The 144,179-nt window shown below is 42.7% G+C and overlaps 5 protein-coding genes across 5 annotated transcripts; 2 read left to right on the forward strand and 3 right to left on the reverse strand.

Moving 5' to 3' along the window:
- Positions 1–20,944: 20,944 nt before the first annotated feature.
- On the forward strand, positions 20,945–26,739 carry LOC309406166 (C-type lectin domain family 2 member L-like; the record flags this gene model as incomplete). The annotated part of the gene is made up of 6 exons (XM_082001207.1): positions 20,945–21,125; positions 21,362–21,616; positions 22,780–22,863; positions 23,551–23,735; positions 24,874–24,974; positions 26,622–26,739. 6 exons carry the CDS (start codon positions 20,945–20,947, stop codon positions 26,737–26,739), a joined length of 924 nt encoding a protein of 307 aa, XP_081857333.1.
- A 5,473-nt stretch (positions 26,740–32,212) lies between these two features.
- Positions 32,213–44,770, reverse strand: LOC309402872 (killer cell lectin-like receptor subfamily F member 1; the record flags this gene model as incomplete). Its single annotated transcript, XM_081996826.1, has 7 exons — positions 32,213–32,345; positions 33,011–33,123; positions 33,833–33,984; positions 34,997–35,134; positions 37,512–37,610; positions 38,771–38,848; positions 44,689–44,770. 7 exons carry the CDS (start codon positions 44,768–44,770, stop codon positions 32,213–32,215), a joined length of 795 nt encoding a protein of 264 aa, XP_081852952.1.
- Positions 44,771–58,857: 14,087 nt separating this feature from the next.
- On the reverse strand, positions 58,858–66,928 carry LOC309403873 (killer cell lectin-like receptor subfamily F member 1; the record flags this gene model as incomplete). The annotated part of the gene is made up of 6 exons (XM_081998161.1): positions 58,858–58,987; positions 59,438–59,553; positions 60,498–60,649; positions 61,239–61,370; positions 62,557–62,655; positions 66,865–66,928. 6 exons carry the CDS (start codon positions 66,926–66,928, stop codon positions 58,858–58,860), a joined length of 693 nt encoding a protein of 230 aa, XP_081854287.1.
- Positions 66,929–80,644: 13,716 nt separating this feature from the next.
- Positions 80,645–87,151, reverse strand: LOC309406236 (C-type lectin domain family 2 member B-like; the record flags this gene model as incomplete). Its single annotated transcript, XM_082001337.1, has 4 exons — positions 80,645–80,750; positions 81,665–81,768; positions 83,872–84,078; positions 86,963–87,151. The coding sequence occupies 4 exons, from the start codon at positions 87,149–87,151 to the stop codon at positions 80,645–80,647; spliced, it is 606 nt and encodes a 201-aa protein (XP_081857463.1).
- A 1,965-nt stretch (positions 87,152–89,116) lies between these two features.
- LOC309406329 (C-type lectin domain family 2 member B-like) lies at positions 89,117–93,284 on the forward strand (the record flags this gene model as incomplete). The annotated part of the gene is made up of 5 exons (XM_082001458.1): positions 89,117–89,369; positions 89,785–89,874; positions 90,860–91,023; positions 92,131–92,234; positions 93,152–93,284. The coding sequence occupies 5 exons, from the start codon at positions 89,117–89,119 to the stop codon at positions 93,282–93,284; spliced, it is 744 nt and encodes a 247-aa protein (XP_081857584.1).
- Between the last annotated feature and the right edge of the window lie 50,895 nt (positions 93,285–144,179).

Genomic DNA, 144,179 nt, shown 5'->3' on the forward strand with positions numbered 1-144,179 from the left:
TTTTTTCTGGTTGCAAGTGATCAACTATATCAATATTGCAGAATCACAGAAGCCCAGAGTAGTTGATCTTCAAAGGCACCTCTGGAAATTGCCCAGTCCAACCCCACTGCACAAAGCAGGGTAAGCTACAGCAGGTTGCTCAGGGCAGTGTACAGGTGGGTTTTGAGTATCTCTATGGATGGAGACTCCACAACCTCTCTGGGCAGCCTTTTCCAATGCTCAGTCAACTTCTCTGTAAAAGTTTGTTTAAGTGGAATTTCCTGTAGTTATTTGTGACCATTGCCTTTTGTCCTTTCACCACGTGTCACTGAGAAGTGTCTGGCTCCATTTTCCTTATTCCCTCCCATCAGGTATTTTTATACACATTTACAAGATCCCCCTGAACCTTCTCTTCTCTACACGGTCTTACCCTTTCAGACAGCATGGTGGTTGGTTTTGATCAGTTTTGACCAAAGTTTATCTTTCTGATTATCAGTTTCATTAGAAAAAAGAAACCATGTCCATTTACCTATAAAGCAATCTGCAAATATTTTATGCAACAGAAAAACAAGAAAGAAATCATGCTTTGCTATGATACCGTGGCATATGCTGGCAGCTGAAAACACAAAATTGGAGAGTGTAAATACAGGAATTTCCTCACACTTTTGGACATGAAAAGCCAGCAGAGCTGTAGGATACAAAGCTGATGCTGTTACTGGTTACTATAATATAATCAAATTTATCAGTTTACCATGTGAATGATGAGCCTGTGCTTTAGACAGGAATGCTTAAAAGCCCAGCTTTGCTTGCCTGGATCCAAGTTGAATTTGCAAATTGGATGGAAAGTATCACCTTTTTTATCTACAAATACATCTTTCAGCTGAAGTGCTCTTAAGAGATCAATGATCCCCTAAGCAGCAATACAAATGAAAGAGATAAGTAGAACAAACAAAGAATAACACTATCACCTTGATTTTTATGCAAGTGTTTTGCTAAAATCCTTTCTTTTAAAAACTCATAGATGGATACAATGTTGCCATTATATATATATCTCCTATATAATCCCTCAAGTCCATTGTGCTTAAGCAGAATTTGGCTTTACTTTTGTTCTAAACGATTTTGGTTATTCTGGATTGATGGTAGGCCATTGAGCCAATCAAAACTATATTTGCTTTTCTGAGCTGTAAAACAAGTTCTGTGTAAAAAAAATATTCTGCATATTTTCAAAAGCTCAGCTCTGAGCCTGGCAGCTGACATAGTTTCACAATCAATTGGGAAATCTGAAAGCTTCCACATCTTGGTATGATTTAATACAAATAACTTTAAAGTATTTATATTTCTTATACACAAAACTCAAGTCGTCAAAGACAGCACAGCTACAAAATTGACTAAACAGCCATTAATGAAAAGGGTTGCCTATAAAATGAACAAGCCAAAAAAGTACAGAGTTGAAAAGTAAATAGTGCAGTCTAAGTACAAGGTACTGGTACCTGATCCATCACCTATCCAGAAAAGTGCCTCATATCCCTGATACCTCAGTCAGGTCTCTAGTTAAGATGTACCTGGGCAGATGTCTCAGCATTATATCTGGGCTGGCCAGGCCAGCAGCAGGAGTGGCAACATGATTGAATGTCTGAGACCCACAAATTTTGGTCTGGGAAGTCACACAACCGGTGGTGCCCAATGGTAGCAGTATGTCAGTGCAACTGTCAGAGGCTTCTTTCCCTGCCACAGTAAGTCACCCCCCCTTGAATAAAATCCCTTCACTTTTCTGGTAACTGTATATACCAAACAACTACCATCTGAAAATAACTGATGACCCACTGCACTTTAGGTCACTGAGGTGCAGAAGAGAGAAGGAATATCCTGATGTAGCCAGAAATCAGCCTTGTAAAATGTTTTGTGTGGATTGAAAATGTTGCCCCTGAAAAGCACAAGTTAGGGATTCCTCCTTCTAACAGACCACTGTTGTTCACCAGCTGCTCTCACGGGACCTCTCCAGGCCAGAAAGGGGTGCATCGCTAACGGCATCCGTCTAAAGACACTGCTGTCCAGAAGAGTTGAATTTCCAGAAGCCACGCCGGTCCCTGGTGATTTCACTGCTGCTCAGCTCTGCCCACTGCTGCCCTTTTCACTAGTACTCTTTTTGTTTCTTATCCTGCACTTATAGACAGCAAGGCAATTCCTTATGGACATTGTCAAGACTATACCTGGAGGTGAGCACTTGTGCCATCTGTTTAATTAAAGGGGGTGTAGTGCAGAACATGTTGTGCTCAAGAGACAGTAAAACACCTAGCCTTCTCTTTTTAACTCCCCTGCAAATAAGCCTAGAATGGAGGGTAAATAAAGTTCTCTAGTGGACATTTTCCCCTATATTAGCCTTTAGTGAGCTATGTGCTTCAATGTCTGCACTTCCAACCACTTTGTATTTTACACTCTTTTCCCTTAACGTTTGTCTTGTGAGTGGCTCCTCAAGGCTGTGCATAAGTGTAGCTACCTCAGCAGATGAAGAAAGGACTTTTTTTCCTTTGATATCTACACTGTAAACATTTGGGCTGCACATACTTTAGTCTTGAAATCCTCTGAGGGTCAAGCAAAAAGAGAAAAATTTTTCTTCCTGCTACACAAAGCTCTTTTTGTCAAGAGAAAAAGTACTGGTGAGACTAAGAAGCGTTCACTACACATCTATCTTGACAACTGCTCAGAGTATAAACTCCTCAGCATCTAGTCTCCTCCCAGTTACCTTTTATCTGGATGATAATCACTGTTCCAGTGCCAAGACTCTTCCTCCACACAGTGGGAAACAAACTGGCAGAAACAGGGCCCTTTAACCCAGTGCCCTGGTGTGGTCCCCGAGTAGAACTGGAAGTGCCTCTTGGCTACACAACAGGCATAATCAGAGGAGAAAGAGCACAAGGCTCGCTGGAACATCTCTTCGGCAGAGGGTTCCCCCTCTCCAAAAGTCTCCGAGAAGTGCCTTCTGCACCCTGCAAGGGAGATGTAAACTAACTGAAGCTTCACTTGCGAATCACAGCCAACCAGCAAGGAATTCTTTATCAGCAGTGAGCTGGCCTCACCAGCATCTTGGGACATCTCCAGAAGTTTCTCATCAGCTGATTTGATTTTGTAGTTGTAGGCATAATTAACAAAAGTAGAAAAGGTAGACAAAGTTGCAAAAACCAAAATACAGCCAAGGAAAGTTGTATAGGAGTCATCGGAGTCCTGGCCTAACAGAGCAAATAAGAAGATGGCAATCAGCAAATATAGGCTTCCTAACAGGCAAGCTGATATCCCGAAGATAATACTGACAGATGAACAAGGTGTTACCCTAGATGATACCTCATTAATCATCTGGATGGCCTTTCTGTAGACCTCACTGTCTTCGCAGACTATCTTCAGCTGGTCAGGCAGTGCCTCACTGAATGTGCCTCCTCTCCACCTTGGAATGACCTGATCATCCACTGCAGGTGGGGCCAGGAGGGATTTCCCATTAGGGATGGAGGGCTATAAGGAACCATAGTGGCATTCTTCATCTTGTGGCTGGGAGTGCAAATGACCTTGATAACTTTATCCAAAAAGTGGACATCACTGATGTCAATATAAGTCAAATGGGTGAGGTGCAGCCGCACAACAGAGGGCACCAACATGATGGGGATCACTGGCTTCCTTTCTAAACAGTCTTGGAAGACAGACAGATTGGCTTCCAGAAGGCACCACCTGCTCTGGACAAAGTCAGGACTGAGGACTAAGACAATTTTCTGGCTTCCTTGAATGGCCTCTACCATGTTTTCAATGATCGTTTTACCTGGTATAAAGTCCCTCTCATGATAACAAGCCTTCAGATTAGGAATCATGGCTTATAGGCTCTGGATAAGGTTCCTCACCCAGGCTGAATTGGTGTTACTGTAACTGACAAAGATGTGGTAAGTCTCATGGTCGACCAGTGCAGGTAGCTCAGGAAGCACCTGTGGTCCTTGAAGATCTGTCATTCCTGCTCTTGCAGATAATGCAGAACTGGTCTCACTAATACAGGTATCTGAAATGGGTTTAATTTCCTCTTCAAAATCCATCATTCTTTCCTGCAAAAGGAAACCATGAAAGCACAGATGATGAAATAATGCTCCGTAAAAACAGATAGAAATAAAATGCATAATTTTGCAAACTGTTCTGCCTACCAAAGGTGTATCATTTTGCCTGTCCATGCTTTTCTTCTCAGGCTACACTATACACTTGTGGTTTTCCATTCACAAACACACTGATAATGGTGACAGACTGTGAGTTCGGGAGTTGGAGTATCAAGCATCTGGCTTAGTGCCTGCCTTCAACTCAACTCCATGCTGGAAACTTCAGTCACACTGGTGAGCACCGATTCTTACTTTTAATTTAACCCAGTGGAATTGTTTCTGGGAGCAAATGGTGTTCATCTATCTAGATTTTAAATTAAATTACAATAGTAATTATAAGTATATATTCCATTCAAGCATCTGCAACAGCAAAGCTCCTTAGTAAAAAATATCAATATTATCTACTTGGGATTTAATATTAGGAATGGACAGAATATTGTTCACTGCTTTTGATATTACCAACATGGAGAAGCAAGAAGCACAGTTAGTACCATAAATGCAGCAGCCCTCTTCAGATAGCTCTCCACAGACCACCAGAAAGTGTCCTGAACCTTCTCAGACAGTCTGTCCCTCACTTCAGCCCTGCTATGCAAGACAAGAAGGAAGCAAAGAGAATGCCTTGGAGCCCTTTGTAAGAGCTAGGTGTAATCACTGGAGATTTTTGTTCTTGGTGTTAAAACCTTTCCAAAGCGGTCCATCCATCGACACTGGAGAGGTTGTGAGGAGAATACAATGATCTTTCCAAAACCCAAGGTGCAAGATGCTTGTTCCCCATGCACAACATGGAGTACTAAGGCTCAGATGCTGCCGCTCTATATTGTTCCCTGTATCATCCAAGGCCTCATTACTCTCAGAAAATACTACTTTTTGCAAAGATCTGTCATGCGAAATTTCAAGCAACTTTGCTTTATGATAGCAAAAAGAAATACGGCGGGCCGGACTGTCATTCTACTGGCAAATACTCTCGTCTCACGTGGCGCTGGCAAGCCCAGCACCTGAACAAGCCACATGGCAGCTTGCTGAGAACTGTACGGGTGGTGCGGGATGTTGTCCGACGTCTCCAGCCTCCTCATTCCCCCCTTTGCCAGCTGATTGCGCTCAAGGCCCTCCTCTTCTTCCTGCCCTTCTCCTCCTCCACCTCAGAAAGGAATTCCCCTCCCCGAGCTCACACAAGGACCTGAAACCAAAACTAACCAGAGGAGCCCAAGCAACAGCCATCTTTGTTTTCCCTACATCTCCCACCACAGCCCTTGGATGCTGGGAGTGGGGCATCACCACTTCTGCATGAAGGACAGCAGTGCAGCCAGGAGGAGGGAAGCATTTACTCACTGTCTGGGAAGAGGCGAGATGTGGTCCCTGGCAGCTGCTGGCTTCAGTGGCTCTGACTTCCCTGCCGGGAAGGAGGAGCCTTAGCCTCGGAAAGAGAGTGACAGAAGGGGAGGGCACTTGGCAAGAAGACAAATATTTGATGCCTTCCTGGTTTATAAAGCTCAGGCCCTGCCCACGGTGGAGCTCCGCTCTCTTAGCTTTTCCTGGAAGGACCATCGCAACATGGCCGAGGGCACTGTGGGTTTCTCCACATCAGCCATATGGGAAGGTCCTTGTCCTCCTAGTGCCAGGCAGTATCCCGGCCGTGTCCTCCCAGGGCCGACGCAGAAAGAAACATGAGGAGAATGAACGACTCGGGGCGGGGAGGGGGCAACCACAAAGAAAGGAGGTATGCAGTCAGGGGCTTGAACATGGATGGCAAGAGTAGGGGCACAGCGAAAGGTGCCCAGGTGTCCCAAGCAGATAGGGAAGCAGAATGAGGCTCTGCAGTGGCCAGGGCCCACCTGCCCATCCTACTTTTCCTGGTGGAGTGGAGGCTAGCTTTGTCAGGCATCAGGGAGGTGGGTAAGGAGGTTGGCCCCAGACCTTGGTGGGCCCCCAGGTGGGATGTGAGGAGAGGAAGAGGTGAGAAGAGCAGCTCTGGCAAGGCATCCTGGCAAGGCTGTCTCCATCACACTGGGAGGGACCTTGAGGGCCTCAGCGCAAGGGATAACTCTTTGTTCCATGACTGGGAAAGGAAGAAAAAGTCGTTCCACACAGCGAGAGACACACCACGGTAGGGTGGAGAAATGGGGACAGGGCAGAGGAGAGAGGCAGGCCGCTGACACCTGGGCGCAAGCACCCAGAGTAGTGGGGCTCAAGGGTACCCACCTTTCAGACAAGCCCTGCTTGCTGCTATGGGATTGCACATAGATGCAGCTCTCATTACTGCTAACTGATCTGCTGATAGCTGTTGGTTTTTACGTCTTTTCTTTTTAGTGGTTCTGCTTCAGCATTTTTGGCATTGTTGACCATTTTAGCAGGAAACAGAATTATTACTCCTTATTGGAAAAAACATCATTATAGATCAACAAATATAGATTGTGCACTTACTCTTATTTTCAGTGGGAGTAATACAATTGATCCAACTCTAAGTCTTACTGACAGAAAAATGTGTGTAAGCAGACATTTATTCAATGCATTGCAATAAATTATACATACAGTACATGCACTCATGTACAGCAGTTCTACCTTTTGAGGAAAAAATAACTTTCAAAATTAAGTTGAATTTTCATGGAGTCATACACTTTTATATTGAATATTATATTTTATATTTATATACATCTCCCTATACTCAGCACTGGTGAGGCCACACCTCGAATACTGTGTTCAGTTTTGGGCCCCTCACTACACAAAGAACACTGAGGTGCTGGAATGTGTCCAAAGAAGGGCAACGAAGTTGGTGAAGGGTCTAGAGAACAAGTCCTGTGAGGAGTGGCTGAGGGAACTGGGGTTGTTTAGCCTGGAGTAAAGGAGGCTGAGGGGAGACCTTATCGCTCTCTACAACTACCTGAAAGGGGGTTGTGGTGAGGTGGGTGTTGGTCTCTTCTCCCAAGTAACAAGCAAGAGGACAAGAGGAAATGGCCTCAAGTTGCACCAGGGGAGGTTTAGATTGGATATTAGGAAAAATTTCTTCATCAAAAGGGTTGTCAAGCATTGGAACAGGCTGCCCAGGGAGGTGGTGGAGTCACCATCCCTGGAGGTATTTAAAAGACATGTAGATGTGGCACTTTGGGACATTGGTTTAGGGGTGACTTGTCAGTGTTAGATTAACAGTTGAACTTGATGATCTTAAAGGTCTTTTCCAACCTAGATGATTCTATGAGTCTATGGATTAAATTAATGGAAAGACTCAATAGAACATAGTGGTTTTCCATTTTTAGTTGCCAGAGAAAATCAGACCGTGGAATGTACACGTTTGTGTACATTCCACAATGGAACATCATCACAGAGAAACAGTACTGAGCAGGGAGATCACTGTTTGCTTTTGATGCGCAGTTTGGCAGGGGATACTAGCATATTTAATAGAAGCCAGAAGCAAATCATCTTGCTTTCTCCTTTTCTTCTTCATTTTTCCAAGGTAAAGACCGGCTTTCTGCCTTCTACCCTTATCAAAAATGAGCCAAAACTGCTGCAAATCCTAGCCTTCCAAAAAGCAGATCTTCACAATTTATTCTCACTTTGCTTTTTCTTTACAGAAAGATCCAATTGGAAAATGCATAACAAAAGCTCAGCTGTACCTTCCTAAATACAAAACTGTTACAGTAGACTCTATCTCTCCAAGTACAAGGGATGCCAGGAACGAACCTCATGTAATCTTCCCACTGGAACCTCTCACAGCCTTCTGTAAACTGTCAGTAGCTTAAACCACACAGTAAATGGGTACCCCAACCTTTTCTGTCACATTGCCCAGGCATCTCTGTACACTTGGAGATCACAGAACTCCTTTTTTGAAGGTCCTTTCTTGTAGTTCAAATGCATTTTGTTCCGTTTGCCTGAACTTGGTTACAACAATAGGTGATTCCTGCAAATTCTCCTTTGTTCAATGAGGTGCTGCTGCTCTTCATTCCTCTCAAATGTAATTTCCTGGTTTTTTGCTCACCTACCTTGCATGTAAAGCTAAATGCAAGCTGTAACAGTGAGACAACAGACCCCATGGTAAGAGGAAAAAAAAACCTCATTTTTCATTTTGCACTCAACTAGACACAAATCACAGCTATTCAGTTTCCCGTCTGTACTTTTCCTGCAACTCCTTTTAGTCATCTGACTCTCTTCTATGACAGCCACATAGGCTGTGTAGGTGGAGTAATTCATATAAGTCAGTAATTCACGTTGGAAGCGTGCTGTACTCTGCACCTGGATGATCAGCGTGCAGCTCCTGCAGGAGTCCACAATTGCTGGCAACAAAATAAATACCATGGTATGAGAATATTTGATGCAGAAGGTCTGGGGCTTTGCCTAATCCTTTGAAAGAAAACAGAATACCCCATCCAGAGCCCATGAGCAGTTCAGATGTGTAAGAAGAGAGCGCCGTACTCAGACAGCTTTCAGCACAAAGAGACAAAAGTATGTGTTTCACACACACAGCCCTCTTTTTTTTTCCCCCATCTCATTTTTGGATGTGTTTGATATAAAGCTTCTCAACATTTAAATTTTTTATTCTTTTTTAAGAACGTTGCCTTCATTCACTGTTGCCTCCTAAAAAGAAAAAACCCTTGGTTTGCCAAGATACTAATTTTTCCCACCAAGTGTTTCCTGACTGATACAGTCATGTCCAACCTACCACATACAATATTTGCCCCTGGCCTCCTGTTTCTTACTGCATTTATTTAGCACTTACCACAAAACTCAGAATAACCCGTCTGGTGAAGCCTTATCCCCACTTGCACCTCCCATTCTCTCCATACTTCCTTACTGCTTCTTCTCAACGCTGCAGCCATTATGACTAGGACACTCTTCAGCACAGACATACAGGATCTGTGCTGACCCACTGACAACAAAAACAACGCACTGGGGCTGCTCACAGCTTCTGCAAGCAATCCATCCACTATGTTAACAAGATGCAAATAACAAAGCTGGACTTAAAAGCTGAATCCAGAACCCCACCGTACAGCCAAAGCCTCTGCTGGCTTCACAAGCCCGCCTGTTGCCGCACGATGCTGCCCAGTACAGAGGGGAAGGGCGAACTCAAATACGGCCCCACGCTGCCATGGTTAAATTGCTTTTGTGCTGCATGGAGTGTATGCTCGTAGTACATCCTATAAATATTCACATCTGGACAGTCCTACGGTGTGTAGATCTGGACTGTGCTTCCTTGCACATCGAAGAAATACAAGGTCCTGAAGTATCCGAGCACCAGGTCCTTGGCTTCCAGTTTAACCCAGAGCACCTTAGCTCCCTGCAGAGCACCTGAAAAGACCTGGCTGCATTAGAATGGGATGTGAAACACTTTCTGCTGATCACCAGGAACTGTAAAGCGCAAGGCTGTGCCCGGACACCAACTCTTCTCTACAAATTATTCAGTAACATGAAAGAAACAAAAACATCCACGCAAGAGCTAAAGCCTGAGTATGATTGTCTGTGTGTGAGTGTCTTTGGAAGAAAAGAGAGGTCTGCTAGCCAGTATACATGCACCTCGAAGTTCAGATGTGCCAAGTATGCTTGCAAAGAAACTGAACATTCCATAAAAGGTGAGAAAGAATGCTGAAGGCATTATCATGATTGTCAAATTTTAAAGTGGTTTTCTCTTCTGTCTTACTATTAAAATTGTTTAATTAAATGGAAGTTATATAGCCAAGAGTTCTGACATATTAAGTCCTGTCTACTGTAATTATGTCACCCCTTTACAGTTTAAGAAAACATTTTGTAGAATCTAAGTGCTGGGAATCTACTCCGTGTGTTTTTCCTGCTCTCTGTGGAATCTTAATTACTATGCCTCAAGCATTAAGAATTTGATAGTGTAAACTGCAGTTACACAAAATTGACAAATGTCTTCTGCGCAAGGACAGGGCTTCGAGGGAGGACTAGAAGAATCTTCCAGACTCTATTAGTGCAGACGAGGAAAGCTGAACATTGGTATAAATGGACACAAAAAAAGTCTTCATCTATCTGCAGATCAGCTATGATTTTCAACAGGAGAGTCAAACAAACATCCTTTTAGAAATCCTACAGGTGAGTTTCATGCTCTGTTGTTAGTTTCATAAGAAAGACAAAGATGCATTCAAGAAATGGCATGAGCCAAACCAAGAGCTCCCCACCACCAAAGGGGAGTTGTAGGAAGCCCATACAGCTCACTAGCTCAGAAGAAAACAATGCATCATTTCTTCCTAGCCTGACAGAGTAAAAGCAGTCCCAGAGGGATCCAAAGACCATGTAAATTGGTGTGCATACGGGGAGGGCAAGACATCTCATCACTTCAGCTGCTTATGACACTAAGACATAAAAGGATTAAAAAACCCTTCTATATATCTACCCAGGAAGAACCTTTTGTGATCTAGTACCTCTTGAAGGTCATATTGTCCACTCATTTATGGCAGCCACTGAAGTGCACTCAGTACCCTACATTCATTGGTTTTGCAGATCGTTCGAACTCACTTGGGTAGTGTTTCTCATGTGTTTTCTTCATTTGTCTGCCAAAGAGAACTGCATTATTAAGAAGACATAGGAAGTCACAAAACCCTTCTTACAAGCTCCTACCCAGCAAATCTTGTCTCTATAGAAGATCACACCACTGCTGTCTACCCCAGCGAAGAATCCCCAAAGTTTGGAGAATTACCTTTCTTCTGCAGTACACACTCAGCGCTGTTTCACAGAAGCTCCTTGTGCTGTTACAGCTCCTCAGCTAGTCCTCAGCTTGCCTGTCCCTCCAACCACAGTGGGTCAGAGATACAGAAAGACAATCTTTTGTACAACTGAACGCATCAGTACTTTATGGTAAAGACAGAAGCTTCTTTATATTTTGGACCAATTCAGTGACTGCAGACCAACCTGAAGGTTTGGCAAACACCATTCATGTCCCTCTCTATACCTGTGCCCTACTATTGTCACTGAATTTCAGCAAACAATTTACAGCAAATGGAATAAAACCCATATGGTTCTGTGCTTTGGTTTCAGTCATGTCTTATTTACAATGACCACAATGAGTCAAGAAACTGCCCAGCCAAGAAATTAGTCTGAGTTCATACTGATGTGAAAGTAGATTACATAGGCAGAATGATAAAATCTAGACAAGATAGGGTCCTTGTAAAACAACAAGAACTTAACAATTTCTGAACACAAAAGAGGCAAGATCTTGTTAAAAAGTTTCCCGTAATAAGACCACTGACTCATCGATGTGCAGTAAAATGGAACAAAACTTTCAGAAGCATTTCAGAAATTATTATAATTCCCTTTATATTAATACATTTTGAGACTATGCATACTTCTATTTTTTTTCCAGAACATAGTAGGATATGAATCTTGAGCAAAACAGATGCATGCAAGCACACCATCCCACACAAATTAATTCTTCACTATTAAGAGCTCTATTCATTGCCTAGCACAATTATGGTAGACTTTAATAAATAGATTATTCCACGCAGAGAGCACAGTTCCACATTCTCACACACCATGATACAGTCTCTGTACTTTTCTAAGTTATTTCTAAGTTATTTCACAAAATACAGATGGGCACACCACATCCTGTACCTTCCCCTAAAGCTTCCAGTGCAGGGACCTGGAACAACACACAGCCTTTCTCATTCCTTAGCAGCCATTCAACAACTGAGAAAGAAATTCAATCATGCTTTGAACTGGTTTATTACACAGTACATAAGTGATCTATGGAAACAACTGCAAGTCACGAAACACATTTTTAAATGTTTGAAAGAAACACAGTATTGCCAAAGCAAAAAGGAACAGAGTGTTTCCCAACCCTCCAGGAATGAAAACTGAATAAAGGCATAACTACACCATTAATAAAATATGCCATCAAATGAAGAAGCAGCCTCTTGCCAAAATCTGACACTGATTTGCTACTACTGAAAACAAATTACAAGGATAAAAGCGTTCCAAGTTCCTCCAAACAGTGAACTCTGAAGCATCTCGATCACTGGACCAGCCCCACTGAAATCACCCACCCAGCAAACTAGCGCTCGGGCCACTCAAAACAGCAGCAAGATGCTTGCTGATGCCACCCTTTGCAAAGCTGCAGCTGAAGTGACATCTGAAAGTCACACCAGAACAGCAACGATGGGTGCATTGCTATGTGCCACTGGCTAGAATGGGTTCACTGGGGAAAAAAAAAAAAAAAAGGAGGAAAAAAAAGGTGGGGGGGCTTATCTGGAGCTGCAAGAGAAAAATTGAATTGGCCGGTAACTGTGGCAGGCTATGCTGACAGCTGTTACGTTCTGGAGTCAACATGCTCCTATACACTGGAGTCAGCATGTTTTACCAGCGGCACCTTCAGCTCAGGACATCTGTACTGCACCCCGGCCCTCCAGCGCAACGCACACTCCACCTGCCCAGTGCTGGCCGTGAGCTAGCTGAGGAGAACCCTGGAGGCCACGGGACGCCTGCGAGGTCGAGCCCTCTTACGCTGAAGAAAACAGAGTAGTAAATGTTACAGCCGCTCTGAAGCTGAGACAGAAACTTCTCCAAGAGCAGACACGCTTACGGATGCACAGCTCTCGCTGATGGGCAGGAGCTGCGGAGATGGCTCCACATTCCCCAAAATCACTGCCTGTTTCTAAGCTGCCTTAAATGACTACAGTTGGGACATAGTCTTAAGAAAGAACGATTAGGTCAGTATGTCCAAAACTTTCATTTACTCTGCATTTTCTTGGTGTGGCCACATCAAAATATAGGTCTGCTACAGGCAGAGGCTTTTTGTTTTAATTTCTACAATCAAAAAGCAAAACTAGGCAAAAAAATAAGGACACAAAAGGAGGTCTCCATACATTTTTTGGTAATTCAAGAAAACATGCAACTAGTCCCAGTTTTAAAACACTCTAACAAACAGCGGTCTGCCCCTTGATGGGCCAGTTTAGAAAAAGGATTTCAGAACCTGGCAAAAACCTGTTGCTACAACCAGAAAAAATTAAAACAGTGGATGGCCTCTCACTTCTCCAGGTAGTTGCTCTTCCGCCTCGCTTCAGATTAACTTCTTGGTGACACAGGCACAAATGCTAGGTATGTCTTTTGCGCTAAGTATAGAATCACGTCGCAGGACTTGGTTCATGTTCCCCTCTGGCAGACCAAGGAGGGTTTTTGCTACCTTCTTGTTCTCCTCTAAACATCTGTAAATCTTAGTCAGGCTCTCCTACGTCTCTTTTTGTTGCTCCACTGTACTGCCCAATGTTTCCAACCTTCTTCATCTGGCTCTCGCCTTCTTACTGGTTTTTCTTTTTGCTTTCTCCACCCTGTAGTTCTGACAGACTCTGATTACCAAATGACAATGACTTATTTTCTGCAGGTGAATAATCTCTTCCATTGATTTTTACTGAGCATAAAGGCTCTTGGGAGCTAGTGGATGAGCCAAAGGCCTTTATATGTGGCATTACCAAAAACTGCTACTTTGTGTGACTTTGTATTTTGACCCTCCTGTTGGACATTCTCTTTTCTAGGAAGACAAGTGGATAAAAGGAGTGAAATTTGAGGGAGGCACAGTGTTACCATCTACTTCCAGTGAACCTGGAACTGGGGAAAGAAAAAAAAAAAAAAAAGACACATAAAGAGTTTGAGTTGTGGCAGGATGTAGAATCCCAATACACTGGAAAAAACACAATTATCACTTTGGCAAGCAAGAGATAAGAAGCGGAGGACAGAGGGGTTCCCCTCCTATTTCATCCTTCAGTTCCTTGGGATCCTGTGCTGCACAGAAGAAATTGCCCCAATTTGAGGCAGTGGGATAGTTTCTTCTTCCCTCTTTTGCCCAGAGGAAGAACTGCAGAGAGCAGCCAGGCAGCCTGCAGGCTCTGCAAACAGCTATTCAGCAAGAGAAGGGAAGGACTTGCAGCAACTCGGAGCCTTCTGCATTTTTACTTCACTTAGTTCATCCTTCCCCAAAATTGCAGTTTCCCCAAAGTTGCCACCAAGTGACTGTTAATTTTGCTTGCACTCATCACCTATCTGGTCGGCTTAGACTGTAACCACAAGGCCAGGTTTTGTTGTTATTTCTCCCATGTGAGGGGCAAATTCTTGGCTGACCGTTAGACACCATGGTACCTGCATTTCTGAATGTTCACACTTAGTGCTTCACTCCCTGTGGCTTCTCTGAGAGCTGGTAAGAAAAGAGCTTTGATCTAGGGTTTTGAGGGTTTTTTGGTCATATGCAGTTCTCTCTCTTCCACTCAGTGTCTGGCTGTGTATTTCTGCCCTCACTACTCTGCCTCCATCTTGGAAAGAATATTATTTTTTTGTCTGTCAAATCCCCACTCACCCACTGCTTTCTTTGTCCTCCTGTTTCAAAATACTTCCTCTTATCTCAGGGAAGGAGACACTTTTGAACGTTTGTCAGGCTAGTGTAGGAAAGCCTGCCCTCCCAACATATTCATACAATAACAGAAAACAATTCTGGAAATCAAAGCAGGATGGGAACAGGTTTACGACACACCACCTACTGTTTCTCTTTTTCTTCTGCATTACTTGAGGGACAAACTCTAGGATTTCTGTAGTATCTTTGACAAGGGGAATGTAATAGAAGCAGGGCCTGAATATAAGTAGGGCCTGTTTCTCTTCCCTCACCCTATTATGTCTCTGGGGGAGCATCAAAGGACAATGTCTGCTGGCTCTCAGGGTGCCTTCAAGGACCAAAAGATGCAGTGAGGGGTGCTCTGCTTGGCACTCTCTAGTTCTTTTTTTTAACCCTCTGCTCCTTTCCCTCACTTTGTTTTTATCCTTTTTCTTCAGCAATCAATTGTTTTCTCTCCATTATCTTTTTTCTTGCTCCTACCCCATTTTTGAGGCAGGAGGCAGCATTTATTTTTGTTATGGATGGAAAAACTACCCCTATGGATGGAAATAAACAGTAGAGATAGTGGCCAGGAAATGAAGAAGGACTGGACCCCACCACTTTCTCCAGTTCAGTAGGTGGGATATGCTGAGTGCCACAGTAGCAGGGGCATGCACTCCTGCTCCTAGACAGCTCATCTCCTGGCACCTACCACCCTCCCTGCACCAGCAGAAGCAGAAGCAAGAGCGCTACTGTCACCACCACAACCTCACTACAACCACAGGAACTGCCGCACCAGCGCCACAACCCATGCCTCCATCCCCATCTGCACCTGCACGGCGATCTCCCCGCCACCCCACACAGCGAGAGTCCTGGGCCACAGCTCCACACTATCACTGTGGCCCACATGCCACCTACACAACGGGGAGCCGCTGCCCCTTTCCATCACATCCCATGGCACACCCCAAAAACACCGACACCGAAAGATGAAAGGACGAAGTGGAGTGCTCTCCAAGCACGTGCTCCACAATGCTCTCTGCCTTGCTCTTCTTGATAAAGGACGTGCCATGCAGTTGGCTACGTTGTCTGCAGAGGAGACAGAGAAAGGACCGGTGTTAACTCCAGGCTCACTGGAGTCCTTCAGACTGCACTGCACTGATGTTCCTAGGCATCTGAGGAGTGCCACATTTAAAGAAATCGTCCATAGCCGGTACAGACTACTTTCCACCTTGTTCTCTGTGGGCCTAAGTTGGTAGGTGAGAAAGACCAGTTTGTTGTCATGTAGTTACATTTCTTACTTGCTGTCTAACATAGCCTCTTGGATTGCTTTAGAATACTAAAAAAATTAAAGACAGGAATTTAATTAAAGACAGGAAATTAAAATTAGAGAAGTGTTTGTTTCAAACATCCTAATCCAAGAACTTTAAATATCATCAAACTGCATTTTTATATCAAGAGAGGAAAAAGTATTCAAATGACTTGCAGACTGTGAGATCACAGCCCTTCAATAACAAATCTACTTTGACCACTTGTTCTACAGTTTCCTTTTCATTCAGACATCTGTTTATTGAAATTTATCTCATTACAGGAAGAATGACACACAAGACTAGGTCTTCTCCTTTCTTTCTCCTGCCTACAGATTCCCTGTGTAGCCATGAGGATTACAGTCCTCTGCACATTGATTCTCACCTGTGAAATGTGGATAACAATAATTTCTCTCTCTGGCCTTATGCAAACCTTTTCTACTTAGATGACAAGCTCCTCCTGGCAGAGATACCTGTTGCTTTAAGTATTTACCATACAGAATCTTGCCTAGAACCTCAATGTGAAAGAAACAGGTATTCTAGTTTTATAGAATATAGCCTGGTTTCCAAACAACCAGCAGCATTTTTCCCCACCTCATCAGCCCCTCTTATTGAACACAAGTATTTTAAACAGAAATACATGAAGTAGTACTCATATATGCCATGTACACTGATTATTTTTCTCCCATCTCACTGTGATTTTGAATATTTATGTAATAAGGATTACTTTCAGTTCCATAATATGCTTAATCCACCACCAGACCTAATTTGATTACATTGCTAAATAACTTAATACTAATAATTAAATTATTTAATATTAATATTAATTTAATATTATCTGGGGTGGAAGAGTACTGACAAAGCAAAATTTGCAGGCTACCCTGGAATATTTACCTGATCAAGGACTTCATCATACAGTGAAGAAATGCAGATGCCTAAACAAGACGTGAATTGTCCTTACAATTATAAGTGACATTTTGTGTCCAAAAAAATGAAGTTAATGCACTATTGTGCGCGGAAAAAAAATCATATGGTTCTAAATGATAGATGTATCAATGCAAGAAAAGGACTTTGCTGCCATATGGACAGTTCAGTGATGATATACTGCCAATGTAGATCTGCTGTCAAAACAGCAAGCAGACTTACAGGACATAGAATATGGTGAAGGATAGCACTGACAATATCACAGTGCCCATATAAATCAGTGCCATACTGTTTTCTTCTTTAGCACATACTCATCATACCATGAGATGGTCTGATCTCTCTGCAGATCCATTACCCCATGCAGGTCACTTACTGCACTTCTCATGCAAGAGCCTTCTCTCCTTTTGGTGCACCAGGCAGGGCAGTACTTATTGCTGCAGTACCTTCCAGCACTACAGCAGGCAATGCTGGGAAGAAAAGCTGTTAAACTGGTACAGATTAGGTAAAGAAACGTTTCTGAGCAGTCCAAGTGTTATTCATACCTTTCATGGGAAGGTGCTCGGCTCCACCGGTTGCAGCCATTGAGACAACTGAACAGGGTGCTGAACAGGAAAGTGAGGCAAGCTGCTCTGTCAAGCCCATGCCAGGATGAGTCACCGCTTCAAAAGTCGCAGGTGATCCTGTCACCTGCTTCTTTCTCTTTGGTCAAGAATGGACCTATCAGTAGAAGCAATGGAGGGCTCCAGCTGATGATGTAGCTGCATCGCCTCATCATCATTTCAGTTCTGGCCTCTAAGAGCTTCCTGGTACAGATGCGCAGCCTGCAGACATTTTGGGGAGATACTTCTGACGTCTGCTACCCGTACAGGGGACATGATGACACCAAACTCAACTGGCAAAATCTATGATCAGAGCTTTTTGGAACCTTTTTTGGTTTGTGGCTGCAAAGGCTTCAAATGGTGAGTGACTTTTTTAATACCTTGAAAGGTGTTAAATGTGATGTTTGCTCTATGGTGAATCATATTATCTATAAAGAAATTCTGCACCTTCCTGGAAGATAACTTTACAGGAAGTACAGCTACTAATTGTTACTGATGGCCAGACCATCAGGTTCTGTAGATAAAGCCAAATAAGCTTCTTTATTTTATCTGAGGTTTCTACCCTAATCTCCCTGTCATGCTTATTTTTATATTTTTATCTGTTTTATTCAGCTTACTAGTGTTAATTGTTTAATAACAACACACAAGTGCTATAGGTAAGTAAATGACAACCCTAGTGAATACTAGTCTCATCAAAAATACAAACACAGCTGATAATGTAGCTGGATTCCTTTCTCTTGTGCCTCTTATTCCAAAACGTTCCAAAATAATGTTTTGCAAGGCTTCTGCAGCTGAATGACGGAGCTTTTTTTGGTGTAAAAAGCCTAGTTGTCTGACATATGCAGCATTCTCAACCCGGCACTTCATAAAATGCTTAGTGTTTCTCATATATTAACTTCTGCAGTAAATACAATCTGCTAATACCTCTGCTAATACTTTCTAAAGGAGGCTAACTTTTTTAATGTTCAAAACTATTAAGCACACATGATGCCCCATAAGACACCCAGCTACATTTCTACTCCATTCATCCTTCATCTTTTTCTTTCATTTTATTGTCCAAAACTTGTATATTTCCCACGTTATTTTTACTCATCTGACTAGTTTCATGTTACACAACAGAAGCGTTCACAACTTAAAGATAAGCAAATGCATTTGTCATCCCAGTCTAACGATTTCACTTTGGGAATTGCAGGAACCTCTCACTATCATCTTGAAAATATATCACCTCAAAAAGCAATAGGCACTAGAAGAGTAAAAATTTTATGACTATTAAGAAAGAAATGTATTTGCGTTCAGCTGAACACAGGACTAATAAAAAATAAACGTCAGGAATAGTAAGCAAAAAGCAAATCTTTCAGTACCTGCCTCCTCATTTACTGGCAGGATTCCTATGGTACAGAGGCATGCTGACATCAGGAAGCTTTGGGGGACTACAATCAAAGCATTACAAATAAGCTGTGTTTTTTGCTGCATGAGAGGTACTTATCGATGGATCAGTGGAGGGTTACTAGCTTTAAAAAATGGAAAAAGAAACACAACATTAATTCAGCTCCTTTTCTAATAAATGGATTGGCCCAGTTCAGTGGGACCTTAAGAAACTAATACTAGTCTGATGTCACATGTAGACTTTACAAGAGTTTCCAGGGCACCCCAAAATATCAGAAGTCAGTGTCTTTTTTGGGGTACAAATGTCTCAAGGTCTGACTAAAGATTTTGAACTCACTAATAGTTGTTCTGTTGACTGGGGAGGGAACTAGAGATGAGCTGACAAAGTCAACCAAGAGCAGAGTAAATTAGTTCACCCCACCACCTCACAACCAGATTGGTACTAGCGTGGGAGCTGTTTAGTGGCAGTTGACCTTGGCACCTCTGCAGCATGCTGCTGCGACCACCATGCAGATGTTTCCTACATATATCCTCTGCATTTCTGACATGTAGTGATTTCTCCTTGCGTAACTTGAATGCGGTTCTTCAGAAAAGTTAGAAGTAGTATGTAAGTGGGTGATAAAAGGTAATCGAAGATTATTTGTGGTGGCAGCGAGCAGGGGGTGCCATCACAGAATCCAACTGTAGCTTTCTGAGTCAATCCCATGAGATACCTAGTATTGCAAAGGCCTTTTTTTTTTTCCCAGAGAAAACAATTTGTTTTGGGAAATGCCATGCTTTTTACTTAGCATGTTTGTATTTTCTCCCTACATCACGGCAATATTTTAAAGTCATTTTCCAGTGATTCAGTCTGGAAGTTATTTTTGTCTTTTGCTTTTTTCCTTCAAGAAACTCCTATCTTCTTTTTCAATCTTCATTTTATAAAATGTAGGAACATTTCATGAAACCAAATACGCAGATTAAAAAATAAATACATGGCCCTTGCAGTGCCTTATGGGAGACATTTTTTTCCTGCAAAAGTAAGCATTTCCCTTCTCTGAACAGCTGTCCTTAGCAGCCCAACAGCCTCCAGGGATGTCCGTGGGACTTACCTGTGCAGAGGAATTTGCAGACTTACCTTCGCAGAGGCCCATACACCTCAAGCTGGTCAGGCAGAAGAAAGGAGAGCCAGCAGCTGAGCAAGTCCCCCTCGCACTCAGCCTATACACCGCTCCGGTACGAGCGTGAACTCTGCTCCTCCACGGCCAGCCTGCGCACTCGGTGCAAATGCTCAGCTCGTCTATTGGTAGCTCGGCAGCAGCCCTCCCTCTCTGAAGCATTAAGCTCAGGTGGTGGGAGCCTGCCAAATCACACATCCTCAATAGCAGCAGCAGCCTGCTTGCTCTTCAGTCTGGAGGTGTCTTAGCCAAACTGACCAGGGAAAGTAAAGGTCAAGTTTCTCTGGGGTTATAACTGTGGTAGTTTTGGAGCATCAGATGATTCACAACTGAAGATATTACAAGTTCTCACTTTTTTTGTCAGCCTGGAGAATGGTCTGCAACTTGCCAAAAGTATCTTCTGTATTCCTGGGTGAGTAAGCATAAAAAGAGTACCCGTGAATGCTCTGTGGTTATAAGCCACTGTAAGTTATTTTTGACCCCAGTGACAGCCAGGACGGAACGGCAAGAGAGCAAGCCACTTCTTCAAAGTGAATAAATGCTGAATAACCTGTTCTTAGAATAATAGCTGTGCATACAGCTGTGCTATCTCCTTGTATGCAAAATCTGCTCTATATGAAAGACGTATTGAACTTACTTGTTGTCCGAATTCCACACATCCCCCCTCTCATTCTCTGCCCCTCTGGTCTCATAAAACCTCTCGAAGTGACTACAGCTTGTGCTCTCTGGACCCACCACCTCTTCGCTCTCCTGGGAATCTTCAGTTCCCTAACTTCCCCGAAGCCACTGCGCTTTAAGCCTTGTTCACCCATATCTTTTGGATTTTTCTTCACCCTTTTGCCTTTCTGTTTCTTCTCAAGTGTCATCCTGGCCATGCTGGCCTGTCCAGCTCTCCCAGTCCATTGCGTAAGTGAGCATCTGCTGCAGACAAAGACTAAAATCAGCTACAAGTCAGTTTATATTTATGGAAGGACAAAGTTTATATGGCTCTTTATTGCCTGTAAATAGAAACACCTGGAGATAATTTTCAGCAACTCACTACTGCTCAAAATCCTTGACAATTCAAAGCACTTTTGAGTCTGCAATGAAAGCATAAAGTGTAACCCTGCATTCCCATGGTTTTCTATTTAAGGTTTTCTCGTCGGGTACAGATGCGTGTTTTGGCTAAACCATCATGGAATTCCCTGTCAGCCTCGCACAGAGCCTGCACGTCAACTTGAAGCCAGCCATGTTCCTCTGGCTATTTGAACAGGCAACACAGCCAAGACCTGTTGTAAGTAAACCAGTTATCGCACGTAACACACCAGATGAAATATCATCGTCTTCTGATACACCTTCATCCCCACAGCTGGCAAGTCAGAATCATCAGACTTCATGCTTTCCCGGCGTGCAGCCGGGGAAAACCACTGGCCAGGTTTTCCAACGAGGTCAAGTTTTAACCAGTCGCCGCACGCAACGGCAGCAGAAGCCTTCTGCTTTCGTGTTAGGTCCCGCCCAAGTCCCGAAATCTGCTGCTGTCAGAGAATCGCAGCGAGCACTGGTGGGAGCCCAGTTCTTCTTAAACCATTTCCCGTTTCCTTCTGTCACAAAGCGGCACGCTTGGCGCCGACCCTTCAGAACCCTCCCTCGGGGGGCCCAGCCCCTCCCCGCGCCCCCCGGCCGTCGGGGCCGGGGGAAGCGCATCCCGCCCGCCACTACCCCCAGGCCCAGTGCTCGGGCGGTTCCGGCCCCGTGATCGCCCCCCTCCCCACCCCCCGGAGGGGCGGGCACTGCGCACCCATGGGACGCCGAGGGGGCGGCGGCGATCGCAGCGGCTCTCCGGAGCAGGGGACGGGGACCTGCAAAGGTGAAGGGGCAAAGGGAGAGGGGCCGCGGGGGCTCCCGTGGCCGCAGTCGGGCGGGGAAGTGCGGAGACCCCGCCGGGGAGTGGGGCCGAGAGCGGCCGCGCCGTCGGGGCGGGGGGTGTCGCCGTGCAGCCCCCGGCCCCGGAGCAGGGGGGCCGTCCGCTCCGCCCGGCCTGGCCCGGGAGCGGAGCCGTGGGGCTGTGCGCGGCGGCTCCTGCCCTGCGGCGTCCCGGGAGCTGCCGGGCCGCTGGAAACCCCCCTGTCCGGGGCACGCCTCGAGGTGTCCGCCCGGCGTGGAGGGGCCGGGCCGGTGGAGGTCCCGCCGTGGAGGGGCGCCGGCCACGCGGGGCACCCCTGGGCGGGCGGTGCCTGGCTCCGGGCTGCAAGACCCACCCGAGAAATGCCAGGAGGTGCCGGGCGTCCTGTGGACTGCGGTGTGCGTGGGGCCGGCTGGGAATCAGCCCTGTGCCAGCATCCCGTGGGGCTCACGTTGTGCGTGGAGGTTAGATAACCTCACCTGTGTGCCGTGGCTCTTCACTGGGGTAGGAGGCTGCCCGGGCAGACCCCTGTGCTGGCAGCAGAGTGACCACCAGTGAGAGGGCACCATCCCTTTGCAGCCTTTCGGGGCCACCTTGTCCCTTCCTACTGCCTGCAGAGTCTGACGCAAGACACCGCGGTGGCAAGTTGGTGGGTCCTTCCCACCTCCAAACCCACCTCACTGCTCTCTCCTGAAGGGAGATGGGTAGAAAAGGAGGCTGAAAAGCTGTCGCTGTGGGATAAGGGCTAGATGTTCCTCAGGAGTTCTGGGCTCTGGAGCTGATGGCATCTCATTTCTGTTATCAGTTCCATGTTTAGGCATCAGGTCATCCTCAAAGTTACTGTCCACCCTCATTTGTTCCGTGATCATTTCTTTTTCAATCACTCCATTGGGAGCATTGGGAACTACCTCACTATTCGGTTAAGTTCTGAATAATGTAATTAAAGTTCAGAGTAATTCACAGTTCTTGTTAACTAAGTAGCTTTGTGATGACAAGCTAAATGTCACATACTTCCTAGTCGTCAGCTCTGCTCCCAGCCTGCTTTCCACGGGCTATACTTACCTGTCAGCTGCTTGTGGTTTGTTTTTTGTTGTTTTTTTTTAATTCCTGACATTTTTTTTTTTCAGGTCTATTCTCAAATATCTGGTTATGGCAAGGTGTGGCTGGAGTCCTTACTGCTGCTGTCATTTTGATTTTGTGTATTCAGTTTGGTAAGTGTGTAAATCATTTGAAAAGAAAATATTATTAGCCTTAGAAATTGCTGGAGTTTTAGGTGGTCAGAAGTCCCTCAAAATCTCAAAAGGTTCATTCAGAATTTACCTTATCTCAAAGTTAAATAGATGTCTCATGACATAGCGTTTAAAATTGACGTCAAGTGCCGGAGAAATGGCTCCACTAGTTGCAGTGGCATTAGGGAGTGCTCAGTTTAGTCTTAGTGTACTTCTGGCATTCAGGTTTATAACTTCAATGTTTGTCTTAATGCAAGTTCAAAAAAACAAATAACAAATGGAAGGTTGTTCTTTGCAACCAATTGGTAGTCCTTAAAAAAAAAATGGCACTATAATAAACAAAGATATTAATTCAGCTGCAAGGAAGCAACACTTGCAAAAACTATAGTTATCAGAAATATTTAAGTTGTAGAAGAGTACTTGGAGGGTATGTTCTTATCACCTTTTCAGCTACTTCTACCAACCTGCCCCTGATCATCACTTTAAAGGTATGTCAGCAACCATAAGGGTTTACAGTAGTTTACAATAATCTTTTCTACTGGTCAGAAGTAATAATGGCATGGTTAGACCTAGATGATTTTAGATGATGCGGTCAGAAAGCAAGCTAAAAAGCTTCAGAAACCTTTTCCAGTTGGAAGAAATAGGTAGATTCTTTTTGTCTTTTCACAGTAAACCGTTCTTCGGACAAAGACTTTCCTGTCTGTCCTTCCCTGGAACTCTGTCCATCAGGTTGGCTGTATTTCCAGAGGAAATGCTACTACCTCTCGGAGAATGAAGCCAACTGGAACTCCAGTCAGAGCCTCTGCTCTTTGCACAACGCTTCCCTCCTGGTGATTGAAAATCATCAGGAACTGGTAAGGGAACAAATGGGGGGTTTTGGTTTCACCCATCTCGCTTCTAGGGAGCTGCACAATGAACCAGTGTGTTTCTCCAGCCTCTTAAGCTGAACGGTTTGAAAGCTGTTGTAAAGACCGTCACAAGTCACAGCTTGCAGAAAGCTGTGTGCTTCCTCTCCCTGCAAACAGCAGTTTTAGCATTTTAGAAAATGCCTGAGGCTTATCAGAGGTAAATTGGATGCTGCTCACAGCCATAAATACTCATATTGAATGCAGCTATCAGGGTAAGCATTGTTGTGTCTCATTTATCTTTAAGTAGACAACTCTTCTCTCTTAGCAAGATAGGTTAATGACAACCTAGCTGGTAGATGTGTTAGTGTTGACCTTTGGAGTTAGGAGATAGTTACCCTAACCACAGTTTGGAGCATCTTTTTCTGTATTATACTGCAATGTTAGGAAAGATTCCACCTAGCACAAAGACCTAGGAGAATATATTCTTCCATATCTGCTACAGGTCGTGATAGCAGACCTTGATATTTTAAAACAGCGTCTCTCTAGGTCAGTCAACCCTATCACAGACATCAATGTAATGGGCATACTGGGTGCAGAAGTCAATCCTGTTGCATACACTGTGGCAAGGTTTTTAATTAATTTTTAATTTTTTACTTTACTAATTTCTAAAATGTCTCCCACCAAGTCCTTGCTAGCTGATGATAAAAAGTCAATATGATGAAGACATATCAGCGGTGAAGAAATGCATTAGCTGCAAAGGTGTTCATAGTTCTTTGGAAATTTTCTGGTGGAGAGACAGTAAAATGATGCATTTGTGGTTTCATAGCAGTTCTTAATATTCAGTAATATGCTTGTGTTCTCATGGTTGGCATTTCTGTCACTGCAATATCCGAGCGCTGCAGGGCTCCTGTCTCAAAATGAATCCATTTTATTTCTGATCGGATTGTAAGTTCTATTTCAGTTATGTGAATTGCACAAGACCCAGATGCCGCAGTACTCTGTAGATCTAATCTTTAATGTTGTTTCTTCTGGGAGAAACGCAAGATCATTGTTTTGCTTTCTAGCCCTGGATCAAAGACTTTGTATTTTGATAACTGAACTGAACATGCAAAACTTCTTTTCTCATACGGGTTTATTCCTACAGAGTTTTATGGTGAAGATAACAAAGCAAGACCCGTGGATTGGACTCTATAAAAGAAATGAAGAGTTCTTTTGGGTAAATGGGAAAGCATTAGACAGTAAACTGTAAGTTGATGTTGAGGGTTTTTGCTAGTGATACTAAATTATAGGGGAGTAAGAGAGGATAACTAATGCAGATACAGACAGTGACTTGGAAGAAATACCTGTTAATGAAGTTGAAGGGATGACTCTGCAAAAAGCATGGAATAAAACAAAGATTTCACATCACATTATTAAAACTGTGATGGATGAAAGTTAGGAGATAGATTTGTAATGCCAGGTTCAGAAGCAGCATGAGAAGGGAGCTCATGGTAACAAACACTATAGCAAAGTGAAAGTTAAACCAGGAGACCACCAAGATACCAAAGCAACGGGGGGTGGGTATGGAAGTTACAAGTAACACAAAATCCTCATTACAGAATATAATATATATACAAACCTGCATGCAACCTGCTTGAGATTTATAGCAAAGATATTGGGAGGTTTCTAAGAGATGTTTTTATCCTTCTTATGGCATGTGGCTACAAAAAAGGCTGCTGGAGGGAAAGGTGATGCTGCGTATTTTATGTTGCATGACCTACTCAGTGGTTTTGGCCCTATATTCTATCCCACTAATGTCAGGTGTAGAGCGGTTTGTTCCTCCCACCAACAGTTGTCCCATCTTCTCAGAGACTGCTGCTTCTCGTGCTGGGGCAGCTGCCCGCAGGAGCCAGTAGAATTACCAGTGACAGTCATAAGCACTGAGATTTCACAAGTCTGAAATTAACTTAAGAGTATTTCAATTTTCCACTTTTTGTGACATCACTAGTGGTGCGTGACTATATTCAGTTCATCCCCAAGACTTGCGGTCTTGATCTGGTAAAGACCTTACACATTTAATGTGAGATGTGAGCAGCACATAGGTAGCTCAAGTCAAAAATTGCAGTCCTTCCCACTCTTGCTTAACCCCTGCCTTCAATACAAACATCCACTGATGCTTTCATCTTCAGTGTTTATTTCTAGACTTCTGCCTATATGCATGCCTCAAACTGTCCCTCCTGTCTTTAGAAGGGTGAACACCTTGAAGTCTAAGCTCAGTTGCTATTAGGCTCATGTTAATACTGGTGGGGATTTGTCCCTTGGATTTTCCAGAGACCATGCTAGTTTAGTTGGCCTATTCACAGAACACTGAAACACTTTGTTTGAAAACACAGTTGGTGAAGGAGACCCTTACCTCTTACGCAGGGACACCTACGGTGGGGAAACTGAGGTTCGCTTCCTGTTTTCCAACCCCCATAACTGTGTTCGGTTCTGAGCAAGAGGGAAATGAGAAAGGCATTTGTTTCACAGCTTCTGCTGGAATGTTTAGCTGTGTAGAAGGATGTGGAAGTCAAAGGTGGAGCCAGTCTTGATAGCACAGCAACCTTGAGAAGGGCAATCTTGAATTCTAGTCTCCACTCTAAGGGTGCATTTCACATTAAGCAGCCACTAGACAAGAGGCAGGAGTACTGCAGGAGTACTAGATTTTGTATTCTGGGGGCCAGGTCCCATAAAAAAAGACAATCTTTGTGGTGTTCTCTTGGAAGCAGAAGCTATCATCCTCCTGCAATGCCTTGCCTGTGGTAAATCAGGCTTTGTACAAAGCGAACCTGTGATCCCTGTAGTCCCCTTTGATGTATTGCGTTATTTGATTGTGGGTGTCAAAGTAATTCTGTCTTTCACTCTCCCTTACAGGATTGAAGTAAAAGGCTCTGGAAACTGTGCCTATCTTGAGTCAAAAGGAGTCTCGGCCTCTGGATGTTATTTAACAAGAAAGTGGGTCTGTAGCTTGAATACTAGCTTAGCATCATAAAGGTGGATGAAGCCACCACCCCTGACACTTAGCGCTCTGATATGATGTCTGCATGGGCTATGTCTGTACTCTGGGACCTGGGAACACGTCTCAGCTCCTGCCTGGAGGTGAATGACTTTTCTGGTAGCCAGAATTCTACACCCATGGAGGAAGACTCCATTGTTTAACAATGTCATTTAAACGGCTTGCATCAGCATCATTTCTTCACGCTGTTTTTCTAGCTGCTACTGAGCCTGTAGTTTCCTTTCTTGGTGTCATCAGTATTTCTTCCATTAACTTCTCTTGCGGGATCCTAAGCAGCTGTTCTTCCTTTTCCTTTCTGGTGTGCAGTTGGAGGTAACTGTTCTGCTTTTCCCTCAGCCAAGCTCTGTGTGCAGGCATGGGTTGCGAAGTGGGTCCACCTGAAGGTCTGCCAGTGCCTCTCAGAGACGGGGTGATGCAGAAATGAGCACTGTTGTTTTAGACAGGATCATTGCAGATACCGCTCTCCCGGTTTGATGCGGTGTGTCTTGCGTGACTCTGCATTGTGTTCAGTGTTTTGCTAATGTTATTTTACATTAATCTTGTTAAATTAGCTTGACAGTATTATCATTAGGATTTATGTAGCTGCACTGTATGTGAAGTTCTCCTTCCCATGGGACTTACCTTAGCAAAAAAAAGTCAGAATAGGTATTTATTTACCTGAGGGTCTGCACTGGTGGGGAAGAAAAGTTTGAACTGAAAAAGTAACAGTGAAGCGGCAGGCATTAATGTTGTAAAGTTAGAAATAGTCCTCAGTGCAAATAGGCAAAATCATGAGTAGAGAATAAGAGAATTAACAGAAAAGGACGTTTCTCTGTGGTTTCCTCATGTCCTGTGCCTATCGGAGCGTGAGGCTTCCAAGGAAGTGGTAAATTTCTGGGTGGACAGTGTTTTGTTCTGTGTGCATATTATTTTCAGCAGCAGCACCCAGTGCTGTCGAATTGCTATGAGCCTAGGACGCAATCCTGCTGGACTCTGTCCACTCGTGTCTAAGCAGGTAACCTGAAGATTAAAAGTGCCATTTGGCTCAGTGGAAGCAAAGCAGCGTATTTTCCTGGAGGGACTATTCCTGTGGGATTTCTAGAGAAGGAAGAATGTGAAATTCGTGTGTATAGCAGGGAAAAATACTTCTCTGCTAGGAATAAAATCTGGAAAATTGGTTTTCTTGGGATCTGGGTGCTGTAGAGAGGAGGACTATGGATTCCACAGGACTTCTTGAAAGAGCACGTGGAACCATTTTTGGAGTAGCCGCTAGAGTGCACTGTAGTTTCAAGGAAGCAAAGCTAATTGTGTCTTCTAATTTTTTAAGAGTGTAAAATTGCACCATGTTTGACAGGTTCTTTGGAGTGTTGTTGGTTCCTTGGGGGTTTTGTCCTATTTGCAATTACCTTTGCCTACACTGTGTTTTTATGCAAATTTAATTGCTGTACAGTTGTGTTCAGTGTCTTGTTTATGCCTTCATTATTTTCTGTGACAGTAGGACTTTACTGTAACAGCACCATGGATATTGTTAACAACTTGTGACTTTAAGACGTTTATACATGATCACTAATTTTGCTGAACTACACTTTTTTTAATTGCTTGTAATCTTTATAGGCACAGTAACAGGACTGTACAGTACAAATAGCCTAATAACCTATGTATTAATTTATATGTAACTAGTTGGGGAAAGTTATTCTGCAATATTTTTAAATTAACTAGCTCTGAAGGATGTGGTATGTGCAATAGTCCTGAAAAGATACTTAATAAATATCTTTACAGAGCCTCTGAATTCCAGCGGTGTTGTGTGTTTAATATTGTGCCATTAACAGTATTTTTCTAATACTCAGTGCACCATTTGGGAAAAAAAATCACCAGAATGAAACAAAATTAAATTTTCATGTTTTGAATACAAAAAGATCTTTAAAAATAATATTGGGGTTGACATGAAACATGACATTTGACCCAAAAAAGAATGCATTTAGCTATCTAACACTTCTAACAGTTTTTACATTTCAAAATGTGTCAGACTTTTAACAACACCATTTAACTGAAATGCTGAAGTACTCTGTGGAAATACTGAAATGCACATAGTGAAACACACAGTACAGTAACTTTGGAGGGAAATGTGGAATTTTCTGCACCTCACTCTTGCAAAATGTTCCAAGTACACAAATTTGGTAGAAATTGTAAGGGATAAAGAGTATTCACGTACCATGTTGTGTCTTTCCTAATGAGCTGATTTACCTGAACGTTTCCTTTAACTACAAAATAACATTGCTCTTACTTTTTTTTTTCCCATCAATGTCATCTATGGATAGAGTCTAAACATGGGAAATTTTGGCTCTTAAAGAAGGTCTTGGCGAAACTGAGCACAGTAGGTTATAATGAAAGCTCTTTTCTAATCTACTCTGAAGGGGTGCAATTAGCATCTTCTTTAGTATCCAAAGTCTGTCATGCTAAGAAATGAAGGGTCAGGCCATGAACTCGCTTTACTCAGAGTGGGATTTGATGAAGCACTTCAATGGCCCTTTTTTGTTTGTTTGTTTGTTTTTTAAAACTGGTGGAATTACTCAAGATTTAGTGACTGCTGAAAATGTGGGTAAGAGCTTCAGTAAGGCCTTGCAAAAACGTTTGGTTACAATAGTAATAGTGAGAATGCTCAAATACTAGATGTTTCATGAATATTTTTAAAAACTACACACCACAAGCAATCTGAGAGAAGCCAACTCAGGTGTTTAAGTTTTTCTTGTTAAATTCAGCATGGCTCGAGAAACATCTGCCACAAAAACAGCAATTCAGCAGTCGTCTTCAATGCATGGAGAAGGGCATGCTATGAGGTTACATATTCTCAATGGGGGATATATTTTTATATATAAAAAAATTATATATTGTAGATAGAGATAGGTACATCCTTTTCATTTCAGACTCTTTGCTTGCCTTTGCTTCTCTGTAGAACAAACAAACCAGTCCTCTTCCCCTCACAGGTGCTGCACTGAGGTTTGGGGGATTTTTTTTTTTTGTTGTTTTTTTAACATGAGAATAACAGCAGTCTTTCAACTGAGTCTTTAGCTGCTGATGCTGCATTTTGTAGGGTAAATCTGTGTTGTTTTTACATTTGAAAGTAAGTCAGCCACACTGACAGTATGGTTCACTTTTTAACCTGTAGCCCCAAAGTCCTTCTGAAGAGCCACTGTGGCACAGCCTGTGGAACGCAACGGACTGCATCACATGGTTGGTGTCTCTTTCCACAGGAGATCTCTACGCCTTTGTAATTCTCGCTTATACACACCTACTACCTTCCTGTCATCTCTGTCTGTCCATAGTTAAGTAAGTGAGGTGCTACCCATCAGTGTTCGTAGATGGAGGGCTGTCAGTCGGTTGGTGTCACCATATTGCTCATGAACGTTTTGTTCCACAGCTGCAGTCACGTGCGTGCTAAAGCCGTGGTGCTTTACACCAAGAGCTGAGCTCTCCCTGAGCTCATGTGCAAGCATATCTATTGGCTCCCTCCTTAGGGGCACTGGGCATCTACTGCAGGTATGAGATAACCTGCCTGGGAAACTGCAGCTGCCTTTACTTACACGTATCATAGCAAAGATGAGCTAAAGGCTTTACATTTCAAAAGCCACCTTGGACTTGTTTCTCTCTCATTGCTAATAAGGACTTTAGTTCCAGTCTGTGCGTTTTTTGTTAGAGTAGCACCTTTGATTTTAGTGTTAGAGGACGCTTTTTACCCCCCCACACACAGCTCCCCCCACATGGCCAGCATAAACATACATAAAATTATAGTAAAACTCTGGGAACTTAGAATCTCCCCCTGGCTTGCCCTGAAGGGGCCTTGAGGTACCTTCTGCTATAAATTATTGCATAATTATATGAAATGAGGTAAGAATTCAGGTTCTTATTGTGGAAAACACATCAGAGTAGAATTAACTGCAGGGGCATTTGAAGAGGTCCTGCCTGAAACTGAATTATGGTGGTTAAAATGAAAATTTACTTGAGCAAATCCTGTCTGTAAGTGCAAAGTAGATTTTATACCTTTGCAAGACAGCAGTATGTAAGTACGAGAGTGCCTCAGCTGCTTTGCCCCCCTGTCTGAGAATATGAGACTAGAGTTTCACAGTTTAGAAGGGGGGCTAACTTTTGAGTTTTTGAATATTAGCTTTTGCATCAGAAGTGTTTGATGCTTTATGCAAAGAAAAAGTTGGTTCAGTTACCAGTTGAACTGCCCAGCCTGTCATGTAGGTAGGACTCAGATGTCCCATCCAGTAGATAGGTCAGGGCTGGAGGCAGGTACATCTTTGAAAGAGCTCAGGCAGAGGCTGAAGACCCAGAGACCCTCAGGAGGAGGGGCTGGTGAGGACCCTTAAGGCCTATTAGAGCACTCCCAGCCCTGGCAATAGACAAGAGGAGGTCTGATTTGTTAAAAATTAATTTGTGACATCTGTTGGTTATTTTTCAAATATATGAATCTAATAAAGGCACTAAGTCAGACTGCTCTTAGCATTTTTGTATTCTAGATCCAGAAACAGCATGTATCCATACTTGAATGCCCAAGTAATGTATTTACTGCGTGCACCCACAGGCATTAATTTCACTAGCCTTTAGCTTCAGTACCTCATCATCATACTGTCCAGGCAGTACCTATGGTTCCATGTTGAAGAATTTGCAACATAAAGGGACAAAATATAGGTGGAAAGGCAGACTATCATCTTCATTTCCTTGCACTGCAATGTTGCCTTAACGGTCCAAGCCCATTCCCTGGCTAAGAGCTTTCTTTCAGATCCCAAGGCTCAGCATCAGAAGAAGATGGGAGCCATCAACTTGTTCAGCACAAGTGTTAAGAGTCACTTCATGCTTGGTCTGGTATGCGTATACCCAGCAGCCATGCAGGTCAGCTCTGAATAAGTATAAGACACTGTCTAATAAATGCATTTTTGCCAGCCCTCAAGTGGCTTCTGTAAGCTGCAATTAGACTGCAAGGAAAAAACCCACAAACTTCAGAAAATACTAAAATATTGAAACCCAAACTTCTTAAGTTCCTTCATCTCAGCAGCGGCTGCCTCAGGGATATGTACAACAGCAGTGGGCTCCAACACGCTCTTCAGCCCCCTCACGGATGGCATCTTTCCTGCACACGACGCCGTTCGCGTGCTCAGTGCTCAGCCTCACATGAGTACCTCTTCTCCCCTGCCTTTTCCTAGAAGCAGCTGCTGCCCGCATCTGTCCATGGAAAGGCTCAGCACTGCCAAATCCACGTGTGCTGACCTGCAGTCCTGTTGCGTGACTTTCACACCAACACCTGGCAACTTCCGAGTTCTCTATTTGCAGCAGCCAAAGTCTTAGGGAGCACAGAACAGCAAAATGCAATTTTCTGTGCAAGCCTCATAAAATTATTTACGTCACATGTTTTTTATCAGTAAAATGGGTCTTCTGACAAAAAGCTCTGCCTGTTGTCTGACAATTTGGCTCAGAGCACCAACAAAGTCGCGTTCTTCTTACAGATCCACTTCTTTAAAGTCTGGCAGTTATCTGCTTGGATCATGTTTTTTCTTCTGTAAACAGCACAGTTCTTGTCAGTCTCTATTCTATTTATAGCTATCCTGGTGAGAGAACAAAAGGAATGCAGCGAGTTGTCAGCTTTAAATTCAGAACTGGATAAAAATACTGACAGCATCATGAGTGAGGGGTTTGGGTGACGCCCATTCGGTAACCCAGTGAAGCATAGTTCCTCAACAGCCATGCATAGGTGGGATGGGCACCCACAGCAGAGACTGCTGGCTGCTGAGGGGTTGGTGCTCATGAACATTAGTGTAAGAAGCATGAGAAAACCTCCACATGCAGCCACGGTGCTGAACCGTAATGGTGAGAGGGAGAGGAAAGACCCTTCAGCTGCACAGGTCCCAGCACCCACGCTGTGACAGGCGTCACTTTCAACGGAGGTGGTATACATGGTCTGTACACTGAGGAAGTTTGTTGACAGTGATTTCAGTGGGAGAAGTGTGCATTAATGTCCCTCTGCATCAATACATACATGGACTGTGACTGTGGTTGGTCTTGAAGGCAGAAAACAAATCTGTTTCCAAAGGTGTCCAGCAGGAACCACTTATCCTGGAACTGGCCATGAAATAGACCCTGAATAGGTGCCTGAGGCTGCAGGACTACATCTGTGCTTTGGGAAATTAGCTTGGACTCAGAGTTGTATTTACATGTGGGGTAAATACACCTTAGCTTTTGCCAAAGACACCCTCCCCCCCCAAATCCTCACCTGTTTTCTTTTACTCCAGGATCTTCAACTGAACTCCATTGTTTCTTCATGTCTTGAATCTTCAGTCCAATCCAGATATATTTGGTATCTTTCTCTTTATTGTCTATGAATTCCTGTGGAACAAGTAGAAGCATGTTACCCAACAGCAGAGCTTTTCTGCTGTGCTCAGGTCACTGTCCCATCTCATGTACAGCTTTTCAGGTCGTCCCTCACGTGGGGAGCAAGGGCAGGGATCCAGCCGTGGCAAAGCAGCCCATTACAATGGCAAATATGCATGTAACCAGCCACAGAGTTTCAATTCAGACTGGTGCTCAGGATGACTGGTTTCCTGTCAGCTGTCACAAAACCCCTCAATAATGCTCCTTATCCTAATAAGACAGGTTGCAAAGCCTAGTCTTTAAGGTAAAAGACTGTTCCTCAGGGAACAGCAAGTTTCTCAGAAGAGGTACTTGGTGATACCTTGCTATTCATTTTCCCAAAGGAAAATGAGAAGGAGGTTTGGCTGTTTGAATTTCCATGTAGTGGTTTAATCAGAGCTCTCTTCCCAGAGCCAAGCAATAGTAATGGGTAGGAAGTTCTCCTCCTTCCAGTCAAAACTACTCTGGCTTCCACACTTGCACCTCTTGTTCTTCTCCTCTTCAGCTCTACTCTGTTGATCCTCTCCAAAACAAGCTCCTGTCCACAGAGAGTCAGATGCTGTGCCCTTGATGGGGCTCTTGCTTGCCTGCATGTGCACCTGACATCTGGGCTATGTTCACCTGGCAAAATGTCTGACTAAGGCAGATGCCTGTCGCACAATTTCAGGACTGCTGCAAGACTCACCATCTCAATTTCATCTTCAATGACAAGAAGCTGGGATTTCCTGGCCAGACAGTTCCTCTGGCTGTCATCCCAGCTTACAGCCTCCTCGGAGAAGTAGTAACATCTTCCCCTGTGTAGCTGCCAGCCTGGAGGACACAGCTCACATGTTGTTCCTACGAGTGGAGAGGTGGAACTGTTAGCTTGTACTGTGACTTGTTCCAATTGCCTTGTAGCATTTTATGTTCATGTGCCTGTCTGCCTGGTCCAAAATTGGCTAGTCCCCACTCCCAAGCATATGTTTGCTGGGTGTGGAGAGAGTTTTGAAGGCTCCAGTGCCAGCCCTCAGCTTCCCACTCCCTTGCCGTGGTGCTACGCACTTCTGCACTCCCACCGCACATCACTGGGCTCTCCACCTCCCTGTGCACCTGCCCAATAGAGATCACCTAGGAGGACCTAGAGGGTTGCAAAGATACCTCTCCTCCTCCCACATGGAGCCCTTGTGAGGAGACACCATGTGACGTGACATGATGTGGCGTGTGTGGATTTGACACATGATGTGACCGGAAAGCACAGCTACTTAAAATGACATTCAAACTATGTCCATGGAGCTGGAGAAGGAACTATGTTAAATAAGGGAACACTGTTGTTCCCAGGTCTACTTCCCATTTCACTTAGAGCATCTGGGTGGAATGTCCCACACATATTCTGTCTTGGCTTCCTCTAAAGTTTGAAAGTACCAACGTTATAACCAATCTGTAGAAAAGCATTAATATTTACCAACAAATAGGAGATCCACAATAAAAAGACGAGGAAGATCTTCCCCTGCCTGATCCTTGAAAAAGCATAGGAAAGCTAAATTCCCTCCCACTCTTTGTGAACAATTATTGACTGGAAAGTGTTCTCCAGGACAAGGGGAGGATCTACAATACATGGCATTTCTGACAGCAGCTCCTGGCAGAAAGAAATACAAAGAAATTACCAGAAACTATGCTGAAAGAGGACCAAAACTATTGTCACTAAAATGTTAGTTTAGGTCCTGGCACCACTTCTCTGCAGGAACACCATGCTCCTTGGGTAGTACCAGTGATTTCCCATAAACTGCAGGGTGTCATAGAAATGGGAACAGAGACAACGGAAGTGTGCACACAACACGTCCTCTGTGCTGTGAAAGGACTAACTCCTCACCTTGTCCATCTTCACACAGTTCCTCCATGAGCCATTTCAGGAACACTGCTGAGACAGTTTTCTCTGAAGAAGTGTGATCACCAGTGCTATTTAGACCGTGCTGGGACAAATTTTCTGCTTTTCCTGCTCTCTTCAAAACTTGAACAAAACAAAACAAAAAAGAGGTTACAATTAACAACAAGGTCAAGGAAACGTAGCCTTTCTATCCACTGTTATACCGTGAATGTGAAGGTACCTATGTGTGTGTGTCTACATTGAGGGGATATGCACACTCAGTTATGAGCATATTCAGTCTGGCAAAGAGTGTAGCTGCTGAATAATATGGACAGTACAGGAAAAGAAAATAAGTGTAATTTTTGATAGTTGGATATATAAAGAAAACACAATATTTTGGTGAGATTTTAGGGAGGATTGGGAGGCATGTGTTTTTTCTGAAGTTTTTCGAGACTGTTTTCTCTTAGGAAATTAATATCTCCCTGGAACAGTTCTTGTATAGCTGCAGCACACCGTGGATTATAATATTACTAGTACCAGGGAAGTCTGATTAAATTAAATCAGATCTGAAGTTTGATTTTTATTTTATTTGTTCAAACCTACAAAGTATTAAGTGAGATGGTCTCCAAGTAGCATCATGGATGCAACTTTTCACTTGTAAGTCAGGAAGGCCAAATGTTTTGATTGTCATAATGATTTGAGAACTGCTTTTACAGCCTTTCAGCATCACTGATGACAAGGTAGACTGCAGCAACCCCCCTTCATCTGTGTTATATATGCTAAATGACAGGTAGCGAATGGTCAATTTGGAACTCTAAATTCATTTTTTTATTTCAGGGACAGAGAGCAGAATAACCTCCCCATAATCCAGGAGGAAGCAGTTATCGACCTGCTACATCACCTGGACAGGCACAAGTCTATGGGGCCTGATGGGATCCACCCAAGAGTACTGAGGGAGCTGGCAGAGGAGCTTGCCAAGCCACTCTCCATCATTTATCAGCAGTCCTGGTTAACAGGGGAGGTCCCAGACGACTGGAGGCTTGCCAATGTGACACCCATCTACAAGAAAGACCAGAAGGAGGATCCTGGGAACTACAGGCCTGTCAGCCTGACCTCAGTACCAAGGAAGATTATGGAGAGGTTCATCTTGAGGGTGCTCACAGGGCATGTGCAGGACAACCAGCCAGCACAGGTTCATGAAAGGCAGGTCCTGCTTGACCAACCTGATCTCCTTCGATGACCAGGTGACCCGCCTCGTGGATGAGGGAAAGGCTGTGGATGTTGTCTACAACTGGCGGTTAGTGGCTTAGACAGGCGTACTCTTCGCTGGCTAAAGAACTGGCTGGACGGCTGAGCCCAGAGAGTCATGGTGAACAGAGTTAAATCCAGTTGGCAGCCGGTCACAAGTGGTGTTCCCCAGGGCTCAGTTCTGGGACTGGTCATGTTTAATATCTTCATCGATGATCTGGAATGGGGGATTGAGTGTTCCCTCAGTAAGGTTGTGGATGGCACCAAGTTGGGCAGGAGTGTGGACCTGCTCGAGGGCAGGAAGGCTCTGCAGAGGGATCTGGACAGGCTGGATCGATGGGCCAAGGACAATTGTATGAGGTTTAACAAGGCCAAGTGCCAGGTCCTGCACTTGGGGGTCCAACAACCCCATGCAACGCTACAGGCTTGGGGAGGAGTGGCTGGAGAGCTGCTCAGCAGAAAAGAATGCAGGGGTGCCGGTTGGCAGCCGGCTGAACATGAGCCAGCAATTGTGCCCAGGTGGACAAGAAGGCCAACAGCATCCTGGCCTGTATTAGAAATAGTGTGGCCAGCAGGAGTAGGGAAGTGATTGTGCCCCTGTACTCGGCACTGCTGAGGCCGCACCTTGAATCCTGTGTTCAGTTTTGTGCCCCTCACTACAAGAAGAACATTGAGGTGCTGGAGCATGTCCAGAGAAGGGCAAAGAAGCTGGTGAGGGGTCTGGAGCACAAGTCTTATGCGGAGTGGCTGAGGGAGCTGGGGTTGTTCAGTCTGGAGAAGAGGAGGCTGAGGGGAGACCTTATGGCTCCCTACAACTACCTGAAAGGGGGTTGTGGTGAGGGGGGTGTTGGTCTCTTGTCCCAAGTAACTAGCAATAGGACGAGAGGAAATGGCCTCAAGTTGCACCAGGGGAGGTTTAGACTAGGTATTAGGAAAAATTTCTTTACTGAAAGGGTGGTCAAGCATTGGAACAAACTGCCCAGGGAAGTGGTGGAGTCACCATGACTGGAAGTGTTCAAAAGACATGTAGATGTGGCACTTCAGGACATGGTTTAGTGGGCATTGTGGTGTTGGGTTGACAGTTGGACTTGATGATTTTCCAGGTCTTTTCCAGCCTTAATGATTCTATGACTCTTTGATTTTCCTGTATTTGTGTAGAACTTGACACCTTTAATGCGATACTACAGGAATTTTTCTTTTGGCATCACCCTGCTTGTGAGGTTTAATGATTGTCTGCAAAGAAGCGATGAAGTGGATGGTAGGATCTACTCACATTGCTTGGCTAGTTCAGCCATGACACCTAGCAGCACGAGCACAAGGACTCCCAGGACCAGCGCCACATAGAACCAGGCTGAGCGCCCATGTCGGCAGCCTGGAGGGAGGCAGGAGGAAGAGTGGCTTAAGGTCTTTGCACTGTTAAAATTAATACTGCCTTTATGTATGCCAGTTTCTTACATGGAAACAACAGAGAAGTCGTCTGCCTAAATTCAGTCTGCTCTTTGAAGTATGAGGGGACATTTTACTTATTAGAAATTTGCATCCATTTTGCACACATGAAAGTGAAATCAAAAGATCATTTTGTCAGATAGAGCAAGTGATTTTCAATCAATCATTCCATTAAGAATTGTCTCTTTCTCCTTTGAGTTAATTTTTTCAAGTGTTGCCTCCTCCCACCTACCCACTCACACCCTGCAAGACCCTGCAGAGCGAGTCATGGAAAGTATCAGGGATGGTCTGTGATAGGTTCTTCCTCTCTGGTCACACTCTGCTATCTTAAAGTGCCTGTCACATGGCTGAAAGCTAACTCACCTGAATGCACAGAAAAGGCAAAAAATCCCATGCTGACACCACAGCACAGTGAAGTACATCTGACCAAGCATCTCTCCAGTTGCTTGGCATTCATCAGCTCATGAGAGTGAAACACTCTGAAGAGGCAGGACCCAAGGAAATCTGGGGTCAAGGTGCCATTTCCACAAGCCACAGAGTCGCACTTTCATAACTGCTGTTTTCCTGACCTTGCCTGCGTGAGACGAGCATTTGCCCCGTTCTCCGGCTGCCTGAGATGTATTTTGTAATGTTCCCTTTCAGCTGACAGGGCTATGTGGGCCTGACCTTGTCTGGAACATGCCCTTCAGTACAGTGGAGGAGGCAATCATCAGTGCACTAACTGCAGATAGAGAGCTGGGTATTATGCTACTTCCAAAGCCAAATGTGTCCCTGTCACTGTTCCTGCAGAGACACTTACAGGAGGGTTCCTAAAAAAAAATGTGGAATTTTACTTTCCTTTGCTAAATTTTCAATGTAGGGCACAAAGGCATTTTTAAAAATTATTTTTAAAATCTCTTTCAGTATTATTTTTACAAGGAAAATATATAATCTGAGAACCCAGTGACAAAAAGCTATGAATTATAAATCCGTTCTTTATTGAAGAGATTGTACACAAAGGCTCTTGATAACAGGTTTTACTGTTGGGTAATAGGAAAGACTAAATCTATAATTAGTAACCAACAACCAAACAAAATAGCACGCTACCAGAAGCGGAAGTCTCTGATCTGCTGCTCCTTTTGGGTTTCGGCTTCATGCGCAGCTCGGCGTATGTGATCGTGTTTCCTGTAAGGAGTAGGGAAATGCTGACATTTGTGGTTGTGCAAGCCATTAGTGGAGAAACAATAAAGAATTACACAGAAGATCGAATCTGTTTAAAAAGGGGCATGTGTTTCCAGTGCTGCTAGTTCAGCTTTTTTTTTTTTTTTTTTTTTTAAGAAACAACATGCAAGATGATGACTTATCATTTCCTGCTGCTGTGAGGAAGTAACTAAAAGCCTCCCCCATAATCTTTGCTTGAACTACTTGGGTCCTGTGTGGCTGGACCAGGAGGCAGACAGACAGAGTGAAGGATGGGTAAGCCCTGGGTACTATCCATAGCAAACATCCCATTTGTTACTAAGCCATCTCAGGAGGTATCATAGGGACTTAAGGGGCACCAGAGCTGTGGTTTCTTTGTGGAGCAGGGAAACCCCGAAGGGAAGACTGCCACTCAGGGAAATGCTTCTGCAAGCAAGGCGATTCTTTGGGGCATTCCTGACTTGTGAATGTTTATGCCAGGACATAAGGTGATGTCTGTAATAGCAGAGGAATGGACCTGATGGTGGAAGACATCCGCTTCCAGATGCACATTGCCAAACAGAACAAAAAAGCCATTAAAATAGCATGCTGTGAGTTAGATGCACATGCATCCTTTATTGAACAAGTTTTAAATTTTTTATTAGCTGGGTATTTTGTAGAGATACTGGCTAGTTTTATGGAAGATATTTGGACCTTTGGTAGACTGATCTTCTTTCCATAAATGGTGAGATTTTATCCATCTGAATCAAGAATAAGCTTCTGTGCTACAGCCTTAAATTGTGATCACTGGGGCTTTTAAATAGAAGCAAGCAATTTGTGTTGTATAAAGTCTCACTGATCAGGGGAGAACTTGGCAGAAGAAGAGAGTCTTGTTAGGCTAAAATGAGGTAGCATTTGATATGAGAATCGCTGAAGTGTGGAGAGGTTTTACAGTAAGAAAAGTTCTGAGGACCTGATGGGCAAAAAAGGTTTATTCATACAGTAAGATGTTCTGCGCTTTAGAGAACATGACCTAATACACTTTTCTGTTGCTTTAGTACATTTATTAGTTCAATGAACTACAGAAAATTTGTAAATTATATTTAACTGTACAGATAAGTAAACTGTTCTCAAAAAGAGATGCTCATAAAAAATTTCTTCTTAGAATGTAAATATTTTTCTGAGAAGAACAGTTGGGACTCTTAAACTTTTAAACGCACTAGCCTTATAAATGGAGACTGTTCTCCTAAAACATGTAATTCAGAAAATCTACTACTATTACCAAATATTTTCCCTCTCAAATAAAGATCCTTTCTTTTAAAGAATACCTCTCAGACTGCATTAAAAACCCCTACTATTATCCATGCAAACTGAATATTTAAAAAAGAAGGATTACTTCTATTACAGTCTGTATTGGCACATGATGATTTGGATGTGAAATCCTCTGAAATCAGCAAGTGGTTTTAAAACACCACATAACCTTACTTTGCCCGATACTTACACACCCGTACCTAGTTTAGCAACAAGGAGCCCTGTACTAGGTGGAGATCTCTGTCACTTACTAAAACTGAAATTTCACCTCATTTCTATATGCAGATTGCCAAGTGCAGAAAGACATCTCCATTTACTGGAAGCTTCTAAGCTAGTGAACGTGCAGACGGGGAGCGCTGCTGGCAGGTCATTCACTCCAAAGAGCCAGCTGGGACACAACTGGGAAGACTCTGTCCAGATGTGGACCACCCGGTCCAGGGGGGATTGGGGGAAGTTGGAGAGGGTCCAGCAGAGGGCGGATAATAAGATGGCCGAGACCCGGAGGGTCCAAGGAGGCTAAGGAGGGGAACAAGAAGCTAAGGGGCAAACTAATAGCAGCCTACAACTAGGCTAGTTCGATGATGGAGTTGAACTCCTCTTGGTTTGGTTTTTTTGCTAGGGGAAAGGTCTTTCGTGTAGTCATTTATGAACCGTAATCGGGTGACTCTCAAACTATTCTTGAGTAAAGTAGGAAGCGAAAACTGCCTGAGTCTTTCATTAGAAAATGGATTTCCAGGCTGTATTTATCCTTGCTTATATTTTTGCAACAACCTTTCTACTTTCACACATCTGTTTTGAAGCACACGCACCATAATAGCACCTGCTCGCCCACCAAAGCATGTGCACAGAGAGTACCACCTAACTGCTCCTCAACATGCCCTGCTAGAACATCCAGGAATCACCTCGTCCTTATAACGCAGAGCCCCTGACTGACAGCTGAAGTCCAGCTGAGTGTGTAACAACCTGGTGTTGACTCCCCATTTGGAACAGGATCACAAGAAGTCCATTTCTCTGGGTGCAGCCTCCCAAACTTAGAGCTACAGTGATTTTTTATTGCTACGTTGTGTTAAACATGATTTAACACAGTTTGTGCAGTCTATCGAGTTTACCCCAATAGTTTTCAATGACTCCTTAGCATTAGACTGCAAACTTATGCATTCTTTGCAGCTCTGCCAACAGTGGGTTTTATGTCTTTTTCTGTATCCTTATAAAATACATTGAATAGACTTTGACATAAGAACAGTATTTGGGAGAACTCTTCATAACTTGACCAAACCAAATCACATGGATAAAGAAAAGCTAAAAAAAAAAAAAAAAGGAGGTGGGCATTGGATCTGTAAAGGGACTTTCACTCTCAAATGCAAATTTTACATATTTAAACACCTACTCAACTACTACAGAACCTTGGCAGAAGTTCAGCTCCCCACATGTGTATCTTTCATGTGCACCAAATCTTGACAGCAGCCATACTTCAGCAGGGCAAATTAGCTATGCCCCCCACCCATGTTTTCTTTAGTGTCGTCTACTCCACTAAATTGCATCTAATGGTCTGAAACTTGCCAAAAATGCAGCCAGGAGAAGGTGGGCATGTCCCACTTTCCCACTGCCTAGTGATTTGAAGTCTTGCCCAAAGTCTGGGAAGCTGCCACTGCAAGCGTTCATCTGCCGAATTCGCGGTGGTGATTAAACCCAGCTCTCCCTCCCCTGTGGTGTGAGCTTTGACCATGCAGTCCTTTCCCTTGTGCCTATCATCTGCTTCGTATTCTGCAAAGTAGTCAGACAAACCTGGCCAAGAGCAAGACCAGCATAAAATCTGGCAAAGGGAGGGGTGTAGGCATCCTCCAGTGGACATTTCCATGTGTCACAGGGTCAGGATAGTGCCGAAGGAGAGCTTGCGATGCTTGCCACAGAGACTCCCATCACCTTGGAGCTGAGAACCTTGCTTTGAGAATCAGCTTTGAATTCCTGCTCCAAAGTGGAGGAAGCATTGAAACCTGTTCATGCAGGGTGCGATAGCGAGTGGGACATGCCGTGAAGTGTGGTTTGTCACCCAGAAGCTCTCCTGTCCGAAGCAGCCTTGAGCCCAGTCCATGTAGGAGAGTGCTCCTTCTAGCTTGCAGGGGAGGATCCAACTCCCAGAGACGGTTGACTGAGCATCACCTTGCGTCGTTGCTCTATCCTATTAGCTACTTCACGCAGTTCCTAGCTCACCGTGCTGGGGTCCCAGACTCGCCTCCACTAGCCGAAAAGAATTGTAGGGCATCTCAGTGAGGGTCAGCTATGCAGCGGGGAACCTTTACACTAATCATTGCTATACTTACACTGAGCTTAATTCTGTTTCGTGAACCTTGCTCAACATGCCTGTCACATTTCAGGGTTTTTTCCCAAATTTCCTACCAAGCTTTTAAAAATTACAGAACTAATTCTGTAGAAAAATTGCATTTTCTCCCATTCTACCTATGGCAAAGGTGACTCTCCTCTTTTTGAAGAATTTCTTCTAATAAAAGAACACTCACCAGCTGGATGAGTATGTGTGGATTTCAGTGAAAGCGCTGAAACTTCAAGGAACAAACAAGCAAATGAAATTGTACATTTAAATTTTTACATTTGAATTTTTAGAGCATGATAGTATGGCTCAATATAATATGGCTTCTTCTCTATTTTAATAGCACTACAACCCAGGTTAGTATATGTCAATGATGAAGACAGAGAAATAATTGTATCAGGGAGATATTCTATACTGACTTGAGGTCAAATATTGCTTAATATTTGGTGCTTTTTCCGTTTGTGTCAAAGTAAGTAGAAAAATAATTGCTAATAAAATATAAAAATAACAGGAAGGTTAACAAAACGGTAAGTAAAGACAGCCATACTAACAGCCTTGTAAATTCAAGCCCAGTCACACAAAATGTGTTTGAGTATAACCAGTTATAAGGGTGGAGGAAGGTGGTTCTGGGAATTATAAACAGAAGGAAAGATTATTTAAGATATTTTTGTCTCTCTATAACTGAGACAGCATAGCTGAGACCTGTAACAATGGGTGCATCTCTGGTGCCCATGTTTTTTAAAGGAGATGGAAACACTAGAGAATGAACAGAAAAAGATCCACAAAAATTATTAGATGACTTTGGAAAGTTAATTAGAGTGAAAGATTTAAAGGCAAAAGAACACTGACAAATTACTTGATTACCATGGCCAGTAACTTCATGTGAGAAAATATTGAGTGCTATAACCTATTGGACGAAGTTTTAACAAGAACTATCTAGACATTAATGAGAAATTTCATTGGAAATTAAAGCCTGGCCTATTCAAATTCAAGCTTTTCCTTTAGACAGCATGATCAAGGGACATTTTTGGATGACTTCAAATCAAGATTTGATGCCTGGCTCCCCTTGCAAATAAATTATATCCCCTTAGAAAGGGGGTAAAATTCTAGGTGAACCCTCTGTGCTTTGTGTTGTACAGGTTACAGTAGTACAAACAACATCCATGGATGCATTAACATGTAAGGTAGTATTTTCTGTTAGATATATAATAAAGTGAATTCATTTTATATTTATAGAAAAAGGTTTTGTAAAACTACTAAAAAATCCGTTTTTTCATCATTTAAATACATGCATTCAGTGCACCATCATCACTATTAATCCACATTGTAAGTAGAACAACATATTCTAAAATGTTCATTACACGATGTTGTTTCCTTAATTAAATACATTAATTACTAATCAGACTTGAAATCATGAAAATATCATCTTACTATGACCACAAACAGTTCCTATTTGCTCATAGTGAGTTGTCATTCATATTTGTTGTGATCCAGAATTTTGACAAAATGCTTTAATGAATGAATTACATCTTTTCCAGGTAGTGTAAATTTTATTTCTTAAAAAAATATGGTTTAAATCACCTCCTTACCCTGAATATTGACTTAATCTTTTGTCTTTTGTTACAAATACATGAAGTGGTCACTGATTGGTAATGTGGTTCTGGGAAAATCACTACTGGAAAATTAAAGAGGAAAAGCAGGAGGGTTCTAGGAGTCATTCAGTATTTCCTTCAGTGACAGTGACTGCACTTTTGACTGCCACAATCAGTTTTCTGATTTACTAGTTAATTTACTACTCCTTTTCCATGAAGACATCATAAAATGCGTTGATCTGATTTTTGGACTAGGTAGTAATTTGGCGGAGCATATTATAACAGGTTTTTGATCATGTTGTTCATATAAGAAAAAAGGTGATGCTCATTATTAAAAAATGAACAAGTTTTGTTTCTCATTCTGTTACTTAAAACAATGGGCCAGAACTGAGACACTACTCTGTAGCAATACTCACTTAAAAGTAGCTTTGCTGATTTGGATCTCATGAGGATCTCTTCCACCATTTGCAAGCTTTCACCCTTCCCATGACTTCTGCATGCAGCATTTTACAGCATTCTTCTAGTACTACCCAGCAACAATTTTAACAATGAAAGAGAGAGAGGCAGAGCACATGAGAGAAAACAGTGTACGTCCAAGAGCTGATGAGATGTTTTACCTGGAACTGATGTCTGAGAAGGAGCATGTGGTCTTTCCCTGGGTAGCATTGCCACATCCGCGTATGTGATATCACCTGCCATTGATGAGCAAGTCCCTCTGAGTTATGGAAAGAGCGGGTTTAATACAGTGGGTTGCATCCTGTATTAGCTTTGCCTGCCTCCAGAAGTATACATATGCTGTGCTATGGCTCTGAGGAAGGCTGAGAAACAGATAAAAGGAAGGAAGTTACTTCTTTCAATACAGCTTCAAAGCCTATTTTCAGCTACCATTCTGTCTCTTCTTGTGTGATCTCTTGCCCTTCAGAATACGAGAGAAATTGAAGATTAAAAAACATTCTTTTTATTAATACTAATTTTTTTTTTCCGCCAAAACAGAGGAAAGTTTCTAAGGAATACCCAAAAACGGACTTACAGAGGTACGAAAGCTTTGCTGGTTCTCATGAGACTAGCTAAAGCACTACAATCTGTGTTGTTGATGCTTGTGTGCATGAACTTACATAGCTATTTCATCTGACAGGAAGATAAACAATATATATATCAGTATAAGATGTTTTGGGGCTAACGTAACTGCAACCGCAGTTAAAACGATAAAAATTTAACTCAAATTCTAACCTGTCCCATCCACCAAGTACTACAGTGGTTTAACAACTGAATTTAGATTATATTAAAGATACATTAAATTCAACTCAAAATAAAATTGAAAGTAATATGATCAATGACTTTTAAAAAACTGTTTCAATACTTTACTCCAACAGTGGTTATAAAGACCAGAGTTGCGGATACGATGTTGCTTGAGCTTGCTTGACCCAGCAACTCCCCCAGCAGAAAGCCTGAGTTGCCTTTAGCTCAACATCTTGTTCATCACCCATGTGTTTGCTGCAGGATATCTTGATGACAGTGGTTTTGTCTTCTATTTTGGAAAAAAAACCCCAAAAAACCAAACAAAACCCAAAAGCCCCACAGATTTGGATTGAAACTTAAAGCCCTTCTAAAACCTAAAAATACATTTCAGAACACACAGACACGAAGTCCTGTGCGTGCGCAGTTCTGACATTTCCTGCTAAGAGCTATGTTACTGGTTTTGTGCTCTATTCCCACTTAGAAAACTCCCTTAAGGTTCAGCACAGATAGGCCCTACAAACCTACATGGGTCAATTGAAAATAATGTTTCTATTCTGTGATATAGCCTATTTGCCTTTTCTGTTACATTCAGTGGGACTTACAACACTCTAGATTAAAATGAAGACAAGTTTGGTTTTGTGATCTTATATTACTGTTCTTTTCCCTTCCTACTTTCAATGGTGGTAACAGTGTTAAGTGCAGAAACAAAAAGGTTTAGGGAAAAAAATGAACCTTTGATAGTCATGGAACAGATTACTCAGAAGTGCCACTCAGGTAGAATTTATATGCAATATATCTAAATCATTGTTGCTCTGTCATTAGCCACAAAGTGATCAGTATGCAGATGTGGATACTGTTAAGTGGATACTGATAAGGTTTGTTTCATGGTAACCTACATACCAGTCCTAACTGGTATGACTGGTCCTAACGTGGAACAAAACTTTTGTCCTCTGATTGAATCAGTTTCCATTGCTTCCCCCTGAACTTACCATCCTTTACAGCAGGATATTTAGGCTTTGAAAAAAAAAACCAAAACACTAAAAAAACCCAAAAAACAACCCCAAACCAAAACCCACTTTCCTTATTTGGGTTTCTTTTAAAACTTCAGTCCATAAAGGAGACCTAGAAGGCCAAATGAGTTGCTTGAACTCTCAGTCTCTCTTTCCATCACTGCATATACACCTAAGCAGTCTTTTCTCACATCACTCCCTCCTAAATGATTCAAAACCATCAAGATGTAATCATGTAAAGTCGGTGTAAGCATGGGTCTTTTTGAGCTAGTGGAAAAAAATAGTGTTTCTATTTTAAGGGAAAATGTCTCTCCTCTCCTCTCCTCTCCTCTCCTCTCCTCTCCTCTCCTCTCCTCTCCTCTCCTCTCCTCTCCTCTCCTCTCCTCTCCTCTCCTCTCCTCTCCTCTCCTCTCCTCTCCTCTCCTCTCCTCTCCTCTCCTCTGCTCTCCTCTACTCTCCTCTCCTCTCCTCTCCTCTCCTCTCCTCTCCTCTCCACTGAAAAACGCATTTTCAGACACGAGCAAGTAAGCGTGCAGTGCAGACCAGGCCATTACATCCTTTGTGACCTAGCAGATTCTGACTTGCCTGAAGCCAATGATGAATGCACACAAGTTATTTTCCAGAGCAAACTTACAAAACAGCCATAAGCGGTTCTCACTTTGGATCTCACTTTGTTCTCTACTTTTTCTAGAAGTAATAGGTGAGTAGAAGCCTTTGCAAGGCATTTTTCTCGAACTCTTCTACCCAGCTGGAAAACTGTGTTTTTTTCTTACCTTTAAAATGGATATTGCACTGCTACAGAATTTTCATTTGATAAATATTTTCTTTAGTGTTAATAATTTTATCTCTGTAACTACTTTCATTATTTTCTTTGCTTTCATTTTAAATTCTAGGTTTATTTATAAATATGCAGATGTGGGTCACTAAATCTGACCCACTGATCTCTCAGTGCCAATAGCACTTTCAGAAGAAAAAATCCAGGCTGTTGTAGGAAAAGGCCATCATAGAACCAGGTAGTATTTGTTAGCAAAATGACCCACGGCTCATAAAGATGATGGAGAGCACCCTCTTTCCTGCCCATGTGTCTGGGGATGGCAATTCCACTCAGATCAACAAGTCAGGTCTCCAGGGTTAATCCTGCATATCGCAGGATCATAGAGTCATCTGGGGAGGAAGGACCTCTGGAGGCCTCTAGTCCAACCCCGGCTGAAAGCAGGGTTCATTCCACAGCTAGATCAGGTTACTCAGGGCTTTGTCCAGGCAGGTTTTGGAAAACTCCATGGACAGAGATGCCGTAGCCTCCCTGGGCACCTGTTGCAGTGTCACACCACTCTCACAAAGGAAGAAAATTTTCCCTTTGCCTGGTCACAATCTCTGGGGTGCAACTTGTACCCATTGCTTCTTGTCCTTTCGCTGCACCCATTTGAGAAGAGACTGCCTCTGGCTTCTCCATAACCTTCTTCTTGTATGTTATCTAACAGAATACTGCAGACAAGCAAACAGGCTAACGTTAAATTTTATAAAGTGAGCCTCTTTCACTACATGCCATGTGTCTTGACATAAATTGTTGGTATTTCTTGTAAATTCTGCTAAATGGAGTTCTTCGGGTTTGCTTAGAGGGTGTCACAGCTGCACTTTTATCATATGAATATCTCCAGAATCTGAACACAACTTTTGCTTGTGACAATGCGCTGCTGAATACTGGTGTATTTTGCAGAATAAATGCTTCAGAAGCAGAGCCTGGTACAGCCTAGTCATTCCCTCACCATCATCTTTTCATGTTCAGATGTCATAGTCTTTTTGGTTTGTTGCTGCTGGGGAAAAAAGTCACCCAAATATCAAAATGTTTCTTCACAAGCTGTAATGTGGGTTGGGCACCCATTGTGGCTTAACTTCTCCCAGGATCCATTACCACCCTCATGTCTTTTGGATTCATCAGGTAGAGCCTTGCCTCACCCTCTTCTTTCCTCCCAGACACCTGGTTAATATGCTTAGCTTGCAGTACACGATGGTGGGGTTATTGGCTAGGATTCCTCTGCACATCATCTAGATTTTGGCATTCTGGAGACTCAGTGGCTCTGTTGAGGTAGGCAAATGAATGTGAGCTCACATTCTTCCCCATCTTGACACGTGCTCCTGATTGCACATCTCCACTGCTAACCGTCATGCCTGAGTAACGCGGCTTAGCGATGTCCTGGTGTTAGCACAGTTACCAGTTCCCATCACGCACAGAGCAAATGTGATAATGACTGCAGATGACAGCCCTTCTGTGGGTGTGACAGCGTGCCCTTCATTGCGTGCGAAGGCAAAAGTAGACTGAAAACAGCGACGTGGGCTGCAAAGCAGAATTCAGCACCTTCTGCCACAGAACAGGCAGCTCAGCCCAAGGCTCCAGCTGCCTCATGGTGCACATTTTGAAGAACTTGAACTGCTGCTCTGACAACAAAGTGGACCTTTCCACTTCCCGAAGGCTGAGCTGCAACACAGAGACTTCCAAGCTAAATTGAGTGAATCCCATGGGTACATCCCCAGTTTGGGTTCTGATTCTAAACCCTGTGTCACAGCAGAGCCTGTATGTACAATGTGGTGCAAGAGCAGCACCCAGAAGACAGGATCGGAGTTAGGGCTACAACCAAAGGCACTTCCTACCATAAATGAAAGTCTGTGCATTGTTATCCCACACTGCAGAAAAAAAGTTGTCATCTAAACAGACCAAACCCATGAATTTACCAAGAAAAAGGAAACGAAAAATAAAGAAAGGAAAAATAGCTCAGTGAACCAGCAGTGCCTGCAGATTGCGTGCTGAATATTTCCATGCCAGTAGCTTCATGTTCAGCAGGTGGGACTTGGAGTAGGTGGGAAGCAAACAGGGTTAGAAGCCTATGAGATGGGTTTCTTTCCTATGCAGGGTTTTGTGTTTTTTTGCACATGCCAACTGTCTTTAAACCTCAGGTTCATTCCTAAAGATGTTGCTGTGCAGATTGCTTATTCTGAGTGCCATGTGTTCCCTTGGATGCATTTTTCAATGCTAAGCAGTGGTGGGGTGAATATGTGGGTGGGAGAATGTGCTCAGTCTTCTAAGCCGTTTTGTGATGGCATGTCAGGAAGGAGCTAGTGAACACCCCTTCCAGCACACTGCCATATTGCCTTCTCTCCTTTCCTTCACTCTCACATAACTGAGCTAATTTTCCTTCAAAGCGTTGAAGCAGCGAGCCTGCTGGGACCCCTTCCATAGGTAGCATGTGCTTGGTGATGTTATAAGGTGTGTTCTGGTCTTCTGGAACCCCTATATCTGTGACTTGGAGAATGGCTGGTGGGGAAACAATGTGGTATAGCTCTCTGCAGACCGTACATCTACACAACAGCATCTAGTGCTTTGGACAACAGAGGATGTCTCTGCAAGGTGAGACATAGCAGAGGTGTGGGTACAGTTGCAGACCACCCCAACGTGACCACAGTGCTGTGGCTGAGTGAACACATCCTGGTTTGATGAAAATACACTCTAACTCAGTGTGCTCGACATGTCCCCACCACACAGAGCAGCACTGCACCATGTGAACTTACAAGTTGAAAACTATTTTTTAGGTCTGCTGCAATGTCTATTCTGCCATACATAGTCTGCCTTCCTTCAGGTCTAGCAGAGCTCCTGTGTCTTACCCTCATGTATGAGCAAGTGTTAACTTTTGAGAAGCATTTTATACTTGTGGGTCTGAGACCACTGAGCAAAGCAGAGCATGTCACCATTCCCAGGACTCAGGTGGAAAGGCAAAAGTAGAAGCACTTGCCCAAGCTCACCTAGCAGGCCAGTGGCAGAGGCTGGAAAACTTCTCAGCGCTCCTGCCCCTCTGCACAGCACCCTGTTCAGCAGGCCAGGCTGATACAGATGCATCTTGTATTTGCAGGTTGTTGCTTCACGAATTGTAAGATCTGAATTGAGATACAACAGTCGTCTTCTTCCCATGTGTTCCAGAGCTCTTTCTGTAAAAGCACTCACATGTAGAGATAGACATTCCTCGGCCATTAATGTATTTATTTACTATCACAGTGCTTTTTGGCAATAATTTTCTTTCTGCTTATGAAATTAGAAGCAAAGCTCTTGTAAAACCCTGATCATCTATAAGTTGTGTAGATTGAATGGCCAAAAGGTGGCTAGATCATGCAAAGGTTACAATTCTTCCAGAATATATTTGAATTAATATCCATTGTGCAGCTTTACAAACATTTTAGATTTGCCACTGAGTTAATATTCCTAATATCAGCAGATGATAGGGACAAATGTATCTATAAGCAGTAACAGCGTTGTTGGATCACAATATACATACTGTGTCAGTGGTGTGTATGTTAACCTTCCCCAGACTGCAGCGATGAGCAAGACTGTATGTGAGCATCCCACCTAAGTCTCACAGTTAGAGTAACTGTCTTAATGCCCCCTGCGGTTAAGTGAAAGCAGCTAGACAATCCAGGTAAATCCATTAGATTTACCACATTCTAATTTGGTGTCTGCGATAAGGAGACCCCTGGAACCACCTCTTTCTCCATCGGCTACCAAGACAGAATCAGTTTACAATGGAAATTGTAAAGATAGGACAGATGAGTGTTTCTCCCTCCGCAAACATCTCTGGATGTGCTACATCCAGAGGTGTAGCACAGAGAGTTAGGGCAGGGATTGGGAAATGAGATGAGATCTGACTGGGATCTCACCATGACAGGATAGCTCTGCACCAGCAAACCAGGAAATGGGCTATTAGTGTTTAAAAGTCTCTTAAAAAGAGTATAAAGTGTATATACATATATAACAGTTGTAAATAATAGCATCAAGCCTAGAACAAATCCCAGAACACAGATAAAGCCCGTGACTACATATCTGAACAGAGAAAATAAGCCCCATACTCCATGCAGTAAAACATGCTGAGCAATAAATAAGCAGTGTGCCCCTATGGCAAGGAAGGTTGCCTGCATAAGGAAGGGCTGCACTGGCAAGAAAGACCATAGCTATCAAGTGCTTATTTCATGTTGTTCAACATAGTCGTGAAGCCACATCTGGTGTACCATGTCTCCTTTTCAGCACCCTATTACAAGAGAGAGGTTGAGAATCTGGCACACACCCAGTGGAGAGCTGCTGAGGTGGTGAGGAGGTGCCAGAACCAGGGTCCAGACAGCCTAGGGAAGGGAAGATTAAGGGGAAGAGGGTCTAGTTCACAGAATCACAGAATCACAGAATCACGGAATCACAGAATCACTAGGTTGGAAAGGACCTTCAAGATCATCAAGTCCAACCATTAATCCAGTGCCACCATGTTCCCTAAACCATGTCCTGAAGTGCCACATCCACAGGTTTTTTAAACACTTTCAGAGATGGCGACTCCACCACTTCCCTGGGCAGCCTGTTCCAATGCCTGACCACTCTCTCGGTGAAGAAATTTTTCCTAATATCCAATCTAAACCTCCCCTGGCGCAACTTGAGGCCATTTCCTCTCGTCCTATCACTACTTACTTGGGAGAAGAGGCCAACACCCTCGTCACCACAACCCCCTTTCAGGTAGTTGTAGAGAGCGATAAGGTGTCCCCTGAGCCTCCTCTTCTCCAGACTAAACAACCCCAGTTCCCTCAGCCGCTCCTCATAAGACATGTGCTCCAGACCCCTCACCAGCTTCTTTGCCCTTCTCTGGACATGCTCGAGCAACTCAAAGTCCTTCTTGTAGTGAGGGGCCCAAGACTGAACACAGGATTCAAGCTGCGGCTTCACCAGTGCCGAGTACAAGGGCATGATCACTTCCCTACTCCTGCTGGCCACACTATTTCTGATACAGGCCAGGATGCTGGTGGCCTTCTTGGCCACCTGGGCACACTGCTGGCTCATGTTCAGCCAGCTGTCAACCAGCACCACCAGGTCCCTTTCCGCTGGGCAGCTCTCCAGCCACTCGTCCCCAAGCCTGTAGCGTTGCATGGGGTTGTTGTGACCCAAGTGCAGGACCCTGCACTTGGCCTTATTAAACCTCATACAGTTGACCTCTGCCCATCAATCCAGCCTGTCCAGATCCCTCTGCAGAGCCCTCCTCGCCACTGTCCACCACTTAATGGGGAGGGGGTATATAGAAGTTGGAGCCAGACTCTTCTTAGATGCGCAAAAGAGACAATGGGCACAAGCTGGAGCGCTACAGAAGGAAAAATTTCCTCCTTCATGAGAGTGGAGCAGCACTGGAACAGGTGCCCAGAGGGGCTGTGTGATCGCTGGCTAAAACCCACAGGGACAAGAGAGTTGCCCTGAGTGACACTGTCTAGCTTTGAAGTTAGCTCTGCTATAAGCAGGAGGTTGGACTAGAGACTTCCAGGGGTCCCTTCTTCCCCAATTCATTTGTTGTTTTATGATTCCGTAATTTTTTTTTTTTTTTTTTTTTTTTTTTTGTCTGGAAGTTTAATGGCGCACAGAGGCATATGGCCAACATCAGACCAGGAGACCCATTTTGGGGCATTCCAGCCCTTACTTACTACTTGTTTTTCAGCCCAGTTTAGGGAACGATTGAGAATACAATGGACATTTCCTTCTGCAAAACTTCCAGTGCTCTCTAGCGTTCTTTCTTTAAAACTACAGGTATGCAACGCCTACGTTTTTCCCCAGGAGGCAGAAACACAATTATGAATGAATTTTTCTTGAATATATAATTTCAAGGTTCAAAAGCTAATTCTTTCAGTTACAGCTCTGTAGAGCACCGGTGCTTGTTCATGCTGGGACCAACTTACACGAAGCTAAGGGATTTGTTCCCAGCTTTCACTTGAGTAATTCTGTGGGAACTGGACACTGTGCTTTAGTCTTTACAGAATTTTTTATAAGGACTAGCTAGGAGTCCATTAAGCAGACCACACTTTTTATATTTTTGATAACATGCTGTGTAAGGTTTAAGTAAATATTTTTGTCTAACAGAAGGAAACAGCTTAAGCCCCAGAATATAAATGGTGACCAAAACGCCTTGCAGAAGAGGAGTTTAATACACGACATCACCGCACGCGATATGAGGTGGTGGCCCGGTTCTCAGCTGCAGGGAGCCGCAGTCAGCAGAACTGCAGGGTACCAGCTGGGGTGGCACGGGACAGGGCGGAGAGACCGACTCAGGCCCTGGAGAAGTTTCAGCAGTAAAGACTGGATCTCGGTTGGTTTTCCGTGCAAGGCTCGCTCCCTACAAAAACGCCGTGTAACACTTTGCAGAGGAACAACTCTAGCAAGCTGACAGGCTAACCCTTTCCTACGAACTAGAAGGCTGACTGCATGGTTTCTGGAGCTAGAAATCGATGACTGAGGAGAAAACACATGGTGTTTCACAGAGAAGTGCAGCTCACAGTGCTAAAGTCCTAAAGATTCAGGACTCCTTAGCCTGCCTTTGTTGCAGCATAAAAATCTAGTGGTCAGAGGGATCTCGATTACCCACGTGTATGGGAAAGCTATTTCATATTCTTCTGGTTTATTGGGCACAGCCACACTGGTTGTATTACTCTTAGAAGTGCTGTGTACATGATGTGACCAAAAGTCTATAACAGGAACAAACCACACCCTGAGGTGATAATCTTTCCTTCATCTGTCATTTAGCTTGTTTATTTTGCACCTTAACAGTAATATTTGGTTATCTACATGAACCTTTCTGTTGACAGGCAACATAGTATATCCTTCTGGCTACAGCACATTTATTCAGCAAGATTCGTTGTACGTCTGCGTGCCTGCTGGGCTCCAGCAAAATTAGCACAGCAGTGAAAGCAAAGAAGGTGCTGAGCTCTCCAGGCTTGGCTGGATATCCCGATACAACTATTTTTTCACTTCGCAAGTGTACCAGTCAGTTGACACTGCACTTAAAAAAACTGATGATGTAGAAATAGGAAGAGCAAGTGTTCAGATTACAGTTCTCCATGTGTCTTTGGATGAGAACCACTTTTGACTGACATCCATACAATATTCAGACTACATCCATAGGAAAGGCCTATTCACTGTTCTGCAGAAAAGCTGTGAGACAACATGGAAAAGAACCACAAGGCAGACCTGTAGCCCAGTAAATACGATTTTCACATTACTAGGAAAAGTGAGAGGCTTTGATTTGTCCGTGCAGGATCTGTCTGCACTTGGCTTGAGCTGATTTCAGCTTGATTTAGCTGTGACAGTAGTTGTCTAGCAGCCAGGGAACAATCACATAATTTGTTTTTATTTAGCTCTTTGAATACCACATACAGTAAAGGTGTAGCTGACCTATGCTGTTATTTAGTAAGAAATATTAATGCCATAGACTGAGGCTACAGAGGCTATCATGTATCTTTAACTAAGGCAGTGAAAGAAAATAGTCAAACTTTAGTTGGGAATCAGTGAAAAAAGGGTAACTCAGCAGATTATGTTAGCAACCAAAGAAAATATAACTCCAGTTCAACCCAAGAATGACGAGGAAAAATCTTATCTCCACCAACAACATTCACCTCCTGAGGAACAACTTGGCGGACACCAGTCGATGACTCCACACACCCCCTCTCCATATACTTCTCACGGAAGACAGGTACCATACATGTAGGACTCATGGGGCATTGCAATGACGATCAAAACTCTACTAGGAAGTATATATCAGCAATCTTAATGTGTTATTAATGAGGCTTTTTCTGATAATTTGGATTGTGCAGTATTATTGTAACTGGACTAATAATTTGATTGTTATATTCTGATTAGGCTGTTACAACTTTAGATAGCCAAACAATGACTTCTTGACTTTGTATATAAGATGTGCATACCCTTTTTGACCATAATAAGATTCTGAGTGCAACAAAGACTGTGAGCAGCTTTTGTGTAAAAGCCTTTCTGTGGATGGCTGCCTGCAGTGGTCACAGAAGACCCAGAATGCAGCTAACTTGGGTTCCTGTGGTCCTGGCAAGCATGTTGCTTATACTCCATCTCCATTTTATAAGAACTGTTGGAGTTGGGGAATGGGGTTGCTCAAGGCCTCAGAGTCCAATTGTCATAACGCAGATACTGACAAAGAGTTTGCAAACTTTAAAGTGTTAACACTAAAACTTTCCTGTAAAGAGATCAAGGGAGACAGCATATGGGCAATGTGGTCAGTGACACATAGGCTAGATCAGGAAATTCAGACTTCAAAAGAAATGCGCGAAATTAAAAGCTGAAATAGGAGCCTGCTGAGTTAAAACACTGAGAAAGTAAAACTCTAGAAGGGATTGAAGCTCTAGAGCAGCCTTACATGCAAAGCAAGGCATGGACACAGCTCTTACTAAAGCACCCTCTCATGACAATGCTGACTTAGGTGATAGCGATTAACAGTTTGATCAAGATAGTGACCCTTCCACAGAGAAGTATAAGGCTAAAAGTCCACATGCCTTTGATGCTGAGGTGCTGCCAGTATTCAAAGTGAATCCTGTATCACCCATCACCAGCTGGGTTACTGTAAAAACAGAAGGCAGACAAACAAGAAGAGAAAGAAAGAGAAATACACAACCAGAATCAGACTAAGTTGTTAGGGAAGAAATAATTATTACTGCTTATTATATCCCAGAATAATTAAGAGTCTTGGCCCCGAAAGCAGATCCTTGCAGCAAAAACCCTGTGTATTAATTGGCTTCTTAAATTAGATGCTAATATGGGTTTAACCATGGCTGATCAGGATAATTCCTCTTGAGCATCTGCTCCAGCTTCTGGGTGGACTGATGGAATAATTGATATAGATGGAATCTTTGCAGCAGTAAGTGATCATTATAAGTGGATACATCACATTGTATTACATACGTTAGCACAAGCCAAATGTAACAGTAGAAATGTATTTGGCATGGAAAAAGTTGTCAGCCTCTCTTTGATAAAGGCTTCTAAACAGTAGAGACAGACAAGCCCCAAATTATGACCAGGTTGCATTTGAACAGTTATTGTGTATGGCTTAGCCCCAGGACACTAAACACGGCTATAAACCAGGAAAGGGATCTTAAGGGGAACTTAGACGACATTGGGATCCACCCAAGACAAGGAACAGTTGTGCTAGGAAGAGTCTGGAGGAGTACAGTTATCCACTACCATCTGCCCCACTGCAAAAAGAATTCCACAATAGAGAACCATCTCAAAAACTGAGAGAAACTTTAGTTTTTGAAGCCATTGTAAAAACGTAAGGGGCCAGACATATGGTCAAGAATAGAACAGAGCAAATCTCTATCACATTAGACTCAGAACAGATTAGTATAATAATACAGATGATGAGGCCCCGAAATGATGATACTTGCATTGAATGGGTGGTTAAACTAAAGAAAAGCACCATGTTTGAGATATACAAATCTATCCTGAACAACAAACAGAATCTGAATGAGCAGTGGGATTAACTATTGCTTGGATAGAATTAGCAAAAGGGATTGAGCAAGCAAGGAGGATTACGAGAAATGAGAAAAGGGGATAATAGCACACTGGAATTAGTCCAGCCTGTAACATTTGCTAACAGTGGACTGCAGTGGTGGAACTGGACAAGGAGGGTAAGTGTGAAGCAGGGTGTTAGTAGGAGTGCCCAATGTTGTATGGACCTTGCATATGGAAAAGCAAGGAAGGATAAAAGAGAGTAGTACAGAAGAACAAGCAATCCATTTCAACCCTAAAGGTATTGCTACTTACAGGTTGTATTGATTTGGTTTAGCTGGTTTCGCTTTCTTTTTATTGCTCTGTGTGTGTGTGTGTGTGTATATATATATATATATATATATATATGAAATGGCAAAGATACAAAGCTGCGATTTTTTAGTCAGTTCCCATGGTTGAAGTTAAAATCAAGACCATCACATTCATCCATGAATAACGGCGAAAAATGGAAGCAATTGTAAAGTGTTCCCATTTCCAAGCAAGGGAAACCCCATTTCACTCAATGAAGATAAACATGCCTCCCATTAATAACTGTGATCATGATCACTAATACATGATGTTTGTCTATGCAACATAAATATACATGGATGTGATGCTGTGTGTTTATAAAACAGTTTAAGTAAGTGCTATAAAAAGCAAAGCTTAATCGATTAAGTATAGAAATAAAAGTGGAAAGCAGAATTTCCTCAATTACAGAGACATTAAAAAAACTACATAGAAGTATGACATAAAACCATGTACCAATTTTATGAAAAAGACTTTTTGTTATCAAGGAGCTAGCCAAATAATGTCAGAAATGTGTAATGCCATTGCAATTGTGTGTTCATCAAGTGCCCACAAATTATTGTAAATTATCTCATTGTGTATAATTTATCTGATAATGGATGTGTAAGTAAAGTAACACCTGCTGAAGGATGTGGTTTTAATTACAATCATACCTATAGAAGCAACACTCAGCTCACAGGAATCATTGCAATTGTATGTTGTGTTAGGCTCAATGCCTTTAGGTATTGCCAAGCAATTTTCAACAATTTTTCAAACAATTGCCAGAAATGCTAGAGCACCCCACTCTTACACCTGAAGTCTGACATGTGGTACAAAAGCCACATGTACACCAAACAAACCACCAAGTAACCCACATTGCTACCACAGTCCAAAATGCAGTGTACCAGTCCTGATAGAAATCTTCCTCAACTAGAAGAGTTTGGAACTTGGCTTTACATCCTAGAGTCATCATTTTAATAATTGTACTGATTTTTCTTATCTATACAAATCAAATGTTTAGTATGTTATGGTTATACATAACAATGAAGAACTATAGATTACTGTCAGATCTGTTCAAGTTATCTCGAGGGAAGATCAGACAGAACAGAGCAAACATCTCTCAGACCTGGTGCCTTGTCCTGATCACAAGCTTCGAGATGTAGGAGGGTTGCAACGTTCACTTTTGACTTGTAAAAAGTGTCTGTGAAGAGGACTAACAAAAGGAAGGCTTATAGCCTTTTAGGCCCATAAATATGATTTTGCCATTTCTAGCATGCTAATAGAACAAAGACATCATATCAGGCAATTAAATCTCACGTCCAAACTGAAGAGGTATTTATGGGTTTTTTTCACTGCTAAATTCTGTAACACTGAATGACATACATGAAATTGAACTTTTTGGCAAAAATATTGAATCTTGACTTTCTGTTGTGTGGAGTTATGCTGTCTTCCCATATTGGACGTCCAGTGGTGAGATCTGCAGGCTCATTTAAGTGCATGGCACTGATCATCACCTCTTCACCTGAAGTAAGTAGCAACAGCAACTTTTTGCCTGCTGCATAATTTAGTTGCCAGGCTGGTAAAAAAACCCTCATTTTACCTGTGGATTACATAACTCATAGACTTTATAATCTACTTAAAATTAGTAAACTGCTTATATTAATAGCTCTAAGGGGCAATGCATCAGTGTGCACAAAGACGCAGAGATTTTATAGCTTCATCCTGAAAAGAAGAGAGACACAAGCCTGAAATCCTCCGGGACTTCAATCACAAATAGAATCACAATACATTCATTAATCACAATTCGGGTCAACAATTTCTCCTTCATTTTACATCAGATATCTTACCCACTGTAAAGTGGTATGAACCTTTAAAGATCCTATTCACTTTAACTTTACAATATCTTAGATACCCAGAAGGACTGCACTCCTCTTGCAAATCCACTTGTATAGGGAGCGGCAGTTATCAGCGTGCATTTCTGTCAACTTATAGGCGGCACATTTTTCTTCTTTCTTCCTTCCTTTTATTGTAAAACTGCAAGAGCCAAACAATACACGGATATGAAGCCCATTGAAAAAATTTGTTTGCATATACAAAGAGTGAAACCACAAAGACTGGATTTTTTTGTCTTTATGCTGTCATTCTTTTGATTCCCTGACATACAGACAGGTTTTATTTGTTTAGTAAGCTTCACCCTTTCTCTGATTCCCTACGCGATGCAGTGGAAAGTAAAAAGTTTACACATAGGCACTTCCTAATAAAATTAGTTCCTTTTCAGAGACCTGTCAAGGAATGATGCATGTTTTGATCAGAAGTCTGTACTGAGAAAAATCGGAATAGGCTGAAATGCCTAACTGCCTAAAGGGTATGGGCCCTGATATCTTACGACCACTTTCTCCCCGTTTAATATCTGAACAGGCCGGGCACAGCGAGTGGAGAACACGTCACGGAAGCCAGCACAGATTCACTCCAGAATGAACGTACCTGTGCCCTGGGTGTTTGGGATCACTGAGCCATACCCATCTTCCTTCCTCCTCGTCAAAGCTTAAACCAGTCCAAACAAAGCCAATGTCTTTACTCTTCAGTTTGTTCAAGAAATCCTAGAGAGAGGTACGTCTTTGAACTCTCATAATAATGACAATTCATAAAACTCCAGCACCAGTAACTTACAGTGGTAATTAATATTTTAAAAACAGCAAGGCTTTCATGCCCAAGGATTCCAGTGAATGTTTCCAAGGAATTCCAAGAAGAAAAAAACAACCACATGGAAATTAGTTCAGGTTCTCAACTACACCCAATTCTGTGGCTAACACTGGTAAATGGAGCAACCAAGGAGCTTGCCTTCGGCTCCTGGCCAATTCCAATTCCAGGCCCATTCCACTAGCACATTTTAGATGAGGATCAGGCTGAAGCTATCTCAGATAGGTGAAGCTATCTATCTCCTCTTTTGCCCCCCAACAAGGAAGGGAGATGATCATTTTGCCAGCTCATTCTCCTGGGGGCTCTAGAATTGACTGTCTGAACCTGGTCACCTTTAAGCAAAATCAGTAGCACAAAAGAGACACTCTACAGGTGAGGGTTTGGTCCACAGAACTGTTGTTTCTATTGCTGCAGATCTGGTACTGACATTTAAAAATGTACAAAGCATAGAGAAACAGCTCCGTTCCACAAAAGAAAGGTAACAGCCTTTATGACAGCTAAGTTCTGAAAAGGTTTGATTTGGGATAGAACATGCAGGAATCCTTATATATACTAATTCTAAATTCTAAATTCTACTATTCTAAATACCAGCTGCTTCTTGCTGGAGATGAACTCTTGACATACCATTGCATCTATTTAAATGAAACATAGGCTACTGGTCTTTTTGGCACAAATATTTCTTAACATGCAGAAGCCAATCATCAGTGTACTTACCACTGATGATGCCTTTTTTAAGCATATCTGGATTAGAAATGGCTTCTAAAAATACATGGAAAGCTGCAGTTCGATTCACAAAGCGTAAGTAAAAAGGGTATTTGAACTACAGAGTGCCTTACAAGCTTACCATTTCAGTCTCATCCTCTATAATCAGGAGCTCAGATTTTTTTCCTGAGCAATACTTTCTACTATTCTCCCAGGTGTCACGAGTTTCTGAGTAGAAATAACATCTCCCATAATGCAGCTTCCAGCCAATGGGGCAGAGTTCACATCTGGAGTCTGTGAAGAGTTTGGGGAGAAAGGATTTTATCACTTTTTTTTTTTTTACAACTCATATAACTGTTATTGGCTCCTGCTTTATATGGGGCTTTTGAATAAAAGAGTAAGAAGCTTTAAGCCAGGAGTGGGGCAGAAATTGTGATGGTATAGGTCGTTTTAAGAAAGCACATTGTCCCTGCTTTACAGGAGTAATAAGGATAGTCATTCTTTGATTAGGGATCACTTTGTGCCTTTAAATGTTTCAAAACGCTAGATAATTTTACTAAATATTTTACATAATAATTGAGGTAAAGGCCATGGATAAAATTCCAGCTCTGCCGAAATCACGGGGAGTAGTACAATTCAATGGCACCCATGGAGAAATAACAAAGACCTTTAGTAATGCTGCTCTAGTTTTATTTTTTGCTTAAACTAAAATTTTCAAGGATGAAACTATAAAATAGATCACTTTATATACCTTTTTAAATATAAACATGCTTATTCTGATATCTAAAGGCCAGTTCCTTTGTGCAGGTGTTTATTTTTATATTAATCTTTCCAAGAACTTCAAACCATTTATGCTACTATGAGCGAGACTTCATTTCCTTACCATTTGTATGCATGCATAAGCTTTCCTTTAATGTAGTCAGTAAACTGTTTTCATGAAGATCTTTCTCAAAGATACTGTCACTTTCAGAAAGATTTTCTCTGGGCTTCCATGTGTCACTTGATAGCAAGTCACCTGGAAAAGGATCAACTACATTTTAATGTAAAGCTCACAAATGAACTGTATAGAAACCCCATAGTATTTTTCCCTGGATAGGAGCTTTAAGTGGAAATTCGGATTGCTCATTTGTCCTTCCAGCTCTCCTATGAATGGTAGGTGGAAAGTTAAGCATCCAAATCGCATACATGAAACAAATACCTGAGGTGACCGGCTTCACAAAGCCAGTGTAAAGTCCATTATTATGATGCTTTTAACAACATGGTATGCAACAGTTGTCTTTCAAATAACACGGTTGTGCCTTTGATTTTTCAGTTCCTGAAATTTGTACTGAGCTTACTTCAGAAAAAAATGTGTTGATGTGAGAGGGTAGGACTCACATCCAGAGAAAGGGAGAACATCTGACTCTGCAGGATACTCATGACCAGAAGTGCTTCTGAATTCTCATTTTCTCCTGGGTTCTCAAGTAATTTTGAGGTGCAAAGTGATTGTGATGTCCAGAAGCAGGCTGGACATTGGGACTACCAGGCCAAGATTTTCTAAAGGAGGAAACTAAAGTTAGATTCCTTGATCAATATTTAGAAGTTTGTTGATGGCAACCTAAAAACTTTTCCAACTTGCTTGGCCAGGGCAGCTGCAGCCATTTCTCTCTGCTCTCTAAGTTTAGATGCTCGGGGATAATGGCACACATCTGTGCTGGGTAGGTAAGCTCCGACTGCACATGATCAATGCTGGCAGCGACCCAGTGCTTATGCACAAACTCTGTGGACAGTGCAAAGGCTACATTTATAAACTCAGAGGCATACATCTTTATTTGATTATTAAAAGAGCTTTTCCAAACTGATGGATGGATGGGCGGGTGGATGGATGGATTCTTTGGCTAGAAACCTTGGTGGTTTGTTCTGGTTTGGAAAGGAAGAGGAGGAACTCTCAGACTGGGGGATGGGAAAGTGAAAAAGACTCCAACCATCTTCATACACCCCAAACATGCAATGGATGTGAAAGAAGTGAAAAAGACTCCAACCATCTTCAAACACCCCAAACATGCAATGGATGTGAAAGAAGTGAAAAAGACTCCAACCATCTTCAAACACCCCAAACCCATGCAAGTTAAGGGTTAATACCTGTCAATTTCATTGACAGGTATTAAAGCAAAACATTAATTGACAGGAATGAAAGCAAAACACTTCACTTGGTCACTCACATTGCTGAATTAATGTGATCGCAGCTCCCAGAAATACAACATTCAGAAATCCTGAGAGAGCAGCAAGATACCGCAAGCCTGAAGAATTAGAGGGAAGTTCTGCAAGAAATAAGAGGGTTTTAAAAACACAACATGAGATGCTACCCAGGACATAAATCTGGGTTTCTCTAGACAGAACATCCAACACTCTCATTTTGCTGTGCGCTTTGTCGCAGCTGCTTTTTGCCTTCTAGTTGCCTCCTGCATATCAGGTGGTTCTTGAGTCTAATAAACTTTCATTTATGAAAACTTTTGGGGGGCTTGAATTTTCTCATGCTGTCCTCACTGTTTGCCACTTGAGCTTTTGAGTGGCACAGCTACTGAACAGTTTCTGCTTCTTCATAGCAGGGGGATGTCACTTGCAGATACCATTAAGACTGTCTGATGCCACAGCAAACACTTCACACTGCTAAAGAAAACCTCACAAACGTAGTGAAAGAGGAAGAACCGAATTTTCTAACAGTTGCAAAGAAAGAGATGTATATAACATGTAAAAACAAAAATGAGGTTCTAGGGCTATGAATACCAACGCTGTCAATCAAGAAAGGGCCAGTAGCTTCTCTGAAATTTAGCAACTAGCAAGTAGTCCTGTAACTCCAGGACCCACTAGTTTTATCATCTGTGCAATGGATGCCAAGTCAAAGGCCTTTAGAAAAGTCCACATTATGATTTGGAGATTTTTTTTTTATTCAGTCCTTGATATTCAGACAATCCCAACTGGAAAATTACTACAAAATGTTTAAAAAATTAAGTAGCAGTGCATTAAACAGGGATTCTTTGGAGATTGGATGCTTGATTAAGGTCAGTGAATAGAGATGCAAAATTGAGCTTCCTTGCAACTCAAACAAAATTAGTCTTAATGAGACTCAGAGAAGCCTGGAAATGGTGAATCTTCCTTCTCAATATTACCAAACAATTTTAAAATTTATTCTTGTAGGACTGTCACACTCCTGCCATGCCACTTCCTAGTGAAACCGCTGCTCGCTCTGCTCACTCACTGTATTTCAGGATTTCTACATAGCTTGGCATAGGATCACAGAATGATGTAGGCTGGAAGGAATCTCAAGAGGTTATCTAGTCTGGACTCCTGCTTAATGTGACTCAGGTTAGAGCAGGTTTCTCAAGGCCTTGTCCAGCCAATTCCTAAATATCTCCAAGAATGGGGATTCCACAGCCTTTCCAGGCTCCTGTCCTAGTGTTTGACCACCACCACCACCATGGTAAGAGAAGTTTTCTTGTATCAAATTGTAATTTTCCATGTTCCAAATCGTGTCTTTCGATGTGCACCTTCAAGAAGAGTTTGGTTCTGTCTTCTCTACACCCTCCCATTCAGTAGTTAGAGAGAAGAGTAAGACTCCCTTCAGCTTTCTTCTCTTAGGGCTGCACAAAGCCAATTGTCTCAGCCTCTCCTCCTCTGTAACTTTTCCAGCTCACTACCTACCTCAGGAGCCCTCTGTTTGCACTCGTTCCAGAAGGTTGTCAGTGTGCTCTTGGAAGGGGTAGTGATATAGTTGCTCTAGGCTGCAATGCAGCAAAGATCTTTAAAGTAGCCAAGGCATAAAAGATGTTCTATGATGCCTCAAAGGATTCCTTGAAGCAAGGAGGAGAACAGTTAGAAGTTGCCCAGCTAAGTAGGAAATGTCATGTTAATTTTTCTTCCAAGCATTCTAACATTAGTGTTTGCAGGAAAATGTTTCTGAATGTTCTTCTAGAAAGACAAAGACGCAATACACTGTTCACTTTGTCCAAACTTAACTCCATGGGAAAAAAAGATTTTACATACAAACCTCCCTTGATTTGGGGCCCAGGAATAAAGTCAGAGAATAACAGAAGGGTGATTTTCCATTTCACGGAAATGGCCATTCTTGGAAGAGAAAACAGGGTACCAAAATGTTGTACCTTGTAGAGAACTTGTTCCATAACTAGTAAATAAGATCAGGAAGTACCCCATGGAAGTATCCTTTAAAAGCCATTACATTTCAAATGCTGGTGGTCCAGATCAGATGTGAATCAGCTGTTCGAAAAGTTCTCTGCTTCTACACTATTATTTCAAAAATGTAACGCATGGAGCTGTATTTCAAATCACGAAACGACTTGAACTTCGTGGTACATGATAAACTAATTTCCACTAACACTTTCACTTCATGTCTGGGTTTCTAGCTCTCATCATTTTGCACAGAGGTCAAACGTTGTTCTTCCTCATTTGTCTATTCAATCACACTTACCTGGGAAATGCTGTATCTGTGACTAGTCATTTTTGAATATTCGAATGGCTAATCCTCACTGTTTCTTACATTGCCACCTTATTTAGATGGCAAATATAAGTGAGCAGAATGCAGTACTTTTCGCTGGTATGCAACATAGTATTGTTAAGCATCTGTGTGTGTTTTGCTTCTTCCTTTGGGAATGCTTCCTTTGGTCAAGCATTGGAACAGGCTGCCCAGGGAGGTGGTGGAGTCACCATCTCCAGAAGTATTCAAAAAACGTGTGGATGTGGCACTTCGGGACATGGTTTAGGGGGCACGGTGGCGTTGGGTTAACAGTTGGACTTGATGATCTTGAAGGTCCTTTCCAACCTTAGTGATTCTGTGATTCTATATTTGCAGTGCTTTTGACAGAAAAAGGCAGTCGGGATATCTGCAGTCTAATATTAACTCTGCCACGACTTGCACGACGGCTAGGCTGGAGGCACAGCAGTGCCTTGTGTAAATACTGGGATGAGCACGCAGCCACCCAGGGTGAGCGCCGGTAGCCGCAGCACTGCAGAGCCGACACGGCAGCGTGGGCCACCAGCTCAGCTTCCCCAGGCGGCTCTCCAGCTTGCACCCCTGGCAAGACCGGACGGGACTGCAAGGGGGAAGGGGAGCTCCGCACTGCGGTCTCCCTTCTGTACGACGTGACCTGGCACGGACGTCGCACTCGATGGCGCCGATGGGGCGTTGTGACCCCTCCTAGCCACCCCAGTGAATACCCTTCTCTATTGCGCACGCGCATCGTGCTCCCGTGGCTGGTCTGTGCCTGGTCTAAAGCTACCTCGCACGCCTTCCACGACCCGTGGCGGCCCAGCTTGCAGTGCACAGTTTAACAGGCTACATGGAAACACCGTTCTCTTCAGCTGCTTACCTGAAATCTTTCTGCTGCCCTGTCATGTCATGCGGGCGGACGATGAAGACAGAGCATCTTAAAGCTGGCTTTGTCATTACGTGCTCTGTGTGTTTGTGGTCACATACTATTCTGTACATGCGCCACACGCACTTCGCCTGATGTTCTGCTTCTTTTAAGTGGAAATGTTCAATTGGCTCCATTACAGCAACGTTTTTGTGCACTTTGACAAATATTTCAAAGGCTGTTGAAAATACTTAGTTAAATAAATATTAGTTTTTATCATAGGTTTTCTGATTTTTTTTCTCAGTTTTGCTGGTTTTGTGCTTTTGCCGCAGTTGGGAACAGGCTCTCAGCTAAGTTGTTGTGATAATAGGAAAACGGGCACAATTTACGCCAATAAAATTGCACGCAGTTTATCCTGCTGTACTGGGTAACTGGAGTTGGGTCTTGCTTTTTTACTGTTAAAAATTGTTCTTAAATAAATGTGCAGCCAGGATTTCTCAGGAACTGATCAACATAGCTAATTAACACTTTGGCAACGGGGTGTCTAATTACTCTGAGGACTTGGTATTTATGATCTGAGAAGTTCTTCCTTGGGAGACTTAAAAGAAATATAGGTTAGCAAGGGTGAGCTTTAAAGCCTTCCAGCATATATCTTTGCATTTGCTCCTTTGCTGGTCCTGACACTTTTGACAAAATCGCAAAAGGTTGTTGAAAAAACTTACTGGACAGTAAGTTACTGTCTTACAGTTTTCATTTAAATTATTCTTAGATTCTCCTTAGCTGTGATTCCTGAAAACAAACCGAACCAAGACAATAAAAGCCAACCAAAAACCCCAGAGAAAATTTTAATGGCTAATGAGCCATTAACCACTGCCAAACTTGCTGCCAACTACTGCCTCATGTTTTCCTCATACGTCTTTATCTCCTAGTCTCCATTTTATACTGGGACTACGAGTACTGGTACTCCAAGCCTGTTGGTACTAATAGTACTGCATTTTATCTACTACCCATCATATTTCTCTGTATACTGCTGTCTATCATTGGCAACTTTAGTAGCACCAACTAAACATTTTGGCAGATTTGTGGGTTTTTATGATAACTCAGATATGAGATTTGTTATTTTCAGAACAAGTCTGAAGCCATAAACATTGATATGCTCACCTGCATTGGAGCTTTTCTTCCTTGCTTTGAAATTAAGTTCTGTGTAACCCTCTTCGTTCTCCATCTCAAGGTCTTTTATCACTTCTTCCTATTGAAGACTGTTTGACCGTTAGTGTCAAATTAAGTTACGGGAAATGCTTCAAACGAGTGTGATAAACAGGAAGGGGACAGCGGATGACCATTCGTCCTTTTAGCTGAGGCCGTGCCGTAGCAGCACTGTGAAAAAGAACTTAACAGTATAAACTTCCCAGACAAGTGAACTCTTTTTCTCTTCTTTCTCACTTCCCCTGCCTTTCTCTGGACAAACTCCAGACCCTTCTCAGGTACTTCAAACACGGCATTTTCTCCAATGCAGTATCACAATCCTCAAATGCAGTCTTCCAATGCACGCACACTCTTGCACATGAGAGAAGAGTTTTGAGCCCCTCAAGCCCACTTCACTGGACTGATGGACTTTTCTCAATTACCTTACATCAAAATCAGCTGTGTCAACTTCTGTGTTTTTCTCAAATGCTGGGAACTGCTTCTTGCTTTACCAAAAGAAGATTGTGTGCATACGTCTCATTAAACAGCTGGGAAGGGCATTTAAATACATGTATTGATCCTTGGTTCTGCTGTGTGTCTGCACACTTGAGCAACTGTTCATAGATTGGAGCTACTTAATGCCCTTCTTTAAAATGCAGACTTGTGTGGCGTAGAACTGCTGAAGCAGATCTGTTCAAACCTTGCAGTTTGCAATGTTTCTGTTGCACTTCAAAAGGACAAGCCTGGGCTGATTTTTATCAGCAAGGAGTTGTTTACTTTTAAATTACTATGCAAGGTCTTTTAAAAAAAAAATTCAGCTGGGAATTCTAGCAAGTTCTTCGTGATTTTTTAAGTGCTAGTCTGGAATATTTCTTTCTGGAAATTGAGAATTCAGTAGAAAGATGAAAGTTTTTTTCTCTGAAATGGTTATAATGATTTATGGCTGCTTTCAAATTTTCTAGGTTTCATCAAGGTTTTCTTTGGGTCAGGACTACACCCTGGCTTCACCTTTAATGAGTCCATATAGTGTCTAGTGGTGATACATCACGGGAGACATAAACCATCATGTTATTAGCTGTAGTATGCAATTAAATAATTAGTGTCCTAAACACTTACCTCAGTTTGAAGGAATATAAATGCATCCAGAGCACTAGACAGAAATTATTCACTGATCTCTTAAACAAAACTTCTCTGATTACTAAGAACAGTCATTTAAGCTTGGAAACCAAAGTAACTTTACCTCAGCTCTTATATTGTGGTTAGTACCTGAAAGCCAGGTACTAACCTGGCTTATACTGTTCGCAGTGCAATCACATACTGCAAAAAAAAGTGATCTCCAGAGAAGTCTTTCAAACACAAACATACTACTTGGGGCTGATTGATCAGTATAAAACAAGAGCTGCTGAGTGACCAACAAATATGTTCTGTTTCTACAAGGCGGTAGTACTTACCATGCAGCACCACAATGCTAAATAACTCTCTTGTACCTAGTGCAAACAAACCCTTGCAGTCTTACCTTCTTTTGGAATCGTTTACTTGGAAGATCCTTGGAAGGCAAAGTTTAAATATGGTATCTTTAGCTGTTTCTAGAACAGCCGTGGAATGATTTATATACTCTGAGCTATAGCTTTTATGTTCACCAGATGCAATGGCTGGTCAAATAAAAGACATGACAACCTTGCTTCACTTAACACACTTAGATTGTTCTGCATCCATCCCCACAGCAGATATGTGGGTCTTACAGGACCCATGCTGGATCGGGTTTGTCCTGAAGGACTGCAGCCCATGCAGGACCAATGCTGGAGCAAGGGAATAGTGTGAGGAGGAAGGAGCAGCAGAGAGGAGCTGTTTTGGACTGACACCATAACCCACATCCCCCTGTGCTGCTCAGAGTGGTCAGTGATGAGGGTAGTGAAGGCAGGGATAAAGCAGTAAAGTTGAGCCTGGGATAAAGGAACAGGAGGAAGGTGTTGCTTTAACCTTTTTGTCTTCATTTCTCACTATCCAAATCTACTTTATTTTGCAATAAATAATTAACTTTCCCCAAGTCAAGTCTGTTTTGCCCATGATGGTAACTGGAGAGTGATCTCTCTGCCTTTATCATGACCCACAAGCCTTTTTGTCTTATTTTCTCTCCTGTCTTGTTGAGGAGAGGGAATGAGGGAGCAGCTGGGTAGGAGTCTGGCAGCCAGCCAAGGTCAACCCACCACAATCACCTTAGCGGTCTATATAATTTTTCTTTTTTCTTTTATTCTTGTCTATTTGCTAAGCTGTGTAAAGCTCTAGTAAACCAAAGGCAGTGGATCCTGTGGTTGTCTCAGGAACCTCTTAAAAAATTAGCAACAGACACCTCATAGGAACAATGACAGAAATTGATTCCTAGGTGGATTATCCTCCTGTACAGGAACAAACCAGTTTTTAAAAGTCATGTATCTGGTAAGTAAACTGTTGAAAAATTATAGTCTTTTGTTTCACTTGTTCTAAATCCCCTTTACACTCTCAAATTAGTTTTTGAAAATTTGGAGTAGAAGTGAAAATATATTCATCTATCTACACATAAAGATTGCAGAAAATCCACCCAAGGAAAGGAAAAACAGTCTTTCAGGCTAAAAATAATAACACCCCACCCCCAAATTAACCAAGCAATTGATGCATATATGCAGTACACATCCAATAACGATACAGCCAACTAACATGCATACTCCTCTTTCATCCTGCTTCTTGTTTCTCAAACAGACTTCACACTTCACATTTAATTTCAGCAGAAAGAAAACTTCAAAGCCACTTACATGCATATATAAAATGCTGTATCATTTCCTTTTCTTTTTTGAAGTCCAATACATGCTTCTAACTGAAAACAAGAGCTTATAAACTGAATTCTGGGAAAGGCAAACAAGCATCCTTTCTTGGCAACAGCCTGTTGTGAATACAAGTCAAAAACACTTGTTTTTTTTCTTTATTTTGGCAGGATATTTATAATTTCTTTTACTGAAATGATAGATCCAGAGGATGCTGGCAGAGCTAAACAACCAGGCAAGAAAGGCTATGAATAGCAAGAAGCCAACCTACAGAAAGGTAGGTGTTGAAATGAAGCGAACGAAAAGGACCATAAGCTCTATAAAGTTGAATATGAAAACACAATAAAGCAAAACAAGAAAGAGACTGAGCAGCAGCTTGCAAGAAACATAAAATAATGAAACCCCCCTTCTTCAGGAGCAGGGAACATGCCAAAAAGTCTGTAAGGCAATAGATCAGCTTATAGACCAGGGCACACAGTAGTAGGGAATTAAAAAATGGTGCTTTTTTGCACGTGTGTTTGCTCTGGAGGTCTCGTACTAGAAGCTTCTTCATGGGCGACACACGAGAGGCTGTGTCTCAATTCAGAAAGTCAGTGCAAGAGGTTATGAAACAAACTGGCAAAATTAATAGGCTCAGATGGCTCAGGTCAGATGTTATTCATCCAAGACTTCCAAAGGAACTCAGCAAACAGGCAGTCAAGCTGCTAAGGGTGGTATGCAACCTGCTTAGGAATTTCTTGGTGTCAGAAGGTGAGTGTAGTTTTTAATGGTCTCAAAGGAGATCTGGAGTACTTCCAATCAGTAAATCTGATCTTTATACTGGGAAAAAACCACCCCAAACCCCAAACTCAAATAGAGAAAAGAATTGGTTGTCATGTGGCTAAATATGCTCACTAGTGGAAGATATTTAGAGGGAAATCATGTATCGCACATCCAAGGGAATTTCGTGAAGAATAATTCCGAACACCAAAGTTCAATTATTTTCTCTCTGCAAAGGAAAATCTCCATAGAATGAGAATTTAGAGGTAATCAGTTTTGACTTGAAAAGACATGACTTCTTCCAATAATCCAAAATAGCTTCACTATAAAAATGGACATTATATGAGCTTTCAGTTTTCTGCCTCATTTTCTCCATTTGCAAAAGGGTTCAAAACCCACTGCATACACCATCTTCTAAAATGAAAAGTTATAGACCTGCTCTAATAGTATTCTGGTCTCCACCAGGAAAACAATGAAACAATCTCCCAGTCCAGACCTTTGTAGTTACATTTATGCTTTTTGCCTTGATTTACCTTTTTTTGTGCATGCGCTCCAAGGCACTGAATTTCTGTAAGGTGTTCTTGAGTCCACAACTCTTCTGTGATTTTTTTTTTCCATAATGAAAGCAACATGCTTTTTCAAATGTTATCCATTAGGTGCTTTCCTTAACCCACTATACTTGCAAAAGAAGAATCTGATTTTAAAATCCCTCCTCTTTTGCAGGGAAATTACATATGAAAACAGAATTGAATACTGTCTGTCAGGGCAGGGTATTAATTTTAGGCTTCTTTTGAAATAAAGGGTTGATTAAATCAGTTTGTATGACACTACTGCTGTATTATATATATTAATTATATTAATTTTATTAATGATATTAGTTTGTATCTCCTACTAGCAAATACTGTGGCAGTCTTCTGAGTCTTCATGGTTTCTTGCCTGCCTTCTCAGCCCTTTCATGTTCCATTTATCACAAGGTTATATTTTTTAATAAAGAAAAAATTATATGTAAAACATGTAGCTAGTTGCAAGAGCTATCTAACTGATTTTTTTTTTCTCAAATTGTCCATGGTCATAGGACTTCCAGAAAGCACAATAGCAGGCTGCAACCAGGGGGATCACTCTGAAATTGGAGAGACAAACATCGGCCAAGGGAGAACAGGGACATGAATTGTCTAGACTGCCGCTCCCAGAGAGAGTGTCCAGGAAGATCAAGCAGATGTTCCTTGACATCAAACTGAGAAGCAAACCACTTTGACCTTGGGATACTAATGCCTTCTTGATTTGTATCAAAGAAACTTCAGCAGTGATGAGGAAAGAATTCTTTTTCTTCATCAGAATGTTTCTTCTTCATCAGAAGGTTGTGAGCTGACTGAAGTCTATCATTGCAGCTCTGAGAGACCAGAACAGCAATATGCTCAAAGTCAGTGTTGCCATTATATCTAAAAGGAATAAGAATAAACAAATGGACATGTTGCATAGTATACCAAGAAAAATGATATCCTGTTATGTTGTAAATAGGCTGATTAGATTTAAGATTCTCGGCAAAACATCACTATTTGTTTAGCTTTTTGTATTATCAGAAAATAAACATTAATGAGGTTTTAATGACTAGGTTCATAGTAACTCAGAATTTTCTATTTATAATTAACAGTAGAGTATGTCTGTGTAATGAGTCAATATATCCAGTCGCAGTTTTTTCAGAAAAAAATTAAGGGGGGAAATGTTACCTGCCCTACTTATTCAGCATGCAGAAAGCAGTGTGTAATTATGTAAAAGTACACATACATCCAAAAGTTCTGCATTAAGACTTCGAGGGCAAGCTTAATTCTAAATTTTCCAATCTTCTATGTGCAAATTTCTCAACACTGTCTAGTATTCTTTCTATGCTTTTGTACACTTTCATAGTTTTTTTGTAAGAGAAAGCAAACCCTCCAAACTCTATCCCTTTCCATACAACTCTTCAATGAAACTGTGAGAGATCCTCCCTCTGAGTGCTGTCAGCTCTGATCTTTCTGCATGTCAGCCTCCAGCATAAGCACCTAGTGGCAGTCACCTCAGCCTGGAATTTAAATGCTCGTTCATTTATTATTAAAATTATCACAAATGACAGAATAGAAATGCTTATGCTCAATCAATGATATTTGGTCACACACAAAAATGTTACTACAATGTATTGACATTTAATTAATGTCAGCACAGAAATTCTCAGCAAACCCAAGGTTTGCTACTTAACAAGTTTGCTGCATAATGCCTTGTATTTCATTAATTGTCTTACTGAGTTAGGGCCTAAGAGATTGCTCCTACGCAAAACTATCAAGAAATACGGCTAATAGAGCTGGTTGGTAGCTAATTTTTTTTAGAAAGGTAACTTTCCATGAACACTTCCGAAATTGCCCTTTTTCCCTTCTGATTCAATTAGCTTTGGCCATTAGATGAAGTCTCAGACAAGTGTGTTGCCTTTTCATATTACCACCACAAACACGAGTTCCCCAGCATGTGTGTTACTGTGGTTAAGATGCAGAATAAAGCTTCACATAGAAATTCACAAATCCTCTGCTGAGATTTACCATCATTTTCCATTATAAATGTAATCTGCGTGTTTGTTTATGGGCTTATAATGTTTGCATCTAGTCTTTGAATTTCAACAATTATATTAAGAAATATCTGAGTGTGTACAATAAGTGCTTCTAGATCTGACCATTTTGACTTAAGGAAAATGAAAAGGACATTTAAAATAAGAATTTCTTTCTTGGCTTGACAGTACTACTGGCAGCATGCATAAGTTGCCAGTTCTCCAAGAATTTATTGCCTACACTGAATTTATGCCTCATTTAATTGCTCTTGATGGAAATGAATCTGCGTCAGGCCTCCTGTGAGACAAAGCCAGTCTCAGCATTGTTCTTTTGAGGTTATCATCCTACACTGCAGACTTCTTTGAAGAGTAAAGTGTTTCTTGTCTTTTTGGAAACAGCTAACACAACGTGCAGATGCACTGTTCCTGCGTTTACATAGAGGTCTGAAGCATCAGATCAGTGACGGGACATGACTTCTGGGAAGTTTTGCACTTCCCTCTCCTAAACGCTGACTGCAGACTGTTAAACCTCTGTACTCCTTTCCAGCTGGGGAGGTGAGATCCATGATGCGATTCTGGGGGTTGAGGCCACAGTCAGATGTGCCTCTGCTCTTGATGTTTTTGAAGAGAGGGAGCCTTGCAAATCTGATGTTTTGTACAGTTGGGCAGCCTGAGAAGAAGCCTCAGCACTTGAGCAAAGCTTCTTCAGGTCTAGCTTTGGGCAACGCGCAAGTAAGATAGATCTTTCTTACCTTTTCCTCAGCAGACTACATATTTTCTTTGTGACTGCGTTGGGAACTAAGAACACACACCCCGTGGTAGCTGGACTGACAGGCTTCATTAATAACCTGAAGCCCCAAGCAGGTTCAGTGTGTCCACACTGCGCAGGTGAGTTCAGGCTGCCTACATCTCCCAGTTCTGCTCTGTGGTAGATTACCTTGGGGTCTTTCTGGGAAGTATGTTTGAGATGACATTGTCATGTGATAGGAAAGACAAGGAAGACACAATGGTGGAGCTATGAACGGGGCATTCATCTGAGCCCTGAGGTAACAGGCACAGCTGAGGTCTTCTCTTCTATTGTGGCTGGTGTGTTCCACAATGTCTTTGGCTTGAGCAAGGACGCAGCACAGCCAATCAGTAAATTTAAAACACAGTGTAGAAAAACTGAGGAAAGCTCTGCCACTGTGCTCACATTGGTGGCCTTCTACAGCTGTCTCAGATCACTAGGAACTGTAGATATTCAGCAATGCTGGGAAGAGTTGGAAACTGGTGATCACAAGCTCTGCTGTTAACTTCGAGCAAATCCTTCTGACATCCTATTTTTTCCTCCTAGCTATGAAGCCACACTCCAATTTCTAGATGCTATAATATTCTGTTAGGTCAATGATGCCTCTCATAAACTATAAAAATGCTGTGAAAATCCTGAACCACAAGAACCCAGAGTTTCTGATTACACAATTGGTAGAGACTTTTTGCAACGTTTGGGCTTTATGTCTGAGAAATATCTTTACATGCCTAAAAAAAACTATGTCTTTAGCAGATCTGAGTGGTTTGCTATCACTCAGATGTGCTGGGAAGATAAACTCATTTAACTCTGCAACATAATAAAATTTATTTTTGTAAATATTTTAATCATCTTGTGAACATTGTTACAGTGCAACAGGTAGTAAAACCACATTTCTTGAAATTCCACTTCAAAACATATTTCGTGTAAATGAAGATTGAAATTCCTGTAAATGGCATTGACACTGTGTAAAGAAGCAGGAAGCTACCTAAAGATTTTATGATACCGATCAAAGGACAGTAAAGATGCTCTAATAGAATGTAGATGCTCTCATACATTCAGAAGAAAAACAAAAGCAAAAAAATTCTGTAAATGTTTCCAATTACTAGTTCCCGGAGCAGTTCTTACCGGGTTACAGATGCTTTTGTTTTCACAGGTTCAAAACCATTCCTTGTCTGCTAGCACTATGACCACGAGCGGATCTCGTCACGTCAGAAGCTGGGGGCTGACACCCACTTTTTCCATAATGCTCGTTACTCTGCCTTTGGATTTCTTCTGCAATTTCCATCTCAATTTTGCCTTCTCCAAAGCAGCCTGGAGTAATGTGTTCTGTTTCCTAAGCAACCCCTTGTAAAGCTGTTTCTTCCTGGGGAATAGGTCCACATTTAGTAGCCTTGCTCTTACTGGTGGATGACTTTAAGAAAAACGGTGCAAATAGTGTCTGAGGAAGCTTTTAGATGACCTGATTTGAGTTACCAGCAAATACCACTGTGGTTTCAGCAACCTTTAAGTCTCCAGGCAATATGAAAATGGCTGCTGCAGGAAGTGAAGGTAGTGTCTACACATGGGCAGTTTCCACTGTCTCCTCGCCAGGGCTGAGATGAGCACTGCCTGTCCCATCCGCCGCCTTCCAGCTGCGTCAAGGCTGGCTGGCAGACGCATCGGTGCGAAGTCAGAGGTGAAGCCTTGGGAGTCGGGGTTAGCAATGTCTAATAAACTGGGTCAATTTATTAGACAATATAATACCAACATCAGTTGGGTCTTGATAAATCACCCATCTCTTCCCTGTGCTTAGGCTTTCCATTTGCTGCACCTACCAGCTCACAGCGCCAAGTACTTTAACCCACGATTTATGTCCCGCTGGTGCTCTCTTTGCCGCAGCAGGAATCCCTACGGAGGGGATAGGAAGTCGGAGAATCAGACCCCAGGCACAGTTCTCACACATGGGTTTGTTCCTGCACTGAATTTTACGCCCTCCCCCAGGGGAGTCATCCGGGGTCCCTCCAGGGACCCCCCCAGTCTATTGGGGTCAACAAGGGAAGGAAGAAAGGTCTCTGCGGGTGCAAATAGCCCCCAGCCCTGACACGGGGGAGAAAACTGCAAGTGCTTTTGTCCGAGCCCGGCCCCAGCAGCCGCCACACCGCTGTGTAACGCAACAAGACAGCCCAGCTGCCGGGCTGCGGTGGTGCTGCGCGTGGGACAGGTTCTGCTTGGCCGCGTCTCTTTCCCCTCTCTGATCGACATGGGCTGCGGGTCCCGTGGGAGGGCTGTGATGTTCACCCCGTTCAGGTCTGGGAACGGCAAACCGCAGAAGCTGTGCGCAGGGTCGCGGGGCACTACAGCCACTGCAGTTTATGAACACTAAAACCTCTGGGTCTGGTGGATTCCTATACCCATGCCTTCCAGAGAGCTGTCAGCTAGCACTAGCGGACACAGGATTATTGCTTCTTGCTTCGCTGCTTGTGCCGTAAGCAGCTGCCAGATAAATTAAACGTAGTGGCTGCTACCAGGATTTAGAGAGACAGGACAGGTTTTCAGAAAGTGGGAGTTCATCAGGCAATAGAGCTACATTTATTTCACTTATCACCAGACGTGCCAGAAAAGTAGGCATGTGCTCTAATTTTTATGTCTAGGCTTCCTTTATAAGCAGTAGCGAGAAGCCAGACTCTCCAAGGACCAAAGTATCTCATATGAAAGTACCCGTGATGAATTTTGGCTCAGAGCATCTCAAAATTTAGGTGGCTAGGCAGGGAAGCTGCTACTCACCTTCTACCAGCGCAAACCCCATTGCTATACGCCGCAGGATCTCCCACTCTGTCCCCATTCCTCTGTGTTTCTTGACTCTGCCTCCTGCTGACTCCCTTGTCCCCGTTCCCTGGTCAGGGTGTCCCTGCTGCTCCCCACACTTCAGAGCCTGCTGAACCACAGGGTGGCACTGATGGTTTGATGGAGGTGTCTGTGTACACCACTTCACTGATTAAGATCATCTCTTTTCAGGTCAGCCTCAGCTCCATATGCAGGTGGATTGTACAGGTCATTCATCTTCGTGGCTTCAGCCTCCTTGGCCCAAATGGGAATTGCCAGGGGAGTGGATTATGGGAAAATGACTGATATGTCATTTTTCCTTTTATTATCACAAGAAAAATCAAGCCCATCTAATGCTACAAGAAAATGGAGACAACTGTATTTCATCAGCTTCCCAGCCACTTCAGCATACAGATAAAATTAAACCTCGCCATTCATTACCATTTTCCTCACGTCTGCTCTGTTTTCCCTACTAATTTTAGCATATAAATACAGTGAGTCAACACGGGCATTCCACTTGCAAGTCCTGTGAACCAGCCTATGTCTGAATGTCAAGGTTATAGCTGTATGGCCTCTATCTCCATTCCCACCCCTTCTTTCACCTGGACATGGAAGGACATACCTAGCAGTTGTTCTTTGTCTTCTCTGAGGAGAAAGTAACTGCTCCTTCAGGCTACTTCTGACCTCTTGGTTGGCTGGACCATACCGTGTAAACCAATGCCTTTCCTTCCCTCTTCCCACCACTCATGTTGCTAACTTCTCCTCTCATCCCCAAAACATAAAACATTATTTCCTACTTTCCAGAAGGAGTCCACTTTTCTGCCTTTACACTTGATGGTCCTGGGGTTCTGATGAGGCAGACTAGAGGAAGCTCAGGAACAGAAATTTAGAATATAGATAGGGTACAAATTATAAGGTGGGATATAGGATACACTATATCATATTCCTATATTCAGAATATAGGAATAAAATACAATTTTAAAACCTTGGATGCTTAAGTAGTCATCTCTCTGTGTTGTCTTCCCCAGTCCAAGTATTAATACTTTTCTGAAAGTGGCTTTACTTTCATTTGACACTGAGAATTTATAATTCACATGGTGAAAATGCCCTCGTTCTGGGGACAAAGGCATTTCCTCCCTGTTTCAGCAGCGCATCAACTTTGATTCTGATTGAAGGAAAATCAATTCAGTGAGCCTCTGTAACCTGCAAAATTGTGGTCTTTGGGAAGTGTCAGCGATCTTGCAGTGGATCATGCTCCCTGTTCATCTGTCTCTAACTGGTGGAGGTGGAATTTCTTTCAGTCACTCTGGATTCATATCCTCCCACTGCAGTACTACTCTTTCTAGTGACAATATAGGATCGTACCTGCTAGTTAAAGATGCTGCAGAATGCGTGCATGTTGGAAAGACTCCCCTCTCCCCAAATAGAAGAGGATCTATAATTTTGGAGAGGCAAAATTCAAATGTGGGCAAAAAAATCAGGACCCAATGACCTCTGAATAGAAATGCTTTGGAGACTAAGCATTTAATTTGAACGACTGCTGGCTTTGAGACTGGTATCTCTCTGAAGTGTCTTTTATTTTTTAGGTTAACCATGCATGGCTGGAAAATAGCTGAAACTGGGATATTTGCAAGAAAGAAGGGATCTGTTTAATGAGGTCTTATACAACTTACAAATTGTTGTAATATTTTGTTGTATAATTACAACTCTCTAACTATGAGAAAAATCACAATTCTGCTGAACTTCAATGACTAGACATTTAAGACTTCCCGTCTCTGTTTAGAAATGTTTGAATCAGTTATTGCAATGCTTGTTTACTTAACACAAGCTTGTGTGAGTGTGTCACTGTTGCTATATCAGTGACTCTTAGATAATTTCCCCCCTTCGCAGCTTTCTGCGTACATGTATTACATGTCCTCAGCTCCTGATCCTGAACGCTAATTTCAGAAGAACAAGCCGAAGGAGAGTGTCTGTGTGCAAATATCACTGACTGGCATGCCAGCTGCTTGTGCTGCCTGAAGGCTGCTGATCTCAAGTCAAACCTTCTTTTAATAAGAATGATCCCTGAAAATGGCCAACATGGGGAAGGCCTTTGGTAACAGAAAAAAGCTTAGTTCAGCCTAGACAAACACAAAACAGAATCTGCAGTTGTACTCTAGTGCAGTTTATTCAAGACCAGTTCTTGGTTACCTTTTTGTCTCAGAATCCCAGAGGGAACGTCCAAGTTAGAGCAGCTAAGAGCCCCAAACTGTCTTATACCTCCTCCTCTCTCAAACAGCCCTTTTCCAGGAACTCATTAAGCAAGCTTTCCACATTGCAAGTCCTTGAGACTCATTACATTCCTCTTAGTATTCTGTTTGTACAAAATAAATTATTTACATAGGTCATAGCGATCTGCACATCTTTTGAAACGCAGAGTATGCATTCTGACTTCATTTGCACCAGTGTAAAGCAGGGATAACCTTAGTGCAGTTGGTTGTGGAAGCACTTGGGTGTGAAGCTGGCATCAGTGGGACCCAATTCAGGACTAGTGTCCCCTACACACAGCATCCCAAAAAGTAACTCAGTGACACAGCCTGTCACCTTTAGCACCACGTATGTACTGGTCATTTTATAGGAATTTCTTACCAGGCTGCTACACCATTTATGGTTGCACTTGATGATCTTAAGGGTCTTTTCCAACCTAAAGGGTTCAGGGTTCTATGACTCTATCATCATTAGCAGGTAAGATGCAAGTGGTAGAGAAATGCACAACTCTCTGCTAATGTCCTTCCAGTAACCAGCCAACTGAAGGCTCCAACAGAAATTCCAGCAGATCTCGCTGAAGCAAATTAGTGCCCCCAGCGATCTGCTCTGCCCATTGCAGAAGATTTCTGCAACACAGCACAACTGTGAGAAGCTAATGTAGACCCCTCACATCCACCCCAGGAATGCAGCAGCTGAGGAGTTCTGCTGACGATGCCTGGAAAGCTTCAGCAGAGGGGCACCAGCAAACGGTGGCAGTCCCCAGTCTGCCACAGCTGTCTGCTCAGAACATTTTTTTCCTGCATTCTGTGATCAGTAAACGCCACACTCTCTTTTCCAGTGGCAGGATATTTTTTGCAGAGACAAAACAGTGCTTCCACGGGATGCAAAAAATCCTGAACATACCCTTTTCCTCAGATTACTGTGCCCTAGATGTGCAGGTAAAGCAATTGGCCATGAATAATCCTGCTGGGCTGGGGTTGCCTATTGCTTTTTTGAACAAGCTCAAATCTTAGCATGAACAAACTTGGTAAACATCAATATAAAAGCCCACACGAAAACCAGGCGGAGTAGGAAAGACTTTGTGAGTTGGCAGGAGCCCCTTCCTTTGGTAAGTACTGAACTTCCCATCACTCCAGCCACAGGAAATATTTGATGACAGTGATGGCCACGGACTGGCCAGGGTGCAAACTGAGTATGCTTGTCTACGTAAAAGAACAAGTTTAACGGAAAAATATAAGATCAATAGGCCAGTGCAGAAATAAAAGAAGGTAAGAGGGACAAATGGGGGCTGAAGGCAAGGTTGGAAGACTGGCAGATAGGGAAATGTACTGAAATAGTCAGTCAGTACAAAGTTCAGCAAAGAGCACAAGGCATTTTTGGAGAAAACAAAGAGCCCTGATTTAACTCTTTCTGCCTTTCCACTAGCTGACTGGTGTCTCTGGCTGCCGTGTATCCCCAAGGCTACATACTGAGAGGAAGGCGAACATGAAAGAGAACGTTATTTATCAGAAGGCTAGCAGGAATCCCACTGAACCTTCAGCTTCATCAGCCAGCACTGGTAGACTCCATTGTAGGTGACATGTAAACTGGACTAAGCACAATCCTCTGCCGTCCTAAGGCAGAAGACCCAGACGCACATTTTGGAAGCTGAGACAAGACCTCTTCTCTTTGATTCAAGCTTCCAGGTGGTCCGAGACAGCATGGCCACAGCAGGCCTGCCATCAATCCAAAGTGACTGTACAATGGATATGCTTTAACTGTCAATATCAAATAAAGATCTACGTCATCCCTTTACAGAAGTTGGATACAGATCCAGCGCCTCGGCAAAGAGCATGCTGATGTAGAAATAGCGAAGGCATCCAAGTAGGCACACTCAGAGTGATTCCGTATCTGGAACCTGAAAAAATACAGGAAGAAAATAGTGATTGCTAAATAATTTCTACGACTTGAGACAAATATTTTAGCCTGCTGTAAAACAAAACTTCTGCTGAAGTAGTTTCCAGTTGACTTTGGTCCCTTGTGTTATGGTAGTTTCAGCTGCTAAAAGCAAGGTCAGTGATAAATCATGTTAGAAAAGCCTGTTTAGCTCATGCAGTGTTACAAGAATCTCTATTTCTATGAAAGGTCCACACCAAGTATCATACAATAACGGAAGGAGAGACAAAAGACAGCTTATGATATATCCTGCCTGGAATTACTGAGGTCATAAATGTTCCAGAGAGCAAGACAAGGGGAACTGCTTGATGGGCCTGATGCAGGGAGTTGCAGCCCACACATCTTCTAATATAAGTAGGGGGAAAATCTAGGTTATCTGCAGGTTGTGTCAAACTCACTAAAGCTGGTATGATTTTTCTTATGAAGCTGCTTAATCCATCTGAAGATAATTATTCCCCCACACCGCCCACTTCATTCTCTTTCACCCCTAAAAAACGTATGTGTATTTGCTAGATATTGTGTATTTCAGGAAGATGAGCAAAAAGGATCACACTAGAAACGAAGAATTCTGAATATCTGAAAAGATACTGAAAAGTTTATATTACCTAGTAAAAAATATGTATAAATTAAAGTAAATAGGGATGATCAATAACATTATCTTCATGTGCTGAGCTACCAAAAAACCCTTCTTGAATCAGGGACTTCTCTAGATTGATGCTATTGGAGTTAGATCCGTCATAACTGCAAAGAGTTCATTTTCAGAGTCATAGTTATAAATCACAGGAAAAAAAAGAATCCTGATAGAAATAACACTGATCTGTAAACCCTAGCTGTACATTTGCTTAAGTACATGTTAGACAATCACAAGGAACTTACACGTCCATCTTCAAGGCAATACCGTTCTCCCAGTAGAAGCGTTCGCCTTTCTTGTGCAATCCAATCCAGGAGTCATCTATTTTCAAACGCTTAGCTAAAGAATGCTAAAAAAAAAAAGGCATTTTTCTCAACATTAGCTCTTGAAATGACAAGCAAATTCCTCCCGTGACTTTTGAGGAGCACTAGCTCATCATTCTGTCACTTAGAATACTTTCATAAGCATTTCATTGAGAGAGAAGAGCCTAATTCTGCCTTTGAATTGACCCATATAGCACCATAAACTTCAGTGAAGTTATTCAATTCTATACCCTTGAAAATTATTGCTGTTCACTACACACAACAATACCCAAACATCACGTATTGGTTGTGTTTGTCTATATATGTTTATCATATGCAGCTTGGTCTAAACAGGCTGGTACATACAGGTGTTTCCTGCATTTCAGATTGGCATATGGGAACCCCTCCCCTTCCCAATTATTATTTATGTAATTTAAATTTAAAGTTTTTCATCTGTGGATGTGTAGATAAAAAGAGTAAATGACAGTTCCCTGCTTCAGAAGTTTGCAACAACCTGCATCAGACACAGCAAAGAATGATGGAAGATAACAGAAACAGCACTTGCGATGGGTTAATATTACAGAACTCCCTGCAACCAGCTATCTATCATTAGACTCAGTGAACTTAAAAATGAGATAAATATTAGCTGTCAGCATGGACTCTAATGGACTTGGGAAGAGTGCACCCTTGTAGTCCTCCACGCTCCCCTAGCAACTTCAATCCAATACAGTTCAGAAGAAACTGCCTCAGTATGGTCCCAGTGCCCTTTCTACAGTTTTCGCTGTACCTTCTTCTGGTGTGGCTCATGCTGGAGACCAGACAACACACACCACCGAGCACTGATCTGACCCAGCAGGCCAATGTCAGTGCTCCCGTGCTTTTCTTTCATAAGTTGGGTTTACAGTTTGTAGGTATAAGGTTTTTAAGCAGCAGCTTAAATGACCCCAATTTAATTTCTGCCTAGCCAATTATCAGCTGAATATCACAGGCACGGAATTAGAAGTGAAGCTTTTAGATGCCTAAGGAAGAGAGGCATTTACAAATTTGGTAGAGGTGATCACTCACAGGGCAGCAATGCAGAAGGGGCTTGTGGAGAGGGGGCAAGCTGGCAAATGCAGCTAGGATTATTGGCAAAAAAGGAGTCTGATGGTGGGATAAAAAGAGAGACCACATTCAGTAAGGGACTCACATGTGTGAGGCCTTGCATCTTTCTCATTGTTGAAATTCTTGTCATCGTAAAAATATTTATTAGCTCAAATCAAATTCAGGTGTGACTTAATCTGTGTAATTTCACTGAGGTTTCCTCCATTTCAGTATCTGCTACACCACTAGTACGCACCAGCCAACCATAAAAGTAGCCTTTTGACCTCTACTCAACAATTACAGCAAAAAGAAAGCTCAAACGTCAATCTTATCTATAAAGTAACTTTTTGATTAAACTAGTTCCTCACTGACAATACTCAAAAGACAGCAGATCTGTAAAAGTGTATTACAGTTTTAGTAGCACGCAGTAGTAAGATGTCACTAGCATTCACGGATTCAATGCAACCAGACCATAATACAGGCAAATCAAAGTATTTTAACAAAGTTGTTAGCATGAGAAAATGTACAAACCAGCTTCAGTGGGGGTATAGTCCAACCACTGGTACAAGCATGCGTCTCTAAGAGTCATTAAGGCATATCTAACAACAGATGCAAGCAGATAAAGATGGATAATTTCCACTATGCTGAGAAATGGGTTTACATGTTTGGTTTCTTATAGAAACCAAAGTACCCATTTATTTGTTGGTACTGGATGTTGGACAGATTCATATCTGCTTTGAAGATGAAGGTCCATAGGACAGAAAAGTAAAACTAGGCAACCTGATTCGTAACAAAGAGCTTTCCATAGTCACTCGGGTCAAATCCGGGCACCAAAGCAGTGGGGCGGCTGGTACTGCTGCTGCACCGGCTGCAGCCAGGCAGCTACTCACAGCGGCAGCGCAGGTACTTTTCCACCACCTGAATTCACACAGCTTACTTATGTTACGAAGATTTAAAGGGTAAGTATTGCATGCAAAAAAAAAAAAAAAAAGAAGAAAGCTTTGTGAAGGAAAGCAAAAGATACAGAAGTTGTGTTCTGTTTGTTGTTGGGCTTTTTTCCCCATTACCATTTCTTCCAGAGTTTCAAAAATGGCTAGCAAGGATGCATTCTTAGCGCAGAACGTCCGACTAGATGTCCAGTTTTTTTCCTCCTCTGAGATGAAGTAACATTTCTTTTTGTAACCTATCCACTCATTGGGGCATTGTTCAGGAGGAAATTTTCTGTGATAAGACATCTCAGGTTTTACAACTACAAAGGAAAAGAGAGAACAAAATTTCTACCTGGCAAAATCTTAGCATTCATCAGCATAACTCAACCTAAAATGTATATTTTTTGAAAGCCAATGCCAGAAGAGAAGCCAAAGGAAGGGCAAAGGTCCTGACCTTCCCTGCCTTTCAGGAACCGTCTTCAGCTGAGAAATGCAAAAGCTGGGGGCTGCAGCTGATTTATTACTATCAGTAGAAAATAAGGGTTTGGAAAACACTCCTGAATTTTAGAGGATTAGAGGCATTGGCAATTGACGATTTATACTTGACACGTTTTAAAACCAGTAATAAGGTAATAAGCCTCATACTGTTAATTTATTATGAAATTAATTTTAAGTAATGAAGTTGCTTGAATATCTACAACCGGTGAGATATTTCATGAAGCCAAGCTGCTTTGGTTTTGTATCAGACCTTTGTGTTTGACAGATCTGTGTGAAGGTAAGGAAATTAAGTGTTGATATGATGCTAATGAAATTTGTCTGTTAATGAAGAGATAAAAGTTATTATTTGGAGATAGTGGTTTGGATAATGGTTCGTTGAAGTTGTTTCCCAGCGTGTTTTGATGCCCTCTCTTCATCTTCTTTCTGTCACAGTAGCTCTGTGAGGGTCAGAGGACTCACTGGCATGTTTTGTTTCAGTGCTGAGTTTAACTTCTTGCAATGAAGACAATTAATATGCATTTACTTCATTTTCTACTTTCCAAACAAAAATAATCTGCCCTGATTGTTACTGAATGGTTACAGTGACCTCTCCAGCGCAGCACGGCGTCTTTTGTAACACACCCAGGCTCACCCAGCTTATAAAGTGTATTTCCTAGGTCGTCCTGCTGGGCTGGAACCCACACCTTCTGCACCTGAAGTGCATTTTTCCACTGCTTAAGCTTGGAGATGGCTCATACTGAAATTAAAGTAACTGGCCATTATGTGAGCAGAGGGGCTTGCAGGAAGTTAATTACCTCCCAGGCTCTGCAGCCTGCTGCTGCCATGCTTGCTCTCTTTTCTTTTCTAATCATCTACTCTCTTTGCCATATACAATTGGAGACCCCTTAGCAAGTCACCCGCGAGCACTGCCCTCACCCCAAGAAAATGTGACTGACTCCGTTTAAATAACAGCCTAACAAAGCAAAGGCAAATCAAGGGGGGCAGATGTCACTATCGCCCGCCGCTCGTTTCCATGTGCGTGCAGCGGACCTCACTACCATATTTCGTGCAGTTGCAGGGAGCAGACTGAAGACATATTTAATGCAGAGATTCGAGAGCTCCCTGTGCAGATGGGGCTGCGGAGGCTCCACTGAGACGCACATGCACCCCGTGACTTGGGTACCACAGGTGATGCTCAGGCAGCACAGCCTCGGCTCTTACAGAAGAGCTCTGCATGGGACAGCAAGAGCACATCTGGCCTCCGCTGTGCCAGCGGGAGGCAGGCTGATTTTTTCTTAAAAATACCGAATGCAGCACAAACAGATTTTTAAAAACAAAAAGGCAGAATGATCCCCAAAGACTATTTGTGAAAAAGATAAGCTAGCTGTATTATGTAGCTGTCTTCCTCGTGTGACAGTAAAGGAGCCCTCAAGACCAGGTACACGAGCAGCCCACACAATAGGCCTGGAGTCTATGCCTGGAGACGTGACGCTGACTCAGTGCACTAGCTGGTATAATCAGGTAAGTTACTGGTGCTAAGCACTGACAAGACATGCATACACCACATGCATGGCCAGCCAAGAAACTACAATCTTAAGAGGAGTAAGGATGCAGCAAAAAGAAAAAAAAAAAGTTTACAGCTGAATCATCTGGATTTTATCTGTCGGGAGAATTCTCTCTCTTTTTAAATTCTGCCTGGAGGTTATTCAACTTCATATCGACATCAAAACAACTGAAATAGCGAGGGAAGTCCAAAGTTTTGTGACAATCTACTCTGCAGGCAGTGCAGTACTAATGTCGGTGCGCTTGACTGCTGTGATCCTGGAGCCCAGTAGTATCTCAAATGGAAATGTTCCAAAAGCTTACCAAATCCAATGATGACCACCAGCACCAGCATAAATCCAAAAGACAGGCATAGACAACGGACTGTGAAAAAGAAGATCATTAATGGTTTTGTATATATGAGCACTTAGGCTGAGACTATATTTCAGCATTGTGAGACACCAGCAGGATAGCCTTTCATTTAAGCTCCAAGTATGCAAATCCAAAGCACTACTGAAGTCAAACAGGGCACTCTGAACTGACATCTATATAACTACATAGTTTGATAAAACGGCCAGCTCTCACCTAATTGGCATTTTTTTGTTCCGTACACACCCTAAAGTTTTGCACAGGTGTGCAGATCCCTCTATAGCAAATTTAAGCCTTCCAAGTTTATCATCTCCTCTACATTTTGCAGACCTCTTAGCAATAATTTCTGGAGGCCGACAACCCATAAGGTCATCACTGACTCCAATCAAATGACATCCATGTTTGGAAAACAGGAGAGTGCTCTCACATAATTTAAACATTAAAGGTTGAGATTCAGAGTCTGGCTGCAGTCTTGAATCAAATGTATTTTTTCTTCGTCACACAAATCCCTTCACACACAAATTTCAAGGCAGATGTGCAAGCTCATCTGTTGCAAAGTCACAAACTATTTTCTCTAATGAGGTCTGGCTTCAATTCCTACATCTTATCCAAGAGTATTTCATACAGGTAAACTACCACATGGAAAAATGCCTATTTTCACAAAAAAGGATCAACCATAACCAGTTCACACTTGGACCAAACACAAACAGTTGTCTTAATTTTAGTGTCTACACCTTTGCCTAGAAGTAAACTCCCAGATTTTCTCTTCTCCAAGCCAAGGGACCTGGAACTAGATTTGAATCTAGACTTCAGGCTTCCTGCAGAAGGTGTCTTACCTAACACCAAAGAAAAAAATCTTACATTTTGACTGCAAGAAATACTCTTTACAGCGCCTCCCTGTCCTCCGCACCCATGGAGTAGCTGCCACTTCTTGTTTGACATCGTGTTTGACATTAGTGGAATCTACATTCCCAACAGATGTTTGTGCCATCCGGGTGGTCTCAGCCTCCGGTTCATCTTCAGACTCCATCTACAGCTGGGAAACAAAGAAAGAAGCTATGATTATGTTGCCCAGAGAAGTTGTGGATGCCCCATCACCGGAAGTGTTCAAGGCCAGGTTGGAAGGGCCTTTCATCAACCTGGTCTAGCGGAAGGTATCCCTGCCCATGGCAGAGGGGTTGCAACTAGATGATCCCTTCCAACGCAAACCATGCTATAATTCTATGATTAATCAGTGCTTCCCCTACTGTCTATAAACGAATGGGAACAGTAGAAATTGCAAAGCTACCTTAGTTATTGTCTGTACCTGTGGGGATGCGGGCAGGGTGGATGGAGAAATGAGGAAACAAACAGAAAATATGGAGCTTGTGCAACGTGTCTGAGGCCCCCGAAAGGTGAAAGTGGTATGGGAGAAAGCCCGCTTCCCAGGGAGGGAGGTGATGAGGAATGAGGACTGTAATAGAGGGAGAGGGAAGGACAGAGCAGATGGGAACGATGTGATAGGGAAGGGATGGGGCCTATCAAAGCAGGAGGGAAAGGCCACAAAAAACAGAGCTTTCACCAGCTTCACCACTATGTAGTTTAAAGTAGTTTTGTCTGCACGTGAAAAATTCAGGCAATTTCCTAAGGGAGGCTGAACCTGGTTTGCACAGGGAAGTTTCTCTAGCTACACTGTACCATTCTGTGCTCACTCCAATGAGTGACGTTTTCCTCACACTTTTTCTTGAATCCCACTTCCAATGACACAAATTTAAATGAAAAAATCACCCAGAGAAGAATATGCAGCTATAAACATTATTGTTTATCAGTGCAGAAATGTGAATTAATCTTCATGAGTTAGGTTATAATAGGGGGGGGAAAACACACTCCTCTTCAGAAAAGGCTTCAACATCTTTACTTTCATTGCTGTTATTATTATTATTTATGTTAATTTGCACATCCCCAAGAGGCTGCCTCAACTCCACAAATTCATAATGGTAAGTAGGTGCCTAAATATCTCAAAGAATGAGACTCCATTTGCAGTTGGTCCATCCTACAGATAAGGCTTGGAATGACAATCTCCAATAAGGCGCTCTTTCCCCAAAGACTCTTCCGGTTGCCCCAAACACATCTCCAAAACACTTTGTCCATTTTAGTGCCTGGATATTCATTGTTTGGTACATGAAAGTATGGCTGCTCGTGGGCTGGACCTCTTGCCTCCAGCAAGCATGCTACACTTTGTTAGTGTACTGAAAAAGCATTGGTTTTGACTCCAGCCACGGAAGATTTTCTCCTGAACCTTCTCGTCCATGCTAGGGAAAAAGTCTATTCCCCATCCTTGGCTTTTGGGACATAAGAGTGAGCAACACAGCCAGCGGGGTACAGGTGAGCTGCCACCCTCTGCAACACAAGGCACTTCTCGAAGGCAGATGCTGGCAAAAGCGTTTCAAAGAACGTTTGGAAGACTGAAGAAAAACACGCAGCCTAAAGGCCGGCAGTTTTTCACAGAGCCACACACAAAAAAAAACAAAAACCAAAAATCCATTCCTGAGAGCTAAAGAAAATTGCTCGCACTTTTTGCGACGAACTTTTTGCTTCGGATGAAGTAGCAGCAGGAGCTCTGTTTGTGCTAGGCCACAAGACGACTGCAAGTGAACCTCCGGGATCCTGCCCGCCCCCCGCCCCACTTTAAACAAGCTCATTTTCCTCCTCGCCAGCCCTACCCTCCCGTCGGCGCTGGCTTGGGCGGGGGGTGCATACAGGTCCCCGGCCTGAGCCACGGCAGGACCACCAGCCTGCCTTGGGGCGGCACGCCGCCTTCCCCCGGCGCCGCGGGCGGGCGTCTCGGGATGCCGCCTGCCCGGGCGGCCGCTGCCCCGGTCCCACTCGCCCCTTACCGGCGCCGTCCTGGGGCCGCCGCCGGGGCCCTGCCCCGCACCACGCCGCGCTCCCGCTGCAAGGTACGTCCCCGAAGTGAAACCGAAAGGGAGCGGCGGGCTTCCGCCCCGCGGCGGCGATGGAGGAGGCGGACGGCGGCGAGGCTCGGTTCTCCCCGTTCTGGCGCCGGTACGAGCTGCGGCGGCTGCGGCGGCTCCGGCGGCGGTTCTCCTCCGACCCGCTGCTGGCCCTGGTGCCGCTGCAGGACGAGTCCCCGTCCCCGACAGCCCGCCGGGCCGTAGTGGGGCCCCCCCACCAGGTGGGGTCGGTGCGGAAGGGAGAGCGACTGCTCGGGGCGGCGGAGGCTTACCTGGGGCACAAACCGCGGCCGGGTGAGTCAGCCGGGCCGGGCCGGGACGGGACGGGACGGGACGGGGGCTGCGGCGAGGCACCGGCCGTGCCCGGCAGGAGTGGGGTGGGACTGGGTGCCCGGGAGGCAGCGGGCTGGCTGGGGTGGAGGACCGCCCGCCCCGCCCGGGGCAATACCGTGGGCCTGAAGCACTCGGGGGACAGTGTTCTGCGAGTATTTCTGTGGGATTTGGCAATTTAATAGCTTTGAAAATCCGGTCGAGTTTTACAAGTACTGAAGCTCTGCAGTACCCAGTCGTTTCAGGGTAGTTGCAAGTTTTTGGAAAATCTTAATGATTAAGTTAATGTATGTCTGCATGGGTTTTTTTGACCTGAGTCTTAAGTTCCTTGTATGTGCTTTATTCCCTGACGTGCATTAGTGTTTCTTTCTCTCCTTAGGCATGTGTTCACACCTCTCTTTCTGGAAAAGAATTGCGGGAGTTGTCATTGCTGTTGCTGTGGTTTCACTCTTAATGTGGATTACCTTAAGTGAGTGCATTTATTTTAAAAAACATAGCTTTGGAAAGAGAACTTCGGTACTTCTCTCTTTTGTTACGCTGTCTTTTCGTCGCTGAGGGGTAAGAGGTATTTCCACTGTTTTTCAGCTCTCCCACACACACTGTCATGGCTGCTGTTAGAGATTAGAATCCAGAAAAGGAAAGTGAAACTAAGTTGTGTTATGGCTTGTCCTTGGACAGTTGTTTTTGGTAGCATTAAGCTGACTACATTTTTAACATTTTCTGCAGGATTTCATTGTATTGCAGCGTGGCAGAAGTCTGAGGAATGACAAAGGCATAAGCAGAGTTAGGGAGGTAGTACTGACCTCTTAACTTGGTTCTGGCCTGTTATTTTTACAGCTGAGTACATGGAACCAGAACCTGTTTAGGGTCAAATTTTAGCTGCTTCACAGCAGATAACTAGTGTCTATATTTGCACTTTTTGTCAAAGGCGGACTTCTGCCCTGACGTTCTCCCCCACGGTGCCTCTGGTGTAGCTGGAGCTTTGCACTTGCACATACCGGAGTCTGTCTGCTGGCAGATGCCCAGGGTGTGAGCATGTATTTAGGGAGCCCTGTCCAACCCGACCTTGAGTGTTTCGAGGGTTTCCTTCCAGAGTGTTTCCATCTGTCTCCTCTCTGGGCAACCTGTGCCAGTCAACCTGATCTAGTTGAAGATGTCCCTGCTCGTTGCAGGGGGGTTTGGACTAGATGACCTTGAAAGATCCCTTCCAACCCAAACTATTCTATAATTCTATGGTCACTGGACGCACTGTAGCTGGTATAACTGGAAAAAACTAAGACTGATCACAATCCTCCAGTTGTATTATGTTCAACCATCTCCTGCTTAATTCAAGTCACAGATATTTTTAAGCTGGAGGAGTCAGGTCCAGAATTTGTAAATGTGTATGCAATTGTATTTTAAATATGTAATGATGAGTAAATTACGTTCTCTTCATTTCTTCATTTGAACAAAAGATCCACCTAAATTACCACAGCTGGAGCCATGCCCTGATGACTGGCTGTACTACAAGAAAAAGTGTTACTATCATTCAGGAGCCGTGGCAGATTGGAATTCCAGTCAGGAGTCCTGCTCTGACTATGGAGCTTCCCTTGCAGTGATTGACAGCCGCCAAGAGCTGGTAAGGTGTCCAGTGCCATCAATTCGATGTAACGTCTGCTGCCCTAAGAGTTTCTACAAGTCCCTCACTTGTTCCCTTGTATAGCTTGAAACCAAGCATACTATGTGGCAGACGTCGTCTGTTCACTAAAATCCACTGTAGAAATTCTGTTATTACCTTAGAGGGTGTTTCAGAAATTTGAAAGGCCACTTATGTATAAATTAAAAATCTGAAAGAATATAAAAATGGTGTTGTGACTCCTAATTACTAATAAAGGAGGTGGTGGTGTTTTTTTTTTAGCTGGCAATTTATGTGTGTATTTTTAGTCAGGCAGTTTAGCCTGTCCTCTCCCCTCACACCCTCTTGACGTTCATTCCCTCCCAGGGTATTCAAAAGTACAGTCAACAGTAATTCCCACACTAAATATAACTCTAAACTAACTTTGAGTTTACTTGTTATGTTTTATCTTCTTGATACTCCTTGAGGACACAGTTCTTTTAAAGGGTGCTTTCTTTAGCATAAAAAATAGTTTAGTGGCCAACTGAGGAAAAGAAATGTGTTGTTAATCCTGTGCAAAATAGTCAATTTCTATTTCCACGAAAGGCGACAACTGTCTGTGGTTATATGATGCTGGGACCCATGGTGTTGAAAACACTCAGTTCATGCAGTAGGTCCTACCTGTGATTTTTGTTATTTTCAAATAATTGTTCTTTTTACTACGTTCTTTAGTCTCCGAACATTTTGTATCTAAATGCCGTTCTTGTGGTGATGCAGTGAAACCATTGTACTAGTTGGCTATTGTGTAATGTGATACAGTATTTCTAATGACATCTGTTTTTAATGATGGGGTGGGGGACAGTATAGTGGATGGTCAGTAACACTCTGCATGACTACCAACTAAATAGCTGGGACCTCACTGACTGTTAGTAATGAATCTAGGGTGTCCTGTAGTATTTAATCTAATTAAATTTAGCAGTAAAACATCAGTGACCCGTGGGGAAAAAAGGTCCACCATTTATATTCTGGGACACAGTTTATATCTGTGCAGTTTTTGTACAAAAAGTTATATAATCATAATCATTAAAAAGTCTACTAGCCATATGTCATTTTATTCTATGTTTTGTCTAGAACTTTATAATGTATCGAATACGTGTAACAGACTTCTGGATTGGGCTGCAGAGAAGAGGAAACAAATTCACCTGGGTGAATGGGGAGTCATTTGACACAAACTTGTGAGTTTCCTTTCAAACATCCTATGAAGGAAGAGAGTCAGTAGCTTTTTTGTCCAAGTAGAAAAGTTATTCTGTGTTTCTTATTCCACTGTAAACTGGCATATCTTACCAAATGAGGGCTGTCATATGGCTGTAAACATGCTAATACTACGCTAATGAAACTAGTTATGTCCCCAGAGAAGTGGGGAAGGGTATCATTGCCTGCTTTTCATGTGGTTGCATGGTGGCTGTTAGGTTATGCTTGGAGTAACTTGTTTCTGTACAATCCCTCTATAAGAGATGGATAACATCTGCCTTATTAAGAAGAATTACCAATGTTAGACATAAACTTTTTAATTAGCTCACCCTGTTGGTCTTGCAGAGTTCAATACTCAGCCAGTGTAGACCTAAGACCAACTGAGGTGCTCAGGACCACGTTGGAAGGCCACTGGGCTGGAGGGTTGTGTCTCAGAAGGCGTTGCTTTTGCCCACTTTGTATCCCAGAGATGAGCTTTTGTTGCAGCCACATCCTGTGTATTCTGCAGAGGCTCAGCAAAATCGATGGGAAGAGGTGGCAGGGCCCCAGTCTGTACTGGAGGAGTACTGCTGCCATGGGTCCCGCTGGGATCCTCTCCTGCTCTGGAGAATTGTGCCTTTTGTGCTCACAACACATTGTGGACCACAAAGTACAAGTAGACATGGTACATCTCTGTGGGGATCAAAGCAGCTTGCTCTAATAGAAGGTACATCAGAGCATCACCATGCGTTTCACATGAGTTCTGATCCTCCCAATGAGAAAGCGGAGCTCATTTTAAATTGTTCTCTACTTTGTTCTCTAGAGTCTTAAAGACCCTGTTTTACAACAAAATAAGAAACAAGTCTTCTAATGTTTAGACCAAAGTTCTGCTCTAATTTTTACTTTTCTCTTGGCTTTTTAGATTTCATGTCAATATAACAAATGACGGAGACTGTGTCCATATAGATTCATCCTTCATCTCTACCAGAAGGTGCTCCTCATTCAGGAACTGGCTTTGCACCATTGGTCAGTTTAATCCAAAGACAGACTCTTAATAGGGAACAGCTGGCTGTGCAAATACAGAGACTTTCTCCATGAGAAGCTGGAATTCAGAATACTGAAAGTCCCTGGTGTAGGAGGTCCATGGGGGCAAGAGGTGCTGTGGTGAGACTCATATCCAAACTTCTCCAGGAGAAGCAATGCAGGGAGTAATAGTGACTCCGTGTGAAAGAAGTAACTGGTTAAGAAGTGGCAGTACCAAGAAGAAATGAACGATGCAACAGCCATGGCAAAGAACAGAAGTTGCTTCTTGGTAATACAGCTTCATTGCTGAAACTGCTGAAGGACATGGCAATGGATACTTTCCTTGAGAACTCTTCACAATTGCAGAACGTAATTTTTTAGGATTGCTAAAAACATTGCTAGGTGGGCATGAAAATCTTATTGAAAATGCAATTCATAGTGAACCCAGTGTTTTTTGTGGAGCTCAGTAATTCTTTGTTTGAGAACTGTAAGTTTGTCTTTGTGGTAAATGGGTGAAATTTCATAAAGTGTTTTGAATTCCCTCCCCTTCTTTTTCCATGGGGTTTTCAAATGTGATTGGTATGAAATGTCTAAGGATATAGATGGGCGCTTTGTAAACCAGGAGGACAGATAATGACTAGTAAATGGCACCGGTGTTACGGGGCATACAGGATGGGACAGGTTACAGATCTTCTTCTCTATCCCTCTGGACTGATCTGGAAACATGACTGCTCCTACCCAAAACTTCCTGAATGTGTAGCTGCAACAGGAAAGCTCCCAGACTGAATCACTGAAGGCTCCCCGTGCCAAGCCCTTGAGAGGGCTGAGGAAGTCAATTGGATTTAAAAGGGGAGAGACATGTTCTAGGGCAGCTTAAAGTGAGGTGCTGTGGTGTTTATCTGTTTGTCTATACAGGGGGAAAAAAAGCTTTTATTGTCTCCAGCATGGCTATTTTATCAAGTGACTTGTGTGGGCAAGGATAATTTAACAGTCCATGGGACAGAGGCACTTGAGCTAAATAGCCTAGCACCCTGTATTGATCTGTTTAAATTCTTGGTGTGATGCCTGGAAAATGGGCAGTGGGGGCATGAGAGGCTCACCTGGAAGATCTGTGGTTGGTTCCTGCCTGGTCACTCTCAGATTCAGCAGATACCTGTACAATGACTACTTCCCAATATACATGATTTACAAGGGTAGTTACTGTCTTTAAAAATGTGAACCAGAAGGCGGCCATTTAAGCTAGGAAAATGTTCTAGTCTGGAAACAGAATATCACATTAAGCTCAGAGAAGCTCACAGGGAGGATAAAGAGTCTGGCATAATGATCTTCAAAGAAATGGGAAGAAGAAATTGCAAAGGGCTATAAATGCACTTGGTATTTATCCAGAAGATGTACTCCTTTGGAGGGAAAGAAATAGGTGAGAGGAGAAACTGGAACAGAGTATTCAATGTATCTCTGTTCCCCATGGTCATTCCCCAAGAAAGCACAAGAACAGAAGGGGAAGCACCTTGTAAGGAACCATGGGCAGGCTTCAGATTACCAGGGTAGGGACCTATTCCCCACCACATGTCAAAAGTCCAGTTGCAAGAGGCAGCATGAAGTGCCAGACGGGGTGAAAAGTCCATTTTGCTGTCTCTCTAAATTGCCTTGTAAGTATGTCAATAAATACTTCCGGTTGTTGCTCCCTGTGATGCTTTGGGTCTCTGCTTTTGGTTGAGCTTGCTGCTCTGCTTTAGGTTTGTGGGGGTCCAAGGTTGCTTTGTTTAGCTTGCGGTACCTGTGTGTTTAGTGACTGCGTGTAGGTGGGCACAGAACGATTTTCAACAGTGAAGTTCACAAACTCTGTGTAGGACTGTGATGCAGTCTGTGAATTCATCCTGAGCCTGATTGACTCTGAAGGGTCACCTTCAGGTGACCCCTCCTCCCACACCCTGGCCCAAGGGCCCAGGACTCCATTTCGGCTCAACCAATGCGTTGGCTTCACCTCGGACCTGCCCTGATGATCTGGACGCTTGGCTGAGCCAGGCTACTGGCTGCATTTTCCCTGCTCACATTGAGAGTCGCACATGGCAGTTAAATTACAGCTAATTGCTAACAGCTAATTGAAATAGTTTTAAGGAAACTAAAACCCATATGAACTTCCCTTCGTTTTAAGATTTTTTTGTCAAGGAAAAGTTGCACAGTATTCACTGGTGCTGTGAGCTTCCCAAGTGAAGTTAGACGAGGAACATAGCAACAGACTCATACAAGATGTGATTTCGTAATGCATTCCAGCGGGTGAATTGCGGAATGCAATTCCCGTTTAAGCTTTCAATCAGAGTAGCAACCCACAAAAACAAGTTGAAAATAAGACTTGGGTAAATACAATTGCTGTGTACATTTCCTGGGTTATTTAACCGCTGTGGTTAAAATTGAAATGGGCTGGATGGGCACTTTATATCTTGCTCTTCTAGGTTATAAACTTCTTGTGTAGTGAGCTCTTTGGCAGGCAGATCGGTTGTCACTGCATGATCCGCACAGAATCCAACATACTTGTCTGTGATCAGTTAATACAATAGTAATTAGATTTGTTATAACAATTAAATTACATGCATTTTCAAAAGTAGTTTCCCAGTCACTAAATAACATCTTCCAACTCCCAAAGTATGAAATTCCTTTACGATTCCCCCGTGTTTCCCTACCACACTCAGACATGCTGTGAACATTGTCAATCCCCAGTGAATTCATGCTATCCCTAATTCTGTAACTGATGGAAAAGTGATGATTTTCATTCAAAAGAATTGACTGGTACAGGCAAATAAACCCAGCTGGTGAGAAATAATCAGCAGCTAGAAGTTTCACACAATGCTGAACTCCAGAGGAAGAGCAGAAGTTTGTGGGAACTTAAATCTCTTGCCCTGCAAATTTTTGGCCTCTTCGAACAGCAAATTTAAAATAAAGTCAGTCCCCATTTCAGCTGGGCTAGCTTGCAAGTTTCATAAATTTGAAGGTCCATTGTTGTCACCACCACCAAAATTTATCTTTTGCTCCTGCAAAAACCATTATACCATGATTTCACATCATGTTAAGGCCAGGTCTGCACTGGCATGGATACTGTTGTATTTCCCCATGCCTGGCGTAACTTTGTCCCAGGCGAGGTATGAGTACCTGCTTTTACACGCCTCAAGTTGCAAACCACACACAAGTGTTCGCACTGGCTTCGTGCTTGCTGTGGGAAATCTAACCCAGCAGAGAGGTACCATGGCATGGATGTGCACCACCTGACTGGGTGTGAAGTCTGTCAAAATGCCACCAAGAAAAATGCATCTCGCTCTTGCCGCTGCTTCTCCTTAGCCCTTACCAGGGAGAGCAGCGTGCACAAGGCAGATGTGTAATATGGGGCTTTCCTCTGCAAAATCACTCCTGTCTTCAGGCATGCCTGTCCCACCTGCAGAGATGCTGGGTTGGATGCCTGTTGGTCCAGGACAGCTCTTGAACCCTTGGATGCTCTACAGTATCTCCACAAGGCAGGAGATACCAGTGATTCAGCTGCCTCGAGGCAGGGGCGATTCATACTCCTCATGGCCATTCCCTGAGTCAGAATGGTTGGAGTCCACTTCTCTCCATCGTCCCCAGACAGGCTGGTCCCTGCTTCTGCATAGCCATTTCCATACTAACGACTTCAGCAACCGCTTCCAGTCCCTTCTGCTTCCTCTTCCAGACTGCCCAGCTGCAGAGAGGGAAAAGAGGCTTAAGCACCAGTGATGATGAGGAGGTGAGAGGAACTGAACAGATCTTCACAGTCCAACAGGGAAGGATTATGGAAAGGTACTGTGAAAGGCTCAATGAAGTGCCTTGCTGCTTCCAGTTGAGACTGATGGAGAAAGGTTTGTACTTCAGACATGTTGGATGTGCAAGGTGACCTTTGAGAAGTCTGGGCTGAACTCACCACATAGCTGCCAAGGTAGCATCCCATGTATGCTCACCATTCACGGCGGTGAAAAGGGAAGTAACCATTGTATTTGAAAACCCGTGACCCTTAGTTGTCCCAGCCTGTGGCCACTCATCCCAGTGTTGGGCAGTTCACAGCTGGAGGTGCTGTGGATTGATGGACACTGTCTGCAGTGGATACTGTGGTTGAGTTGAAACCTCTCGAGTGTTCAGCAATTAATCCATTGCATAAACTTGGAGAAGCTCTGCCACTTCAGCTGGCCGTGGGCAGATCAGTATGGGGAGTGTATTCTCTCTCCTGTGTCCATACTGCGCTGCCCTGGCCATGAAGTGATATATATGGATCCTTGCAGTGCCTTTGTATGGTTCAGGTGCCCCTGCACAGCTGAACAAGGTTGCACAACGTGCGTTTGCCTGGCTGAAACCTGGACACTGACAACCAGCTATGGTTCACTCAGCACATGCTGCATCCCTTGCTGTGTCCTTGCCTCCCTCCCCAGGAGACGAGATGATGTACTAACGCAGAAAGGCTAATTTGCTGTATCTGTCTCGAACAACTGAAACAGAATAAATGTGTAATTCAGTCAGATTAAGTTCCGCCCCCTCCATGACTTGGGCTCCCCAAAGGACTTGTTCAGACCAAGGATGTCACATCTAGGGCAGGCCTCAGAGTGGAGATCAGAGGGAGGAAAGTGGTTGCTTGGTTGGTTCATTGTCTTTAACTCTTTTGTGCACGTTTTTCCAGATATCACAGTAAAATACCTGTCTAGGCCAGCAATAGCAAAGGAAGGAAATTACAGGGAAAGGTTCACTTTTGGTGTTTCCTGGCATTTATGGAATACCTACCATCCTTATGTAGTGCTTTCTTCTAAGCTATTGGAGCCATTCAGGCTTTAATTGATTGAAACAGAAGGACAGAAACCCCTGAAACAATAGGGGGCTTTATTCATTTTAGAATTACAATTTTTTTATCTCTCTTAATTCCTTAATATGCAAGTAATACTCATTCAAAATTATAACATCAAAAATAAGTTTCCAAACTTGCAAAATATAGTTTAGGTGAGCTGAGCAAGGGGTGGATCAGAATTCAACAGTTAGCCTTTTTAAGGCCATATCCAAACTAAGACAGCATGTAAGAGGAATAAGAATAAGAATAAGAATAAGAATAAGAATAAGAATAAGAATAAGAATAAGAGTAAGAGTAAGAATAAGAATAAGAATAAGAATAAGAATAAGAATAAGAATAAGAATAAGAATAAGAATAAATAAGAAGAAACTGCTATGATGTTTCCTGCAAGTCTACCAAAGCAGTATTAGAGCTTTCAGTTTGTCTATTCAAAATTTCTTCAATATATTTTCCTAGGAATTTAGTGTGAAATACCACTGCTTCTAGTGGGATTTTGCAACAGTTCTGAGTTTTTTTAATGCATCATAAAACCTTTAAAATAAAGGCTTTTTTAAACATTGTTCATAAAATACTGCATTACCTTTTGGCAGAAGGCAGCTGATTATTAATTTCAACCCAGTGTCATGTCCTTGTTATTAGTGCCGTTTTATGATATACACTGTGCAATACATGTAGACTGCTCTACTCAGACGTAGGAAGATCTTCAAATATTTGAAATAAGGTTGTCACAGGAAATCTTGCCTGAAGCTTTCTCCTGATAATTACAGAAGGAAACAGTACTGTGTCTCTAGTCTCACAAGCGGACTGGGAATCCACTCAAAACACTCTCCACACCCGGGCTGTTGTTACCCTTACTAAAAATCAACAGGAGCTGGTAAGGCCCTAAACAGAGAAAGGTCCCTGCATTTAACACTTCTCTTGCCTCTGATTACTATGAAAAGAATTACTTTTACTGGAATGTGTTGCAGTACAGCATCAAACGTGGTCTTAGTCTTTTCACTAAGCGCGTGTGTGAGACAAAAATCAAGTTGCGGACAATCTAAAAAGCTTTCCAGTACTTTTGAATGCATTATTAAGAGACAGATTGGTCGGAAGCAATAATAAATTATTTTCCTACTCCCCTACTAGGAAGACAAAATTCTTATGGGAAATGGTGGCTAATTATCAGATGACAGGGCCTCTACCCTGCTGAAAATACAGGATTTATTTCCCAGGCATAGTAAGTTTGCATCTGCCACCTCACACAGATTGCTTAAAAGAAAAAAAAGGGGGAAAAAAGACTATTCTAAATTATTCTCAGTGGCTGTTATTTTGCTTGTTAAGCTCTAGTCAGCTCTTCAGCTTATGCTCAAAAGTTGAAAACGTAAAAGTGATACAGTGACTTATATCCATGGGGATTTATATACATAAGTTATGTACTTGTTTTGGATATAAATGATATGAATTTTTTCTTCATAATGAAGAGTTCAAAATCATGAAAAAATAATCTAAAAAGTCGTGACAAGAAAAAGTTGAGAAAGGATTTCTATAGATTGTCCAGTTTCTACTCTGCCCCCGTACAGGAACATCCACCTGGTATTATCTATTTCAGGGGAAAAAAAAAAGCTGTTTCTTTTAGCCTAAGCCTGGGGATTTGCTTTAACTAGGAGTTACAGCAGAGCTTTAGGTCCTGGGACAGAGCAGACTTCTATGCAGAAACTCAAACAGGCCGGTCTCAGGTAGATGGATAGTTGCTGCCCTTGGGAGAGCTGCCTAGAGCCAGGCATCGCTTCCCTCCCAGCTTTGCCAGCACGATGCTGGCTGTGCCCTGCTGACGTCCTATCACCTGACACCACCTCCATGGTCAACTGAGACACAGATCTTGAGACACGTACTGTGGACACCCTCCTCCATCTCTGCTACCATCATCACTGATCATAGGATAAGGCTATTGCACATCTCTCCACAGTACTGGCTCCCCATTTCCCCCACACTCCCGTCCTCCCCACCAGGATAGGTTTAAGCTGCTTAAGCTTGTAGTTCAGTTAAAGGGGTGCAGTTATATCCCAGTATCTCTACAATACTTTACTCTGTTGGTCTCAGTTAGGGAAAGATTACTGCTAAGTCTTCTGTGCTTCGTGAGTTTGTAGCAAATATCCATCTCATCCACTCCTTTTTTACCTTCCAGGCTTCTTTCTCCTTCACACTCTAGTTATCTCTGACAAGTTATTATTTTATGCAACTCATACTTTAAAAAAAAGGCAATATAAGCATATAAAATTTCATTCAGTTTAAATGGAATATAATTTCTTATATATTTTATGGTGCAGTAGAGACATCTAGTGACTATTTTGTGTTATTAAAACGGAAAGGATTAATGTAAGAGTGCAAAAGACCTCTTCCAAACCCTTGAAATAACCTTCTAGTGACAGGTACATCTTTACATGCTCTCCCCAAAACACTGACAAAATAATTTTGTCAGTTCTGTGCAACTAGTAATATATAGGATGGAAAACAGTGATCAAACATCACTGGCTTCTGTGCCTCCAGAGCCTCTTTTCTCCTTTCCCTTTTCAAAAAAAAACCTTGGATGCTACAATAAATAAATTTAGTCATTTAGTTTGCATCACTGGCACCGAGGGCACAGTTTAGTGCCTAAGTGCCAATACAAATCCAAAAATGTTATTTTGCCAAAGTAGAGAATCTGCCTCAGAATACCCAGCTGCAAAGTCAGGCAGCAAGTGTGTTTTTCAACCGAATCATCACCTGCCTCCTAAGGGAAGGGGAGGACGTTGGAACTAGAAGGGGAAGGATGTTGGAACAGGAAGGGAGTTGGAATTGGACGATCTTTAAGGTCCCTTGCAACACAAACCATTCTATGATTCTACGATTCTATGATTCTGTGTTCCTTTGGACAGAAATGCTTTAATCCCGACCGAGACCTTCTGCTCACTCCTTTAGGTGCCTAAGGGCGGGTGTCTAAATCTAAGCTGTTTACTTACTTTTACTTTCCAATTAGTAGAGAGAAATAGGTACCTCCACAGTCCTATCATCTTCTCCTGAAAGGTCAGAGGAATGGTCCCTGAATGTCTCCTGCCAGGACAGACGAGGCGGAGACGACACCAGGGGGAGGTATGTCCTCTGTTCCTGCCGTGTCCCGAGCTGCTGCTAAAGGGCAGGACGTAGCTCCAAGGTAGGTGCTTTGAGTGCGACCACTCCACCACTTGTTTTCCCAGGTGTGTAAAACAATGCAGGTCAACCTGATGGTGCTTTTCTCCCTTGCCAGAAACCTCCTCTTTACAAAGACTGTCCTGAATGATGGACATGAACTAGGCTGCTCATGATGGGCCAGAGCTACTCAAAACACCCTCAGCAAGCAAATTCTTCCATTCCCTACAGACTGCTCAAGGGTGGCACGACACCAAATGCAAACTCACCTGCACTCATCCTAGTGCACGAACCACATGTCGCACCAGCCATAGGCAATGATGTGCACAAGCATGAGCAGAGGTCATGTATTTGCGGGCTCATTCTCTGGCACTGTTAATAAAGACATGGAAAACTTACTCTGTCTTACCGTGGCATTAAATGGGAATATGTGTTTAATTTACACATATATTAAATGTATACACGCCTACTGAGGCACATGTACAGTAGTTTCCTAAAGATACTTCAAACAAAAAGTAGCTGCATTATGTCCCAGTGTTGTTGTTATGCTGGCCCCGTGGCATACATACGTCTCATCCAGGAACATAGCGTTTCTTCATCTCTGAAATTGTTGGGTTTCTGCCCTTTTTTTTTTTTTTCTGGGAAATTATGTCTATGGTTATCTTTTTTTTTTGTGGTTTGAACTTGACAGTTTTCAGCAAGTCTCCCAGTATGGCTGAGTAGTTTGTACTTACTCCAAATCATTGCAGTAGAATTAAAAAAAATCAATACACTTTGCCTTAAACTTCCCTCTTTGTCTGTTCAAAGTATATCATTTGGCAGGCTGCATAAAGAGCTTGGCCTTAGCAGGTAAGACAGACAGCAGCAAATCATCTCACCTCAGACCCTTCTCTGGAAGAAGAGGGCATTATACAGAGCCTTTTAGTTACCAGGATTGTGACAGCCCATTCTCGAAAGAGTTTAATGACTTAAGCTGAAAAAGCCAGTGTTGTTCATCCTTCTTCCATGGCTGGTCCCAAGAGGGAAAAATATTGCACTTCTTGACTTACTACCATGATAAGTCTATTGATTTCATCTTGAACTAACAAAGTCCTCTACTATAGGGAAAAAAAAGAACTATGTTGTCTGCCTTTAATGAGAACATTTGATGACCAACGTGCAGAGCAGTCACAGGTCAGACTCAGCTTTGGTTTAATTCTGAGTTTAATAATGTCCCTGGGATATAAGGATTCGCATGTGGTCTAGAGTTGGTTGAAGAACAGAAATTTCTCTGGGAGAAGAATTCAAAGTTTGAGCATCATTTTAAATTACCATAAAACCAAAAAATTTAGAAATTTTTATGTGGAGGAAAATCTGAAGAAAAAAGAAAGTTGGCCTAGTAGCAACATTTTGTTTCAAATCCAACTTCAAAAATTAATTTCATTCAATATGAAATAAATTTTAAAAAAATTAAAATGCAGAAAAAATTTCTCTCAAAAGTCTTGAAATGAGATGTTTCAGCAATGTCAGATATTCCCTCTGTTCCTCCCCTTATCATTACTTTCTGGTTTAAACCCTGAATTAATGAAGTTTAGGAGGAAGTCATCTGACAATCACAAAGTGAAGCAATCTAATAATCACGATCTCAGTTTTCAGCTGAAATACATTTTAGTGTCCAGTTGATTTGAGATGGGTATGTACATATTTGGTGTGTTGCCAGCTCAGGTTCCAAATGAAAATTATGTGTGGGCTGAAGGTCACAATCTATGAGAAAGTTGATAAAAATCGCAGCTATACTGTTTTTAATAGAACATACACCAACAGAAGGGGCTAAGAATGAAAAAGTGTTTATCAAAAGCCACAAGGTAAGAATTTACATTTGGAAAAAAAAATAAAGTATCAGGTTTCCTTCCGTTTTGCAGACATCTAAACATTTCTTTTGACCTAATGCGGTGTGATGGGCGGGGGAGGCCAGAAAGGATGTAATACGGGGTACAACTTCTTCAATGAGTCCATTTTGATTGCAGATCTGAAAGCATCTTTTCAAAATGTCAAGTGAGGTGGTTTATGCAGAGGTATCGCCCAAGGAAAGAGTACACTTTACTTCGCAAACTTCAGATACAGGTAAAAAATGGTCATCTTAACATTACTTACTTTTCCTTTGCTCAGCACCATGTTCTTAAAACTTTCATTCTTTCATAAATGGAAGCATTCATAAGAAGCTGAAGTCATGTTGAAAGCATTTTGGTAACTATTAATAGCCACCTCTGTTTATTATATATCTATGTGCATGGCAAATTCATGTTCATTAATAGAAGGCATACTGAATTCTAGCAAAAGTAAAGAATGACCCAATTTCAGTAGTATGGCTGAAATGTGCTGTTTTGGAAACACATTAATGATCAGACATTGAAGATGATAATACGGATTATTGGAAACTCGTCAGTTACAGTGCACTGGTGACACTGAATGGACTTCTGTCTCCTGCAGTACACTTACATTTTATATTTTAATTTGATTCATTTTCTTAGACACTGGAAATATTTTTAAATTGTAAAATGGTAGGTCTGTTTATATTTTCTTTCTTTCTTTCTCTCTCTTTCTCTTTCTTTCTTTCTTTCTTTCCATCTTTCCATCTCTCTCTCATTTTCTCTCTGTCTGTCTCTCTCTCTTTCTCTCTCTCACATTCTTTCTTTTCTAAAAATTCTATTTCAGAAAAATACAAGTAAAAAATCAATAGAGTTTTCTATAATTTTGAAAACTGTTAGTCCTACAACTTGTGTATGACCTACTGATGTCTTCAACTATAAAACTGCATTACTTTAAAAATTTATTTTCAAGCAATAAAGTGCAAAAGATAGCTGTTAATAAGCAGGAAATAAATCATGTTTTTAAAACAAAAGTATCAAGTTTTATGTTTTAGATTCTGAAAAAAATAGATCTTTGCTAGTTATAAGACAATTAAGCATGGAAAACTTATTTAAAATTATAAAATTCAGAGGTCACAGTATGAAAGAAAAATGTGTCCTGAGTATGCTAACAAAGCAACATTTATTCTATAAAAATAAGCTTTGTACATTTTCTCCTTGGGACACGGTACTAAAGGCATCTGTACAGGTATGATGTCTTTGTCTTTCACGGGTTAACTCAGTTTGCCCCTTAGATTGTGTGATCAGTTCACTGTAGAAGAGCTGCATTGCCAGGACAATCTTTGGTACCCTAGTTTAGAACTACCCCATAGGTACTTATTGGAGATGCACAACCATCTGTACAAAATGTTTCAAAATTTGAGAGCATAAAAGTCTGTTCCATCTAATTTTTTTTTGTTTCCTCACCTGAGGAAATCCTTTAAATTTGCAGTTATATTTTATAGTTTTAAGTGCTTTCACACAGCTTTTAGTACACTTCAGTGAATTACACTTAGAAATTGCTGTTGTAAGTTATCCTGAGAGCCCTCTAACCCACTGACATACTTCTCAAAGTTGCCAGTATGAGGTGGTTGGAAAGACAGTGTCTAAAAACATCTGATGGCTGATTATGAGGTTAATTAAGTAACCAAATTTCAGGCAAAATGTTTTTCTTGCACTTTAGAGTACGATGGCATCATGTTTACCCTTTCGTAATCTTTTTGAAAAATCTTTTTGAAAAATCTTTTCAATTGCAATACCTATATTCTTGTTACTTCTGTGAATCTTGTAACCCTCTTTGTGTCCTAATAAATGCTTTAATAATATCCTAAAACAATTACTTCTGCAGGCTGATTCTAATATCTTGCATGAAGAAATACTTTAAATCACTCTTGAATTTGCTACCTACTAATAGCATCAGTCTGTCCTAATGAAATATAGTGACAAAAAACACCCATCTATATAATTAATTTTTTTTCATGTTCTTATATATATAAATTTCCATTATACATTCTTACAATCTCTATATTTGATTTCTACATGTGCTCCATTGCCTTCATAGTTGAGAGCACGGGTGCAGGAAACTGTGGTCCTCATCTTCTGCCAAACGCTATTAACTGTTCTGACTCCTTGGCTCTTGCATGAGAAAGATGTTGTGTTCAACCCAACAGGGATTTGTCACTGCTTGGTAAATAAATAAAAATGGTTTAGATTTGACTGTTTTCGTAATTCCAAGGCAAATCTCATCAGCTCTGGCACCTTTAGGAGGCTGCTTTTCTTCAGGCAAAAGCTTGGTATTTCCATGCTACAGTGAGTTCGGAACAGCTAAGTTGGCTGTCACCCACCTGCGTGAAAAAGCTCAAAGGAAGCAGTTGCTGGCTTACTCTATGCATACTTTATATTAGATCATTGATACAGCAAGACTTGGAAAGGCCAAAGTTGCTCCTGTGAGACAGGAATAATAGCCTCGGCCAGCAAAGAAAAGAGCTTTCATACCGCCCTGCCTCCATACATTTTTTGAGTTACAGACTTCAGTGTTTGTGCTGTCTTATCTGATTACACAGCTCCAAGTTTGGTCTGCTTCCCCGTGGCCACTATGCCCATCCTCTGGCTAGTCTGCACCCCGCTTCCCCTCTCCCTTTGGCCCCCTTCTGCTTCCTTGAGTTTTTGCATGTGGTGGATAGGGCTTTTAACCTCCATGCTGCTCGACTTGTCCTACATTTTGCACTGCTGAAGCCTGCATTTTCTTGTCTTCCCCATGGCACTTCAGAGAAAAGTCTGTTGGGTTTCTCTCTTAAGAAAAAAACCCATCTTATTTCATGCGCTATCAGCAAGCAAATTTGATGTGAGTAGCTCCTGGGAAATGAGGCAAAACATGCAAAGCAGGCAACCTACGAGGCAGTGTGTTGCAGTTGATATAAAAATACAGCTTCTTCCTTCCTTCCGTCCTTCCTTCCGCTGCCACGCCTGCCGAAAACTGCTGGGGTCAGTCAGGCATGTCCCGGCACTCTCCACTTTCCCTCTCCCTCCCACCCTGACAGTGTATCTGCAGGTTTGATATCACAAGATGGAGGAGAAACTGTGTCACAGGGCAGTTCATCACCTTGTGATGGTCATCTTCCTACTTACACATCTTGCCCTGAGCTTTTCTGATCATACATTATTGCTGATTTGGGCCAATAGTCCTGCAGAGAGCCTCTGGGCAATGAGGTGTCTTCTGGGCCTGCCCTTAAGCATATGAATTTGAAAGCACTGGCTACGTGATGCAGCTTGACTACGTATCCGAGGTCAGGTACCCAAACATCATCTTTGCCTTCCTTGAGCGTTACATCTAGCACGTGCCACTGAACCAAAGAGGCGAAGGGCGCACTGCTTTTACAGCGATAGCGCGACAGATCTCCTCTGTTGTGCAGGTGGCCGGTGCGCGCACCCGCACATAGAGCAGACGGGTGTAGGCAAGGCCTCTAAAGATAAGGAGAGCGGTGCTTACACCCTTGGTGTTACAGCAAAGCAATCATCTTAGCCAACCACCCTCTTCCTTGGGAAAATGAACGGCTGCGGCTGCAAATGCTGTCGCCAATTCCTTTCCCAGCCCCGCTTGCGTGAAGGCTGGCGAACCCACCCGGATGACCACGGACTCCCTCCCCTGTTGAGGTGGGAAGGCAAGGAACGTGCAGTTTTACCAGACAATCCCACACCTCTGGGGAAACCCACCCTGACAACATTTTTTATGCTCTCCGCTGGTTGTAAAACTGTCGTGACACATGGTGAAAGCATTTTTTTTTAATGGTTGCAACTATGAGTGTCACAACTGTGCTAGCAGTTATCAGGACATATGAGGGTTTTCTACTGGCTGACCCCAGATGGGGAATGGGGAGATCTCCAGCAGCCGCTGGTATGTCCACTGATCCCTGCCTGGCCACATTTGAAAGCCTAATGTGAGACAGTGCTATAGAAAGTGCTGGAGTTCTTGCCACAGGCTCCATGCATAGCAAGAGGCAATCCTCTTGCACTTGGAAGGAATGTCTCCCAGTAACAGAAAAGCCATGGCCTTTTTTGCCTGAATGTGCTCTGTCTTAAGGCAGTTCTTTCAGTGCAGCCATGTCTTAGTCTGGTATAATTTACGTAGGCCAGTATCTCCAAGCAGTCTGGAGATACTAGGTAGTTTTTGGAGGGAATGGGTACACACTCTGAGGCACGAGCATCTGACAAAGACTTCTTCTTGACATGTGCAATAGGCAAGTGTAAAGATAGAGGAGCTTTTTTTGCAAAATAAACCCTAAAACCAAACATCTGAGAACAAGGATGGTCTGGGAAGATCTTTAGCCTGATGAGCAGCTGACAAATGGGAAAAAGTCAGGAAGAAGCATGACAAGTAACACTTGGAAGAAACAGAAGAAAGCAGTGACTGGAGGAAGACCAGTTGTTCCCCATAGCTTCTAGACTTCATTACAACAAATAGCATGTATGTTCACAGTGGAAGACTTGCTCCATTGCCTCGGTTTGTGAAATGGAAATTTCCAAGCCCAGAGCAATGGGTGTCTCGACTCAGCAGAGATGACTGCTTGCTGCAATGGGAGTGGTCATGCCAGTTCTGCATCGAATATGGAAAGCATCCCTTGCAAATGGTTCTTAGTCACAAAAAGCATGTGTCCAGAGCACTGATGCAAGAGAGAAGAGGGCCTCCTCTGCGAGTGAATGAGAATGGTCATAAATTAGCAAGGCAGTCAAGATTCAGATGAGTCTATTGTTAAGTCTTCCCTCCTTCTGAGAAGTAGAGAGTTTCCTTCTGAAACTTCTCTGAAGTTTCCGACTTCTGTGATTAACAACAATGGGAGAAAAAAAAAACTGCTTTTCTGCTTTTGGACTGTTCTGGCTGAGAATTAACTGCAGACAGGCTTTCCTTTCCCTTTTTGTAGAGAAAGTTGAATTAATGATTTGTACTGAAAATCTTTGCTCTGTCTGCAGTGGTGCTTACAACCCTTAATTAAAACCTCATTTAAATACTTGAAAGAATGATCTAGCAGAAGAAAAATCTGTGGATGGAATGAAAATAGTATGTTTACAGTTTGCATAATGTTTTACATTTGGTGTTTTATTCTCAATTGTTAAAAATTATGTTTAATTCATAAGTGATTTCTTGCCTCTGCTCTATGCACATGCATAGCTTTGTTCCAACAGGAACTGTGCTCCTCTTTGTGAAAGAAGAAACATTAGGAAAAAGGCATACTTCATACCCATGTGCAAGATCTGAATTGACCAGGAAGAAAAAGTTTATTAAGAAGTACCTAGAAAAAAAAATTTAGCCAGAAAAAGTTGCCATTGATTAACTTCTGCTTAAAGATTTACAGAATGTGTACATGTGTGTATAAGATATGGAACAATAAGAAAAAAATGAAACCAATAATAGAGTAGTTCAGTGTGTGATAACCTACAGTCACCCAGAGGGTTTTTCTTCAGTTTTCTAAAATCTAGTAACTGAATAACATTTTTTTATTTCTTTGAAAAACTGTACAACGGGACAATTATTTGCATGAACTCTTCCAGTAATTTCTTTTTCGTACATTCATTCAGCAACATGCGAGTCTTATCAGAAAAAAAAAAGAGAACAACCTCTCTAGCGTGTTCTCGCCAGAGAGAAGCCTGGTGCTGCAGAGTGTTGGACGCAATGAGAACGGCAAGGGCTGGCCTCACGCAGGTTCTCTAACTGAAGCACTTTTTGTCTCTACAGGTGATCCAACTACATACGCTGAGGTGAATGTGAAATGGAGATCTGACAGACCTGACAGCCCACCCAAGACTACGCATACAGGTACTGCAACACTGCAGGACACTTGACATTTTCTCCATATATATTACCCTCTTTGTATACCATCATAATTACGTATTTACATTAAAGTGGAGGAGTTGCTTAGGGCTAAGTGCCCGAAGAGATGTTGATATGATTTAGGCGAACTAAAAGACCTTCAAAACCTTCCCCAGCTGCTGGTTTGCCCTGGGGGTTCCTGAAGGCTGCTGGTGACAGTGTTTTCAAAGTTATCAGGTAATCACAGGTCCCCAGGTTTGTATTAGGCTACACTTTTTGTCCCCCAGCCCCAGCTAAGCCTGTGAGGATTCGCGGCGGCGGCGGCCCGTGCCTCTGGGGCTCAGTCTCGTGAGCCGTTGGATTACGTCTGTGCTGCCGGCAGGGATTGCTGCTGGGAGCAAAGGGTGCAGACAGATTCGAGTCCATGCTCCGCAGCGCAAGCCACGCTGCAGCAAACCAGCCGCTCCCGCGTGGCACAGGGACCTCCTTCGGGCCCCGTGAGACTTGTGTGGTTCTGGTGTTCTGGTGCAGAAGCGCCTGCGTTTAAAAGGCTGCGTTGCACCTCGCCAAAGTACCGCTTTTTTTTTTAAAGCATGGCACAGAATACATTGCAATATGCTGGTGGAAACGTAATAAGGGGTCTCAACGTAGACCATGCCAATGTCCACTGGGGATGCTGCTGGGGAACGTTTCTGGGCAAAAGGAGTAAAATTTGGCACTTTCCATGTTTGCATTGTTGGAAGGGAATGGTTCTCTGAAATATGACCAGTTTTCTTCTGAGAAGGGAGCAGTTAGTTCATCCCAGAAGGATCCCAGAAGCAAACGAACGTGCACCATGCAGGCAGTGTGCACGTCCTCCCCACTGGAGGACCAGGACCTGGTGGCGGGACAAACTGCCGTTCCATGCCTCTACTGAGTAGATCACACAGAACAGAGCAACTCCCCACCCATCCAGCAGCCAAACAGCACGCTTTTCCAGGGTATGGGACAGCATCGCTTTCTATTTTGCTGCAGGTGGTTTCGATCCATTTTCCCCAGCTCCCCACTTCTGAGGGGATGCTCAGAACGCATGGCTAAATTTATTTTGTGGTGGAGAAACTTGCGAACGCTTCTGTTCCTTTTAGCAACAATTTATGTGCATTGTTTTTCCTTTCCAAGCGTATTTAGGGTGAATTAAGAGGTCAGCAATAGTATTTAAAGCACAGAAACTGAGTTACATTTAAAAAATAATGGCTAGGGAGCGAAAATTAGGTTTTGAACAGTTTAATTGACAAGTTCAGATAATTTGTGTCTATCTTAAGTGAAAATTTTGAGATACATTAAACTTTTTCTCAAACTGTGTAACCAGCCTGGAAAGTAAATTTTGTTTTGCAAAGTGAGATAATATACTGGATAAGAGTTTTAACTCTCTTGTATGAGGTGACAATGAAGACGAGAAGGAAAGAAAATATTGCATTTGTGCAATGCATAAAAACATTTAAGATATTTATAGAAAAAAATGTTAGCGGCAGAAAATGCTAAGTGAGAACAAATGTTTCCATTGGTGGGTTAATTTGGCCTTACCACAAGGAAAAAGAAACTGAAAGGTTCAGATGATTTTTCTTATTAAAAGTGGCATCCGGGCAGACAAGAGCGTGGGCCAAGTGGAGATCTCGGTCCTGCTGTTAGAAAGGCAAAACCAATTTACTGGCTTCATTTAAATACCCTCTGATTTTATGCCAGTGAAACTGGGATTGGACTGCAGCGTGAACAGTATTGTCAGTAATGCAGTTTTGATATATCGCCATCGGCCCATCTGTTTGTCGACTGCCTTTTGTACCCCAGTCCTCACTTCCTCCCTTCTTTCTCTGATTCTGCCTATACTGTCCATATTTCATGGTTTTCAGAACTTTATTCTAGGAATATCAAGATCCATATACACTGTACATGGATAAATTCTATAGGTGAGCTCCGTCCCTTCACATTCTTCACTGAAACCTCTTTAAAATCACAGAAGTCAAGTGTTTGTTCTAATTCTGGTTTTTCTACCACACTGATCAGCCTGGAAAGTGTTAGGGAATGGGGATCAAAAGAACATAGAGATCCTGACAGGATTACAGTTGGAGCAGAAAATGATGGAGGCAGGGATTTAATGACTAATTAAACATGTTTTTCTTCGTTGTGCTTAAAAAGCATGATAAACTGGAAAAAGAGTCTTACAACATTTCAAATTACCTATAAAACCTTTTTTTAAATCCTCTGCGTGAACTTCAGGATTTCCTTGTGGGTCTTCAGTTGTGTCATCTCAGAAAAACAACCCACGATAGCACGACCATTGCAAGGCATTCTCCAAGGGAAAGGCAGGGTATATTCCAGGGCGAGAAGCAGCGGCAGAGCTGTGCAGGAGCTGCAGGCAAACTGCATGGCAAAGTGTTGACACAGCAGTGTTGGCAAAGCTGTGTGCTGCCACAGAGGGTGAGACATCATGTTTTTAGGCATCTTCTCAACAGCTGTGATGATAAAAACTAGGACTGGCCAGGAAGAGGGTTCTTCTGACCCTGAAAATATGATTTTACATATAAACATACATATATACAGGTTCATATACATAAAAATCTATACACATATATAAACATAGAGGCTTGTTTGGGGTTTTTTTTTTCACTTAATAAATAAAATGCTAGGACCCATAGCTTTCCAGTTTTCAGGCATTTGGTTTTTGGTTAAGAAAAGGATTTCCAAAGCAAGATTTAGCTTCTACAGGTATATTTAGCTGAAAAAAACTCCAAAAAGTTTTCAGTTGCATCTACAGCACACTGAAGATACCCTCATAACCTCGCTCTTCACTTTCCACAGGTGCTAGATCTATAGCACACAGTGTAAGACATTCCTGCTGAAGGCCTAGCTGCAATGATTGTGCGTTCTACCTTAACTCAGAACAAAAGTTGACTTGCCTGTGGTGAGACCCCCTCTCCCTTGTCCCTTTGGCAGCGACCTGCTTGGCGAACTCGCACTGGTGTTACGTTGCTGTCACCCTGTACTTCACTGCAGTGGTTCTGCTCATCACTGTCATCCTCTTGGCGGTGAAATGTCACCACCTCTGAGGTGGACCCTGCCGTCCTGTTGACCTACAGGGTAAGCCATTTTTAGCTGTGTTTGTGTTTTCATACAACACTCGGGAGGCGCAAGGCAGCATCCCGGACCAAATGCTACAGTCGCCCTCACAAAGTCAACCAGCCAGCAATTCACAGTCACACCAGTTAACATCCATCTCCCCGCTGCTGACACATAACTGCACTTAATGGAGCATGACCGAATACCCAGCAGCTTCAGCGGAGCCGCCTGCCAGAGCAACTATTGGGCTCTGCTGCTTTTACGCCAAGAAAATTCATCAGTTAATCGTAGGTGTCTCCCAGCTGTGGAGTGAAATAACCCCACAAGCCTGCCATGACGTGAAACAAGCACATGGCTGGGGGCAGCTGGAGGTGATTCCCATAACCACTGTCCGGGACAGGACTGACAGTGACCTGATGAAGTCACAGGAGACAGCCAGGCTGTGGTGTTTGGTCTGGGATTTGAAAGAAACCAGGAGAACAGTTGTTCGATTCCAACTAGGAATAGCAGTGAACAGCCTTCCAGAAAAAAAACTTCCCATCCACACTTAGTGCTTCTTGTAGAGTTACAGGGGGTGTTTAATCACTCCTCTGGGTCGCTCTCCCTGGAAGCCATCACTGGCCATGCCAAAGACACCATGACTCATCCTGCATGAGAACTAGCGCCCATGTCACTGAGCAGCCCACTATCACATGTGCACCACCACCCCTCCATCCCACGGCACGGCAAGTCTTGCCACGGCATACAGGTGCCCTCTCTTCACTTGTAAAACACTCACAGCAGTTGAACGTCAGTGAGATACTCTAGTTCTGTTAGCTTTTGTCTCTCTCATTCTCAGATAACTCGGCGCAGGAAGGCTCTGCTTCTTCAACAAAACAAAACATAATGCTTGTTTACTTTTACGCTGTTTCCTCTGAAGAGACCTTTATGAAAGAAGACATGCCATCAGTCCGATCACTCTTCAGTTACGTCTTCCAGGATCTCCATCAAACCTCTAACCTCTCCATATACAGACAAAGCATATGTTATAACTTTTATTTGGAATTTGCTTATTCCTATAATACCAGCAACCACCCAATTATATCAGTGTGTGCACCAAGGCATGGGCTCAAGCTGCTGCATCAAAAATTGGTTTAGGGTCTTGTCTAGACAATACCCATGACCAGGTGGACCAGTTTGAGACATTCCTTTTAATTCACACTTGACTCAATTTTGCAATAATTTGCGATACAGATAAGCTTTTTGATTCCATATGTGCAAGCACAAAAATTCTTGGATACAACAGGGAATGTGAAAGGTTGCGCTGCACTTTTTAAGAAGCCCAGGTTTGGATGTGATTTTTCTTCTGCTGACAGCCTTCACTGGGATTTGTATGAAAGGTGCAAGAATCTATGTTCGTTTAGTAGGATGTCTCAGTCTCATCCCCCCATTGGCTTGAATAAAATTATTCTGATCTACTTGTCCAGAAAAGTATCGCATAGAGATACAATATGTTGTTTCTGTCTTGGACCAGTAATTAATTTTGTAGTTGTTTGGGGGTTTTTTTTCCCAAATGCTGTAGCTTCAGTTAAATCAGAGTCCTCCACTGGAACTAAGGCACCGAAGATTCAAATGCATTTGTTTGTAATTATTATTTTACTGTCTGTTTTTTTTATTATTTTCACTTCTCATCAGTTATAACTCCTTTGAGGCAGGCTGATATCAATGATTTGCAGAGCCTGAGTAGGAGGTGTCTGTACAGCAATTATTTCTAGAATTGTTACCTCTATCTAAGCTCATCTGCACTTAAGCTGTGTTGTTGCTGTTGCTAATGTACCACATTTTTATAGCATATGCACCAGAAATCAGTAAAGTGACTCAGTAAAGCACTTGACATGCTGGTGTTTTTTCTTATGTTAGTCAGACTAGAAGAAAAATAATATTTTGTATTTGTATGACTGTAACACCTCTAAGCTGTTGTCATGAAGCAGGATGCTGCTCTGGTAAGTACGGTCTAAAGGCAGAATCCCTGCCCCACACAGCAGCGCACCAAAGGAGTAGTAGAAGAAAATGGTTACTTTTTTCTGGAGATCATCCTTTTGTTTGCTAGGTGCTCTGGGATAAATCCAGGTCTTCAAATACCAGTGGAGAAAGAAATGTTTAAAAAACAGAGATAATAAAAGAAGAGGTGGCAGGTGACATTTTGACCTGAAAAGGATCTGCATGTTGTTGTCATTCACTAACCTGATCAGATTTTAGCTGGAAGATTCTTAAGATAGCTGTCTTTCACACCAGACTCTCCGATAACCCCTACAAGCAAATGAAATTGTCAGTCCAAATTCACTAGCTCCAGCTTTCTTTAGAAGCAAGAAAAATTTCACAGTCTTTAAGAGCTAAAGCGATGTAGTTCTGCATATATAACTTGTCTGGTTACAGCAGGTTACTGAAAACGGACACGCAGCAGCAGCAATTAGTTCCTGGCATACAGACCCTAGCAAATAGAAAGTCTTCCTTTCGGAACAAGAAGCTGAACGCACATCCACCCAGATGCTGTGTATGCCAACACAGCAAAGGGAAAGGCATTTCAGGACTATTTAGAAATCATCACTGATTGTAAGCCTGACAGGGACTCATGCAGATAACCAGGTCTTCAGCTGCTGCAGGCAAATCTCTGGGAATTTCAGTGGCAGGTCCTAGCATGTGAAAGGCAACCATTTGCATTGCGTAGACAACTGGATAAGAAGCATGCATATACTGCCTAGTAACTTTGAAGGAGGGAAAGCACTCTGGTTAAAATGAAGAGTTGTTAACTAAAATTGAAGTGACTTTTTTTTCTGGTTACTGAGCATTTGGCACACTGGCCTGTGGTTTTGGCAATGCATTACAGAATTTAAGGCAAGTTTAACAACTTCAATCCGAGTTTCACGCTCTGCAAGCAGAGAATATAATTGTGTTCACTGAATTTGGGGGAGTTTGTCCATGTTTACGATCTATTTAGCATCTCTGAAATGTTGACAGGAAGTATTTCCCGGCTGATGGCTCTTGGCAGACGGAGGAGCTATGGATGGTGGATGGGCAGGTGTGCAGCAAGTTCTCGCAGATCCCTGCTGAGCTCTAGTTAGTTCTTGGACAGTGAAGCTGCCCCGGCTGACCAGCTCTGTGCTTCGCCAGCCCGGCTGCTCTCAGGGACAGCTTGAGATGGTTTCTCTAACAATACCAAGGACGTGGGCAAACAAACTGACTGTATCCTTGGATCTGCTTCATGCTCACACCCTCCTGCTCTCAAATATAAAGGCAAAATCCTTCTTAGACACCGTTTGAAAGGAAAATGGCCTATCTGTTACTGAATTATTAAAACAAGGTTGCCTAGTCATTGGTGTTATATATGACATTATACAAGTTACACATGACATCTAAAAGGTCATATGTGACTGTAAGTCCAGCACTAAGGGGTTGTCTCTCTCCTTTGTTTCTGTCCCTTTCCTTTTCCCTGGGTTCTCCCCAGTTCCTTAGATTGCATTCTCTCTCCCTCTGGCTTCAGGCACTTCCCGGAGCTATGAGTGACACTCATTCCTGCTGTTCTGGCTTGGCCTTTTTTTCCCTGAGCTTTCAGCCATTCTCTCAGCCCTTGCTGATAAGTACCATCCCTTTTATTTGTGGACACAGTAATGCATGGGTAAAGACTGAAGGACATAATTAAAAGAGTGTAAACAAGCCGTTAAAAGGATGGCCTTCATTAAATTGCACAGGCTAGAGAAAACATTTTAGGATCTTGATGAAGGCAGATACGAAAATGTAAAAAGAACAACTAAAATCCTGAACTAGGGGTAGCTTCAAACCATTTTCTTTGGAAATTTAGCACACTCTTTATAAAGTCTGCAGTATGGGAATAGGAGGAACGGGAGCTCATCTTCAGAAGCAGGCACTACCGTTCACCTTTTCAACCCGGTACACCTTCTTCGCTAGATAGCCAACTTCTGAGCCAGCACAACACTCAATATTCAGGCTTTGCCTAGCAATTCTCACCATTGCATTAATTTCTGACAGGAACTGTAACAACGTCTACTTACGTGGAAAGCAACAGAAATGCTGTTCTGGCTAATACCAGGCATCAAGTCACCAGTGTGAGATGTTGGTTAGAAAAAGCTCTCTACCTGCCTATGTAGGAAATCATACCAGAGCAAAGCCATCTTTACAGATAGGAGAACTTCGAGGTGGGCGATCTGATCTCAGTTGTGTCCTGCCTCCATGTGGGCAGAAGACGGGAAGCAGCTGTGCATCTCCCCCCCACCTTGGCTGATTTCAGTGTGTGCTTTGATTATGGACTCTTGGTCCTTAGGAGTCTTTCCTCATAACAATGGTCAAACTGCTCCACAGTCTTTTACCCAGACCTTGTGTAACTCAAAGGCAAACAGCCCCCATGCTCATTCAGTTGTGCTTGAACAGAAAGCCAGCTAATAAACAGCAAATAACAAAACACAGCCCCTAAAACTGAAACGGTGAAACACCTGAGATGGCAGGAACTGCAGTTGAAGCAGAATGGCAGACATGTGAGTCCCGAATAATATACAGCCCTGACGTCAGAGCACATCTGGCTGCACGTTCTCTCCTTGGTCACCACTTCGCTTTTTAGCAGATGCATGTGCCTTAGTAACTGACGTTGCAGAAACATGTAAGGAGACATGAGGTTTGTCGTGAGGTTTCAGCGCATTTCATAGTCCCCTGGCCTGAGAGTGGAGACTCGCGCAGAAGTCTCTTCATCTTCCCTTGCTTCTTATTTTACATCTTGGTGGTAACTTGGGTTGAGATAGTCATGCAGCACCAAGAAAGCTAAAAGTCCTGCACAACTGTATAAAATGCTTTGTGGTCAAGAAGGGAGTAACAAACGGCGAGCCCAACCCATCTACTACAACACAAAGATGCTGTGAATGCTGAAATGAGATACTTTCTTCTTTCAACTCATAAATTCAACTGGTGTTTTCCAGGATAACAACCCGTGGCAAAGGCAAGCTTGTGAGCACAGCTCATATTGCATCCCTACCCTGCAGCAGAAACGAGTGGAATAGGTGAGGAGTCCATATATGACCAATCACCTGGTACAATCTGCAGGACCAGCAGGAGTAAAAAAAACCCCTCCATTGGTCAGATTTTATGGAGAAGCTGGTTTGTGGCATGGCTCTTTTACAGATCTTGCTACTTATCCTCTTTTTTTTCCAGAGTCACCCTAGCCCTCCCCTCTTCTGGATAAAGATACAGCCCTTAAAGCTAGAAATTAGTGCAAGACACAAGGCAAAAGCATGAGTCTGGAACACTGAGCAAGTGGAAGGCAAGAAGGTGGGAATATTAGATGGGCAGTAGAAGAAAGTACAAGGTAAGGATAACACGAAGTAATCAGTGAGGTGTCAGAACCACGGGAGAAGAGGGACAATAGGTCACACTGGTAAAGAAGCACAGCAAGAAAGTGGTAGTTAATTGACAAGGAAAAGAGCAAGATCCAGTTACCTGAGAAGTAGTTTCAGTGAGGAAGGACACTGGGGGTTAATAAACATGCATTTCCACTGTGTTTAATTCTCCATTCATAATTTCCTCTCCTCTTTTCCTAGAGGAAATTCCTTTTTTTTTTTATCACTGCTTCCTCTCTGGGACTGCATCAGTTACATGACAGAAAAGCTGGGGATCAAAGACACCACATCAGCTCAGAGTGTCTTCTAGAAAACACTGGATTGCTCACCTTTTAATTCTCCGCAGTGCACACTGGCTGAAGCCCAAGTCCCCTATTACAGAGGCTATGCTGAGGACTAGGTGGGATCCCGCAACGGAGTTTGCACAGGGTCCGTCAGATTCCAGTTTGAAGCCATATTCTTCTGCAGATACTGTTTACTAGTGTCTCTTTATTTTGGATTTCCATTAAAATGCTTAAGAATTTCTGTGTGGTTAATCCAGCATCTGGGTTTGGGGGGTTTGATTCTTTTCCTAAGAGTTGAGCAAATAGGCTTTGTAGTCTGTTGCAGAGCATGAAGAAGAGACACTTTCTGGTGAGCAAAAAAAACAAGACAAGGCTTTGGTATCACGGTAAATCTGCCCTGAGGTCTTGTAGTGCCACATTAAAATATCCTTACTTGGTGCTGTTTGAAACCCGTTACAGATATTGAAGGCTCAGCTTTTTACTACTGGACTTGATGCCAGATCAGTCATTATCTGGTATTTGATAGCTGGAAAAAAAGCACCAGCTTAAATACAGGTTGATTCATCAGAAATATGTCTTTCTGCGTAACACTGTGCTGCGCCTTAATCCTGCAGGGCTCAGATCTGGTATTAATGACCACACAACTATCACCTCACCCTGTCTAGACCAGGAAAAGGTGTCTTCTAAAGAATATCTAGCCTTTAATTAAGACATTTTAATCAACCCTAGTGCCTCATGCAGGTGAAGTCTGCCTCGTTTAAAAGTATGTTATGCTACTAATTAAGAGAAGTCACTTGATTTCTAGCAGTTGCTTTTCCCCAAGGCAGAGAGACAACCCCTTCCTGACGAGAATTAGAAGGTAGTTCTCTGAAGGTGCTCACCTGTGCGGATGCATGGATGTCTGACAGGGGGTCTAGTCACACTACAGCAGGTGACTCCTGAGATATTCACAGTTTGGGAAGACAGTCAAAGAATCATAGCACCATAGAATATCTGTGAGCAATTCCCTTGAATTCAGTGGAGCTGCTCAAAAACGTAAAAGGCAGAAGGATCGAACCTGGAGGCTCTAGAGAGGCTGGTTAAAAGAAATGGGAAGGAAGCCCACACTGCAGTGTGATGAAGGCCAACTTCATCCTTTTCCTCTAGAAAATAACAAAATAACTAGCTTTATTTCAGGACAATATAATAATGTGCAAAAGAATTACTAAAAATAAAGGACCATCCAGAAAACTTCACACGTCCTCCCAAGCTGGGGCTGTAAGGAAACCTAATAAATTCTGTTAGATGAGCTTACAGCACGCAAAAAACCGCCAAAACCAAACCAAAACAAAAAACCAAAACCAAAACCCACCCCACCCGTGCTTTCGGGGGTGCTGGCCCTTCTTCGCGCCTGGCGCAGGAGCCGGGGATACTCAAGCCGAGCCTAGGCCGAGCGCCGCTCCCTCCAGCCGCACCGGCCGGGCACACCTGCCTCTCGCCTCCCCCGTTTCGGAAGGGCGCAGGCCCCCCCACCCGCCCCGGCGGGGAGCGGGCCGATGAGGCGGGCGGGAGCCGAGCGCTGCCCCCAGGCTACGCTTTTGCAAGCCAGTGGACGGCGAAGGAAGAATTTCCACCGCCCGAGGAATGCGGGAATGCACTGCTGGGAGGCCCCGGCGTGCTCAGCCTGTCCCACCCCCGGGCACCCCCGCCCCCCCCACCCGTGGCTGCTCCTCAAATAGCGGCGGCGGAGCCGCGCTCCCCCGCCAGGCTCCCGCAGCGCACCATGCCCAGGGAAGCCCTGCTCCTCCTGGCCTGGCTGGCCCCGCTGCTGGCCTTGCCCTCCGCGGCACCAGGTAAGCGGGGACCGGCCCTGCGGGTTGGGCTGGGGTGGCACGACAGCTCTGCGGGACCCCGGTCGGGCGGGCTGAAGGCGCAGCCCGCCATGCGGGGAGACCCAGGCTGGCGTGTGCCCGGCGGCCTCGCCGGGGTGTGTGCAGGCAGCGGGGCGAGGGCGTACGGTCATCCAGCACGAGGGGCTGTGGGCAGAGCAGCTTTCTCCAGGCAACTGTGTTTGAGGCGGGTCTCACAGCCTTGGACCACGTTTGTGCGAGGGGCTCGGCCCTGGCATCCCCATCTTCACGGGTTCGCTTGCAGGTTGTGGTCTGCAGTGCGCCGTGTGCCCACCCCCAGCTGAGCTAAATGTTGCAAAAGCTGAATCCTGTTTTCTTTCTAAGAGGAAATCTGCGCAGGAGTTTTTTCTAGCGCACCTACCAGGTGCTGAAAGCAGCTCTGAGCAAGGCCAGGCTGGAGGGGGGCTCTGAGCAACCCGGTCTAGTTGAAGATGGCCCTGCTCCTTGCAGGGGGGTTGGACTGGATGGCCTTTAAAGGTCCCTTCCAACCCACGCCATTCTGCGGTTCTACCATAACACAAGTGCAGTGCAGAGACCCAAGATGCTGTTGGGAAGCAATGATGGAAGGTTTAGCTGGTCTCGTTACTGTGTATGCCTGCGAACTCTGCAGATCAAAATAGCTCTTAGCGACCCGCAGCTGAAGGTCTTTCAAGACAGTGGAGAGTGCTGGGTTGTTACTCGGATACATGCTGTTTACTGTGGAGATTAAAAATTTCAGGAAGTATTTCATGTCCTCTGAGTGTACAGGAGATATTTAATAATTTCTCATAATTATTGTCCCCAGATATCACAGCTTCTTACCTGGAGGGCACAACCGTAGAAGCTACTGGTGAGTTTCTTTTCCCTGTTACAAACTGCAGGAGGAATGCATACCCAGACCAGGAGCCCTTAGGGAGTCGTGCAGAGGGATGGTTTTACTTAATTCATTGCATGCTGGCTCAGATGACACTGCTTAAAACCACTTTTTAAGCAGTGTAGACTTCCTACTATGAAAATCAACCCAATCAGACAACTGATAACTAGAATGCTTTCTAGCATATGTCAGCCCCTAGGGCATGTATTTCAGTGAGTTTGAATGGATATTATTGACAGAAACTTCAGAGCTGATTCTTAACGGAAGAAGAATGTTCTTAAAAAATATGGGATGCAGCTCCCCCTCTGAGCCCTGCCCGCTTTTAATCCAGGCTACTCACATGCCCTTGATCACTGTCATACAATTTTTAATATATTTATCAACACTCATTATGCACATGGTTACTGGCACATGTGAAGACAAAGAGTCACACAGGAATTCAATGACAAAACAGGCGCTGGAACTTAGTTCTCGCAAATTCTACATCAGGACTCTAACTAATGGCCATCTGCTCATGTAAAGCCCATAGGAGTTGAAACATAAATATTAATTCCTGACAAGTCAGCAGATAAAACTCTGACTGCAGAGAAGGAACCAGCTTGCTGAGGATAACAAAAATAATGCTATGTAGTCACACATAAATTCATAAAATATAGTTTTACTTTTTTAATGTATGAAACTTGTCCTGTAGAAATCTTCCAAGTACATTACAATCTGTATGTTAATTGTGGAAAGTGAAAAGTGGTCTCCTGTTTTAATTATCTCAGTCTGAGCCTCAAAAAGAGTACCTGAAGCCAACAACCATTTTTCTTTTAAACGTTGGCTTTAAGTACTGTACAGTCATTCATGAACAGGTGGGCAGGATGGGCACCAATGCACAGAATCCTTGGTTCTGCAGCAACCCTTGTTCTTTGTGTCTAGATCCATCCAAAGAGTTTACTGACTTCTTTCCCTTTCTAGATCTTGCTTGGGCTTCACTACCTTTTATTTGACATTGAAATTGGCTCCAGGCCTTAGTTGGGTCTCAAGGGCGTAGTGGGCAGCTGTCTGGATTTGTTCTTACATAGAAGAAGTAACGTCCTAGATATGTACTGAGTCTTGTTTTACTTTGTTTTAAATTACATCAGATTAGTATCCAGTGTAGTTAACAGTCTTTAAAAATGCCCAAGAAAAGTAACACAATGTTCTAGAAATCAGATATGTAAGAGATTTGATTATGTATGGTTTGTTCCTGCTCTTGTCTTTGCAGGATTGAGTCATACAATATATACTGTCACCTCCTATAGATCAAGAGACTTGAGTAATCTAAGTCACACCACTTCCCAGAGGAATGCTGTCACTAGAAAGTAACTCTTTAGAAATATGTTCGTAGGCAAAATTTCCCTTTGCTCACTTCATCTCATTTAGTACTCGCCACATATGATGTATGAAACGTCTGATAGATGTAATTAAGATCAATTCAGTATTTTTTTTTCTAAAATGTTTCCAACTGGCTTTGAGTCTTTCTTTGTTTCACCAGGTTTCACCCAATTTTTTACTGAGGAGGGAATAACAAAGAGATTTGGTGAGTTTCCATGTAAATGACAACATTATTTAATTTCCTAGAAACGTGGGATCCCACAGACGCGTGCTGATGCTTCTAAAATATCCCAGTGCTAGTGATATTAAAGGAAAAGCACAGCTATGAAATTATGGATCTTCTCCTTTCCCAATTTGGAAAAAGAACATTAAAATCTTGCACTTAGAAATAATGAATTTCCACTATCAAAAAAGTGAGTTTTTGAATAAAAGATTTTTCTTCCAGTTTTCCAACATGTATTTTAGGTTTTTAATGAAAGCTACTTTTGTTTATCCCACATATCAGCTCTTCTGTAGAATAAATAAGTTGTCTTAATATAGTAAGCTCTCCTAATTCTTCTCTAAAAAATGCAGTAGTTCAATTCCTAACCTGTACCATATTCATTAGTAACAATATGCATTTCTCTGGTAATGCTGCCTCTACTTCTTTTTTTCTAAGAAAATTTTCCATTACCCTCTTGCGGTTTGCTCTAGGTAATTATGTAACTTTTTCCTTTGGTTTAATCTAACTGTACTCCGCATCTTCTGTACTGTCAGGAAATTTGTTCTTTTAGAGATGACATTGTTAGGGTTCAGCTGTCCACCTGGACATTTTTTTGGAAATCAGCAATTTTTATCAAAGACTTTCTCTAAATCTACACAGCAAAAGAAAAAGGAGCTTCCTGTAGCTGTGTCTCTATTACATTCAGTGTCAATGTCTGCATTAGAGAAATTGCCAGGAAAAAAAAAGTATAAGGAAATATACAAAAATATTTGCAAGCATTTAAAAATAATCAATAGGGAGAAGTCTTTTTGTCAAGTCTGGGTCTGTTTCATACTTTGCTCTTCGACTAACACTGGCAAGTGTACAAGACTAGAAACAATGTAACTAATTTGTCTGCTTTAATTAGCTTTCCTAAATATTACCTTTCACAAGGGAGACCCAGCAACAGGTGAATTAGTGTCATCCTTCTTTTCTTCAAAACCCTTCTTAACCTTGATATGTTATCTCTACCTGATAAATTGCTAGAAGTCAAACAAACTGAATTTTTTAAAAAAAGTATAAGCCTATTCTTCTGTTTGTTAATGGTCTAAGTAGTAAATTAAAATTCATTTGAAGCATATGAGTTCCATTTTAAAGCGTGGTATTAAAGAGTGACAAATACATGCATCACTGAATGCAGTGATCCTAAAAATAAGATATAATTTTTATTTTAATTTTGTTTCCACATAGCTCTGCCAGGGCTTTTCAGTCCTGCCCTGAAGCCCCTCTGCTAGCCCAGCCCGGGGCTCCCCACACAGCTTTATTTATCCGTTTCAGTCTGTCTCAGGACCATCTTAAGAGTTTTTTTTAATACTTTGCGTTGCTGTGCTGACACACTTTAGTTCCAATCTGCAGCGGTTGTTCCCTTCTGGCTTTTGGTGTGATTGCAGCTTAGTCTGAGATGGCAAGTTACACTGAAATGGCTCCTTAGCAGATGGTTTTAAAACATTTTTAAGAAAAAGGTATCCTACATGAAAGAACAGCAGTAATCAACAGTTATTCCTGGCAATACGTATTTGTAATGGTTGGTTTTTTTGCCTAGCTGAACTTACCTTTGACCCAGATGGAGATAAGCTCAGTGAATATCCTGCAACTTAAATGATTGTTTCATGTTATATTTTGTCTTTTGCTGTGCTGCACAAGACTCTTCTATTTTCAGAAAGGGGCTACCTGTGAACCACGATCTATGCCTAATTTTTAAAGCCCTTGATTGATTATTGGAGTATCAGCTGCAACCCCAGCTTCACTTTTTGCATTTTTCCCCCGTTTGGATCAGTTCTCTGGCCTGGGCTCACAGCATAGTGTCTCAGATAATTCAGTCATCACAACTGAAGAACAAGAAGGAGCCCAAGCTTATTGCAGAGGTAACAGCTTGCATAAACTGGCATTGCCCCTGAGCAGCATTTCTTACATGCCATATCTTCCCAGTAGCCCAGATGTTTTGTCCTTGTTCCTTTGGCACATAGTCACAGCAGCTGGCCACATGTACCTAAGGGTTTTGCAGGTGTTGGAGAGCATCTAGTAGATCATGGCTGGCCTAAATATAACTCTCTGTATTCATTGCTACAGATGAAGTGACCACCAGTGGGAGCAGAGGCAGAAGGAGTGAATACAGTAAGTTAGTCTTGTTACTTTTAAAGTACCTAACTCTCGTTACTGTGATATATGTCCTTGTGATTCCTGCATGAAAGGCTGTAGCTCCCATTCTATGGGAGGTTGCAGGGGCCACAGACAAAGACACAGACAGTTAAAGGTGTGTAGATTTTGCTTTGGGACCCCAAGCCATGTTTTCATACCAAAAAACTGTGAAAAAGACAACTTCAACCCAAGTCACTGATTAATGCTCTTCAGAGCTTAATTTTGAAGGCGTTATTCCTATTAAATCTTCTTCCTTCAATAATACTGCCACTGTCCCTCCAGTCTTGACTTACACCCCCTCTGCTGTGCCGGCTGTGTCCTCCCTCCACACTTCCCTCAGCGCCTGCCGTGCCCTTACTATGGTGTCCTCGGCCAGTGGTTATCTTCTTTCTTTTCAGTGTCTGATTAAAAAAGCACCCCAAGAAGACACAGTGTTCCACATGAAATAGGTCAGACATATTACTGAACTTGGCAAATTGTCACACCAACAAAAATAGCTCTGAATTTAGCTTTTGCATGGCCTTGATGCTTCAGTGGTTGCTCTTCTGCTTCTTAGAAGTCATGCTTATCTGCCTTTTCATGCAGTCTACACAAATCTTGCTCATCTAGCCCTTAACTATGGCTTTCCTGCCCTTGCTCTTGCATTTGTCCTTGGGTAGCATAAACCCAAAACTTGTTTCATGTCCTGGATCCCCAAATCCAGGGCAAATCCAAAACATTCACAGTGGGTCAGCTGTGCTCGCAGCTTGTTTTGCATGCTGTGGGAAGCGAGTACCTTCTGGTGGGATGTGTGCCTGGAGGAGACCGACAGGAGCACAGCTTCCCTGTCTCGTCACGCAACACCTGTGCACTGGGCCAAACGTGAGAAATCTGAGGGTTTTAGCTCCCACCAGCAATATTACTTTTCCATCTGCTTGGTAGCAAGCAAAATATTTGATACTCTCTCCTTGGTAGTATGGATTTCAAGAGGGGTTGGGGATGTGGGAAGAAGAGGTGGATGGATCAGGATCCCGTTGTCTTCCTCTTTCTCTTCTACATCTGGCTTGAGTGCTTATTCCACAGAATGAAACTTGAACCTTGGTGCGTTTCTCATGGGCTGAGGTTTCTTCTAAAGCCTTTAGAAAACTTTGCCTTTTAAAAAATGCCAATATTGTTTTTAATAATTTTTTTTTAAATAGTTGAATACGACTCCATCACAGAGGAAGACTACATGACTGGTATGTCCAGGGACCTCCATTCTTTTACCCTTCTGCCTGTAAATATCTTCAGTCAACAGCCTCACAGTTATCCTCTCTCACAGACACTTTGGATTCTTACAGTGATGGCCTGTAGAGAGAAGAAGGAAAATTATATGTTCATTGCCTGGATATTGGCTTCTTAGCCTATTCCATTGTGAAGTATAACGAGAGGCAGAAGGACTGAAGGTTTTTGTTGTTTCTGGCCTTTTTCATCATCCTAAAAAATATTTAAAATTTCATGTCTGGTCTCCTAGTTTAGTCAGAAAATTTCTTGGAAGTCTCAAAGAGGAGGCAGTTATTTTTAGTACGCTATATTTTGCTGGAAATAGGAGAAATAGCTAAGTTTTTATCCATTTCCTTTCTCCAGCTGTAAATATACTATGGAAATGAAATAAATGCGATCAGCCCCCCAAACCGCTGTTTAACGGAGAAAGAAGTATCCTTCTCATTTGGCACATTTTTCATTTTTTGTCTGTTATGTTGCCAGCATTTTGCTAATTTTTATTCTTATTGTAGATTCTTTGAGCCTGCAGAAGATACAACTTGTGTATATAAAACATAAGCAAAGGGAAAAAGTATCTGTGGGCATTTATTTTAAGAAGGCAAAAATAGCACAGTCTGTTTTAAGTGTGAGAAAAATGGCCAGCTTTGCATGAAAAACTTACCAGTTACTAGTTACTGATACTGCTGGGAGGGGGTGCAGGAAATTCAGCCAGCTTGCTACTTCTGCTTCCTCTGCTTAGCGTAGCCAGCCCTACACTACCCCATGATGGCAATTTACAAAGGGTTTTGCTGAAAAGGATATGAAAAATACATTTCCATAGAGTAGTGATTTTTCTTTTTCTGTAGGTGATCCCAGCATCATCTCCACTGAGCAGTATGTGCAGAAGAGCAAATGTAAGAAGTTTCCTTTGTATTTTTATTTAGTTTCTAAATGGTGACATTTGTGCCTTTATTACACTGTGCGAAAATTTTATTTTTTCAGTCATATTTTAAATAACTGTAAGCATGAAAATTCTGGAGACGGGGCTTGTGATTGTGGGGACTTTTTAAAATCCACACAAATTTCCTTACACTGAGGGAGGATCAAGTAGTAGGTTTTGCCTCAATATCTTGATAAATATATGCATGAGGCCTGTAAATCTTGTCTGAGGAATATATGGCAAGGATAGGTATTTTTGCTGTGATATTAAACAATAGCGCCTAATAAAATAGTCCCATGCTTCATAATGAATGTACCCAGATATTCTGGTAATATAAATTATAAGCAGTTATCTTAATACCATGTATGGAGGCCTTCTCTCTGTGCTAGGATTCTGATCTAAATTCAAGATAAGGGAAACCATCCATAAAGCATCAACAATTAAGATATAGGTTATCTCCAGAGAAGAAATGTATGTTGTAAGGGATGCAGCCAATGCACAGCAATCCTAGGATTCCTGTTTTTACCATTATATGAAATCATAGCTGCATCTGCCTTCTTCCCTGCAAACACAGAGTTGTTGGAGAGGCATGAGGTCCTGCATGCCACTGCCAGGTGGTCCATGTTATGTGCCAGTTACCAGTGCTGCCTGGCTTCTGGATAACCTTCTTTTGGGTATCTCATATCAAGTTGGGAAGGAAAAAACTCAAATTAATTGTAGAGTACTTTGTTACAAAGATAAAATATGAAAGGCTTTACTGATATAAGAGGCTTTACTGGTTTGGGTTTTTTGCTTGCCTTTTTTTTTTTTAATATCTTTTTCTTATGCCAGCAGTTGAGCACAGCATCAGTTTGAATGAAGGATCTGTGATTGGGAGTCCACGTGAGTTATCTTTTCTGTACCTTTTTTTCTTCTTTTTGTGCTCCTCTACAGCAAAGACCCTGCTCTTACACAGTTGTTGCCTAATCTGTACGCTTTAAGATCAACTTGGAGATCCCAGATCTTCACGATCTGGACACAGTGATCTGTTGCCCAATTAAAAAAAACAAACAGCAACTTCCTCCTTCCACTAGAAGTTTATGAAGTTCTGCATGAGGAAGGGCAGAAGTTGTTACCTCGACTTCATATCTGGGTCCTGGCTCATTAGTGACTGAGCTCAGTCTGCCATATCTGATCGGACATGTCTAGATCTAGAACTGGTTCTAAATCTTCATTTAAAAATGTAGGGTTATGTCTGCTTCTGAAGGTGATTTATTATTGTTATCTTCACTGGGTCGGGGTGGGGGGGTAACATCCAGCAGCATGACCCTTCTGATTTCTTGTTACAGAGGGTGAGGAAAGTGCCGGAGAAAAAGATCAGCCCTGTAAGTGAACTCTTTTTGTAGGCATCCACACTCAGATAACTATGCATTTTATCTGTACATTTTTTTAAAAAACTTTTGTTGTGAGATAGTAAGGCGAAGGGAATTAACAGACACTCCCAACAGATAGGTCAGTCCCTTAGTGTTACATTATGCTTGGACAGTTGAGAGCTACCTCAGGACCTCATGATTTGATATCTAACTCTTTTCTTCTCTTCCCATATAGAAAGAGATGCACAGAGTGAAGAAACCTGGTTATCAGCTGGCGATTTCAGCTTCATCACAGGAACAGTTGAATCCGAAAGTACAGAATTTGATTTGTAGGATAGGAATCCTTTTGTAAAATTTGTTGAAGAGCAACAAAATGGACCATACAAAGCCCCACACTTGAAATAAAATAAACTAGCAAAAACAAAAGAAAAATCACTTTTGAAAGTTCTGTGGGAAGCCTTCATAAAATTGCTTCATTTTTCAGTCTATCGTATCACTCTTTTCCTGGCTGGCTTGGCAAGTCAGGGATGAATGGGCGTGAAAAGCTACAGATCTGGTTGATGCAGGATAGCTGGCTGCTTGTATACCACCAAAACAGTGATCGCTTCAGCTCCCCAGACACAGATTAAATGTGCTGGGACCATGAAGGACATTGCCTGACCTGTCTTCTTCAGTGCCTCATCTGTCTTGGTTTTCTAGTACGGCTTACTTTTCTTTGGTACCAATTCCTAGCCGCCATCCCAGGCTGAAAACTATGTGAGGAGGAACTGAATTGTTGTTCTAGACAGCAAAAAGGACTAAAAGAGATGACACACAAGAGAAAGCCTTTGGGTCTATAGGCTGCAAAAGTAGGTGCTTTGAGCTGTAAGAGAATTTCATCCTGTTTAGGAACAGCAACAGAAGAGGAATGGGTAGGCGGATAGAGTACAGAAGAAGGTAGTAAAATATTTTAAGATGCCAAGATGCTGCTACACTGCATGGTGGTCTGGTGGCTGTGAGTAAAGGCGGTCACAGGTTCTGTGGCAGACCTGTTGGCTTTGGTTTTGGATGTGCAAATCACCAAAAATGCCCACTGAATCTGTGAGGCCCCCGCTCATTAATATAAGCATTTCTAAAACTCAGGCTTTCACATGCTCAAGTCTCACCATCCATCTATGAAATGAGGGGCAAACTACTTCACAAATTCACTGTCATCAACTTGGATAGTATTTAATTAAAAGTTAGAAAAAGTCTTTTTTTGGATGGGGTTCTTTTCTGGTCTGAGCTGGTGATATTCCTCATTTAGGGCTGTGTTGTCACTCAACTGGTCTATTACCATTACAGTGGTAATGTACTTTTGCTGTACAGCAGGCTGTATACAAGGGCAAATAGTACCTATACCTACCCTGTTGATATGTGCTCTCACTTAGTGGCCAAAAGCAGATATGGAGGGAAGAAAATAAGGATGGGGCAATTATGTGCTGATACTACCTCTGGTCTTACCTCCCAGCTCTCAGCAATCTGTTAATTAGTGACTTTCCATATCAAGATTTGCATATTAGTGTCTACTAATCCTCCAAGGAGTTTCAGGGATTTATCTGATTCTCTTGTGTTAATGTAAGTTTTGGAGTTGTATAACATCCTGTAACCACGTGTTTGACAATTTAACAACATGGGAAAAGTTCCCCCTCTTGTTTATTTCAGCCCTGCCACCTGATGAATTAACATATGCTACAGTTACTAACCAGAAATGTCCTATACTGTCCCTACAATACAAGGGCTTTCAGACCTGTATCTTTTTTCCAGCTGGCCACAGCTAGTTCAGAGCTGATCAAGGTATGATTGTTTTTCTTGATGTGCATCTCTGCCTTTTTCAATAAAGAATTAAATAATATCTGCTGGTTTATTGTCTACTTAGTATTTCTCAACTCTTCACAGTCTGCTTTTGTTGTTATGTTCCTAAAGAATTCGGTATCAGTAGATTTTGCACCCTCCCCTGTACCTATTTTTCAAGATCATTCATGAGTATGTAAAACACAACAGGCTATAGCAAAGTTCCTTTAGGACATAAATGGTCACCTTTGTCTTTTGTGAAAGTGAACAATTTATTTCTCCTCGTTATTTCTTATTCTTAACAATAATACAGAAAAGGACCTTTTTTAGCAACTTTCTTCTCTTTGAGGCACTCTAAGAGATTTCCTTCTAAACATTTTGAAATATCCAAAAATATGATGTAAATCAGATCACCCTTGCCTATATACAGAGTTCCAGCATATTGCTGAGCCATGATTGCCGTTGTTAAAAACCCATGTTAGCTCTTCTCCCTACATCATATTAAAATCTCGTAAACTAATGATGATGATTATAATCTCTCAAACTAAATGCTTCAGTTTGAGACAGGTCTCCTGTTGCCTTCCTCAAGAAAAATTCTGCTTGAGCCTCCATAACCTTCTCCACAATACAGGCCAAGAGTTTTGTTGCTTTTTTTTCCACTCTTATTTTGAATTATTTCTTTAAAAAAGCATAATCAATTGGCCTTACAGACCCTCAGGCACGATTCCTGACTCTTAAACTTGGAAAAAAAGAAGTAATTTCTATGGCATGGGGAAGGTTTTCCTGAATTTTTCTCCCTACAGATTTTAATTGTTTTTGTAACCTATTTGCCAAAGTATGCATTCTTTTCTACTTTGCTTGGACAGGTTTTAAACTTTTTGCAGGATTGCTTATTACTATTATTATCATTATTATTATTATTAGTTGCTTATTTCTACTTTACTGGGGTGCTTGGCCTTCCAGACTTGAGGAAGCAAAAAATTAGGAGAGTCTTTTTGAAATATTTTTCTTGAGCCTTGCCCTGATTGCTTTTTAATAATGCCCATGCTGCTTTTGAAGTATTTAATCACTTTACTTGATGCTATTAATTTCATTGTACCTCCTCTATGCAGTTCTTCCTGAAAGTTAACATCAATATAGAGGATTTTGGAGCTGAATTTGAGTACACAGTGTTACCACCAGAGTGGTTCCAGTGGTGATTGTTTGAAACATGTCCTGAGAAGTTATTTTCCATCTTGTGGTTTCCTTGATGCATTGCAAGAAGCAGCCATTAGGGTGTCTGAAATGTCAATCCCAGCTTTGTGTTCCACTGTTCCACTTTTACCCACTCAACATGGGAGTACTTGAAAAACTGCATTTTACTGCAGCTATGTCAAAGACTGCTCAGAATGTCTATTTTTTTTTCACTGATGTAACCTTGCCTGTTCTCCCGAGGCTGATAGCATTACTGATATTTGTTACTGTAATTGCAAATCTCACTTTCTGTCGGATGCCAAAAATTATTTGGAAATGGGGTTCCTGTCGTTAATAGTATTTTTGCTAGGTTGATCTTTCTGTTTACTTGGAATCTGTTACTATGATCTTTGTTAATAAATTAGAAACATAAACAGATTTTAAAGTAATCATTCACTGTACTAATCTGTTTCTCAGTGTCCTGAGGCTGAACTGCAAATTCTAAAGATTTTTCAGCCAACTTTCAAATAAGTATTGTTGCGTTAAGGCGCAGCCACTGCTTGCCCTCCTGGCTGGAACATCTGTATACTAGGCTCCTACTGTAGATGCAAAGAACTGGAAGCACAAGCTTCAGTGCGAGAACAGAAGTGAAGGCGTTTTTTCAGAGACTGCCCTTAGCTATTCTTTTTGTCTTTTGTCCAGCTGAATGTTTGAAACCATATCCTGAAAGAGGGCTTTTAGGTACGGCAAACCCTTTTCCTCATTGCTAATGTGAGCTTGAGAAGTACACTTAATATAAATAAAGATGCATTTGAGCTGTAAGACCACTAAAGGCTTGTTAGTACAGGGCAGTAATGACTTTTTTAAAAGAAATTCAGAAGAAAGTTTTCAGGTCTTGGTTTTCAATTCCTGTCTGGCATTCCATTGGCTATGAAGCAGTAAGCCTCACTTTACTGTTGATTAAGCAGATATCTAAATTACAGAAGAAAACCACTATATGCTGTATCTTTGCCTGTCAAAAAAAAAGAGCAATGAAAAAATAGGTCAAATTCTCCTCAGACCCTGGGAGAAATGGCTGAGTAGCAAATGGTTCTGTAATCATCTGGGGCAAAAGAGAGTTTCTAGAGACTATAAAGCTGGCACCTGGTTGCCAGTATTGTGCGAGTTCATTCACAACATTATGTAAACTCACAACTTGGAAAATGTTCTTTAAATTCAGAGCTTTTTAATAGTTTGGGGTTTTTTTCTATCTACGGCTTTGTTTTAAATGACCATCTTGTTAATTCCCTGTAAGGCTTAAGAGGGCAAACTGATCTCCAGAGCATTCTCGTGTAGCTCCTTCTGGACTGTGTAGCTATGACTTGAAGGCAAGGTCTCACACATTGCCTAGCAGGCATTTGCACAGCACTTGTAGTCTCCTTCTCAGTATCCATCACCTCCATGGGATATGGTTGAACACTTAAGAGAGGAAGGAGGAGGGCTGTGGAAGAAGCAGGGATAGAAAGGTGGGTGCTGGACCTCCCCAGTGCTGAAGGCAGATTTCTGAGGTGAGAAGCCTTTCAGATGCCATGTGTGGTTTTATCACCTGTTGTTAAAGTGATCACAAGGTGAAGAACTTCATGAAATGCTGGTGACCTGGACTGAACCTCTTTAACCAGTAATTCATGTTTCTGCTTCCCAAAATATGATCATTTCAGAGCTTTCAGAATAAGGGTAGATGAAGGGAAACAGATGCTTGCTGGTTAGTTTTGCATCCTTTCTTTTATGTTGTTATTTCAGGAAGGAAAGTGCATGTGATGCAGAAAACATGTCTGATTATTAGGAGTTTAAGTAGACTATTTCTAGCTGGCTTCGACGGTGAAATGTCTGGGTGGCTTCTCAGTGAGAAGAGGTATGGCTGCATCCCCTGGGTCTCTTCATTTCCAGGGACAAAAGTGTTAAAACTGAGAATACTGTGGGGAATCATTCCCAAGGAGATGACTATTAATGTGACTTTCTCATAAGACGAACTCTTCTCATTTCAATTAATGACTCCAATTTGGACCACCAGGTAGAATTGAGACTTGGCAATCTTCTGTCTGAGAAGCACCCACTTCTGCCAGTGGCACTTCTGTGTATGTCAGGACTGCAGTGTGTGAGGTGAAAAGGATGGTAAGCAGTATGTTTAACTGATCCTGACTCTAGTTTCTACATTTCTTGTGGTTTCTAAGAAGTGGGAGTCAGTGAATACAAAAGAAAGCAGCTGTGCAATAATAGATTAGGGGAAAAAATGGAAGTGAAAAAGAGTTACCAATGATACTTGATTCTTCAGCTGGCACAGTGGTGTAGTCAGCACTGATGTCTAAACACAACAAACATGAGTCATGAGAAAAACTGATGATACACCTGGGAGTAGGGTTTTACTGAGCCCATAATTAAGTTTATTAGGTTGCTCTCAAGCCCTATGGGAATGAAATGCTAATCTCATTGGATTGTTTCTGAAGTATTCCCAGGCAAAGAATTTACAAACTGAGGCTGAAGGATATATGTAAGAGAAAATTTTCCTGGGATTCACAGGACTCACCCAAGTCCAGAGGCTTGGATGGACTAGATTGTAGGGTTTGAGTAGTTGAGAAGGTTTAATCTAGGATGTGGAAGGTTTAGTAGCTAGGAAAGTGGATCATTAGGATAACAAGTGATAGAAGTAATTCCTTTTCTTCTGGTTGCATCACTTAACACAACCCAGACTCCCAACTTCTTCATTTCACCTCTTATGGTCACCTGCCTTGTTGCAGAAGGGCCTAACTGCTTTTGCTTGTTTCTTCCTTTACCCAAGAGGAGAAAAAACTTGCATCATCCCAAATCCTAGCATAGAAGTCCCACCAAACCAGAAAGTTTGTAGAAGTATGGCTCAGCACAGAGAGACTGTAGCTGCTGGAGAGTATATGAAATGGGATTTAGTGGAAGACACAGAAAGGAAGTTGGGGGGCACACTCCTGGCTGGGGTGTGCAGGGACCACTGAAGAAGATGGTCTATCACACGGAAGATGACCAGGGAGTGAACTAGTCGATTCTTTCCTGTCTATACCTGGAGGCTGTAGTTGCAGGAAGAGAATATTTCTGGCGACCACATAAAACAAGCTATATAGCAGTTATAGCAGGTACTAACTATCAGGTAACAGCGATAGAAAGAAAGCAGAGTCGACAGGATTTATCCGTGGAAGCGGTTGTGTAGCAGTCTGGTCATAGAAAGGATGCTTTCATCCAAAGAAACCAAACGTAACTAACAAGCAAAACTGTGTCTCAGGGTATATGATTCCACTGAACCAACTCTGATCAGTTCTTGACACGTTGGTGGCCTTTTTAAATGTGAGTCAGTCAGGCCCAGGAGGGAGGAACTCTGTACTGACAGATCTCATAGAGGGAAGGCAGTTTGAGCATGATTTTACTGAATGTGAGATCATTCTGCCAAATCGCTTTCAGGCTTTGTGAGGTATCTTCTATTTCTTCTCAGCCCAGTTGCTGTTCCTAACACTAAGGCTTTCAGTACACAAACCTGAAGTTACTGCTGTGACCTGTTGTTGCTGAGCTATGGTTTAGGACCACACTGGCTGTGCTACAGAACTCCACCTCTTCCAGCTAATAACAATATTACTCACATTGACTGTAATTTTAAGAATATTTGAGCATGTCCTAATTATCTAAGGAGCTGGTGGATAATATCCCTGTGCTGTGATGACAGGGTACATGCATGTCATTGGCTCTTATTAAGAAGAAAGTTGTTATGCCTCATTCATGCTTGAAAGTACTGCTGCATTATAGGCAGGAGAACAGTGGGTTTGGAGATAAAGCCTGAGTATGGGTGGATATTTTGCCTGATGGTTGATAGGTGTGTGTCAGAAGCCGAGTACTGGAATGAGTCAGCACAGAAGTGTCACCAGATAAAAATAGCTCTAGGACATAGCAGGGTGTGGTGGTTACCAAACGGATCATTGCATGGCACTGCCTGGATTTACCACTCAGTCAAAATCCTTGTCCCAGGTATTGCTTTCACAGCACTGTCAAGTTACCCCCAGGCAGATCCTATTCAAGTGCAAACCTTGTAGCCCAATCCCACAAGGGTTTCCCGAGATTCATACCTTAGTCTGGTATTCACTTTTAACACTCCTCCAGAGGACCACTGACGCCCAAAGTTGACTTCAGAAAGCACCTGGCTGAGGTAAAGCCACCTCTCCTCCCAACAGTAAACAGAACCTGGTAGGGCAATAAACCATTGACAAGTCACGACTGGCAGTAAATATCTGTCTGGGTATCTCAGTGCGTTAGTGGTTTATACACTGCAACTTATATTTTATATAAGCACAATGCAAAGTGATAGTCATACTTTGTACACAACAGGAACGGGAATCACGTGCAGTTGATACCAGTAGAGCCTGTAACAGGGGCCACTTAACTCTGTGTTAATAACGGTGTGTCAGCCTTCGGCTCTGGCTTTAGGCAAGAGATGCCATGACAAAGAGTTTCCTTGCCATACAATGAGCTTTTTGGTTGTCCTAGTTACAGGGTTTTATTAGATTTCTCAGCTCTACAAGAAAATCTGAGTGACTTCATCAAACTTTGAAGTTAGCCCTGCTCTAAGCAGGGAGCGGGACTGGATGACCTTCTTCCTACATAAATTTTTCTGTGATTCTAAAACGGTGATGGTCGTGAAAAGGAGAGGAAAAGGAACAATAGTACATTTCAAGGATAAATTCAAACAAATTGGGACTTACCAAAGGGTCTTGTTGAAGTGTCTTCAGAGAACACGTATCCCTCTAGGGTATCAGGCAGAAGCCATTAAACCAAGCTCAGCCTTGCACAAGGTGTGTGAGGTCGGTTTAATTTAAACCCTCCTAGGGCCGAACATGAGGGATCTCTCACTCTCAGCAGGGACAGGCCCAGAATATTAAATCCAGGAGTCTTTGTGGTTGCTGGTGACTCAGCTAAGGATGCTATTTCCTCTAGGTGTTACATAAAGCTTGTGATTAAGCGGCTTTCCCCTGAGAAAACTTTTCAGTGGAATTAATGCTTCTATTTTCATTGAAAAAGTTTCTTTGAAAAGTCTCACCTGCTGAAAAAGTTTTAGATTTTGAAAAACTTTGAATCAAGTTTTCACTTGTCAGAAGCCATTTTCTGTGAAAATTGTCAACCTGCTTCCAATGTGAACTGGGCATTTTATTATTTATATGTAGACTTTAAAATGTATTTTAATTGTACTACTGATATTAATCCCATATTTTATATATTATTTAATAATAATTGTGGTTTATGGAATTATGGTGTATGTCATAGCTGGAGCAGAGTTATGTCATAGCTGGAGCAGAGTGCAGCCTGTGGGATACTAGAGCTGATCATCAGAAGGCATTTATGGGGGGAGAAGAGGAGGAGAACAAACTAGTTTGGCGATGGAGCTTAATACATTTCCTAAAGATATAACGTGATGATGACGCATGCAAAGTCAGGGTCCCAGGAATCCCTCCAGACTTATGCCTCCGTGTTCCATCCCTCAGCATGACAAATGAGAGTCATGTCCCTTACTGCCCAGGTGGGAAGCGCTCGGTTGTTGCAGGGCGGCCTCCCAACCAGCGCAGACCACAGCGCCGAGCGTTTCACGCAGCTCACGCAACGCAGGACTACGCAGTATTCTGCCACGCAAGGTTTTGCTTTGTATTCAAGTGCCCGGGCTTTGACCACTACACTCACTGAAGGTCCCAGGGTGGTTTTTCTTTGCCATATTCCATTTGCTAATCCAAATGCTGGCCAGACATTACTGTGGACAAATGGGGTCTGGGTTATGTTATTCATAACCCAGTTATTATTTTGTTATTATATATGTTATTTATAACCAGTTATTTAACTGGCTATCTGTTCGTCAGCTGGCTGTAGTCTTCCCTTTCTCCATGAGCTGTTGTTCAGCTGCTGGATCATACCCACCAGCTACTGGGCCTTCGGTGAGGGGGAGCGGACTTCCAGCAGCTTGTGCATGATCCTAATTATGAGGGGCATTGTGCTTGCAAGACTTCTATAGGGAATCTTATTTGTGGGATTAAATAATGAAAACAGAATTTTACTGTACAGATATGTTGCCATTTCCTGCACGTCCAAAGAACATAAAGAGAAAGGCAGGAGGCATAAGAAGAAAATGTCTCTCCGAGAAACCATGCCTTTCTAACTGCAAACAGAGTATGGCACCAGGTTAGCGAAATGTTTGCGTTGAAATGCGACCCCCCTGCTGTTGTAATTGTTGTACTTGTTGTTGTAATTGGGGACAATCACAGGTTTAATCTTCATTATTCCCCATCTTTTGCTGCCATCTACTGGCACTGACGGAATGGACTCATCGTTGGACCTTGGGTAAACATGTCTCTGTTTTACTCTGTTTATTTAAGAGCTAAAAGTTTTGATAAAACCATTATTTCTGCTCGCCTTGGAAGGTTGTCTTCCTGTCCATTTTAAATCTCTTTGATTCGCTGTTAGCTTTCCAGCACGGATATATCATACTGAGTTACTGGTGGCAAAAAAAAGTGGCTTTTTGGATCAAAGGGGAAGAGGAGGTGCAGACAGTGTAGCAGACTTTCTGCATGTGATGACTCTCCTCACAGGACTCCTGCGTGAGTTCAGAAATTCCTGAGAAGAAGTAAGGAAAAGGTCTATCTGTGTTGAGCTGGGGAATGGATTTGCTTTAATAGGAACTGGCTTGCTTTTTATTGCCTCAGACAATGCTGAATACATCGTGTTTTTCAGAGGAAGGTAAACTCCATCACCACCTCACATCTTCTTGCAGCGGTGGGGTGGAGTGAAGGGGAACGTTCATGAGGATGGCTGGCATTCACCCCCAAAATTTCATAATCACAAACCATCAGAGCCTAGGGCAGGAGAGCTGAACTGCTTCTGTCATGAGGGTCGCTTGTACCACACGCAGCAATTCATATCGTGTGGAACAGCAGCCAGGGGACCCACAGAGAGGGCTTTTGGAACAGATTAACTGAGAAACGCAGCACTTGTGTGATGGCAAGCTCAGGCCGTGTTTGGGGAGAAGTCATGGCTAAAGAAAAGAGAGGCAATCCAGAAAAGCCAAGTAAAGCAACTGGCTCCTTGGACAACAGCATCCTGCAGTGTGTCTCTCTTTATATGTGCTGTCAGGCAACAACATCATTCAGGTATCGGCGGGTTTCATCGCTTCAGGAGACTGGCTGCAGGTAATGTTGTAACTCTTTGATGAGAGTCTTGTAAATGATCAGATAGGCATTAAGTCAGGCAGAAGTCATTCAGAAAAGGTCAATGCTTGGATTTTTGCTGTTGATAAAGGGAAGCAAGACTGGATGGATTTTTATTATGGTTGGCCCTTGGTGGATTTCTTCTTCTCCCCTCTAACAGGCAACCATTAGGTGAGCCCACCTGAATGCACCAGTGTCAGAACAGAACAGGAGAGCAGGCTCCGAATCCAGCCTCTTCCATGTTGGTGCAACAGGACCTCCCAGAACAGCAGCCTTGCTACCTTTGGCTGTCAGGCTGCTGGGAACTGTTGTGAGTCTAATAGCATTCAGCTCATGTTTCAACTTAGACAGGAGGCATTCCTGGAGCATACGCATTTCACAGGGTCCTATAATTGCCTAGTGAAAAGGCACTGTATTAGATCACACCTTAGACACTTCTTACTTGGCAGAGCAGGATTCCTCTCTGCAATATATTCTCTGGAGCTCTGGTTTGCTTTAATGCAACTTAGGTTTAAATTAAATGGGATTTTTGCCACCCCCACAGAGTCTGACACTTGCTTTTATGAGCAAAGTATTGAACCATTTAGCTATCAGCACATTTCCTTCTGCCACCTGCCTGCAGACACCTGCAGACGGCCAGGATAATTCTTCTTTATTCCAGTGCTTTCTTTCCTAATTATAAACCTTTTGCAGTGGCTCAGACAATTCCCCTCTTCACTTGCCACTTTTAACCTTTAAAAAAATCTTTAATGACTTGCCATAAAACCTTGAGTCGTCCATGTTCAATGTATCTCCCAACCCATTTTCCCTGTAGGCCTGTGCAGTCATACGCTACATTACAGTTATTGGGACCAGGCTCAGAGAAAATGGAGAAAGCTCGTTTCAGAAAAGCAGGCCCCAGACTTAAGAATTGAATCACAGTGTCCAAGCCTGTGTTGACACATACTTCCTCCACGGAACTCCCTGAGGACGAGAAAGAAAAAAAGCCGCTGGCACACTCGGGAGTGGAGAAGGAATTTATTAACTCTGTGGTCTGCGGCCACCACGAGAGGCAAAAGGAGAATCCAGTGCCGTAGGCAGATGTCGCAGCATTCTTCGTCTTGGTATAGCACTTACATGTAAGGCAGTTTATACAAAGTGCGTGGATAGAGGATACTCCTGGGCAACACATGCCGGAGGACACAAGAAGATTGTTCTCGCCTCTCCTACGGAGGGGAGTGTGTTCTGCACCTCCCCGTTACTTTCTCACCTCGGCCCTTCTCGCCGCTGTACTGGGCTGAGCTGCTTGCGCCGAGCCTCGGCCTGGGGTTTGATCTGCAGCTCCCCACCTTCGTAGGACCAAGGCTCCCCATAGATCTCTGCTGGCTACTCTCAGGTCACTCCCGTCTTCCTTGGCCACGCAGGGCGTGTGATGAGGGGGGTTCTACCAATCTGAGTTTTTGTTTTGTTACGCAGGCAAATGCACATTTGCCTGTGACCTAAAAAAGGGTGCGCTGGGTATAGTTCTGTCTGTGTGTGGTCTCTGTTACATACGCAGTCGAATTTGTCAATGTGCGGTTTGTGGTGTGTGTATGTGGCTGAGGAATGGTTTTCTGAGTTGAAATTTAGGTACTGTGTTCTGTACTTGTTTGCAACAATAACACAAATTACAACTTGCAAAGTCCTTTGCAAATGTCGACATCTTGTTCCTTTGCCTTCTCACAGGCAGCAGCTGGCTGTCCTCCAGTCTTTGTAAAATGGTAAATAAACAAAGATCCGGAAGCAAGGCGGTGTGCCCGTCACTACACAATTCAGTTCTCTAGCGAGCCAGTTCCTTATCTTGATAAGGTCCTTCCAGATACCCTTTATACTCCATTAGAATAACACCGCCTATTGTGGCTTCGCCCGATGTCACCTTAACCCCTAAACACTGCAAGAAGCCTGGGCTGGAGCGACGTTACAAGGGAGCATCCGGAGAAGAGGAATGGAGAGGGCTGACCCCACTCCTGCAGGACACCGAGCCAGGGCAGTGAGGCAGCGGAGGCTCCTCAGCCACCGAGCGAGACCAAGAACAGCTCTGGCAAGCACATGCTAAACTCTTGCCTCAGTTTCTTTATTAGAAGTCATACTTGCGTGGTAGTACAGTAATATATTTAAGCCTAGCCAACTATCCAGTTTTTGACACGCTCAGGATCTGATCAAAACTTTGTAGATTAATTTAATTAATTACATTAATTATTTTAATTAAACTTATTATTTTAATTAAAGTAATTAATTCAATTAATTATTTTAATTAAACTTTGTAGATCCATTAACAGAAGTTTTTCCTGTCACTGACCGCTGATCAGGTCCTTCATCTTTTAGAAAAGAAATTCTCATTCTTCAGCTGCAGCTTTTTCTCAAGTTCATGTCTTTCAACTCTGGCCTGGAATCAGGTTCTCACAGATAGCCGGACAATCAAAATAATTTTGCTCCTAAGTTTTTTCTGTATTTTACAACAGACAAATCCTGATGAAGATAATTGACAGTCCTTTTAAGTCCTTCCATCTGGAATGATCCAAAATTGCTTATAAACAGTAATTCTCGTGTACTTCAACCAAGTTTGAAACACATCCTCTGTGTGGCAGAACACAGCAGTCCTAGCAGTGAACTCGATCCAACACTTCCCAGGTTAGTACCAAGCCATGGGTTATTTTGGGATGGATTGTTCTTCATTTGCCATGCTGAAGCAGGTGTACTGTATGTAGACTACCTACATACTCATTTAACATATTCAAATTGATTCTTTGACAATTTTGAAGTATTTTGTTAATTTTATTTTGCCTAAAATTATTAATGAATGTGATCTCAATTCACAGCATTCTCTCATAAGTTGTCCACCGGCATTTTTTTTCCCAGGTTCAACATCAAGTTTCTCAGAGTGGGCTGGGAGACGCTTGCAGGACAACGTGAACAGCGAGGGACAATGACTTCTGGAGCCTTTGTTACTTTCCTACCACAGTAACTTTGTTATATTTTCCAAGATCACCTTCCGCAGCTTTAATGGGAAAGATATCTTTACTTCCCTCTTACGTCATTACTCTAAAGTATTCTGGACAGAGGTTGATGGAGCAGCATCTTGCATTTGACTGATGCACCCTGCAGATATTTCATCTATAAAGCATTTTGATTCCTTCTAGATTAAAGGATTTACAAGACCATCAATACTTCCCATTAAAGTCAGTGTAAGTTGTTTTTTCTTAATAAAAGCCTTCCAAAAAAAAAACCCCAACAATTTGCTGGATTTTGTAAAACTGCCTCCAGTCCAATATTGAGATGTTACTTGAGAAGTAGATGTTGACAATATAATATGCAATGTAAAAGCAATTCAGATCAATCAATCCTTTACATTTTAGATCCATACATACACTTAGAGCTTAATTCTAAGCCTATTTTCCCACTGACTCGGTGGATCAAGTGCTGCATTTTTTAGTTTATGATTTTCTGACTTTTTAAACTTGCTTTTGTAAATAAATGTTATAACTTTAATTTTTCAATAAGGAAGGTAAGTAGAGAGTTTGTATGACCTGCCTGTGGTAGATCATTGTATTATCAATTTTATGACAATGTCAACACAGGCACAGGCTGCAGTGAAGATAAGGTTCCAATTACGCCAGGGCGTGTATAAGAGCACACTAAAGGACATTTATAATTCAAAAAATTTATGGTTTAAATTCAGGGTTAAGGCCAAATAACTCTCTTATTTGTCCAGCTAAACCTGGGAAGACCAGAGTTTTCCGTTTTAAAGGAAATTAAAATGCAGCTTTAAATGTCTCTCCTTTTCAAAACTGGAAGAAAAAGGGGTGTTTCTAGATGTATTTTGTAAGATATATCCCCAGAAAAATACTGTTTACTGTAAAGAAAAAAAACACATTTCAACATTATTTTTGTATTACATAAAATAATTTCAGTACATAACATTATCTGGAAATGCTATATTGAAATGTTAGTTTCTGCAATTGTTGAAAAAGAACCTTTCCACTTTGTCAAAAGGTGTTACCTCAATTTTTTCCAAGAAATACAGTTACAGAAATTGATTTGCATCTGCAAAATGTTTACACTTTGGTGAACACTGCATGTTCTGTTAGCTCAACCTGCTCTTTGAACTAGCCTATCGGAGCAGTATGTCATGTTACAGACAGGTGAATGCAGCCACCTTGCACATCATCCACTGCATAAAACCTTCAGAAATCCTGTCTTCCGCTCAGATTTCTCAGTAGAGCCCGAGGCTCCTAAAGAGCTACTTCGTAAGTAGAAAATGTTATTCATATCCATAAAACATCAAATAGACTCTACCTATCTGATCTAGTGCTCTTAAGGCATACTATTGCCAATTCCCAGCATTCCAAATTTTCTGGGGTTGGTTTAAAATCATGAAATTTTTAGAACAATGATGAATTTTATCTTTTCTGACCTGCCTTGCGGTATTTAAGCCTCAAACAGTACATTTCAAGACCTTTTCCACAGCCAGCACGGAGTAAGCAGGTTCTGCACGGATTTTCAGGTTATCACAGGGCTCCAGAGACCCCGATCGTAAGGGACAGCCCTGCAGGATTCAGAAGACGGAGCTGGGTGCCTGGGCTGCCCACACAGAGCATGGGAGGCATTAGTCACCGATGGAGAGAAATTCACAGGACATGATGAACAACGACCTACGCTCACCGGTTGGGAAACAGCAAGACAAGATGGGGTTCAAACCCAACCCCTCCAAGGAGGCCAGGCTGCTGCCCCGGCGCTGCAGAAAGACATCTCCTCTCACTCAGGATCTGCAGGAGCAACCTCCCCTGAAGCCAGGGACATAAAACAGCCCCATAAAATAGCTCCCATGCACCCATGCCATATGTCCCAGCCTCACTCAGGCATCTCACGTCCTACCCAAGTTGTAAAAATAGCAAGTTCCCTGGAAAAGAAATGCATGTATGTTCAAGGCAGCTACCCAGAATCAGCAGATACTTGAAAACAGTAGCATTAGCCTCGTTTTGCCTCTGTTCCCCATTCCCAGAATTGAGATGATAATCCCAGCCGTTTGCACACGATGATGGATAAAATACATTCATCAATGCTTGTGATCCATGGGTACACAACGGTAAAAGCCCCACAGGATCCAAAAGAAGGGAATGAATAATTCTGCATCTAGTCAGAGGGTTATATAATATGCATTAAATAATAGCTTGAGCTGCACATTGAGTCAGGAGGATGAAAGGGACTATTGAAAAACAGCTCATTTGCTGAAAAAAGGCAGGAACCTGTGGGAAGAGGAATATGTGATCATCTAATTAAGAAATATATAATTATCTCTACACGTAAGGGGACCGAACTTCGAGCTTACACGTAACCTCATTTCTTAACTTTTAAGTATTTCTTAACTTTCCCTTGCTTAACTTTGCAGCTCTACTGTCTTTTGTCAAATGCGTTTCGGTTCCCTTCCAAACGTAAAACAGCAATACACCCCAGGCTGGGGAACAGCGCATTTGTCCCACACAGCCACTTTGACCAACCCAAGAGAGAAGCAGGTCTAGTTCTCCAGGGCTTCAGCTCGGGCGCCTTCCGCTTGGGGAGCTGGAGCAGCAGCAGGCAAAGCACGTGGAGTACGAATCAGAGGGGAATGAAACCCCCATTGCCAGGCCTTTCCGCTCGCTCTCAGCCACTGTTTTCTCTCGGCCTCTGCTCCAGTATTTCATCCCCTTCTGACAAGCGTCTTCCCCCCCGGGTGTTTCAGTCCCTGGTCTTGCACTCGGCGGAGCCCGTGCTCCGCAGCCGCCCTCTGCTCCCTGGTGTTGTTACAGCTCGGGCAGCGGGAGGCACACGGAAGAGCACTGACAGGAGAGTCCTCTCTCTCCAAACACTGGTGACTGGTGCCCAGAACTGCAGTTGCAAGGGTGGCCTCCTCGGCCGTCCCCAGCCGGACTGTCCCCTGGTGCTCATGCAGGAGTGACAGACAGGGGATTCAAACAGCTGGCAAAAGCTAGAGCATGCTCGGCACACCTCCAGACAGCACCTTCAGATCATTTCTCTACTGACCATGTGCCCATGATATTTTTTCAGAAGTTCATTACTTGGTGAAATTTGATTGCTAGTAGTTTTGAGGGGCGCTTTCTGTTCTCCCCCCAAAGGGGAACTGTAAAACACATACCCCTCTCACAGCTAAATTTTCACTTCCCATTCAAAAGCACAGAATCACTGTAACTTATAAAGGCAAGTACTAAAACAACTTCAAATGATGGAAAACAAGGCATTTTTCTCTCATCTCGTCATCAGGAC

The sequence above is a fragment of the Phaethon aethereus genome (genome assembly GCF_964289735.1).
Source record: "Phaethon aethereus genome assembly, chromosome: 1".
Taxonomy (NCBI): domain Eukaryota; kingdom Metazoa; phylum Chordata; class Aves; order Phaethontiformes; family Phaethontidae; genus Phaethon; species Phaethon aethereus.